General features: G+C 47.5%; 4 protein-coding genes across 4 annotated transcripts in view; 2 read left to right on the top strand and 2 right to left on the bottom strand.

Annotated features, from left to right (window-relative positions):
* LOC125438281 (transmembrane protein 254-like) overlaps nucleotides 1-15,456 on the top strand; it is a 17,800-nt gene extending 2,344 nt beyond the window's left edge. Inside the window, exons 2-4 of the mRNA XM_048506617.1 lie at nucleotides 9,720-9,823; nucleotides 13,305-13,364; nucleotides 15,036-15,456. Coding sequence (XP_048362574.1) covers nucleotides 9,720-9,823; nucleotides 13,305-13,364; nucleotides 15,036-15,189 — 318 coding nt within the window. The 3' untranslated portion in view covers nucleotides 15,190-15,456. The remainder of the gene's footprint in view (nucleotides 1-9,719; nucleotides 9,824-13,304; nucleotides 13,365-15,035) is intronic.
* Nucleotides 15,457-33,347: 17,891 nt separating this feature from the next.
* On the bottom strand, nucleotides 33,348-95,328 carry LOC125437826 (L-threonine dehydratase catabolic TdcB-like). The gene is made up of 12 exons (XM_048505836.1): nucleotides 95,089-95,328; nucleotides 87,804-87,830; nucleotides 79,884-80,214; nucleotides 67,082-67,198; nucleotides 63,544-63,785; nucleotides 55,596-55,761; nucleotides 52,496-52,592; nucleotides 49,392-49,467; nucleotides 45,916-46,041; nucleotides 45,683-45,714; nucleotides 43,191-43,267; nucleotides 33,348-33,446 (listed from the first exon to the last, which is right to left on the bottom strand). Exons 1-12 carry the CDS (start codon nucleotides 95,193-95,195, stop codon nucleotides 33,348-33,350), a joined length of 1,497 nt encoding a protein of 498 aa, XP_048361793.1. The 5' UTR covers nucleotides 95,196-95,328.
* A 34,790-nt stretch (nucleotides 95,329-130,118) lies between these two features.
* Nucleotides 130,119-133,399, bottom strand: PLAC9 (placenta associated 9). The gene is made up of 5 exons (XM_048505837.1): nucleotides 133,373-133,399; nucleotides 132,998-133,115; nucleotides 132,747-132,850; nucleotides 131,728-131,848; nucleotides 130,119-130,322 (listed from the first exon to the last, which is right to left on the bottom strand). Exons 1-5 carry the CDS (start codon nucleotides 133,397-133,399, stop codon nucleotides 130,312-130,314), a joined length of 381 nt encoding a protein of 126 aa, XP_048361794.1. The 3' UTR covers nucleotides 130,119-130,311.
* A 4,761-nt stretch (nucleotides 133,400-138,160) lies between these two features.
* Nucleotides 138,161-142,665, top strand: LOC125438029 (RNA 5'-monophosphate methyltransferase-like). The gene is given in 4 exon segments (XM_048506173.1): nucleotides 138,161-138,217; nucleotides 138,219-138,380; nucleotides 141,742-141,918; nucleotides 141,920-142,665. Coding segments are annotated over 4 exon segments (795 nt in total). The 3' UTR covers nucleotides 142,319-142,665.
* The last annotated feature ends 742 nt before the right edge of the window (nucleotides 142,666-143,407 follow it).

The following is a 143,407-nucleotide window of genomic DNA, read 5'->3' on the forward strand; positions in this document are numbered from 1 at the left end:
TAAGTATATTTTTATCCTGCCCATTGCTCAAGGGGATCAGAGTAGCATAAATCCTTTCCTCACAACCACCCTGCAAGGTAGGTGAGACTGAGAGAGGCTTTAAACTGGGATTTCCCCAGATCCTAGTCCAGATTCCTGAACATTGCTCTGGTTTCCAAGGCTTGAAGGCATTAATTATTTGCAACCTGGGTATTTTTTCCCTGTTTCTTTTTTTATCATTGCCGATCCCAACATATGAACAGGTTCAGGAAGTTTTGGGCTGGAGCTCTAGTGAGAGTGAAAAGCAAGACCCTTCTGCAGATTAAAACCTTGCCAGTTTCTTCTCCTTCTTCCCCTCGGTTTCCTAGAAGTTTATTTTTTTTAATGGGTCAGGGTGGAGGTATCGGTGGAGATCCCTAGTTTGTGATGCAGGCAGAGTGCCAGAATTTATCCATGTAAATGCCCTGTGCATGCATGAACTCTTGCTCCATGTGTATAATTATTATTATTAGATTTCTAGCCTGCCCTCTCCCAATGCAGTCAGGCTCAGCTTGGGTCACACACATACGCGCATATATATTTTAACTGGAGATGCTGGGGTTTGAAGCTGGGGCCTTCTGCATGCCAGGGAGATGCTCTGCCCCTGAGCCACAGTCCCATACCTGCCAACGCAGCATCTACCTGGGCGGCAGCTCTGTGCTTGTGCCAAAATTGTCTAGGTAGTGGCTGGAGATGCCAGTTTAAATTAGGTGCTGGGCAAAGGCCAACTTAAATGAACAAACAAACAATAAATAAATAACAAATACATAAAATCTAGCAGGAAAAATTATTCCATGAAGTATAATGTTACTGATGGGAGAACTGAGTTCATGTCCAGTAGCAGTTTAGAGACCAGCAAGATTTTGAAGGGTGCGAGCTTTCGAGACTCAAATTTGTCAGATACAAGGAGGACCTGATCTCCATTCCTCCCTGCATCTGGCAAAGGGTGCTGTTATCTTTGAAAGCTCATACCCTGGAAATGGTGTTGGGCCCTGAAGTGCTGCTTGATTCCAGTCTAGCTCTTCTATTTCAGACCTTCGTGACTGCCTTCTGAAACGATCTGTTACTGTTAGGAGTGACTTATGCAGGCCCCTGGGAAAACAGCGGTGTTGGAAACCTTTGACGGAACCTTCTTGTAGAACAGTGATGGCGAACCTTTTCGAGACCGAGTGCCCAAACTACAACCCAAAACCCACTTATTTATCGCAAAGTGCCAACACGGCAATTTAACCTGAATGCTGAGGTTTTAGTTTAGAAAAGAATGGTTGACTCCAAGGCGCGCATTACTCGGGAGTAAGTTTGGTGGTAGTCGGTGGCTTTGTTTTGAAGCAACCGTGCAACTCTTCAAATGGGTGAATCACAACCTAGGAGGGTTTAGAAGCAAGCCCCATTGCCAGCAACCGAACTTACTCCCAAGAAAAGGATTGCGCTTTAGTTCTGCCCATGAAAATCTGTGGGGTTTAACAGCACTTAACAGGGTTACCTACAGATCGTCCCCAGCGGCCCAGGCCAGCCTAGATGTGTGGGGGGGAGGGGCGATTTTCCGCCCCCCCACATGATGAACTCTGTGCGCCTGTCCCCACAGAGAGGGCTCTGAGTGCCACCTCTGGCACCCGTGCCATAGTTTCGCCACCACTGTTGTAGAATGTTAAGAGAGGGTTTACTGGAAAGGGCCGAGCCCTTGTTTCCCCCTCAACACAACCTTGAAAGAAGCTCATTAAAAACAACTGGAGCCGCAGCACTTCTTCAAGAGGATGCCGTAACTTAATTACAAACCGTCTTTGTGCATAGAGGACCAGTCTTTTGAGAAAACCACATAGCCGGTGGGGGGGTGAGGAGGGCCAGGCAAAGCAAGGCTGGGCGATTAGATGGCTCCTGTCAACGAGAATAGGTTTGCTTTTAAGCAGCATTTGTCAGCCTTAAACTCTCAAGCATAGGAAGTAACACGTGTGCCTCTGAGCATGTATGGAGTGCTTTTTCCGCTCCTAATGATTAGTTAGTCTCCTGAAGAAGCGTTTCCCATTCTGTCTCCTTGCCTTGAGCCCATGAAATTAGGTGCCGGGTTTTGGCAAGTCTTTGAGAGTTTTTGTTGTTGTTATTGTTGTCTTTAGATATACAATACAAGCATGCTCTGTGACCCTTTTAGAGATCACAGTGAGCGAAGTGGGCCATAAACAGCTGTTTGTTATAATATTACATATCTCAGTGAGTCAAGGGAATTATGACTAATTACCCATCAATTGAGTTATTAACTTTGGATTACTGAGGAACAAAGGCTGAGTCACATTAGGATACAAGGAGGCATTTGCATCATTCTTCTCACCTAAGCTGTCATTATCTATGATAACATCCGTAGCTGTTAACGCAATACATACTTTTTCTTCTATGCATCATCACCCACAAATGTAGTTTTTATTTTTTCATATTTCATTTCCAACTGCTTACAGTCACTCTCTTACCAGCTGTAACTGTGTACCATGTCCTAGGTCTGTTTTTATGGGGACATTATCATAGACTTTAGCATCTTCAGGTAAATAGAAACTAGCTGTTCAATGTATTTCATGCAAAACTCTTTCCAAGGTGTTTTTACTGCATGAGGCTGCATCACATATGCTTCACATCAGCTGTATGGGATCCACATTTCTAGCATATGTACAAGTTGGTTGGTTATGTAGATCTGTCTGTCTGTCTGTCTGTCTGTCAAATTTCTAAACCGCCCACCCCCAAAGGGCTCTGGGTGGTGTACACTAGGCCAGAAACAGTATTACATACAATAGGCCAAAACAACAGTACACTGAATAAAATTAATTAAATCAGGTTAAAAACAATTTATAAAATTCATAAAAAATAGCAGCATCAATACAATGCAATACAATACAGCAAAAATAAAGCAGAATCATAGAAGTATATGGCGCCCGAACCCGAGGCCGGGCTAGGGAGCAGTGTAGATTAGATGTTATATTGGGCATGCCGATGATGGAATGGCACGCAACACAGGGGCATCCCAGAGGGGGAATCCGCGGCCAGCCTCACCAAAAGCCCGGTGGAACAAAACAGTTTTACAGGCCCTGCGGAATTTACCAAGGTCCCGCAGGGCCCGCACATCTGATGGAAGGGTGTTCCACCAGGCAGGGGCCAGGGTCGTAAAAGCCCTGGCCCGGGTAGAGGCCAGTCGCACCATTGTGGGGCCAGGGACCACAAGTAAATTGGCCTCTGCTGACCGCAGAGGCCTACCTGGGACATATGGGGTGAGACGGTCACGAAGGTATGAGGGTCCCAAGCCACGAAGGGCCTTAAAGGTCAACACCAAGACCTTGACAGGTAATCTGTAAGGAAGCAGATACTATTGATATTAGATCTTACATTAATTTCCCCTCAGATGAACAGTGATAGGCGCCACTGCCTTATGAGTAAAAAGAAATTGGCCCTGCTCGTGAGATATATTATCTACTCTTCCTTGCTTTTTTTGTATTAAACCCAGAGTAGCACAAGACAGAACCCTGGTTTAAGATCTCACAAACTGCTGAGGCAAGACCCTTTGACTTTTTACATTCATAAATAAGTTTTTCAAAAGGGTGTTAATTCTGCTTTGAACTCACCTGAAGCCCACTTATTGTACACACAATTTTGTAATTGCTTTTGTGGTTTGTTGGTTTGTACCTGGGCTGTCTTTTTTCAAGGGAGTCAACATATTAAGTAAATTTGAATGAGTAGGTCACCATACCACAAAGGCTGGGAACCACTGCCCTTAGGCACCTGAGGTTTGTGAATTAAGCAAACTGGTTTATAACTGCTTGGAAGCCACTGTGCAATGCTGCTGTGCCCAGCCTCTTGTTTCAACTGGATCTCTATGTTGGTGGCATTTATGAGGGCAGAAAGGCAGGGTATAACTTTTGTAAAATAAATGAAATATACATGGGACATTGGCATATTAGTGCAACACCTGCCCAAGACAGGGGTCTCTGGCTTGTTAAACTTGAATACCTGCTGGTTAAGGCTCAGTTAACATGAGATCTAAACACATGCCAGTGTGATGTAGTGGTTAAGAGCAGGCAGACTTTAATCTGGAGAACAGGGTTCGATTCCCCGCTCCTCCACATGAGTAGCAGGCTCTTATCTGGTGAATTGGATTTGTTTCCCCACTCCTACACATGAAGCCAGCTGGGTAACCTTGGGCCAGTCACAGTTCTCTCAGAACTCTCTCAGCCCCACCTACCTCCCAAGGTATCTGTTGTGGGAGAGGAAGGAAAGGAGTTTGTAAATCACCTTGAGACTCCTTACGTGAGAGAAAGGTGACATATAAATCCAAACACTTCTTCTAAACTCTTCTTCTCCCAGGTACCAAAGAGTAGCTTTAGAATTTGCTGGAAACTGTTGTTTCTAGGCTCTAGGAATCACTGGAAAAATGGTAAAAACACTAACCAAGTGTTGTCTATGGTAAAAGCAATGTCGCACTTATCTTAAGGTGACCAGATGGTCACCTTTGTGAACCTTCCAGGGACGAGGAGTAGGCAATAGCGTGGCGTGCCTTTGCGCACAGCCTTTGCTTATAAGCGCACTGCCTTCTGGGGGTGCTGCCCCAGAAGGCCGTGCGAATGCGGGAGGCTGCCGCACTACCTTGCACCCCAGAAAGGTGCAGATGGTCACCTTTGTGAACCCGGGACGGGGGTAGGCAGCTGCGCGCGTGCACGCGCGCACAGCCGCAAGAGCACACTGCCTTCTGGGCAGCACCCCAGAAGGCCGTGCGAATGCGGGAGGCTGCCGCACTGCCTTGCACGCCAGAAGGCAGTGCGGCAGCCTCCCAAAAATCGGGACAATGGAAATAACCCGCGGGACGCGGGACAAATTGTTTGAAGGCGGGACTGCTGGTCAGCCTAACTTATCTGTAACTCTTGTTCTTCAAGTGTCTTCAGTGCCAGGGTGTCTATTGTGGGGAGAGGAAGGGAAAGAGCTCCGCAAAAGGTCGCTTTCTCACCTCTTTCCTCCCACTGCAGCCCTAAATATGCCCCCAGTAATGCTCCTGTAGTGGGGAGCACACCATTTCCCAGGAGGGGCATTGTGGGTGGAGGTCTGAAGTGGAAACTGCTCTGGCGGGCCCAAGCCCTTGTCTGCATTTTTTAAAAAAGAAATTTGCAGACAGAATTTTTGCTTTGAAAAGTCTGATCCTACAATCCTTCACTGGAGGGACTGTTGGCAACAGGACTTCTGTCTGAGCTGCAGGGTTCAAGAACTACCAGCTGTTAAGCTTAGATGGTGAAGACAGATCAAGGAAATGAGGGTACTTATGACACACAAACCATTTTTTTTTCCTTTCTGAGAACAAGAGATTGATTTTAAATATTTTTGCTAACCACCTTTCTACCTTATAGGCACTCAGGACAGCTTACAACAGTGGTGGCGAACCTATGGCACAGGTGCCAGAGGTGGCACTCAGAGCCCTCTCTGTGGGCACGCGCAGACAGAGTGCCCCCGACACACATCTAGGCTGGCCTGGGCCGCTGGGCTCGATTATTAGCATTAAACCTAAGACCTAGTTTTGGGGAAGCAGTGTAGGTAACCCTGTTAAGCGCTGTTAAACCCCACTGATTTTCATGCGAAGAACTAAAGTGTGATCCTTTACCTGGGAGTAAGCTCGGTTGCTGACAATGGGGCTTGCTTCTGAGTAAACCCTCCTAGGGTCGTGATTCACCCGTTGGAAGAGTTGCACAGTTGCTTCAACGCAAAACCACCGACTACCACCAAGCTTACTCCTGAGTAATGCGCACCTCGGAGCCAACCGTTTTTTCTAAACTAAAATCTCAGTATTCAGCTTAAATTGCCGTGTTGGCACTTTGCAATAAATAAGTGGGTTTTGGGTTGCAGTTGGGCACTCGGCCTCGAAAAGGTACGCCATCGCTGTCTTACAACATAAAAATATCATACAATAGAATATATTAAAAATGCTAGCTCTTTTTCAACGGCCAACAGGAAGACAAACTAACCAAGTGTTGTCATAAATAAAACTGTCTTCTGCTGCCTCCTGAAGATCAAAAGTGAGGGGGCCAGGTGTACCTCTCTGGGGAGGTGGTTCCAGAACTGTGGGGCTGCCACCAAAGAGGCTCTTTCTTGTGTACCCATTGGACTAGCTTCTTTCATTGGAGGAAAGTCAAGAGAACCTTCCCTTGTGATCTTCATTCCTGGGCCCTGTCTTTAAAGAAGTCTCTCAGTGGCTCATAATAAAATCAGAATAACGAAACATTTTGCACACATACACAGGCCAGTCGTCCTGTCCCCAGAAGTCAGGAAAGAATAGATGGGAGAAGATGGTCCTTCAGGTACCTGGTCCGAAGCCATGTAAAGTTCAAAACCAGCACCTTGAATTGGGGTTGGGAGCAGAGCAGGTGCCAGCACAATTGCTGTGTCACGCAGAGTTCTTTCAGAACTTGTTTACTGCTCATTGTAGCAAAGGAATTCCCGGCATTATTACAATAGGGCCAGGCCCGGGGTTAATTTATTTGGCACATACCAAATTAGTATTGTGCACAGTGCCTTGAGGACCGGTAACCAAAGTCAAGCAGCAACTGCTCAGAGGCAAGAGGAAAGAGACCAGCATGGCTTCTGGCTTGCTCAAGGAACTTTGTCAGATGTATGGAATGGGCAGGTATTTGTATTTGACATTATGGAGAGGAAAATAAAGAGGGACGAAGGGCTATGGAATGCTGGAAGTACAGGGTGAGATGTAATTGCATAAAATTCAAATGAATCCCCCCCAAAACCAGAGAGTGGTAATTGCCCTTTTTGCTAGATTTGCAAAACAAGTTGCTTCCAGACATGGCTAAGTGCTGAGTAAGAGCCCAGAGCTCCTGGCTGAGAGACCGAGGGTTGAAGTGGGTGGAACAAACGTGACACAGACAAGGAGAAAATCCTGACAGAAAATCAAGGTATTTTATCAAGAACCTTATTTTATTAGTGAGTTCCTTGGCACAGAGAAGCCCAGAGGAGCAGCAGTGGCGTAGGAGGTTAAGAGCTCGTGTATCTAATCTGGAGGAACCGGGTTTGATTCCCAGCTCTGCCGCCTGAGCTGTGGAGGCTTATCTGGGGAATTCAGATTAGCCTGTCCACTCCCACACACGCCAGCTGGGTGACCCTGGGCTAGTCACAGCTTCTCGGAGCTCTCTCAGCCCCACCTACCTCACAGGGTGTTTGTTGTGAGGGGGGAAGGGCAAGGAGATTGTAAGCCCCTTTGAGTCTCCTACAGGAGAGAAAGGGGGGATATAAATCCAAACTCTTCTTCTTCTTCTTTCAAGGATAAAATTTCCTCAGAAGTGAAAAGGGCAGGAAATTCAGAGGTAAAAGTACAGACAACGCAGCTGCAAAGTCTAAAAGGCAGAATGGAATCTGAGGGGGGGAGCTGTTTTGAGACCCACTTCTGGTGATAAACAGCCCACAGAAGGCAGAAATATAAAATAGGACATTTTGAGACTCAAAGAAAAAAAAGGAAGTGGAGTGAATGCTGATTACTGCTATTGACAGCCAGAATGGTATCGTGGTTAGAGATCAAACACACCCACACCACAACTTTATTGGCGTAAAATGTGTACATGAAATAAATAGAACGTGTCTGAGAATCAACAAGTGGAGGAGGGAATATAAAATAAGATACAGTAATGATAAAAAAAATTGGTGGTGTAATTTTGTGGCACAACTCAAACATTTTGTCACTTTCTCAAGTATTTTGGGTGTACAATTGTTCAATAACAAGAGAACTTTGAGACGGTCAGGTGTATTTATCTTATTTATCAGAATGCAACTTAAATATTTACCCTGAGTATTAACCTAGGGAGCAAGCAGCAGAGTAAAACATGTGGAATAGTTGAGGGATCTCAGTTCCAGTGCCCACTTGGGCAATGGAAACTTACTGGCTGATCTTGGTCTAGTCACAAACTCTTAACCTAGCCTACCTTATGAGGTTGTTGTGAGGATACAGTCGGCACCAGAGAAAACTCTGTAAGCTCCTTTGGATCTTCACTCAGGAAGAAAACCGGGGCATAAACATGACAATAAATATAAATAGTCATAATCCTCTCCTGTTAGAATAGGCATTAATTGAGGTTAAGAACATGACAAAGAAGAAGAAGAGTTTGGATTTATATCCCCCCTTTGTCTCCTGCAGGAGACTCAAAGGGGCTTACAATCTCCTTGCCCTTCCCCCCTCACAACAAACACCCTGTGAGGTAGGTGGGGCTGAGAGAGCTCCGAGAAGCTGTGACTAGCCCAAGGTCACCCAGCTGGCGTGTGTGGGAGTGCACAGGCTAATCTGAATTCCCCAGATAAGCCTCCACAGCTCAGGCGGCAGAGCTGGGAATCAAACCCGGTTCCTCCAGATTAGATACACGAGCTCTTAACCTCCTACGCCACTGCTTGCTGGATCATACCAGAGTCCATCTAGTCCAGCACTCTTCTACTCGCAGTGGCCCACCAGGTGCCTTTGGGAGCTCACGTGCAGGTTGTGAAAGCAACGGCCTTCTGCGGCTGTTGCTCCTGAGCACCTTGTCTGCTAAGGCATTTGCAATCTCAGATCAAGGAGGATCAAGATTGGGAGCCATAGATCGACTTCTCCCCCATAAATCTGTCCAAGCCTCTTTTAAAGCTATCCAGGTTAGTGGCCATCACCACCTCCTGTGGCAGCATATTCCAAACACTAATCACACGTTGCATGAAGAAATTTTTCCTTTTATTAGTCCCAATTCTTCCCCCCAGCATTTTCAATGGATGCCCCCTGGTTCTAGTATTGTGAGAAAGAGAGAAAAATTTCTCTCTGTCAACATTTTCTACCCCATGCATAATTTTATAGACTTCAATCATATCCCCCCTCGGACGTCTCCTCTCCAAACTAAAGAGTCCCAGACGCTGCAGCCTCTCCTCATAAGGAAGGTGCTCCAGTCCCTCAACCGTCCTCGTTGCCCTTCTCTGCCCTTTTTCTATCTCTTCGATATCCTTTTTGAGATGTGGCGACCAGAACTGAACACAGGACTCCAAGTGCGGTCGCACCACTGCTTTATATAAGGGCATGACAATCTTTGCAGTTTTATTCTCAAGTCCTTTTCCACAGAAGATAAAAATCTCCCAAGGGCAGGCTTGACCAGGGAGCGCCAGAGTGGTGTAGTGGCTAAGAGTGTCAGACTAGCATCTGGGAGACCCCGCTTCAAATGCTCACTTGTGACATGAAACCCGATCCTTGGCCAATCACACCCTCTTAGCCCAACCAGCCCCACAGCGTTGATGTGAGGATAAAATGGAGGAGATGAGGGTTACGTGAACCACTTTGAGCCCTAGTGGGGAGAAAGATGGGGTACAACAGTGGCGTAGGAGGTTAAGAGCTCATGTATCTAATCTGGAGGAATCGGGTTTGATTCCCCGCTCTGCCGCCTGAGCTGTGGAGGCTTCTCTGGGGAATTCAGATTAGCCTGTGCACTCCCACACACGCCAACTGGGTGACCTTGGGCTAGTTACAGCTTCTCGGAGCTCTCTCAGCCTCACCTACCTCACAGGGTGTTTGTTATGAGGGGGGAAGGGCAAGGAGATTGTAAAGCCCCTTTGAGTCTCCTGCAGGAGACAAAGGGGGGATATAAATCCAAACTCTTCTTCTTCTTCTACAAAATGAATTAAATAAATCAGGTGTTGTGGCGATGTCTAATTGATGTTCTGTTCTTCTCTCTTAGTGGACAGTCTTTTCACCAGAAACATTTCCCTATGACTACCTGGGACCAATTGGCACCTTCACAAACTACTTGGTGACGAATCACAAAATATATGTTGATATTGGGTAAGCTGAATTCCAGAAATGAGACCATATTTGCTGAATGACTTTCCCTTACTGGCTATCCAAGTGTGAGAATGGGAGTGTAAGAGGTGGGCATCTATAGCTTGGTAAAAGAGCAAGATCTTGACTAATGGTGGAGAGGAGTCCTATCCTGGGTTTTTAGATTGCAGAAAAGTATAGCGGCAAAACCCCACTGCGACACCTCCTCTGTTGTTATTTGATCAAATATGATTTGAGGCAGAATGCTTTTTCCCTCTTAATCTTTAAATGCTGCCCCCAGGAATTTAATTCCAAACCCTTTCCTTATAACTTTCTCCACACTAACACGTCTGAATTCTAAGGCGTCTTCATGGGTCTGGTGGCCCAGAGGCCAAGCTCCTTGTAATTTTCTCCAGTACTGGCTGCCAAGTTGATTTAAATCAATTTAAACTTTGCTTTGCTTCCTTTAAAACAAGTACAGCAAAACCTCTGTTTATGTCAACATTGGCTTTCGTCCGTTTTGGTTTTCGTTGATGCCATCTACGAAAATGTTGTCTTGTTTGTCGTTGGTTGCTTCGGTTTTCGTCGGCGCGCACCCGCTATTTTTGCAACGAAAACCGGCAACCGAAGCAATTCCACTGCTTGCCAATGCAATTCTCCTCGGTTTTCGTCGGTTTCGGTTTTCGCCGAGGTTTCCTCGACAGATTACCGGTGAAAACCGAGGTTCTGCTGTAATGGTTACATTCTGGTCAGTCAAGTATTTATTGTTTGAGCCATTGGCTATAACAATACAGAGATACATGCAGTTAAAACAATAACTTAGTTTTACATTAAAATATAAATTATTTGTATTCGCAATCCCTAGATTAAAATGCCCCATCAACTACTTTCCACGTCAGATGTTTTTGGAGCTTCTTCAGCTAGTCTAAATTAATCTCCAGTATTTTGGAACATCAGTTCAAACAGCGCTTTAAAAACTTTGCTCGTAATTTCCTAGCCACCAGGGCAAAGAGAGCCATCTTGTAAGAAACATAGGAATCCATATCAGATAATAAGAAAATCATAGTTCTTAATTCTAAAGTGGATAGATTAATGTTTGGTAATGACCTCTGGCTGTGGTAAAAAAAACCCCCTCCGTTGCTTTACTCATCCCTACTGTTCCACTAATTCCTGTCACCATCACTTTATCTCATTCTTACACTATGAGGTTTCGACTCTTAACGTGGGTCAGCGTGAAGAACGAAGTGACGGAGACGCTGAGAGATAACATCTGGTGGAGATCGCCAGCAACGGGGAGCTCGAGGAGGTCCGTGGTTCCTAGCGAAGTCTCCCCGCTGTGCTATTCCTGGCACCTTTTATTGTTATTCTATCGGGGGCGTGTAGGAAGGAGGACCGGGGGGAGTTCCGGGAGAGCGGGAGGCGGGAGGTCGGAGATCATCATGTGATGCATGATCTCACCTGGCTACGTGCGGAGAGGAGCGTAAGCGTCTGAGCCTAATCCTCACCTGGGGGCAAGACCATTGTCCCTGCGCCCGGTGACTGAGCCAGACAGTTCATGACCCGTGACTCATAGGGGGATGAGGAGTGGGGGTGCGGTGCGACCAGAAGGCCGTAGGTCCGTTGGCGTCCCAACGTTCTACCACGGTGCTGCTGGGTCAGCAGTGCATTACTACACACTACTATGGCCGAATAGATATTCGGCCCCCTTTTTCGGTTCCCCAACATCTTCTATGTCAGTGATGGCGAACCTATGGCACGGGTGCCAGAGGTGGCACTCAGAGCCCTCTCTGTGGGCACGCACAAACAGAGTTCATCATGTGGGGGGGGGGGAATTGCACCCCCACACACACATCTAGGCTGGCCTGGGCCACTGGGCTTGATTATTAGCATTAAACCTAAGACCTAATTTTGGGGAAGCAGTGTTAAGAGCTGTTAAACCCCACTGATTTTCATGCAAAGAACAAAAGCGCGATCCTTTACCTGGGAGTAAGTTTGGTTGCTGGCAATGGGGCTTGCTTCTGAGTAAACCCTCCTAGGGTTGTGATTCACCCGCTCGAAGAGTTGCATGGTTGCTTCAAAGCATAGCCAACAACTACCACCAAGCTTATTCCTGAGTAAAGCATGCCTCAGAGCCAACCATTTTTTTAAAACTAAAACCTCAGTATTCAGGTTAAATTGCCGTGCTGGCACTTTGCGATAAATAAGTGGGTTTTGGGTTGCAGTTTGGGCACTCGGTCTCGAAGAGGTTCGCCATCACTGTTCTATGTGTATTCTGCTTCGGATGGTTTCAAGCTTTAGTTCCCCAGGGTAGGGCTCAAACAGAAATCTGTTCTCCAGATTGTCTAAACTGTTAACTTCATAGGGGTGTTGTGTGGTTTCCGGGCTGTATGGCCGTGTTCCAGTAGCATTCTCTCCTGGCGTTTTGCCTGCATCTGTGGCTTCAGATCCTCTGAAGACGCCAGCCACAGATGCAGGTGTAACGTCAGGAGAAAATGCTACTAGAACTGTGGTGGCGAACCTTTGGCACTCCAGTTGTTATGGACTACAGTTCCCATCAGCCCCTGCCAGCATGGCCAATTGGCAGGGGCTGATGGGAATTGTAGTCCATAACATCTGGAGCGCCAAAGGTTTGCCGTCACTGTACTAGAACATAGCCATACAGCCCGGAAACCACACTACACCCCAGTGGTTCCGGCCGTGAAAGCCTTTGACAATACATTGTTAACTTCATACTTCTGTCGGTCCCCTTTGCTCCCTCAGTAGTTTTCCCTCTCTGTTCTCCTCTAATAACTCAAATCCTCTGCTCATCTTTTCTGAAGCTCCGCCCTTCTACGCTCTCTATCGCCAGTCTCCTCTTTTTCTGTCTTCTCCCCTTCTTCTGTGACTTACCTCTCAACAGAGGAAACTCACCCACAGCACTTTGAACCGTTATGCCCACATTTTTTCAAAGTCCTGGGCTGGAATGAAGTCTCTGTGAGGGGCAGGAGAGGTTCCCCAAATATTGTCCCCCATTTTAATCACATTGTAGTGCAGGATGCCCCAATTAGACTTCCGTGAAAATGAAGAAAACTTGTACCAACAGGCTACAATGAAGACTTCAAAAAATTAGTTCTCCCACTGGAGTAACAATTTACTTTTAAGTAACCAAAATAAATTTATAATTTTACAAACAGTAACCAAATGTTTTGGAAAAAGTTTTCATTCTCCCATTGGAGTAATATATATAAACATAAGTTAGAATGGCACGACAATGTAATCTCAATGTAAATATAACAGCTAGCCAGATTCTAGATAATTAACCAACTGGCCTCGTTAAACTTCACGGCTGTTAAAGGCAGGTCAGGGTTTTTCAAAATACAATAATGGTTACAATCAGTGAGGACAACGCTCTGTAATTGGTTTGTTCTTATGCCTCTTGAAATGTCCTTCAATTAGACTTCCAGCACAAGCCAGACATGAATCAACATACCCCCAAACCAATGCTGTTTTTTTCTCTCATTTTCAGGTATGCTATTGTCTGGCTAATTCATATTGCGGAAGCACTTTACTCTATCAAGCTGTGCCGGTAAGCTGCCTGCCTTCCTTCCTTCCTTCCCTCCCTTTTAAGATCTCAACAACACCCGATGAGATCAAAAATATGCCACTCAATGAATTCTACTTCTCCAGATGTGAGTTCCCCTATACAAAAGCATTCCTTACACATAGGAAGTGCTGGGGGCGGGGGGGGGGGAGCCTTATTTTACTCCCTTCCTGACATGCTGGTTTTTCTCCTTGGGGAAGGATTAGTATAGGGTGGAGACCGCTTAGTTATGCCATCTGCAACCTGCGGCTCTCCAGATGTTCATGAACTACAATTCCCATCAGCCCCTGCCAGAATGCTGGTAGGGGCTGATGGGAATTGTGGTTCATGAACATCTGGAGAGCCGCAGGTTGCAGACCCCTGGGTCCAACTCCAGCTGCAGGCTTCTAACTCATTTGCTAGGTCTCAGCCCAGATTCAGTTCTGCCTAGAATAGACATGGACTTGGGCGTTGCCTTTCCCTTTTTAAAGTTGAGGTTGATGGTGAGAATTAAAAGAAGAAGAAGAGTTTGGATTTATATCCCCCCTTTCTCTCCTGCAGGAGTCTCAAAGGGGCTTATAATCTCCTTGCCCTTCCCCCCTCACAACAAACACCCTGTGAGGTAGGTGGGGCTAAGAGAGCTCCGAGAAGCGGTGACTAGCCCAAGGTCACCCAGCTGGCGTGTGTGGGAGTGTACAGGCGAAGCTGAATTCCTCAGATAAGCCTCCCCAGCTCAGGCAGCAGAGCTGGGAATCAAACCCGGTTCCTCCAGATTAGATACACGAGCTCTTAACCTCCTACGCCACTGCTGCTCCTGATTATAGAGTCAGGTTCACGACAGGGATCCACGGCTCCACAATTAGATTGGAGTCCAATCATATCTTAGCAACCAGCAATATCATCAGGGTGTAAGCTTTCTCAAGATGAGGAAACCTGGCAAGTCCTCCCATGGGGCATGACTGCATAACTCTGTGCCTCACAGTGGAGATGCAGTGGAATTTATATGGCTAATTAGGAAGAGACCAGTTTAGAGCCCGCCCTTTAATGACATCACTTCCTGTTCTTCACGGTTCTTTAAGCAGACTCTGCCTCTAGTTGCAGTCATGTTGCACAGATTCTATGCAGCATCCTTCCACATGCTTGAAACCCCCTTTTTCTGTGGCGAATGGGTTCCCCCTCATTACAGGAAGTGCTTCAGAAGAGCCTAGGACCGTGGTGGCGAACCTTTGGCACTCCAGATGTTATGGACTACAATTCCCATCAGCCCCTGCCAGCATGGCCAATTGTAGGGGCTGATGGGAATTGTAGTCCATAACATCTGGAGTGCCAAAGGTTCGCCACCACTGGCCTAGGAGGAATCAACCATTCAGAAATAAAGATGTTTCTATGCTTGGAGGGAATCCTCTCAAAATTCTGTAATTGGTCTCCCATGGCAGCAATTAAGGGGCCGGCCTGACCCTATAGCAGTCAGTGGTGGGACCCACAGTCCTATAGCAAGATCGCAGAAGTTCCACAGGGTCATCACAGTCGAGAGACCCTGCCAGAGATGTTAATTTCAAACCCTCCCTCTCCTTTGTCGACCTGAGAGTTTGTGCACATTCCCATGCCCCTCTGCCATCTAAAATTGTTTGATATGGATAGCCATTGAAATATGGTTGGTTTGTGTCTTCTCTGCAGGGACAAAGGCATCACGGATCCTTTAACCCAGTTTCAGTGGGTCGTTCAAACATTTTGTTTTGGATTAACTTCCTTTTTCCACTTGCTGATTTACGACCCACCGAAGGAAACAAGCACTGGCGAAGGACACGACCGCAACAAAAAGAGAAACTAAAAATACGGTCAAGGCTTGTGGGGGTTGTTTTCCATTGGTGGGTGGGGGGTAACACTAAATACATACTTGGAATACCTATGTGCCTGTCTTCTAGGGTGCCTCTTGGTATTGCAACTCTAGGAGAAGTGAAGAAAGTAGCTTATGAAATTATTCTGGATAAACAAGAAGAAGAAGAGTTTGGATTTATATCCCCCCTTTCTCTCCTGCAGGAGACTCAAAGGGGCTGACAATCTCCTTGCCCTTCCCTTGCCCACAACAAACACCCTGTGAGGTGGGTGGGGCTGAGAGAGCTCTGAGAAGCTGTGACTAGCCCAAGGTCATCCAGCTGGCGTGTGTGGGAGTGTACAGGCTAATCTGAATTCCCCAGATAAGCCTCCACAGCTCAGGCGGCAGAGCTGGGAATCAAACCCGGTTCCTCCAGATTAGACACACGAGCTCTTAACCTCCTACGCCACTGCTGCTCCTATCATTTGATCAGAGGAGCTCTATCATTTGATCAGAGGAAGAAATCCAGATGTTCCCCTCCGCCAGTGGCTTTATGGGGGCAAGAGAGCATAACACCTTCCCACCAGAACTTCCATTTCAAAGACCGACGAAGATTGACAAACGGCTGATGTTTCCCACATTCCCCCATACAAGTACTCACTTGCCGTGCCATTTATTTATTCAGAGCTTTTGCATCATTCCCTTCCTCCAAGATGCTCAGGGTGATGTACATCAGCCCTCCCTCCATTTTACCCCCACAACAACCCAGTGAGGTAGGTTAGGCCGAAAGAGAGAGAGAGAACGTGACCCAAGGTCACCTATTGAGGTTCCAGCGCAGGGTTAGGATTTGATCGGTCACTGATGTTTCTCTCCGTAGCTGTCTCTTGGGGCTTGCAGAACCAGACCTCGATCAGGGATTTCCCCTCCCCGGCAGCCCAACAGCCTCCGTGTTAATTATTTATTCATATATTTATTAGGACATTTACATTCCGCCCTCCCTCATGGTTCGAGGGTGCTCTCAATCGCAATCAAAAATGTTTTCAGTTAAAACCAATGTAAAATAGCAAACCCCCAAATCTCAAGAGGAAGTCCCCGTGTGTCTACCGGGACCTGCAGCAAAGGAGGCGTGACTTGGGCCAAACTGGGCACGACGGTGTCATCGTGGCCGCTTGTGGACACTTAACGCCATTTTGAAGTGATTTTCAAATGCTGCAGTTGGGCCTGCCGTTCAGCAAGGTGAGGGGCTCTCCTTTCCCCTTGCTCTCCTTATCAAATGGTAAGAGGACTGCCTCCCCCAATGCGGGGGGCGGGGGGCGGGGAGAGTACAGCACTTAATCCCTGATCAAGATCAAGCCCTCTCAGCATTTTAAAATCAATTTACAACGTGTCCTCGTGGCGGCAGGATGATGCCATTGTGTCTTGTTCGACCTTTTCTCGCTCTCTTTCCTCTTTAGTCTGATTGCTACGCAATGATAAATGTTGCACTGGACCAAGGGTTTCCAATCTTTTGGAGCCTGTGAGCACTTCTGGGATTCTGGCGCGGCAGGACGGGCGCCGCAACAAAATGGATTCCGCAAGAGGCGGAGCCAACCTCAGAAGGATTGCCACAACTTAACTTCAGTGATGTGGCGTAGATCCCTGTGTTGTGGCAGCAGCTGAAGCAGCGCTTTTAAAAGGCTGCGCTGCGCATTTCTTGATAGTAAGACTTGCTGGGCCCAAGTCCTATTTGGCCCCGCCCACTTCCTAAAAACACCTGGCGGGCACCCTGCCACCCCTGCACTTCAGTACAGCTGCGTCCGCCTTTGTGACAAGCAGCCTGGAATCCTGGGACCAAACTGGATGTAGACAACACAATGCAGTTAATTTCTGAGAGACCTCGGCAGATGGTTGGAAGAACCCCGCTTTCTGCAGTAGGAAGGATGCCCCTGTGGTCTGGGAGCCCTCCCTGGACCACTGAAGTAGACATACTGCTCTGGATGGACGCCAAGCAGACGTCTTTCAACCCTTTGGAAATCCTGGCCGAGCTTTCTGGATGTTGCCGTTCCTAGAGCCTGAAAGGCTGCTGTGTTGTGTCATCCCCTCAATTTTTAATCAATCACGCACAAGATGTTATCCGGCATAGCATCGCTGGACTGAGGTGTGGATGCTATGAGGAAATGTATTGTGGTGCTAACCTTTGATTAGGCAATTAACTGTATGTATGGATTAAACACTGCCGTATTTTCTGGTACTCCCACTGTGCCTTTGGATTTGAACACTTGAATGCTCTTCCCTTCGTTGCAATAACCCTTTTGTCTTCTGAAACCTTGTACCTCTTTCTTCTGATCCCTCTCTTTCCGACTGCCTGTTTGGGGGTGAAAAGATAACTTTTCCCATTCTAAGTACGGAAATACTGTCGCCAAAAGCTACCCAGATATGTATCTAGTTATATTATATTATCTTTTATGTATAGATGGGATATGGGATATATTGATGAAGAATTTATTCTTGGGGTGTTTCACGATGGGTACTTCCCCTGGGACCTGTTTTACTGTCAACCTTGAATCGATCTGGCAATCTTCAAAAATAATAAAGTTCTGCAAATTATTATTTTGTTTGAAATATTTATTAGTTGCCTTTCTCCCTCACGGAATCCAAGGCGGCTTACAATGAGAACAAAACAATGTTTATTAAAAAAAAACACATAAGACCACAATTTAATATCTCTAGTTAGGACTGCCAATAACAAGTAGGTGCTGTAGAGCCTGGGTTGTATGGTCATTTTATAGTAGCATGTTATCTGTGGCTGGCATGAAGATGCCAGCCACAGATGCAGGCGAAACGTCAGGAGAGAATGCTGCCAGAACACGGCCATCCAGCCTGGAAACCACACAGCACCCCAGTGATTCCGGCCGTGAAAGCCTTCGACAATACAATAAAAACTAAATTAGTCAGTCCTAAATAAAACTGTCTTCCACTGCCTTCTGAAGATTGAAACCGAGGGCCCAGGAGAGGTAGGGAGATGGTTTGGGGATGATGGTTCCATAATCATGGGAGTGTCTCAAAATAGGTGGCCTCTCATATGCTCACCAGATGAACTTCTTCAGTTGGTGGGACCATGAGGGGGGGCCTCTTCCTGTGATCTTAATTCCAGGGCAGGAATGTATGGGAGAAGATGGTCCTTTAGAAACCCTGATCTTAAGCCGTGTGTGGCTTTAAAGAACAGAACCGCCTCCTTGAACTGGGTTTGGGAGCAAATCGGCAGCCAATGTAATTGCTGTAATATGGGTTACGTACCGAGGAGCTGGGCCCGAGGGCCGTCTAGTCACAGCATTCAGCAGTAGCTGCAGCTTCCAAATACTCTTTTAGGTGTAGCCCCAAGTAGAGGGCATTACAGTAGCCCAGCCTACTCGGGGGGCGAACCGAGGCATGGACCGTTGTGACTGGAACCAGGAACAGGCGCAGTTGACTCACCAGCCAAAGCGAGGCAAGAGAGCTGTGAGCCGCTGCAGCAACACTGGCCCTTCTGCAGGGGCGTAATGAGGCAAACTGTAGCCCTGGGCAAAACCTGAGTTGGATGCCCCCCCCCCCCCCAGGCGGCCACTCCACCATGACCAAAAATCTTTTGCACCATGACATTGGTGCCTGCAGGGGGTGCATTTTTAGACATATCAGCACCGAAATTTCAGCATACCATCAGGAGACTGCCCTTATGCTACTCCCCAAGTTTGGTGAGGTTTGGTTCAAGGAGTCCAAAATTATGGACTCCCAAAGGGGGTGCCCCATCCCCCATTGTTTCCAATGGAAGCTAATAGGACATGGGGGCTACAGTTTTGAGGGTCCATAACTTTGGCCCTCTGAACCAAACTGCACCAAACCTGGGGGGCATCATCAGGGCAGTCTCCTGATGAGAAACTGAAAGTTTTGAGACTGTGCCTTCAGAAATGTGCCCCCCCCCCGCCTGTAACCCCCATTGACAGCAATACAGAAAACTCAATGCAGAACAGAGATTCTTGGGCAAATTTCTGGGAAGTTCCTGCAGGGGATGCAGTTTTGGATGTATCGACACCAAAATTTCAGGGTATCATCTGGAAACTGTCCTGATGGTACCCCCCAAGTTTGGTCCAGTTTGGTTTAGGGGGTCCAAAGTTATGGACCCTTAAAGGGGATGCCCCATCCCCCATTCTTTGCTAAGGAGATGGGGGCTACCATTTTGAGGGTCCATAACTTTAGTGGAAAGCCACTAAAAATACCCAAAAACGAACCCTGCATTTTGATGCCCCCCCACAAGGTGGTGCCCTGGGCAGCTGCCCACATTGCCCAATGGGAATTATGCCCCTGCCCTTCTGCACAGCCCAAATAAGACGTCCTTAGGATGTTTTTAAAAGAACCCCTCTTGGCTTTGCTGTCTGCGTCGCTACTGTTTTATTTTTCCTGCCTTCCGTACCCCCCCCCCCACCGTTAGAGCACCCACTTTCATCTTTGCAGCAGCTTCTGCCCAACATTTTCTGCAGCTTGAGAGTCGCCACTGCTGCCATTTGCTGTGGCGTAGGAGGTTAAGAGCTCGTGTATCTAATCTGGAGGAACCGCGTTTGATTCCCCGCTCTGCCGCCTGAGCTGTGGAGGCTTCTCTGGGGAATTCAGATTAGCCTGTGCACTCCCACGCACGCCAGCTGGGTGACCTTGGGCTAGTCACAGCTTCTCGGAGCTCTCTCAGCCCCACCTACCTCACAGGGTGTTTGTTATGAGGGGGGAAGGGCAAGGAGTCTCCTGCAGGAGACAAAGGGGGGATATAAATCCAAACTCTTCTTCTTCTACAAAATGAATTAAATAAATCAGGTGTTGTGGCGATGTCTAATTGATGTTCTGTTCTTCTCTCTTAGTGGACAGTCTTTTCACCAGAAACATTTCCCTATGACTACCTGGGACCAATTGGCACCTTCACAAACTACTTGGTGACGAATCACAAAATATATGTTGATATTGGGTAAGCTGAATTCCAGAAATGAGACCATATTTGCTGAATGACTTTCCCTTACTGGCTATTCAGATTAGCCTGTGCACTCCCACGCACGCCAGCTGGGTGACCTTGGGCTAGTCACAGCTTCTCGGAGCTCTCTCAGCCCCACCTACCTCACAGGGGGTTTGTTGTGAGGGGGGAAGGGCAAGGAGATTGTCAGCCCCTTTGAATCTCCTGCAGGAGAGAAAGGGGGGATATAAATCCTCTTCTTCTTCTTCTTCTTCTTCTTCTTCTTCTTCTTCTTCTTCTTCTTCTTCTTCTTCTTCTTCTTCTTCTTCTTCTTCTTCTTCTTCTTCTTCTTCTTCTTCTTCTTCTTCTTCTTCTTCTTCTTCTTCTTCTTCATACGTTTCCTCTGCTTGCAGTTCATCCAGTTGCTATTTCCTTGTAAAACGTTCATGAAGAAAGTTTGTTTTCCCTGGCGATCCCATGCATGTGAGAGGGGTTTTTTGTGTTCTGCTTAGACAGAGGTGTATTTGTAGCTTCACAGACACTCCCTGAGAATTGCAGTTGCATGGAGGACAGGTTTACCTCACACTAAGAAGCTGCTTAATGCCGTCCTGACCTGAAAATGCCCAGGCAAGCCTGATCTGATAAGATCTCAGCAGCCAAGCAGGGCTGACCCTGGGAAATATTTGGATGAGCGGCCTCCATGATTGCCCGGGGTCATGACACGGAGGCAGGCAAGGGCAAGCCACTTCTGAAAATGTCTTGCCTTGAACTACCCCCTCCCCCGGGGTTGCCACAATGTGACTTGACAGCAAAAATAAAAGTGCGATTTTTCGTGGCTTAACTGTGGTGATTTTTTGTGTGAGAATTCAGGCAGAGTAGATTCATTTGGGGGGGGGGGGGAAATGTTGAGCAATTCCTTAGTATCTGGTGGGTAGGAAATCTGGCCCTGCATCCCATTTCTGTTTCAAATCCCAAGTTAAATTATTTCATCAGAGCTTGGAGTCTCAAATGCTTATATCCTGAAAATCTTGTTGGTCTATAAGATGCTACTGGAATCAAATCTAGCTGCCCTACTTCCGCAGCACAGGAGGAACATAACAACATAAGAACAAGCCAGCTGGATCAGACCAGAGTCCATCTAGTCCAGCATTCTGCTACTCGCAGTGGCCCACCAGGTGCCTTTGGCAGCTCACATGCAGGATGTGAAAGCAATAGCCAGCTGCTGCTGCTGCTCCCAAGCACCTGGTCTGCTAAGGCATTTGCAATCTGAGATCAAGGAGGATCAAGATTGGGAGCCATAGATCGACTTCTCCTCCATAAATCTGTCCAAGCCCCTTTTAAAGCTATCCAGGTTAGTGGCCATCACCACCTCCTGTGGCAGCATATTCCAAACACCAATCACGCGTTGTGTGAAGAAATGTTTCCTTTTATTAGTCCCAATTCTTCCCCCCAGCATTTTCAATGAATGCCCCCTGGTTCTAGTATTGTGAGAAAGAGAGAAAAATTTATCTCTGTCAACATTTTCTACCCCATGCATACTTTTACAGACTTCAATCATATCCCCCCTCAGCCGCCTCCTCTCCAAACTAAAGAGTCCCAAACGCTGTGGCCTCTCCTCCTAAGGAAGGTGCTCCAGTCCCTCAATCATCCTCGTTGCCCTTCTCTGCACTTTTTCTATCTCTTCGATATCTTTTTTGAGATGTGGCGACCAGAACTGGACACAGTACTCCAAGTGCGGTCGCACCACGGCTTTACATAAGGGCATGACAATCTTTGCAGTTTTATTATCAACTCCTTTCCTAATTATCCCCAGCATAGAGTTTGCCTTTTTCACAGCTGCCATGCATTGAGCTGACATTCCCACGGAACTATCAACCTAGATGCGCAAATCCCTTTCCTGGTCTGTCACTGATAGCACTGACTCCTATAGGAACATACTGGTGAAACTATTGATGAAGGCTCCAGTCTCACAAAATTTACACCCCTGGAGGAGAAGGACTCTTGCTTTCTCCTCTTCCCTAGCTGCCAGACAGTTTTTCTTGTTTGCCCCAAGCCTTTTATTAATGGCTCCCAACTTAGTTCTCTTTCTTTACTCCTCCAGTCACAGTGTCTTTGGGAGAATGGCCAGGCCTTGCTACCACCTTTGTGATCAAGCCACCTCTGCCTGGACCTCCAGGACCCTGGCCAGCTCCCCTTCATCACTTCAAGCTAAACGCCCAAGCAAATGGCCTCTTTTGGCCTGTTTCCTAAGATAGGAAGTACTGGCCCCACAGATGCCCCAAGGTAGCACACACCAAAGCAGAGTTGCTATGATTGAAACCCAAGGAGGGTCTCTGCGGCTGCCAATGAACCAGCAGAATCATAAAGAACTGGGAAGTTCATGGCTCAGTTGCAGGGCATGTGCTTGGCATGCAATGAGTCCTAGGTTCGATCCGTAGTCTCTCCAGACTAGCGCAGTGGGAGGCATGAAAGGCAGCATATTCCAAACATGCTGAACAGCCGCCGCCATTTTGAGTAGACAAAACTGAAGCTGAATGGATGTAAATCAGTGTAAATCAGCTTCTCGTGTTCATGCGACTCTCATGCTGGCCCTTTATTCATACATCCCCCTAAAACAGTGGTGGCGAACCTTTGGCACTCCAAAGGTTCAGGTGTTATGGACTACAATTCCCATCAGCCCCATCGGCCAATTGGCCATGCTGGCAGGGGCTGATGGGAATTGTAGTCCATAACATCTGGAGTGCCAAAGGTTCGCCACCACGGCCCTAAAATGTTTTCAGTCCCCTCCCTTGTCATGATATATGCCCATACACACCCCTACGAAACAATTCCTGGCTTCCATTTTGTGATTTGCCCCCCCCCCCTTTTTTTGAGTTTGTTGGCAAACTGATGCTTCAGAGCTTCCCATCCTCACATTGAATTCATGACTCCTTCTATAGTTAATGCTTCAAAGATTGCAACCCCCCCCAAAAATTTGTTTTAAAAAAACAAGCAGAAAGACTCCAAAAGCTGAGGGGGGGGGGACAGGAAGTGATCTCACAAAATGGCACTAAGGAGGAAGTCCGGGGAAGGCAGAGAGGTGCGGGAAACGTCTCAACAAGACCACAAACGGCAAATGAAGCTGTTTTGAAAATGTGTCAACGAAAGAATCGTTTTAAAAGGGCATTCATTTAAAACGTTTAGAGGCTGCGAATAGAACGTTTTGGGAACCAAAGGGGTAAAAACAGCACAGAACTCCTTGGAGGAAGGATCTTGTTTCCTGCCTCAAAACATTTTAAAAGGCATGTGCAGAAAGGACTGGTTTCACTCAAATTACTCAGTTGTCACGACGGAGGGTTCCCCATATTATTTTGGGGGATTCTTTGGGGTTGTCGGGGAAGGAGAGGGATCTCCGCAGGGTACAAGGCCACAATGTCCACCCCCCAAAGCTGTCATTTCATCCAAGGGAACTGACCTCTGCAGTCCAGAGATCAGCCATAATTCCAGGAACGCTCCAGGCCCCAACCAGAATTTCAAAACCCAGTTTTGATATCTTATCACCCTTCTGAGTGAGACACAGGCTTTCTGTGGCCACAAAAAGGTGGATATCAAAATAGGGAACACACCGACGTTGTATGAAGTTTGGCACTTTGCTGGTCTACATTTGCTATTAAGCTGCCTTGGGTCGATTCCGCACTTGCATTATCGACCTAAGTTCAAGCTGCGTTCGACCTAAGTGCTCCGCACAACCACTGGGATCAACGTGGTTTTGTACCAGCTTCGCCCCGTGTAACGGTCCAATTTCTGACTCCAGTTGGGAACTACTACTTTTTTAGGGAACCACGCTCGAACTCAGCTCGGTTCCAGTAAAGTGCGGAATCTCGGGTGCCAGGAGTCCCCCATTCAGCCAATCACAGCTGAGTGTTTCAGGCATACGTACAGCTGGCCAATCAAAAAACGCCACCTTCGTCCCTCCATTCCTGTGGCAGTTTTTTTTTTATAACGTGTGTGGGGATAGACGGAACATGGCCATAGAACAGTAGCCAATCGGAACAGAGCGGCGAAGAGGCACAGGATGATTCCGCCCTCCGAGCTGGGATCAAGCTGGTTGCAGTGGGGAACAACAATGGCTTCGACCTAGGTCAGTACCCTTCTCAGGCAACTGAGTCGAACCTATTTTACTCATGTGCGGAATCATCCTTGGTTAACCAGATGTAAACATTATAGATGTATTAAGTCAATTGCGGGGGCGTGGAGTGGACCTAGGTTTAATACAAATAAATGCAATCTGGATCCAGTTCCTTTCCTTTCAGAGCACTGAAATGATATGTAGGCCTAATTTTTCTCACTTGGGTAGAATGCTGCCTTTATAGGGGTTTTTTTTAGAAGTATGAAAAACAAATATTAAATAAGATATAATTAAAGGAAGGAGGCTTGGAATACTTCTGGGGAACCTGCTCTCAGTTTATGCCCATCATCTAGCTGTAGTTTTCCCTGCTTCTCTCTTCCCCTCCCTCCGTTCCTTGCATCTGTTTTGAACAGAGAAACTGTTCAATAGCTAAATGAATAAAGAAAGTAATGTGAAACTGCTCAGTACCAAATTAGATTCCTGGGTATTTGGGTTGGGCCAAAGCCATAGAAATTTCCTGGAGAGGGACAAAGGAATCCATGTTGTTGGGGTTTCGAAACTGGAATGATTTCCTTCTGGGGTATGTGAGACGGAGCCAAACCTCTCTCCGACGTGCCAGTTCAGCGAAAGGCCATTGGAAAGTTTGCAGCGGGGGCCGCGTGTTGAAAATGTGCGTGCGGCGGGATGAATGGGCAACGTGTTTTTGCAATGGATACCATAGGAATTCTCCCTTGTCAGACTTTCTGGGAGCTATCAAGGTACCTGATTCATGAATCATGTTACCACTGTCAAGACTAATATGTGGTTTACAATCTTTTACAGATGCTTGAAAGGAATTTTATGGACTGTGTTTTGCCTGAATGAGAAGATGTAGATGCGCAACTGTAGGTGGATTTTTACATTTGCTGAGCCTGTGTCCTTACACTAGGGGTGTCCAACTCTGGCACCACAGATGTTCATGGACTACAATTCCCATCAGCCGCTGCCAACATGGCCAATTGGCCATTCTGGCAAGGGTTGATGGGAATCGTAGTCCATGAACATCTGGGGCGCCAGAATTGAATACCCCTGCTCTACACCAAGCACACACAGCTGTTTGCGTATGCTTTACATAAACCAAGCTAGAAGCCAATTGCTTTGTGGGCTACCAAACCCTTCCACAGTTCTTCCTTCACCTCATTTGGTGTCTAGTTGTGGTCTCCACACTTTGAGCAAAATGGTAACAAACCAAAATGGGTTCAAAATTGGGTTGGGGGGAACAAATGTGGTTTGGGTCTGCAAAACATGCCCTACAAGAACAACTTGAACAACGATACAGGTCTATCAAAACTAGGACAAAGAGGCTTAGAGACAGCTTCTACTCTAGAGCTGTGGCGATGCTGAACTCCGTGGCTTCGTGTTGATGTGTTTGGGGCTGGGTAGGGATGGGTGGAGGAAGGGGAAAGTGAGGATGGGGTATGAGTCTGAAATTGTGTGCATCGAGGAATGCTGCTGTAAATTTCGTTGTGCGTGCACAATGACAATAAAATGCTTATGCTTGAAGGAACTGGGCATTTCACCTGGAGATGAAAAAAATGAAGGGACGCACAGTCACAGTTTTTAAGTACAAAAAGGCTATCCCATGGAAGAGGGCAAAGATGTATTCTCAGCTCTTCTGGGCCATGTCTAGATGTCATGGAGTCCAATTAACAAGAGGCCAGATTTAAAATGAATGTTCGAATGATGGTGAAAGCTGTTGGACTTCCTGGATTGACTAGGTGGTAGAACTTGGTGGTCTATCAAGCCCCTTTAAGCTCTGGGAACTCTCTATGACTTGTGGGAAGAAACAAATGGCCTTCAGACAGCCAGTCAGTTGATCCATCCATTGTGTTCATATCTTTCTTTCTCCCATGATGGAACTCCGGCTGGCTTATATAGGAGTTCCAAGAGATCTCTTGTCCAATCACAGACCTTCTTATTGCAAGACTGCTGTGTCATCTAGCCACTTCCTGGGGCCTTTTTATTGACAGACCAAAACACCAGTATATGCATAGGGGAATGGGCAAGTCAATTCACTTTGCTTGTGAGCTGTTCACGTTTGTGAAAAGGAAAGGAGGCCAGCACTATTGTAACCCCCATGCTCAGAATGGGTTGACCCAGAAAGGGGTGGAGACTCAAAGCAGCAGAAGGCTGCAGAGCTCATAGTTTGGAGACAAGGCTACCAGACTCGGACCTTGGTTGTATAAGCCCTTAACACCTTGTTAAGGTAACTGCAATGTTGTTGGGAACTACTGGGAAGGTAGTTGTTTATTTTTGCTATGTTGTAAATGTTGGAGTTTATTGTTTCAGGGTTTTTTTATGTTTGTAATGGGTGAGAGTTCTCCTGGAAACTTTCATCATGTTGAAGCCTGTTCATCAAGCCCTTGGAGTCTTCAGGAGCCAACCCACTTGCAAAGAAGAAATGGACTTGGCAGTATCAGTAGACTGTAAATATAAGGACTTGAAAATGCAACCTGAACAGGACCTTGAAGTGTGATGTTAAATGTTGATGTTATATGTTACATGTTAAGAAAGTAAACCATTTTGGCTTTTTAAAATTTGTTGTTGCAAACTCATTCCAAGTTCTGTCCCACAGAACCCACAGATAGAGGTTACACTATCAGAGGCCAAGAAAGCAAAAGGAGAGGTGAAGTTCAGACTGGTTTCCAGTGGAGGGTGGATGGAACAGAATGGAATGGAATGGAATGGAATGGAATGGAATGGCCCAGGGCGTCTTGTCAGGGCTGCCAACTGATCTGAGAGTATCAGTTTAAGGACAGACCAAAGGTGGCACAAAAGGATGGAGGAGTCATTAACCTTACAACCCTATCTAGACTACGGTGTCTTCTCAGGTACCTTTGCACATAGGACATTGCTACATCTCATACCTCATTGAAGTTCCTCCATTTCTCAAACCCTGCCCCTCCTCTGACACCACCCCAAAAATCACCAGGTATTTTTGCAACCTGGATCTAACCCTAGTCACGAATGCAGTGGAGGATTTATGCACTTTTGGTTCAACTCTCTCCCTTTCAATTTATTTAACAAAAATTTAACCCCGCCTTTCGGCCCTCATAGGGCCACTAAGGCAGCTAACAAATTAAAAATACACAATAAACTCTCATCTTAAAGAAGACATTATAACCAACCAAACAGCACATCATTACAACCAGTAAAACCATTCCCATTGTTCTTAATGTACCAGGAGAGGCCACGCCTCTTTCCAACAGGGTACGTTAGCCAGGTGAACTATAGAACAGGGATCCGTCTTGAGGGAACACCGAAGCAGCCTTACCATTCCACCTGTGCTTTTAAAGATGTGCCCCCCTTTTTTGGTTGCAGACAATGAGAAAATGTTCACATTCACAAAACACTCAGCATTAATATAATAGAGTGAGAGAGCAAAGAAGATGGACCTAGGTCGAATCCCCACTTGAAATTTGCACGCAGATCCAAACCTGTTCGTTGTGAAACTGTGTCCTCTTCATCGGAGTTTCTTCCTCCCCACCACAGCGAGCACACAGCAGATACACCCGGTTGCAGAACTTTTAGCAATCCCCACTACCAGGTGAGCTCGCTTCCCCGGTCTCCCCTGAATGGCTGGCGTGCCTTGATGGGGCGGGACCTTTTCCCACTGTGGAAACGTACATTGTAGGGGTGTGATAAAAAAACCCAGCGTGTAAAAGTTTAACGTTTAACTGTTTAACTGTGCAAACAGTTAATCGTTACCTGTGTAAACCATTAATGATTCAAAGTTACACGTTTGACTGTTTAATGCTTGCATCCCCTTCTGCTGGCCGATCGCAAAAGCGAAAATGAAACCAAGGAAAGGCTGCGTGTACATCGTAGTGCTGATTGGTTGCCCAAATTCTGCATCACACTCCAGGGCGGGAAACGAGTCAGGGTTTCAACCCTCATCCCTCCCCTCGGATCAGCTCTGAGCCGTGTTAATGGGGTCTATGCCACTTGCAATCTGGTCCTGTTGGAACACGGATTAATGGGGAGAACGAGCACCAGAAACAGAATCTGCCACGCAAGCAATGGGGAGGTCGTCCCTCAAACCTGCTTAGTTTGTGTTCTGAAACCTGGCTAAGGCGGTAGTGGGGATTCGACCCTAGAGTGATTGGGAATATTTCCTTGGCCACTGAGTACTCCACTGAATCAAAAGATATAGCTTTATTTATTGGACTTTTGACAAAAGCACGCCATTTTAACAGCTGTCTGGCATGAATTCACTCCCGTGTTCAAGCAGCGGCTGGATGGACACATGTCCGGTGCGGATCCTGCACTGAATAAAGAATTGGACCAGGTAGCATGCATAGCCCTTCCAATTCTGCAATATCTTGGGGTCTGCAGATGGAGGAGCTGCCTCTGGCATGCTGTAACTACCGCACAGCCACAGTTCCAACACAACTCTCAGAGCTTTGGAGAATGGAAATAACAGGGCATGAATGAGAAAGCCTGTAAATCATTACAACAGATAGGGAAATCAATGAAGAGTCACTGTTTAACCTTGCAGACTCTTGAAGTGGCTACCAACGGCTACCAGTGTTGATCCTCTTTGATCTGAGATTGCAAATGCCTTAACAGACCAGGTGCTCAGGAGCAGGAGCAGCAGCAGAAGGCCATTGCTTTCACATCCTGCACGTGAGCACCCAAAGGCACCTGGTGGGCCACTGCGAGTAGCAGAGAGCTGGACTAGATGGACTCTGGTCTGATCCAGCTGGCGTGTTCTTATGTTCTTATGAAGTGCAGTGATAAACAGGTCACCTTCACAGAGGATCATGAGCAAACAAGTGCGAGAAGTGATACAAACTCCTGTCTGAATTCTGACAACAGATTTTTTCGATTAGTTAGAATAGTCGTCTGGTGAGCCAGTAGCTTTCCAGATGTCCATAATCCGCACCCCATCAGCCCCTGCCAGCATGGCCAATTAGCCATGCTGGCAGGGACTGATGGGAATTGTAGTTCATGAACATCTGGAGAGCCGCAGGTTGCAGACCCCTGGGCCAGAAACAAATGGCCAGCGGCATTCTGGCCAAGTTTGTGGCTGTAGGCATCTCAGCTATGCAGTTATCCACCTACTGAGATGACTGATGCAATCCTGACAGTTGGCAGGCACAGCCCTGACTGATCGTGCATCTTTGGAGACTGCCAGAGGGAATGTGAAATTAAATGTGAAATGAAATACATTTGCTCCTCCTCTCCCCAGCCCCACCATTTGTTCCGAGTTTGTTCCATGGGGCTGCGACTGGAATCAAGGACGTTATTTCAGAAGAGCAACCTTTGACCTTTAAACAAAGAGGCTCTGGAGTGCACCGGTGAGGAAGAGGTGAGGTATTTCTCATCCAATAATGTTTGGTTTTAATCTTGCGTCAGCCTTTCTGCGTCTTCACAGCAAAGCAGGGACGCTTTGCAACTTCTGGCTCGATGCACATCACCATCGAGTCAGAATCGGAAGGTGACGCAACCAGGCTTATAAACAACCACACGTTTTCTATGGCAAGGAAAAATTTCCTCCAGAGGAGCATCCGGGGAATCTTGTGGTAAACTGAAGGAGAGTAAATTCTCAAAGCAAGATTTCTTGTACAGACCTGTTTCTTCAAGCCCTGTTTTCACTTTCCATCCTCTCCATGGCAAGTGAGACCACTTTTAGCATGACTTCTAATTTGCTTCAATGCCAGGGTGGGGAAATTTGCCAGTGAGCACAGCTTTGCCCCAGAAATTCCTTCTGCCCAACCAGCCTTCCCTCTCCCTCACGCTGCTCTGACCACCTTAGCCCTTACCCCCCTCTTCCATGCTGCAAGCTACCTTAAGTCACAGAAAATAAGCTCATTCACACAACACCAACCTCTAATTCTCTTGATATGTCAAGATATCAATATAAATGGAGCTTGGAAATAACAAGCCTCTGTCCTCTGGTGGCAGCAGCACCAGCAGCAGGAAGCATTGTGTAGAGGGCAGGAGAGGAAAGGGGAGGGGGAGAGAATATTTGCTCTAGGATGGTCCCCTACTTTAGCAGCCTGTGGCCCAGGCAGGGAATTGCTTTTTGTCTTTCATTGGGAGAGGAGAGAATTATTTTTTGAAAAAATAATAGTGACCCAAGTGCAGCTTAAAGGCTACGCCAGAAGTCTTGATTACCGGGTGTAATGAGATCTGTGCCTTTAAGAATCACTCAATGGACAGAGAAGATAATTAGACCTGGAGAGCATTCTGCAGAAACACTCCGGGAAGAAGGAGGAGGAGGAGGAGGAGAAGAAGAAGAGTTGGATTCATATCCCCCCTTCCTCTCCTGCAAGGAGACTCAAAGGGGCTTACAAACTCCTTTCCCTTCCCCCCTCACAACAAACCTGTGAGGCAGGTGGGGCTGAAAGAGCTCCAAAGAACTGTGACTAGCCCAAGGTCACCCAGCTAGCGTCTGTTGGAGTGTACAGGCTAATCTGAATTCCCCAGATAAGCCTCCATAACTCAGGTGGCAGAGCAGGGAATCAAACCCGGTTCTTCCAGATTAGAGTACACCTGCTCTTAACCACTACACCACTGCTGCTCCTCCTTGCATGCAAACAGAGAAACATGAGGAGAGCCCTCTGCAAACCCACTGCGCAGAGAAGAGTCCTGAAGTCATGTGTAATGGGCCTGCATTTCCCTTTCTTTGGGTTTCTTCACTTTTCCTGGCTTTTCCTGGTCACACAGGAGCAGTTTGTCCTACACGTATTGAGCAAGGAAGTAGCTGGAAAGGGCAAATGGTGGATCAGATCAGCTATGGGCTCTCCATGGTGGGTTTTAACCATTTAAACAAAATAAAAAGTGAGAAAACCCCACTGCAAAGCACACAACTCTGAGGCAAGCACTGCATGCATAAATGGCCACTGTCTTTCAATGGAATATCTATCACCTGCCACGGTTAAGAACAGAAGAACGAGCCTGCTGGATCAGACCAGAGTCCATCTAGTCCAGCACTCTGCTACTCGCAGTGGCCCACCAGGTGCCTTTGGGAGCTCGCGTGCAGGATGTGAAAGCAATGGCTTCTAGATAGGCCATTCCAGAAAAGCAATGGTTCCAGATAAACTGGCTATGACAGACTAAAGAAGTGCCTTCTTGGAATTCCCTCGTTGTACGGTGTAGGGTTTTGTGCAGGCTGCGGGAGGCAGCCGTGAAACTCTCAAGTTGCTTAACCGCTTATTGGGAGCACTGGTTCCACCAGACTGCAGCAGCTGTTGGTGGGCTGATATGCCCCCCCCCCCAAATTGCTTAAATGGCTTGAGGACAGACAGGGCCTCATCGCCACTAGTATTTGAGGACTTTCAGTTGGATGATGGAAATGGGGAAGAGCTTTATGTTTGCTGGGCCTCCCAGTGTAGCGCTGCTCAAAGTGGCAGCAGGAGAATTTTTTAAAAAAGAAACCTCTCCCAGATCCCTAGGGCCCCTTCCACACATGCAGAATAATGCACATTCAATCCACTTCTGCAATTGTTTGCAAGTGGATGTTGCTGTTCCTCACAGTGAAATCCAGCTTCAATGTACATTGAAAGTGCATTGAAAATGCATTATTCTGCATGTGCGGAAGGGGCCCAGGTCACTTCTGGGTTGGAGCTCTAGCGTCGTCCTAGCAATCGCCGGAAATACTATAGTTTTGTGCCATTTGAGTACCAGATTTAGCACACTTTTCTAAAGAGAGCCATCCTGAAAAACAAGAAGTCTTGAGGTAACATGAAAAACTCTGTGAAATAGGTTTTCTCCCCACAGGGACAAAGAGAGAACTATGGGATGAGAGCTCTCCCTTCCTCCTTTCACATAACAGTTTGGGTGGGAGACCAGCCTGCTATCAGCTCTAGGAGAGCGGGTGGAGAGCATTCCTAGTGCTAGAAAGCTCTAGAAACCTTCTTGGTTACAGCTCCACAGCAGGTCTGCGCCTGTACGGTCCCCATGTGGGACTACACTGAAGACACTCAAAGAACAACAGTTATAGATAAGTGCAGCACTGCTTTTACCATAGAGTTTCCAGTGAGTCCTAGAGCTACCCTAGAGCTACCGTGTTTCCCCGAATATAAGACAGTGTCTTATATTAATTTTTGCTCCCAAAGTGTCTTATTTTTCTGTGTTCTGTTTGTCGGGCATGCTTCCAAACAAAAACTTTGCTATGTCTTACTTTCGGGGGATGCCTTATATTTTGCACTTCAGCAAAACCTCTACTATGTCTTATTTTTAGGGGATGTCTTATATTCGGGGAAACAGGGTACAACCCAGAAGTGACTATGGTTACAACAGTTTCCAGCAAATCCTAAAGCTACTCTTTGGAACCTGGAAGAAGAGTTTAGAAGAAGTGTTTGGATTTATACGTCACCTTTCTCTCCCGTAAGGCGTCTCAAGGTGGTTTACAAACTCCTTTCCTTCCTCTCCCCACAACAGACATCTTGTGAGGTATGTGAGGCTGAGAGAGTTTGGAGAAAACTGTGACTGGTTCAAGATCACCCAGCAGGCTTCATGTGCAGGAGCAGGGAAACAAACCCAGTTTACTGCTCATGCGGAGGAGTGGGGAATCAAACCCAGTTCTCCAAATTAGGTTCCACCTGCTCTTAATCACTATGCCATGCTGGCTCCCAAGTGAACATGAGTGCCCTTGCCGACCCTCCCCCATGCCCCCCCCCCCAGTGCTCTTGTGGGTTGCCACACTCAGCCTGACAATTCAATGTGTCCCTCAGGTAAAAAAATCCACCCTCCCACGCCCTGCTGCTGCAGAACATTCAAATTTCAACAGCTTCTTAATGACATCACACGGAAGGGCACAAGGTGGAGTTATACACAGAGAAAACAATCATGCTAAGCTACTGCAAAAGAGAAGGGTTGCAGTTGAGAAACTACAGAAGCAGTGAAAAAACCCTGGTGGCTAACCATTCCGCTCTATTGCCGTTCCTCGCAAAAGGACAGTCACTTCACCCTGAAGACCGAATAAAGAGAAGGAAGCAATACGCCCTACAGTGACCGGCTACCTAACCGATTTAGCACAATGGAGAGATATCAGTGCCACATTTTAGCTCGCCATAACGTTGAGGAACAAAGATCAAGATGAGGGTGGTGCATCTCTGTCAGCCGCGTTCGTCACCGTTCCGTCCACAACATCATTGGGTAGCGATCTATGAGGGTGTTTCTTAACTGCGCGGTATGGAGTTTGTCTCTGGTCTCTACGATGCAGGTGACCTGTGGGGTTGGGGGGGGGGAGGGGGAGGAAAGATGCAAGAACTTCATTTGAATGGTTGGCAACTTTCTCACAGTTTTAGACCACAACTGTGTATACACAATCCACTGTTCAATCCACTGAAAGCACAGCTTCTGCCTATGAAACAATGTTTTATTCCTTTTTTTTCCAGTTGTCTGTTCTTAATGCCTGCACTATTAATGACCTGTGTTGAACTGGGTTTTATGCTGTCTTTATACTTTATTTAAACTCTGAAATTTGAACAGTGTGTTTTACGCAACAGCGTCATCTGCTGGCCGTCAAAGCAACACTGAGTCCATGTCTGAGTCCATCAGGAGGACTTTGCATCAGACACGTTGCATGTCTGCGCATTCAATTCAAATCCAAACCACAGCACTGAGAAGAAGAATTGGTTTTAATTCCCCGCTTTTCTCTACCTTTAAGAAGTCTCAAAGGGGCTGACAAACTCCTTTCCCTTCCTCTCCCCACAACAGACACCTTGTGAGGTTGGTGGGGCTGACAGAATCCTGAGAGAACTGTGACTAGCCCAAGGTCACCCAGCAGGCTTCATGTGCAGGAAGGACGGAACAAGCCTCATTCACCATGCTGCTCATGTGGAGGAGTGGGAATCGAACTCAATTCTCCAGATTAGAGTCCACCTGTTTTTAACCATTACACCACGCTGGCCTGTGTCTTGGAAGTGCTGCGCTGAGCCTCTCTTGCGTGTTATTTGCCTGTGCTAAATGCTCCTGTTTGGAAATGACCTTCAGCATCAGCAGAGACAGGACTGATTGCTGGAAGAACAGCTGTCCTGACGTACGCCAAGCTCAACAAGATGGAGAGCTCTGCAGACTCGGCAAGTTCCACTCATAAAAACGAAAATAAAAATAAATGAGGGCTGGAAAACGTTCGCCGGTGGAGCGTTTTCGTGGTTTCTGTCCAGCTGTTTGGCAAGAGGCCATTATCCACACAAGTGTTCTGTGTTGTCCAAGAGATCCAATCTGGAAACTGCTGCAGTTAATTTCCCCTGCAATTTTCTCCTTTCAGATAGTTCTAATTCTTTCTTTTTCCTCTAACAGACAGTAAAGGGGAAAGGACCTTGGGGAAAAGGGTAATATCACCCTCTAGTGGTGATGGTGGAAAATGCCGCCAACTCAAAGTTGACCTATGGCAGTGGTGGCAAGCCTATGGCACTCCAGATGTTCATGGATTACAATTCCCGTCAGCCCCTGCCAGCAGGAACATGTGGAGTGCCATAGGTTTGCCACCACGGACCTATGGTGACCTGATAGGGCAGGGGTATCCAACTCTGGCGCTTCAGACGTTCATGGACTACAATTCCCATCAGCCCCTGATGGCATGGCCAATTGGCTGATGGAAATTGTAGTCCATGAACATGTGGAGTGCCATAGGTTTGCCACCACAGACCTGTGGCGACCTGGTAGGGCAGGGGTGTCCAACTCTGGCGCTTCAGACGTTCATGGACTACAATTCCCATCAACCCCTGATGGCATGGCCAATTGGCTGATGGGAATTGTAGTCCCTGAACATGTGGAGTGCCATAGGTTTGCCACCACAGACCTATGGCGACCTGATAGGGCAGGGGTGTCCAACTCTGGGGTTTCAGACGTTCATGGACTTCAATTCCCATGAACCCCTGATGGCATGGCCAATTGGCTGGTGGGAATTGTAGTCCATGAACATGTGGAGTGCCAAAGGTTCGCCACCACGGACCTATGGCGACCTGATAGGGCAGGGGTGTCCAACTCTGGTGCTTCAGATGTTCATGGACTTCAATTCCCATCAACCCCTGATGGCATGGCCAATTGGCTGATGGGAATTGTAGTCCATGAACTTCTGAAGCGCCAGAGCTGGACACCCCTGTTGTAATGTTTTCAAGCCAAGAGACATTCAGAGGTGGTTTGCCCGCTTCTGTGTAGTGGCCCTAGACTCCCTTGGTGGTCTTCCATCCAAGTATTAACCAGGGCTAACTTCTGAGATCTGACAAGATTAGGCTAACCTGGGTCATCAAAGTCAGGGCAAATAATTAACTGCTGTTGAGTCACAGGCGACTTATGGCAACGTCATAGAATTTCAAGGCAGAAGAAGAGGAGGTGGTTTTTCAAAGTGGTTTACAAATTCCTTTCCGTTCCTCTCCCCACCACAGACCCCTTGTGAAGTAAGTGGGGCTGAGAGAGTTTGGAGAGAACTGTGACTGGCCCAAGGTCACCCAGAGGGTTTCATGAACAGGGAATACAACCTGGAGTCTGCCACTGCGCCACGCTGCCTCTAGATCACTGCCACACCACTACACCACACTGCCTCTAGATCACTGCCACACCACTACACCACACCGCCTCTAGATCACTGCCACACCACTACACCACACTGCCTCCAGATCACTGCCACACCACTACACCACACTGCCTCTAGATTACTGCCACACCACTACACCACACTGCCTCCAGATCACTGCCACACCACTGCACCACACTGCCTCCAGATCACTGCCACACCACTACACCACACTGCCTTCAGATCAGCAATTCCATTTGTCTCTTAGAAATGCTGCACTGAGCATTCAAGTACTGAACAGAGCCGACCCGGCTTGGCCTCCAAGATCTGAGATGATCAGCCTAGCCTGGCCTAGGCAGGTCAGGTCAGGTCCACCGTCGATTCCTGCCCACAACATTTTAGAAACATTTCAGGTGATTTGTGTGGATAAGGACATTGTCAGGTCTCAGCTGCGACATCAAGTCCTCTGTGCGACTTTGAGCCTCTCTCAGTCTAACCTACAAGACTGTTGTGAGAATAACATGAAGAAGGGAACGATCCCTGACCTCCTTGGAGAAACAGCAGGATAAACATATACTGGATAAATTAAACAATGCTCCCGAAGTCCTTGAGAAAGCAAATCTCACCACTTCGTCCTTTTGAGCTCCTTCGGTGTATAAAGCAGATACAGTGACAGAAAGGTGACAGGGATAGACTGGGAATGTGTCCAGATCAGATCACAGACCAGTCACCTCTTTTCACCTCACGTCTATTTGCATGATTGCAGATTCTCAGCTGGGAGTCCAATTAGGGCCAAGAGGCTGATGTCATTTTAGATTAATTTACAAATGCTGTGAGGGCCGGAGACCATCCAACCCACGGCACAGCATTCTTCCCTCCTCCCCAGTGGCAGAAAAGCTGCTGGCCGGGGCGGTGGGGGGCACGGTAAGTGCCCATTAAGGGGTGGTGGGGATACAATAAGACTGTCAGACTCTCAAACGTGGAAATAACAGAGGCTGTAGGAAAGTTCAACAGCAGTTTATTCCAGGTGATACGAAGAGTAACAATGTAAAGCAAGATCTGAGCTAGAGAGCTCAGATCCGGGACTTATATCCCTTAATCCCCCCTGTTTCGCTCCACACCAAATGTCCACTACAGTTTCTACTACAAAGCTACAAAGAACCTGGGAACCTTTCACACCTCTTTGAAGATGGGCTGGCGCCAGGAGATGGCTAGGAAGGGAAGAGGGAAACAGGAAAACAATTGCAAATCACCCACAGCAAGACATCGAGATACAGACAGGCATGGTCCTTGTCATGCTGCTCCAGTGATCAGAATTGAGAGCCAGTGTTTTGTATTGGTTAAGAGCAGGTACACTCTAATCTGGAGGAACCGGGTTTGATTCCCCGCTCTGCCACTTGAGCTGTGGAGGCTTATCTGGTGAACCAGATTAGTTTGTGAACTCCGACACATGCAAGCTGGGTGACCTTGAGCTAGTCACAGTTCTTACAAGCTCTCTCAGTCCCACCTACCTCACAGGGTGTTTGTTGTGGGGCAGGGGCGGAGGGAAAGGAGATTGTCAGCCCCTTTGAGCAAGGGTGTCCAACTATGGCCGTGGTGGCGAACCTTTGGCACTCCAGATGTTATGGACTACAATTCCCATCAGCCCCTCCCAGCATGGTCAATTGGCCATGCTGGCAGGGGCTGATGGGAATTGTAGTCCATAACATCTGGAGTGCCAAAGGTTCGCCACCACTGAACTATGGTGTCTCCATGGCCAATTGGCCATGCCAGCAGGGGCTGAAGGGGATTGTAGTCCATGAACACCTAACCCTAACCCTAACCCTAACCCTAACCCTAACCCTAACCCTAACCCAGAGTTGGACACTTCTGCCTTTGAGTCTCCTTACAAGAGAGAAAGGGTGGGGGGATATAAATCCAACTCTTCTTCTTCTTGACTTGCAGCATTTTAAAATGACTTTGATTTCAGTGTGATTTCATCTTAGGCCTTTTTTCCCTTCCTAAGCTGCAAAGCAGTGGGGAATTCTTATGATCTAACATCTGCTATTCATCCAATTTTTCTTTTATTAGATCAAGTATATTACATGTCCTTCAGCGATCAAGAGCTGCAGCCCTGCCTTAGACAGCCAAAGAAAGTTAACAGCTGAAAAAAACGAGAACAGAGGTTTCTAAACGACAAGAAAATGTCCTCCCTAATCGGGGAGTGCAGCTTGGCTGCGTTTGCAAATTATTTTAACCGGTACCCATTTTAGTTCGTGTTTACTTTGGCATTGCTACACCTGCTGGTTGGAAAGTGAAACCTAACAGCTGGAAGAAATAGCTTGAAGCTGTTGCCAGCTTGTTGCCTGCCCTGCAGCCATTGGGCGAGCTTTTGTGATGTCATGGAATGTTCATGAACTGCCAGGGGGTTAGGAAATTGACCAAGATCAAACTCCATGAGAAAAACGGGATGGCTAGAAACAGGAATCAGGACAAGGGAGGCCAGAACAAGAAGATGGAATAGAGCACAGGTGTCAAACTCGCGCCCCTCCAGGTGTTATGGACTACAGTTCCCATCATCCCCTGCCAGCATCATGGACAAGGGAGGCCATAACAAGAAGATGGAATAGAGCACAGGTTCTTCCAGGAAGTGGATTGACCATCCCCTGCCAGCATGATGCTGGCAGGGGATGGTGGGAGCTGTAGTCCATAACATCTGGAGGGCCACAAGTTTGACACCTATGGAATAGAGACACAAAGTTGGTCAGGTGGTATGCCTGGTGATAGCTAGACAGCTGAGAGCAAAGAGGATTAGGGGTGCTAATTCTGGGTTGGGAAATTCCTGGACGTTTGGGAGGTGGTGCCTCGGAAGGGCTGGATCTGGGGAGCGGAGAGGCCTTAGCAGGCTATAAAGCCATGCAGCCCACTTTCCGAAGCTCCCATTTTCTTCAAGGAAAGCAGTCTCTGCATTCTGGAAATCAGTTGTCACTCCGGGACATCTCCAGACCCTAACAGGATTTAGCTGGGAAAGGGGGCTTAGGCAAAGGAGACAGAGGAAGGAGCAAGCTGATTAACAAGAAGCTGAAGGCAGTGTGACCAGAGACCCGGGGCAAGAGAGGTGAGAAGGCTAATCCGGGAACCTAGAAAGCTGCCAGACAGATCCATTGCTGGAGACAAGGCACTGTTTGTGCACAGAACCTGGAACGAGCAGCAAAACCCATCCTTTGAAGACTTGTGAAGATGTAAAAGCATGCAGCCGGCATTGAAAATATCTACAGCAGGAGTGTCAAACACTGGAGGCAGCGTCCAGCCAGAGGTGGGATCCAGCCGGTTTCGCAGTTCCCGAGAGGCCATTAATTATTTGTGTGTGCCGCAGAGGGGTTACTAATTGCGATTTTTGCCACGCGATTTTTGCCTTAGTTATGTCCCCTCCTCTCAGCAGTAAAGAGAACTTGAAGCAGTCCAGCAGAGGTGCACCGCTACGCGGCAGCCCGCGCCTGGGCGCGCGGCATTCGCTTCCCGCCCAAGGACTCCGCAGGCTGCGCCCATGCCACAGCCCCGCCCAGGAATGCCCCGCCCCCGGAATGCCCTGCCACGCCCATGTCGTGCCCCACCCAGTCCCATTGGCACTACGCCACAGTTTGAATACCACCACCATGGGAACCTGTTACTAAAATTTTTGGATCCCACCACTGCATCCAGCCCCTTGGAAGGGCTTATCAGTGGGCAATACCAGGAGACACAGCTAGTTGGGCAGAAACAGGCCAGGCAAATGAAGGGAGAGAATGATAGTTGTCACTGCAAGATTAACTTCGCTTCCACCAGGGTGCTGGAATTTTCCAGGTCAAGCTGGAAGTGACATCATCTCATAGTGGTGCTACAAAATAGCATCACTTCCGCCACAGTGCCGGGGCTTCCAGTTTGTGCTGGAAGTGACGTCATCTCGCAATGGTGCTGCATGATGACATCACTTCTGCCACGGTGCTGGGGCTTCCAGGTCACAATGGAAGTGACATCATCTCACAGTGGTTCTGCAAAATAGCATCACTTCTGCCACAGTGCCGGGGCTTCCAGTTTGTCCTGGAAGTGATGTCATCTCACTGCAGCTGGATGATACATCATTCTGCCATGGGCTTGGAGCCGTTGAAGTGATATCATCTTGCAGTGGCAATAATCGCTGCCCCTCCCTATTCTGCCGGTTGCCAAACTTGGCAACCCTTGATGGCCGGAGGAAAACCAAGTCTAGTGTGTCTAGAACTGGACACATACATTTCAAGGAGAAAATCTACACAGGTGAACGCCCGTTTTCCTTGAACCCAGTGGTGGGATCCAAAAATTTTAGTGAAAAGTTCCCATGGTGGTGGGATTCAAACTGTATGCAACGCCATCAGCCGGCGGGCATCAGCGTATTCCGGTGCACCGGCGGGTTGGTGGTGGGCGACGCAGCCACCGCGCCAGTCCCTTGGTGGGAACGACGATGCAGGCTTAGGCTGCCACGCGACGCCGGTGCACCTCCTGCTTCGTCTCTATGCGGTTACCGCTGAGAGGAGGGCGAATCCAAGGCAAAATCACGCGGGCAAAATCACCAATTAGTAACCCCCTCTCGGCACACACAAATAATTAGTAACCTACTCTCGAGAACCTGTGAGAACCTGCTGGATCCCACCTCTGCTTGAACCACAGTATTTTTCTGCAAAGATAATCTGTCCCATAGAAAGCTGTGTGAATTTTGAAAGTATGTTTTTAGTATGCATCCCCTGCTGGCTGTGAAAAGCTCCAAAAATCTGGAACCAATTGGAGACTTCAGCTATAAAAAATTGTTGTATGGCATCCTCCCAACAAAAAGAAAAGGACCTCGTGGGGATTGTTAAAATTGTCCAGAGCTGGCCAAAATCGCTTAATGCCTCCTGAATAAATGCTATGCAAAAAAAAAAAAAAAGGAAAAAGAAAACCAAACCACTCTGCAGGTAATGCACCACCCACCCACATCGGTTTCCCATGAGTCAACATGTAAACCAGGGGTCCCCAAACTTTTTAAACAGGGGGCCAGTTCACGATGGCTGTGAGTACCGGGGCCAGACCAAGTGCTACCCGTGGCCATCCATCCGCCCTCAACCTCGCCTCTGCCGAGCCCCCCCCCCCACCCCAAGAGTTCCCCTTCCATCCAGCCCTGAAGCTCGGGCCGCTTCTCTTACTCTTTGCCGCGATTGGTAATGTCCTCCGTCAGCTTGGGAATGAGCAGATGAAGTCGCCAGGTTTAATGCTGTTTGTAAACCTGGGGAAAAGGAGATAGAGAAGGGGAGATCCGCTTCTGCCCAGCGGGCCGGATAAATGTATTCCGGGGGCCTGATTTGGCCCCCGGGCCGTAGTTTGGGGACCCCTGATGTAAACGTTCGAGTCACAGTCAGCTCATTAGTTCAGATTCTGCGGCACAGCCAGAGGGGAAGCAGAACCCAGGGCTACCACTGCTGAAGCCTATAGCATGAAAAGTCATCCGGGTTCTTCCAGTGGACTACAGTTCTGTCATTTCCTGCCAGCATCATGCTGGCAGGGGATGATGGGAACTGTAGTCCATAGCATCTGGAGGACCGCGAGTTTGACACCCGTGCCATAAAGGGTTGCTCAACGCCCAGGAGTTCAGGGGACAGCAACGGTCTTGGACAGGATCCAGCAATCTGCAGATGCAAAGATTGTGAACCTTTCTGATGTTCCCCTCCCCCACCCCCTGCAGGTCTCTCTAACTCCCGCAAAGCTGATTTCAGAGGTTGTGGGACTCTTATGAATCAAAGATCCTTGTGAGTTCGGAGGCAGAAGGAGGGAGAGGGAGGGAGGGGGTGGAAGCTCTTCAGATCTCAGGTAACAAGGCTGGGAGACCAGTGCTACAGACCTAGCCATGCTGTTCCCAATCAGTAGACAATTCTGGAAGAGACAGGCTTATGGTTTGCCTGTACAGACAGACAGTGTGGTGTAGTGGTTAAGGTGCCAGACTAGGAGCCGGGAAACTCAGGTTCAAATCCCTGCTCTGCCACGGGAACTTGCTGGGTGAGCCTGGGCCAATCATGAACGCTCAGCCTCAACCGCAGCAAGTATTTGGATGGGAGGCCTCCAAGGAATGACCACAGAGGCAGGCAACGGCAAACCACCTTTGAACGTCTCTTGCCTTGGAAATCCTATGAGGTCGGCACACGTCAGCTGCGACTCCATAGCAAAACACGCATGATCTGCCAGTATATGGCACAGGAGCAGCAGTGGCGTAGGAGGTTAAGAGCTCGTGTATCTAATCTGGAGGAACCGGGTTTGATTCCCAGCTCTGCCGCCTGAGCTGTGGAGGCTTATCTGGGGAATGCAGATTAGCCTGTACACTCCCACACACGCCAGCTGGGTGACCTTGGGCTAGTCACAGCTTCTTGGAGCTCTCTCAGCCCCACCTACCTCACAGCGTGTTTGTTGTGAGGGGGGAAGGGCAAGGAGATTGTCAGCCCCTTTGAGTCTCCTGCAGGAGAGAAAGGGGGGATATAAACCCCAAACTCAAAACTCAACTCATATACATGCTCACATGCAACCCCAGCTCCATTTGTGCAGGTGCCATAGGCATAAAACTCAACCACAGGATTTTCTTGATGCACATTTAAGTGTGGTCAAGTCACAGCTGCCATGGCGATCCCATCAAGGGGCATTCAAGGCAATTGAGAAGCAGAGGTGGTTGCCCATCACCTTCCTCCGCAGAGCCTTCCTTGGTGGTCTCCCATCCTCGAAGTCCCAACCCAGGATGGATGGATGGATGGATGGATGGATGGATGGATGGATGGATACACACACACGAGGGTGGCAAACCTCCATATGGATATATTAATGAGGTTGTTCAAAAACTGGCATGCTTTGCAACAGTGAATTATTATACATTAAAGCAATGCTTATTCCTATAGCAAAGTTACCAAAGTAAATAACACATTTTTACATTATTGTCAGACACAAACATCAGTCTGAACTTAAATTTAAGAACGTCGTGTTTTGTCTCTTTAAATTCTATTTCTTTCCGGTTATTTTCCGTCCCTACAGGAGCCGGTTTCTCCTTGTTTCACCCAATGGCTTATTCAAGGGACCGTATTTATTCAAATACATAAAAACCAAATTAATACGTACATCGCATATTCACATCTATTATTATTACGTCAAATCTATTATTATTTTACAGAAATGAATCTTGTTTTCTTACTTGCTTACCATATAAACTCATGTATAAGTCGACCCGAATATAAGTCAAGGCACCTGATTTTACCACAAAAAACTGGGAAAACTTATTGACTCGAGTATAAGTCTAGGGTGAGAAATGCAGCAGCTACTGGTAAATTTCAAAAATAAAAATAGATACGGTCGGGCGCTATTTGGGGGTCTCTGCCACTGACCCCCCATCTCACCAATCCCAAAGTCTCTGCTGCTGACCTCTCCATCCCGCAGCTTGTCCAGCTCACCCAGGTTGACTGGCTGTCACCTGCCGAGAGCCAGAGGCCGGCCACCACTAAGAAGGCGGCAGAGGCAGAGAAAGCAGCTGAAAGGGGGGAGGCAGAGAAGGCAGAGGAGAGCGAGGCAGAGAAGAAGGCTGAGAAAGCGCTGATAGGGGGGAGGCAGAGAAGGCAGAGGAGAGCGAAGCAGAGAAGGAGGCTGAGAAAGTGGCTGAAAGGGGGGAGGCAGGAAGAAGGCAGAGGAGAGCGAAGCAGAGAAGGAGGCTGATAAAGCGCTGAAAGGGGGGAGGCAGAGAAGAAGGCTGAGAAAGTGCTGATAGGGGGGAGGCAGAGAAGAAGGCAGAGGAGAGCGAAGCAGAGAAGGAGGCTGAGAAAGCGCTGAAAGGGGGGAGGCAGAGAAGAAGACTGAGAAAGCGCTGATAGGGGGGAGGCAGAGAAGGCAGAGGAGAGCAAAGCAGAGAAGGAGGCTGAGAAGGCGGCTGAAAGGGGGGAGGCAGAGAAGAAGGCTGAGAAAGCGGTTGAAAGGGGAGGCAGAGAAGAAGGCAGGAGAGAGCTAAGACGGGAGAGGGGGAACGCCACACAGGAATTAAGTAGGACCCTCACTCGCGTATAAGTCGAGGGGGGGGGGCGTTTTAAGCCCAAAAATGTGACATGGCATGCTGGCAGGGGCTGATGGGAATTGTAGTCCATGAACATCAGGGGCACCAGAGTTGGACAGCCCTGCTTTGGAGGATGGATGCTGTGGCATTATATCCTGCTGAATGAAGCTCCTTCCCTCCCCACGTTCCACCCCAAAATCTCCAGGTACTTCCCAGGCCAGAGTTGGCACCCCCAACTGGCCAAGGGCCTCCTTTTGCTATGGACAGTACAGCAGGGATGGACTTAGGAGTTAAAATGACCCTGTAACAAGCCAGAGTTGGGTGGCTCTTTCAGTGCAGAGAGCCAGCACTCCTGGGGCCACTCGGCTCAGAATTTGCCACCAGCCCCGGAGATTAGCTTTGGTTTGGACACAGCCTCTACCGGCAGAGAGGGAGGAAGCCACTGGGGATCTGTTTTTGAGTCTTGCTGCTGCTGAAGGGCCTGAGCCAGAGGTGGGATCCAGCAGGTTCTCACAGGTTCCCGAGAGTAGGTTACTAATTCTTTGTGTGTGCCGAGAGGGGGTTACTAATGGGTGATTTTGCCACGTGATTTTTGCCTTAGTTACGCCCCTCCTCTCAGCAGTAGCGCGCAGAACTTGAAGCAGTCTAGCAGGAGGTGCACCGGCATGCGTGGCAGCCTGCGCCTGCGTGCATTCGTTTCCCACCCAAGGACCGGTGCAGCGGCTGCATCCTTGCCACAGCCCTGCCCAGGAATGCCCCGCCCCTGAAATGCCCGGCCACACCCCCATCGTGCCCTGCCCAGCCCCACTGGCGCTACGCCACAGTTTGAATCCCACCACCATGGGAACCTGTTACTAAAATTTTTGGATCCCACCACTGGCCTGAGCTGAGCAACTGCTGCATGCTTGCAGAACTGCTGGGGATTGGCGCTGTTGACTCCTATACTCTGTCTCAGGAAAAGATATTAGTTGAGGAGCAGTGGTTGAAAAAAATTGTATGCTTCCGCATTAGAACATAGTCCCAAACGATTATGAGAATTATCATTCGTTTTTAGGCACCGCCTGTATCAAAACTGTTATTTTGTGCATTGCTGAACATGGTACTTTGATAAAAGAACACTTATACTTGTATAATTAAAGTGAATGCCAATATATATATTTTACTTTCAAACGGACAGAGACCAGGGCTAGATAGGCACTAGGACCTAGGCAGAGCATTCTACAACAAAGAAGAAGAGGAGGAGGAGTTTGGATTTATACCCCACCTTTCTGTCCTGTAAGAAGGCTCAAGGTAGCCTACAAACTTCTTTCTCTTTCTCTCCCCACAACAGACACCTTGTGAGAGGTAGGTGGGGCTGAGAGAGTTCTGAGGAACTGTGACACAATAGATACCTTGTGAGGTAGGTGGGGCTGAGAGGGTTCTGAAGAACTGTGACTAGCCCAAGGTCACCCAGCAGGAATGTAGGAGTGCGAAAAACACACCTGGTTCACCTGATAAGCCTCTGTCACTCAGGTGGAATGGGGAATCAGACCCAGTTCTCCAGATTAGAATCCACCTGCTCTTAACCGCTACACCACGAAGGTTTGGCATGTTGAGTTCTGTGGTGGAGGAATATACAACCCTACTAACATCTTTTTCTGAGATGGACTATAGCTGCCAGCAGCCCTCCCCCCCAGGGTCAGAGTCCCTGGGAAATTAAACAGCTAGTCTTTGCCTGCAATACACAAAAGAGGTATGTTCTTTGATATTATCCTTCTTGCAAGCAGGCTCCTGGTGCTGGGATCAAAAGGTTTACTGCCTCTGAACACGGAGGCTCTCCTTTAGTCACCATAGCTAGTAGCTACTGATAGATCTATCTTCCATGAATTTATCTAAAGCTTATCCTCCATACTTCTGCCTCACCCTTAAACGCATGGTCTTTGAGCAGAGTAAGACTGCACAGGATTTAGAGAAAAAAGCAATGTGGAATAGCTGGATTCGCTTTGGATCTCCTGATGACAAACAGACTTTTGGTCCGGGATGTGCTCCATTGCACAGTCAAAGGGAACCAGGGAGACTGAACGACTGAGGATATCTGTGGTATCTGAAAGCACAATTCCCTTTTCCTTTTGCTAGCTAGGTGGCGGTTTTGGTACCTTTTGCCCTTTAACTCCGGCAGTTTCCCAGCAATCACTGCTGCCAGGCCAATGGCTCCTTCTGCGTCGATGGTGGCACGTTCGTACTCCAGCAGCCTGAGTATGGAAACAAGAATGTCCTGTTCTCTGAAAAGAGATAGGGGGGAAAAACAGGGGGTGTATTTATTATTTATCTATTTTAACATTTAGATTTATTCCCCGCCCTTTACGACCGCCTCAGGGCTGGTGACAATAAAGGCCAAAATAAAATCCCAAACAATACGACAGTAAAAACACTATAAAACCAATCCTAAAACCATCAAGCTCTCTCAACTCGAAAACTTCCACCTCAACCACCCGCCAAAGTAGGAGGAGTGGATAGAATGCCTCGAGTCCCCCCCCCCCCGCCCCACATATCCCAGTGAAGTGGGGGATCGGCCACATGCCCAGGTGAAGAGGATGGTCTTTGCCAGGGACCGAAACTCCAGGAGAACAGGGGCTCACTGGAATTCTCACTGTTTACAAAGCACAGCCTACTTGTGGACTGAGTCCACTGAAAAGTCCATTCAGGGTGACAAGAAAATATGGTGGAACACATCCCACTTACATCGTTTTGTGGGGTATGGGCAGTGGTGGGATCCAAAAATTTTAGTAACAGGTTCCCATGGTGGTGGGCAGAGGCGCACTTTGGGTAAATGGCGCTCGGAGACAAATTGTCCCCAGGATGCCCCCCCAGGCTCTGCCCCACTGCCACCCTGGCTCCACCCTGATGCCCCCAGGCTCCACCCCCACTGACCTTGACCCCGCCCATGTCACCATGGACATGGGCAAGGTCTAGGGTGCCCACCTCCCCTCCCCCTGCCGGCTGGGCTCCCAGCTGGCAGCCTGCAGTCTCTTCTGACTGGGGAGAGGAGGAAGGAAGGGAGGGGGGAGTCCAGGAGGGGTTGAGGGTGCTTGGAGGCAGCAGGAAGTCCTGCTGCCTCATCGATTTTGCGTGCCTCGACTGACACGGATAGGTTGAGCATGTGAAAACAACGAGGCAGCAGGACTTCCTGATCGGGTGGGGGTCCAATTTTGCGCCCCCCACTTGACCAGAAGAGTGGCGCCCGGGGACAAGGGATACCCCTTGTCCCTAGGTAGATACACCACTGGTGGTGGGATTCAAACAGTGGCGTAGCGCCAATGGGGCTGGGCGGGGCACGACGGGGGCGTGGCCGGGCATTCCAGGGGCGGGGCATTAATAATTTCTCTGTTACTGTAAAAAACTCTTACTGTGAAAAATAGTTCCTAATTTCCAGCTGATATCTTTCTGTCCAACTCATTATAGCAAGTCCTATCATCTACTGCCAACAGAAACAACTCCTCCTCCTCTAATTGACTGTCAAATACTTAATTCTTTCAAATACTTAATTTTGTTTCTAGAAATCAAAAGAAGGATGCTTTCCTTAAACAAGAGACTTTACCATATTTCTAAAACATGTTTTTAAAACAGCCCAGCAGGGAGAATTATCCCATTTTCTACCTTCGCTAACCGGCCACATAGGAAACAACAGGACTTGATGATTTTTGGACCTAATGGAATTTCTAACGGAAAAGCGGACCCAATTAGTAACCCCCTCTTGGCACACACAAATAATTAGTAACCCCCTCTCGGGAACTGGTGAGAACCTGGTGGATCCCACCTCTGGGTATGTGTGAAAATCAACAAGCAAGCACATTTCACCCCAGCCCTTTGCCCTTGTGAACAAACTGGGATTACTTCAGGTCTGTTGATCTGGGCCCCGCTCTCTTTCTTCAGCACATTAACTGCCTTATTTGCCACTGCACTGTTTGACTCTATTTCCTTACCCAACCAAGACAATTCTTGATGTGGTTATAAATGCTCAAACCCAAAATAACTCAGGCTTCCAGACTGAATTTCTTGTATGGCCAAATAAGGAATGAAAGTGTGACAGACAGCCCCCAAAATACCCAGATGTCATGTAGCTCAATTTAAAAAAATATACAAATTGTCTCAGGAAAAGATGGCTATCTTTTTTCATGAAGATGCTTAGTGCTTCCTTTATGAAGCCACTAGCAAAGAATAGCCCAATTTGAAGGGCCCCATAATTATGATAAGCAGAAGGGTTGATTCTAGTCACGTCAGTAAACATTTCTAGCCACCTTAGATCCACATTTTAATTGTTTAAATGCAAGAACTGTTCAAGTATATGTTACACATCTCATGCCATCCACTGAATGATCCATATAAGTTTAAATAATCAGCCTTTCCTGCAGTAAATGCAGAGCTTAAGGCATTTCCGCATCCTCCTTTTCCTCGCTTGTGTGCTCCTGTTGCTTTGGGGTTTTTCTTGTTCTGCATTTGTTTTGTTTTCTCTAGTGCAGTAGTGGCGAACCTATGGCACGGGTGCCAGAGGTGGCACTCAGAGCCCTCTCTGTGGGCACGCACAAACAGAGTCGTCCCCCTCCCAAGGCTGGCCTGGGCTGCTGGGCTTGATTATTAGCGTTCAACCTAAGACCTAGTTTTGGGGAAGCAGTGTAGGTAACCCTGTTAAGCACTGTTAAACTCCACTGATTTTCATGCGAAGAACTAAAGCGCGATCCTTTACCTGGGAGTAAGCTCGGTTGCGGGCAATGGGGCTTGCTTCTGAGTAAACCCTCCTAGGGTCCTGATTCACCTGTTCAAAGAGTTGCACAGTTGCTTCAAAGCAAAGCCACCAACTACCACCAAGCTTACTCTTAAGTAACGCACGCCTCAGAGCCAACCGTTTTTTTTCTAAACTAAAACCTCAGTATTCAGGTTCAATTGCCATGTTGGCACTTTGCAATAAATCAGTGAGTTTTGGGTTGCAGTTTGGGCACTCGGTCTCGAAAAGGTTCGCCATCACTGCTCTAGTGGTTATCTTGATATTACACCGCTTTATGCCTCGCATGAAAAACCTGCAATTTAAACCTGCAGGAAGATATAGTGGACATACAGCGATGTAATATCAAATCAGCCACTAGAGGGAGCAAAACACATGCAGAACAATTTTTTTTTAAAATCCCAAAGCAACAGGAACACACAAGCAAGAAAAATGAGAACGCAGAAGATTGCTTAGAAAAGGATAAGGACCCCGTCTCTTATATGCCACAAGAAAAAGAAGAAGAAGGCATGGAAGGCTGCCACCCTGGGGGGATTATGGGAATGGAGACTGGTGAGGCATCACTTTCTGTTTCAGAACAGGAAGTGACACAACCCTTGAGGGATTTCTGAGTTTTTATACCAAAGATCTGAAGATTCCTGGAGTGTCAGAACACTGCTTCCTGTCCTGAAACTGTATTGATATCTTGGTATTGATCAACACCTCCCCCATTTTCTCCCTCCACTCAACTGAGCAAGGGCAGGGCATGGAGACATGGCTGAGAGGTCCCCCACTCCAACTGATAAGTAGCAACCCAAACAAAACACAACACAACCACAGTTATCTTGTCACAACTGTAATCCCTGTACCTACCTCACTGTCACAACCTTATCAACAAATTGTCCAGTCAGTTGTAAAGAACTGGAAACCATACAAGGTCCACTCACGTCTGCATGTCAAAGAAACACACACACAAAAAGGAAAACATTCATGGTCATTAATTTTTCCCACTGTTTGGAAACAGAAAGGAGAACAACGAAATACATTCCCACTTGAATGCTGTCCTGTATGCAGGGTGGCCAACTCTGGATTGAGAAATTCCTGGAGTTTTTGCAGAACATCAGAACAGCCCTGCTAGATCAGACAAGTGGTCCGTTTAGTCCAGGGGTCGGCAACCTTTACCACCCAACGAGCCATTTGGACCCGTTTTCCACGGCCCCGAAGATCTACCGAGCCAGAGAGGCGGCTCCGCACAGAGCCACCTCCAGTTCGGTCCCTCCACTCACCTGTCCTTCCAGTGCTGGGAGGCGGAGGCGCCAGGCAGGGAAATCCCCTCTGCCTGACGGAGCAGGCATCTGCCTGCTCCGAGGGGCAGGGGGGGATGGCGTCTGCAGCCTGCCCGGTGCCGCCACCTCTTGCGCTGTGAGAGGCAGCAGCGCCAGGCAGGGAAACCCCTCTGCCCGACAGAGCAGGCAGTCACCTGCTCCGTGGGGCAGAGGGGGGATTGCGGCTGTGGGGATGGCAGAGGGGAGATGGTAGCTGCTCTGGAGGAACATGTCCATGCTGACCTTCGACCTCCAGGGGTCCATGCTGACCTTCGACCTCCAACCCTCCAGAGCAGCGCTGAAAGGAGAGGTGAGTGGAAGGGACGCGAAAAGTGGCGCCCTCATGCACGGAGCCGCCTCTGGTTCGGCCCCTCCACTCACCTTTCCTTCTAGCACTGCTCCAAAGGGCTGGAGGGACATACCCACACTACCCTCCAACCTCCAGGCCACATGGAGCCGCAGTATAAGGCTGAAAGAGCCGCATGCGGCTCCGGAGCCGCAGGTTGCAGACCCTTGGTTTAGTCCAACCACCTTCTCCAGGGCAAATGATCTCTGTAGTCTGGAGATCAATTGTAATCCCACACTCCACCCCACACCCTCAATCCTACAACAACAGGAGCACAAATTGTGGCACTCTAGGAATTTCCCTAATATCTATGGTTTTTACCATACAGACTGGAGGGATTCCTAAAGCGTACTGCAAGACCATTTGCCCCAATCTTGACGCCCCAAATGCTCCTGTTGCCATAATGCTTCTGGCTGACATTTCTATAATCCTTCTGGCTGACATCTTAGTTTATCAGGAAAGTGGAAAAAAGCCCTTCAAAGGGCGAAAAATGAGGGACTGGTACACAGCGCCATTCTGAAAGTGAAGTTTAGCTCCACACCCTTCCCTGTACTAGAATGGAGGAACTACTTACACAGACATTCCCCTTAGCCACTCTTTCAGCGAGATTAAAATGTATTGTTTTTAAAAGGGGAAAGGTGCAGAAATGCCACGAATCATATGATGTTCCCTTTTAACACGGGGGATTCCTGTTGCCCATGTTGTGACCTGTCCACATGTGGAAGCAGCTTTTTACCATAAGCTTTTTGTGGACTAGATGCATGCATATAAGTAAGAACATAAGAACATAAGAACCAGCCAGCTGGATCAGACCAGAGTCCATCTAGTCCAGCTCTCTGCTACTCGCAGTGGCCCACCAGGTGCCTTTGGGAGCTCACATGCAGGATGTGAAAGCAAGGGCCTTCTGCAGCTGTTGCTCCAGATCACCTGGTCCGCTAAGGCATTTGCAATCTCAGATCAAAGAGGATCAAGATTGGTAGCCATAGATCGACTTCTCCTCCATAAATCTGTCCAAGCCCCCTTTAAAGCTATCCAGGTTAGTGGCCATCACCACCTCCTGTGGCAGCACATTCCAAACACCAATCACACATTGCGTGAAGAAGTGTTTCCTTTTATTAGTCCTAATTCTTCCCCCCAGCATTTTCAACGTATGCCCCCTGGTTCTAGTATTGTGAGAAAGAGAGAAAAATTTCTCTCTGTCAACATTTTCTACCCCATGCATAATTTTCTAGCTCAGGAACACTTATGCTAGAATTTCAAAAATATATAAGTTTTTAAGCAACCATTTTGTCGCAGAAATAATCCAATCCCACGCTTTGGAGTTTGCTTTCAATGACTCAATTGCAACAGGACTTGCCAAACCCAAAACTTATTGCAAGCCACTAAGATAACAGAAAGGGCTTCAGAGTACAAGCACAAAGACACACAGTAGTCTGTCTCAGAAAAAGATGTTAGTAGGCTTGTATATTCCTCCACAACAGAACTCAACATGCCGGAGCTTTTTTTTATTGTCGAATGCTCCAACCTACCCCTGCTCCCTCACATCCGTTTGAAAGTAAAAATACACTTTGGCATTCAATTTAATTATAAGACATTATATGTTCAATAATGCACAAAATAATAGTTTTGACAAAGGCAGCATGCAAAAATGACTGATAAATCTCACATTTGTTGGGGACTATATTCTAATGCGGAAGCTTACAATTTTCTTGACCACTGCACTTCAATGAACCGTACTAACATCTTTTTTTGGAGACAACGTACACAAAGCAGAGAGAAAAACAACAAGAGGCAGTCCGAATGGCAAGAGAAAACATTTAATAAATACTGAAGGCTAAAGAATTCACCACAGCTCCTTGTAGTCTACGAGTGAACTAAACTATTCTTTCAGCTGTATGTACATTAACTAGACTCTTAGCAGGTTGTTGCTTTTTCAAAAATATTGCTATGCTTTGTATTTTTAAAAAATTATACAGTTTAAACATTTCGCAGTAGAAAACACACAAACGATCACCTCCACATTTTTAAAAAGTTGGCTTGACCTGCAGCTACTGTGGAGAAACAGTGAACATTGGCCCCTTCCGCACATGCAGAATAATGCACTTTCAATCCACTTTCAGTGCACTTTGCAGCTGGATTTTACTGTGCAGAATAGCAAAATCCAGTTTCAAACAATTGTGAAATTGGATTGAAAGTGCATTATTCTGCATGTGCGAAAGGGGCCATTGTGAAACACAGCTGGCTGATTTCTTTTTTCCTTCCATGAGGTACATAGTGCTCAAAAGCAGTCAGTCAGACACTCTTACCTCTGTAAAACGGCTGGATGCTTTGGATGCGCTCTTCACTAGGACGGACAATGTTTAGAGACTGTTGCAATACAGGAAACCCCTCTGACTCCACACCCTTGGGAGAAAAAGGATTTTAAAGATGAATGGAGGAAGAGAGAGACGAATATTTCGATTTCTTCCCTGTCCTCCCCTCCCAGAAACACTTAGCCTTCCAAAGTAGATGGTTAGCACTACTGTGATTCCAAGGGCTAAGTTCCAGTCCAGTAGCACCTTAGTCACCAAAAAGATTTGGGGGGAGATTTGACTCTCAAAAGTTCATACCTTGTAAATCTTGACTGTCTCTAAGGTACTACTGGACTCCAATCTGGATCTTCTACCACAGAGCAACTTGATTACCTTCTAAAATCCTGGCCTTTAAAAGAAAAGTCACAAACATGTGGCAAACAATTACCTGAACCCGGAAGAATTTTCCTCAGGGTGCAGACAAAATGGCGGTTAGGCTCAGGGGAAGCAGTGGGGTACTGCCTTGCATGTAAACAGGGAAACATGGGCCCATTCCGCACATGCAGAATAAGGCACTTTCAAACTGCTTTCAGTGCTCTTTGAAGCTGTGCGGAATGGCAAAATCCACTTGCAAACAGTTGTGAAAGTGGTTTGAAAACGCATTATTTTGCGTGTGCGGAAGGGGCCATGGGGAGACCGCACAGCCTTGCCAAAAAACGGCTGTGCACGAAGGGTGTCTGATTCCAAGCAGTATTGGTCACCTTGCTTCAGTCGTTTTTCAAGTTGTCTATATCTCAAGAATCTTTTTCACATTGACTTGTCTACCAAGGTGCTCCCACACATCTTCATGAAGGAGTTTCCAAGAAGGTTTTGGGTTCTACTCTAGTGTAGAGAGTTCAGAGAGGGAACTGGCCAGATTTACTGACATCTCTTGTGTGGAAATGATTGCGTATCCTACAATGTTTTCACCCTTCCTTTGTGGTTGTGCCTCTGCAGGGAAGACTGTGAGGCAAAAGAGTCCTTCAGGGAATTCTGTCAACTATGAGCTGTTTTCTTACAGAAGGACTTCTCTCAGGCTGCTGGGGAGGCCCAGAATTCTGTAGGATACAGTTTGAAACCATTTCCCCTATATTACATCTAAGCACAATAACAACATTGCACTTCTATTAAGTTATGTCTCTCGTGTTTGCAGAAAGATATATTCCACTGAAGATATGTTGGTAACCGTGAGGAATCCTTAATATATAAATATATAACACCCATATGTATTTATGTAAAATATTTAATATTATATGGTTGAGGAAAGTGCTGTCAAGTTGCAGTTAATGTTTAGCAACCCTATAGGGTTTTCAAGAGATATTCAGACGTGGGTTGTGTTGGCCAAGTAATTAACACAACACAGGTGCACAAACAGATCAAGTAGATATTCAGGAATTCCCATACTTGCTTATAGAAGAAGAAGAAGAAGAAGAAGAAGAAGAAGAAGAAGAAGAAGAAGAAGAAGAAGAAGAAGAAGAAGAAGAAGAAGAAGAAGAAGAAGAAGAAGAAGAAGAAGAAGAAGAGTTTGGATTTATATCCCCCCTTTCTCTCCTGCAGGAGACTCAAAGGAGCTGACAATCTCCTTGCCCTTCCCCCCTCACAACAAACACCCTGTGAGGTAGGTGGGGCTGAGAGAGCTCCGAGAAGCTGTGACTAGCCCAAGGTCACCCAGCTGGCGTGTGTGGGAGTGCACAGGCTAATCTGAATTCCCCAGATCAGCCTCCACAGCTCAGGTGGCAGAGCTGGGAATCAAACCCGGTTCCTCCAGATTAGATACACGAGCTCTTAACCTCCTACGCCACTGCTGCTAGAGAAAAGATGGATAGATTCCTAGCTATGTTACTGTGACTGTGAGAAGAAGCAGAATATTGCCCCACAAGAGAGACAAGAAATGACACTTACAGAAAAGAAGGTACTGAGTTAACTATCCTATTCGACTACCCTCTTGCTGCCACCTGCAGGGTCCTCTTCTGTTCTTCTTCGTACACTAGACATTAGCCCTTTCCGCACAGACACTTTAAAATGTTTTCGGGCAGAAAATAAAACTGGAGTTCTACATTGTTTTAACCCCCAAACGGTTTCTTCCACCCTCACAACATTTTAAATGAATGCCCTTTTGAAACGATTCTTTCGTTGAAACGTTTTCAAAATGGCTTCGTTTGCCTGTGTGGTTCCTTTACGACTTTGACGCCGTTTCCCATGCCTCTCTGCCTTCCCTGCGCTTCCTCATCGGCGCCATTTTCTCAGCTCACAAGTGGAAGTTCAAAGGATTAAATTTTCCTCCATGCAAATGAAGTTCCTCCCCAATAGAGTACCTAAAAAGGGGCAGCTACAACTCTTTCTTGACTTGCCAGGTTAATATTTGCAATGTATACCAATTGGCAGCTGTAAGAAACAGGTTGCTGGACTAGATGGACCAGTGCTTTGGTCCAGCAGGGTTCTTGTCATGTTTTAACCAGAGGTGGGATCCAGCAGGTACTCACAGGTTCCTGAGAGTAGGTTACTAATTATGTGTGTGTGCCGAGAGGGGGTTACGAATTGGTGATTTTGCCATGTGATTTTTGCCTTAGTAACGCCCCTCCTCTCAGCAGTAGCGCGCAGAACTTGAAGCAGCCTAGCAGCAGGTGCACCGGCGTGTGTGGCAGCCTGCGCCTGCGTGCATCCGTTTCCCGCCCAAGGACCGGCGCAGCGGCTGCGTCCTTGCCACAGCCCCGACCAGGAATGCCTGGCCACGCCCCCGTTGTGCCCCGCCCAGCCCCATTGGCGCTACGCCACAGTTTGAATCCCACCACCATGGGAACCTGTTACTAAAATTTTTGGATCCCACCACTGGTTTTAACACTTTGTGGTGCGGCACAACCCCTATCCCCCTTTAAAGCACAGCTAAAACTGAATTGGGGTGCATGTTTTGGGGAGAAATACAAATCAAGTATTTGGAGACATTCTTATTTGCTTTTCTATGGGAGCTGCCATTTCCTTTGTTGACTGGGGTCGCGATACTCATTCAGTTTGATCCAAGATGTAAAGAGCTCATGGTCTCCAACACACATCAGACGAAGTCATAAAAAATGCTTACAATCACAAAAATATTTGGGTTCAAATGTTTCAGGGCCACAGCCGAGCCCGCTAGCAGTCCACAATGCACCCCTGCTGGGAAGATGACCGCGTCCAGTTTTGGCACTTGTTCATAAATTTCCATTCCCATGGTTCCCAACCCAGATAGATACGCAGCATTGTCTTCTCTGCAGAAGCAAGCAGAAAGAAAAGATTTACTTAGGAGCAATATAGAACACTCCAATTTTTCGTCACCTGAAAAGAATGAAGAATACAACTTACGTAAGTGTGTTGTTAAAGGAGTTCCGGTTCTTCAAGAAAGACCCCCTTCTCAGTGCCATACAAGCACTAAACTGCACCTGGGGACATGACCACCTCCATAAGCCTAACCCAACCCCCCGCCCGGCTCCCCGTGCCCCCTGCCCCATTTATAGGAGCCAGGGAGCCAGCAGGGAGGCCGGGGGAGGGCAGGGCTTTGGGGCAGGGCTTGGACCGGCGCCACGGCAGCAGGCTAGCTCCTAGGCCGCATGCCGCCAAGAAGAAGAAGAAGAAGAAGAAGAAGAAGAAGAAGAAGAAGAAGAAGAAGAGGAGGAGGAGTTTGGATTTATATCCCCCCTTTCTCTCCTGTAGGAGACTCAAAGGGGCTGACAATCTCCTTGCCCTTCCCCCCTCACAACAAACACCCTGTGAGGTAGGTGGGGCTGAGAGAGCTCCGAGAAGCTGTGACTAGCCCAAGGTCACCCAGCTGGCGTGTGTGGGAGTGTGCAGGCTAATCTGAATTCCCCAGATAAGCCTCCACAGCTCAGGCGGCAGAGCTGGGAATCAAACCCGGTTCCTCCAGATTAGATGCACGAGCTCTTAACCTCCTACGCCACTGCTGCTCCCAAGCCTTGCCCCCTGGCCTCTGGGGGTGGGGCTCTGTATCTGTTTCATTCTTTTGCTGAAGCACATGGACAATTTCAACTGGAAAGAAGAAACTATGAACATGAACAACATTTGGCTACCAGCACTTAAAAATACCAGAATCAAGACTATGGTTAATGAACACCATCCAAACTCAGGGTACCTCTCTGCAGGAAGCAATACAATTGAGTGTAAGTGAGTACTTAAATGCACGGGCAAACTGCTCTGCAAATGCCCTTACTAATTGATTATGCAGTGTTACATATAAATGCTAAAATGGGGAAATTCCACTTAACACATGCAAATCACGCTTGCAAACTGCACCCTTAACCTTTTTAACAATTGCGAATGGTTCTTTCTCCCCCCCCGGGTATCTCACAGGTATGTGGAGATATACCAGAATGCCTACAATTTGTATTTGATTAAGTTGTATGAACCAAAGATTTGAAGAATCAAAATGGGGTTTTTGTATAACAGACCAGCAGGCCTGCATGTAAACAGCAGGTCAAAAGTGCATGTTAGAAGCTTGTCAGTGATTATGCAGGCAAGCAAAGATAAACATCTTTAAGATCTTGTCACTAAAGGGCCAACGTGACAGCAGACATATACTTTATAACTTTGTTTTGGGGTTAGAACCATGGAAAAAGTGTTTTTCTGTATATGTTAAATGAACACAGAGAAATGATAATGAGAGATTCATATTTACTGGTATAATTGTGTTAGAATCAATGTTTGTATAATCTTTTAAAGTTAAATCATTTCAAACTGGGAAAAGGGAAGTTTTATGATCTTAAAGAATGTCAACCTGCATTCCCTGAAGAGGTATATCTCTCTTCAGGAGCAAATTTAGAAAACAGGTTTTTCTTGGAAACAGAAGTTAGTTTTATTGCAGCCGTTTGCATATGGGTAGAGGGACATGAGCTAAGAGCATGCAGCGTTTGAATAACAGAAGGAATGTGACACGTAGAATAGAGGCTGTCTTAATGTGACAAGGAGACAGAATTATCCAATGGGATTTTACGGTTCATGCTTATAGCACGTGAAAGGGGTATGGATTATGTACGTGGATCTTATGGGGATGATTGTATGATGTATGTATTCTTTGTATCTATAAAGACTAAGGTCTTTCCTATGGTGGGCGTGTCTCTCTCTTTCGAGAGCACCCAGGAGGGGTTTCCTTCTGTAATCTTCTATATTCTGCTAAGTAAAAACTGTCTGTTTGTTTCTGATGTCAGATGTCTTTTGCTTTTTGGGGAATTTGTTTCTAACATATCGTTTCTCAAAACAGCTGCGCAGGCCGGACTTGAGTTCTGGCCTCACAGGTATATATACTCCACTTGCTCTACTGTCATCAGATCCTCTGAAGATGCCAGTCACAGATGCAGGAGAAAATACTATTGGAACATGGCCATACAACCCGGAAAACCCACAACATCCTAGTAATTCCGGCCGTGAAAGCCTTTAACAATTACAGGGCTGACAGTATTGGGGGGCGGGGGAACGAAGGATGATTCTTTGTTGGAGAGCCCTACAAACTTTTCTGCAGAGCTACGGTTCTCAGTGTCCCCTGGATAGAGAGGTCATGGCTGAATGGTAGCATAAATATAATTTAAATTAAATCTGCTGATGTCCACTCCCTACATTTTTCTCCTGTTGGGAACCTTCTAAGTTTCTTGGCGGCTATGTTAATTTTTTAACAAAATCAACTAAATGTAGAAATGGCTATCAAAAATGTCAGTTCTGGCTTTGTGGGGCGTTCTGAACAATTTTACTCGTCTTCTTAGTCAACTGTTTTCTGTTCTTGTCCAAAATGTAAGCAGAAGAAACAATATAGCTTCAGATCTTCATTTTGCTCCATGATGAAGGCAGAAGACGTTTAGCATTCTAAGTGAGCAATTTTCAGGAAATTAGAGCTTTCAGTTCAGAGCGAATTGGAGAGCAGACCAAAACCACGCCAGTCTTTCCATGACCTACAGCCAAAATTGGATACCTAATCCTCACACTTGGAGGACCTCCCTGAAGGCTCCGAGGAGGATTTAAGGCAGCCTATAGCTCAATCGGTAAAACCGAGTCAGCAAATTAGGAGTGAACACTGGGGAAACAAGACTTTAAGAAAGGAAGACCTTGTTAGGGGTGAAAAATCTGGAGAGAGATGTTTCTAAAAAGCGACTTTCCTTTTGTTAACCTGCAGGATGGCAATGGGGAAAAAAATTGCAAAATAGCTTTTGGATAACCATATTCCATTGTTTCATCGGGTGGAGAATTCAAATTAGGATCCAGGATAATTATCCCTTCTCATTCATGGCTGGCAGGAAGGAAACATGAGCTCATCTTGAGGCAGCTCAATAGGTCGTGCTTATTGTGGATAGTAGATGTGGTGTATTTTCCATTCAGGGATTTGCACAGGAAAAAAAATGACCTCTCCTTTTGATCCTCGGAAACAAGGCACATGGAATCTTCATACTACCGAAGCTGCTTTGAATGAAGAAGAAGAAGAAGAAGAAGAAGAAGAAGAAGAAGAAGAAGAAGAAGAAGAAGAAGAAGAAGAAGAAGAAGAAGAAGAAGAAGAAGAAGAAGAAGAAGCAGCAGAGGAGGAGGAGGAGGAGGAGTAGTTTGGATTTATATCCCCCCTTTCTCTCCTGCAGGAGACTCAAAGGGGCTGACAATCTCCTTGCCCTTCCCCCCTCACAACAAACACCCTGTGAGGTAGGTGGTGCTGAGAGAGCTCCGAGAAGCTGTGACTAGCCCAAGGTCACCCAGCTGGCATGTGTGGGAGTGCACAGGCTAATCTGAATTCCCCAGAGAAGCCTCCACAGCTCAGGTGGCAGAGCTGGGAATCAAACCCGGTTCCTCCAGATTAGATTAGCTCTTAACCTCCTACGCCACGCCCTAGCCTGCCCCAGCAGCCTCTTAATATCAATTCAAGATGGCCCTTCCCCAAGGCTAAGCTCATAAGAACATAAGAAAAGCCATTGCCGATCTGACCAAGGCCCATCACGTCCAGTAGCTTGTTCACACAGTGGCCAATCAGGTGCCTCTAGGAAGCCCACAAACAAGATTATTGCACTAGCATTGTCCTGCCTGTGTTTCCCAGCACCCAATGTAGTAGGCATGCTCCACTGGTACTGGAGAGAACAGGTATGCATCATGGCTAGTATCCAACATGAATAGCCCTACGCTCCGTGAACATGTCCACTCCCCTCTTAAAGCCCTCCAAGATAGCAGCCCTCACCACTAGGGCTGTGCAGGGCTGAATTGAAAGGTCATCTCTGTGCAACCCCCAACATGCATCTGAGCACCCAACTTTGTTTCTTGTATTAGACCTAGCAGTATTTCACTAGCTTTAATGTGGTCCCACCAACTGAATGACACACCCACATTCTCAAAGAACAAAAAAGACCTCCCCGTCATTGGCAAGGTGGATTATAGATGTAGGAATTTAGACTAGATAATTACATTTTATCAGTTTTCACAGCATGGCCAATTGGCCATGCTAGCAGGGGCTGATGGGAATTGTAGTCCATAACATCTGGAGTGCCAAAGGTTCGCCACCACTGACATAGAGTGAAGGAGGTGGGGTGGAGCCAAAAAAACACCGAGGAAAGTGTAACGCAGGGCCATCTGTTTCGTTTTCCCTGCAAAACAGGGGGAAAGGTTCGCCTTTGCCTGCTCTTGCAAACAGCGATTGTTGGATCTGCGGCGTGATGAGTATGAGAGGGGGGATAAGGTGTCCTTAACCAAAGGTTATTACTGCTATAGTTTTAAGGTTTTGTATTATTTTTAACAGAGCAGCAGTGGCGTAGGAGGTTAAGAGCTCGTGTATCTAATCTGGAGGAACCGGGTTTGATTCCCAGCTCTGCCGCCTGAGCTGTGGAGGCTTCTCTGGGGAATTCAGATTAGTCTGTGCACTCCCACACATGCCAGCTGGGTGACCTTGGGCTAGTCACAGCTTCTCGGAGCTCTCTCAGCCCCACCTACCTCACATGGTGTTTGTTGTGAGGGGGGAAGGGCAAGGAGATTGTCAGCCCCTTTGAGTCTCCTACAGGAGAGAAAGGGGGGATATAAATCCAAACTCCTCCTCCTCCTCCTCCTCCTCCTCCTCCTCCTCCCCCTCCTCCTCCTCCTCCTCTTCTTCTTCTAACTGGGATTATTCGATTTGTTTTTACTGTGTTTGCTGCTGTTCTGTTGTACACCGCCCTGAGCCCTTCGGGGGGTAGGGCGGTTTATCAAATCGAATGAATGAATGAATGAATGAATGAATGAATGAATGAATGAATGAATGAATGAATGAATGAATGAAAAAAGACTGCCCCAAAGAGAATCTGCATTCTGTGCGGGGCAGAGCCGTGAGTGCAGTAAAAGGTCATTGTCTCATCAGGGTGTGATGGAACTTTGGGAAGCGTTTTTCGTATGAACAAACAAGCCAAAGGCCTGTCCTGCTTGCAAAGAAGGGAGAGGGATTAAGAGTCAAGACTGTTCTTTCTCACAAAGCCCAAACCGGATTTGGTTTCTTGGACAGCTGCGGAGTAACTCCATGCCTGGAATACAGAACTGCATAATGGAAACTGACTCACAGGCTGACGCCGGCTGATCATTCCTGGCTCCAATGAATCCCAGCATTTGTTGTCACTCTTCGAGTGATCACAAACCTTTTCCCTTTAATTATGCTCAGAAGGGTTTCTGTTTGAATCTTGGAAACTCACGGGAACTCTTGGAAACCTCCCTTTATTTACAAAACTGCAAGCTCAGCAACTGTAGTTAGAGTTGTCAAGTTGTGAAATTCTTGGACATTTTGAGAACAGAATCTGGGGTGGACGGGGTTTGGAGAGAGGAGAGACATCAGCTCTGGAGTCCACCCTCCAGGGCAGCCATTTTCTCCAAGGGACCTGGTCTGGAGATCAGTTGTGATTCCAGGAGATCTCCAGGACTCACCTGGAGGCTGGCAGTCCTTAATTCAATGAGAATCAGCCATGTCCTTGACCAGCACCTGAGAATTCTCCAAGCAGTTTCTTCTCCCAAAACTTCAGAAACTCGGTTAAACCGCACTGTCTTGGGCAGCAGAGGGTGCTTTCCGGCAGAATCTTCATGCCAGCACTTTTAAGTTCCAGCAGGTTGGACTACTATTGCTACTGGGTTTAACAGGTAGAAGAAGAAGAAGAGTTTGGATTTATATCCCCCCTTTCTCTCCTGTAGGAGACTCAAAGGGGCTGACAATCTCCTTGCCCTTCCCCCCTCACAACAAACACCCTGTGAGGTAGGTGGGGCTGAGAGAGCTCCGAAGAACTGTGACTAGCCCAAGGTCACCCAGCTGGTGTGTGTGGGAGTGCACAGGCCAATCTGAATTCCCCAGATAAGCCTCCACAGCTCAGGCAGCAGAGCTGGGAATCAAACCCGGTTCCTCCAGATTAGATACAGGAGCTCTTAACCTCCTACGCCACTGCTGGGGTTTAACAGTCCTCTCAAGGACTCTGGAGGGAGCAGGGTCCAAAGATAATAAATGTTTATTTCTTTGTGCATTTTCAGTTTTTCTTTGAATTTTCCAGGCTGCTTCCACACACCAATAGTTCTTCATCCAGGCAGAGGCATTCACAACGGTGGGCAAGTATCAGCATGGCAATTTCCCCGGTACTGTATTGGTCTCAAATCCTGCCCCCCCCAACCCCCCGCCCCTGATGTCATTTCCTTCTGGGTCACCAGAGGCCGTTTAGGACTATTTGCTAATTGCTAGATTGCCATAGCAGTAGACTTTTCCACATCCTCACGTTCCTCGTGTTTAACTTCCTGCTTCTTCAGGGGTGGGCGGTTTTCAGTTCCACGCGTGTTTTGGTCCCTCTAGTTGTTGATTCAGCATCACACAGCTTTAAATGAAGGGTATGTCCCTGCAGATTTAAACAAAAGGTTTTCAGTTCCATTTGAAGCTGTGTGGTGTCAAATCAATTACTAGAGGGAGCAAAGTACATGTGAAATTGAAAAAAAAAAACCTCTGAAGAAACAGGAAGATAGACACAAGGAACGTGAGAATGTGCAAAAGCCCACTGAAATATTATAATGATCTGCTGCCACCATCTACTCATTCATCTGAATTCCCCAACTTTTGTTGAAAATATGCATCTCTAGTCAGTGGCGTAGCGTCAAGGGTGTGCACCGGTGCAGGGGCGTGGCCAGGGTGTGGAGGGGGTGTGGAGGGCCGGGGGCTGGCGGTGCCACGGCAGGGGTGCATGCCCCTGGTGCAGTTCCCCCTCACTCCACGCCTGGTCTCTGGTCCTTTTGTAGTTTTTTCAAAAAAACTTTGAATGCACCCAACCCTCATCTTGGCTGGCAGTGGTGAAAAGTGCTATCTAGTTCCAGCTATCTAATGGTGACCCTTCATGGGGTTTTCAAGGGCAGAACCAAATAGAGGTAGTTAGCCATTGCCTGCCTCTGTGAAGCCATCCTGTACTTCCTGGGCAGTCTCTTGTCCAAGTACCAACCCAAGACGACCAGGCTTAGCTTCTGAGATCTGACGAGATTGGGCTAACCTGGGTCATCCAAGTCAGGGCAAACTTCTGACTGTCAGGTCCATGCCTGTCAGTGTTTAGATGTCTTGCTGTGTGGAGATTGCAAATGTTTCCTGTAAATGCTTTCCGGTTTCCCTCTCCCCTCCCTGGCAATTCCCTGGCGCCAGCCCTCCTGCGGGAAGGTGCGAACGTTCCCAGGTCTCTTGAAGCTCTGTAGTGCAAATGTTATACACTTTGTGAAACATATTTGGTGGGAATCAAATGGGGGGGGGGAATTGAAGGATATAATTGCGGGATCTAAGCGGAGAGCTTAGATTCAGCTTTCTCTGTTACTCTACGCATTGTAGAAATAAACTGCTTTGGGCCTTTCTACGGTCTCTGTTATTTCCACGTTCAAGAGCCTGACACTGACAACCTTTGTGAAAGTTTTGATGAGCACAACGTTCCCTTGGCTTTAATCCAAAGCAAGCCAAACTTCTCATGAAAAACCACACTCTTCCAGATGAACTCAGTTTAAGTGTTGGGAGGGGCAGGGAGGATGTATCTAGTAACAGTAAAATGCGCACTTACTCTTCAAGGTACAGATAGCTGTTTTCCTGTGCCAGCCTTCTGGCATGCAGCTGGGATTCTCTACTCGAGGCACCGTAGGAAATGACCATGGCACCGTATTCACGACACGTTTTTACTTTGGTGGGAGAGGTACTGGTGGGCATGATGACAAACACGGGAATGTGGTGCTCCGTGGCATGATAGGCCACCGCCATGGTGAAGTTACTGTCTGAGGCAACGATCACCCCTTTTCTTTGCTGCTCCTACAGAATATGAAGAGTTGAACAAAGAACTCCGGTTAGCAACTAGTCCTACTATAGGGCTAGTTTGAGGAGAGATAGGAAACGGCAGGGGCTGGGCGGAAAGGAAGCCTCTGCAGATATGGGCTACTGGAAGTCATTGGCCCTATTTCCTCCAATGACAATCCTTGACTAGGTTGACAATCGGGGATAAGAAATTATCTTCGGAGCTCAGATCATATTTGGGGACAGCCAGTCACCATCTCTGGAACTACTCCAAGTGTTGGGTTGAACCAGAAGAAGAATGGGAGGTGGGGAAACAAACCAGCAACGTTGATGTGCAACAATAAAAAAAATTGGAAAAGCATGAATATACTTAGTCACAGAAGGAAATTTGAAATATACATGAGTTCCAAGTGTAAAAACACAAAAAATGCAGAGAAAAGATTATAGTCGCTAAATACTAAAAATGCATAAATCTGTCATAATTGTAGATGGGATCAACCATATATGTGTGTGTGTGTGCGCGCGCGCGCGCGCACATGTGCCCGAATATGTTTGTGCATGACTATATGAATATATGTGTACGTGTGTGAATGTGTGTGTTTTTATGTTCTGACCTGGATGGTCTCGGAAGCTAAGCAGGGTTGGCCCAGGTTAAGACTTGGATGGGATACCACCAACTTGGGTCTCTATGCAGACCTGCCTCTGGCAAACTACCTCTGAATGCCTCTTGCCTTGAAAACCAAACTGGATTGCCATAAGTCGGCAGTGACTTGAAAGCACTTCACACCCACATATGAGTATGGATATAGGTACATGTATACATAGATATAGATACAAGCATACACATAAGGTTGATCCCATCTCTCTCTCTGTTCATATATATATAACCCGGTTCATTGTTTGTTATATATATACACACACATGTAAAATTCACACATGTATAGTCAACTCTTCGGAGGTGGGCGGTCTATAAAATCAATCAAACAAACAAATAAATAATTATGAATGCTGGAGAATCCAATGGGAAGCCAATAATTGGTCTTTGAACTTGAACCATGAGGAAACTACAAGGGAACTGCAGCCCATGGTGATTCACAGCTGTCTTTGCCAGCCAAAACAGATCTTTTCCCTCAGCTACTGCATGGAGTTCTTTGTCAGCTTCACAGTTGTGCCCACGTGGTGCTGCAGAGATTCTCCGTGCCTCCTCCATTTGGTGAAGGTTTTCTACTGAGATTTCCTGTGCTTGCAGCTCATCTACGCACGATTTCCATGTAAAAAGCGGATGAGTAAAATTTGTTTTGCCTAGCAATCCCGCACATGCAGAGGTGGGATCCAGCAGGTTCTCACAGGTTCCCGAGAGTAGGTGACTAATTATTTGTGTGTGCCGAGAGGGGGTAACTAATTGGTGATTTTGCCACGTGATTTTTGCCTTAGTTATGCCCCTCCTCTCAGCAGTAGTGCGCAGAACTTGAAGCAGTCTAGCAGGAGGTGCACCGGTGTGCGTGGCAGCCTGCGCCTGCGTGCATTCGTTTCCCGCCCAAGGACCGGCGCAGCGGCTGCGTCCTTGCCACAGCCCCGCCCAGGAATGCCCTGTCCCTGGAATGCCCCGCCCCGCCCCCATCGTGCCCCCCCCAGCCCCACTGGCACTACGCCACAGTTTGAATCCCACCACCATGGGAACCTGTTACTAAAATTTTTGGATCCCACCACTGCACACATGTGTTCTTTTTCCTTTTTTGTTTTGAGGGGGGATGTCTGCAAAGGTATGGCAACACAAATATGCACGTATTGCAGCTTCTCTAATTGTGTTGCCATAGCTTCACAGACATCCCCCTCAAAAAAAGAGGAAAAATGACACATGCACAGGATCGCTAGGCAAAACAAACTTTATTCATCTACTTTTTACAGGGAAATAGCATGCAGAAGAGCTGCAAGCAGAGGAAACCTCCACGAGGAACCTTCAGAGAATCTCTGCTGCAGCACAACAAAAATGGCGGGCACAAATTGTGAAAATGAAAGTAAGAGGCTTGGGTGGGAGAAATAAAGTGTTTCCTGCCTGCTTTTGCTCGCTCAGCTAGTTTGGCAATTTTCAAAACCCAGGCTCATTCCGCACATGCAGAATAATGCACTTTCAAACTGCTTTCAGTGCTCTTTGAAGCTGTGCAGAATGGCAAAATCCACTTGCAAACAGTTGTGAAAGTGGTTTGAAAACGCATTATTTTGCGTGTGCGGAAGGGGCCCCAGATTGAGAGAAATAAAACATTTTGAAGATGTTTTAGGGAAGCGAGCTGTGTGAGCTTCTTCCCCAAAATGCTTTTTAAACCATCTGCAAGACATTTCATTTCTGTTGTGCGGAAATCACCATAGATTGGTAAGTGATGCACTGGCAGAATTTGGGGCCCAGAAGAAACACAGAGAAAGAAACAAGGTTCAAATCTTGAGCGCCCAAACAGGTAAGAGGAAGATAATGAGTCTCATTCTATCTAAAAACGCAAATTAAAATGCTAATACCAAAAAAAGCAAGGAACACAGTTTCAAATAGTGGGCGTTTCCCCACTCACCACGATCCCCCCTATGCCGCGTGCTGCTCTCAGCGCGCATCATTTCTGGCGTGCACCTGGGCGTCCCCACGACCCTGCGCTCTGCGCGGGGTCATCAAAAGGCGCCGTTTACAAGAGCGCCAGGAATGACGCGCGCTGAGGGGGCGCGGCAGCGTCGGGGCAGCTGCGTTGTCGCCGCCCCTGTAGTGGGGAGTGCCAGGGGACCCCGCGCTACTTGAGGAGAGTAGTGCGGGGCTTATGGTAAGTGGGGAAAGGCCCAGTGATACTAAATGGAAGTTAAATGATTAAACTCCAGCTCCCTTCCCTGCATGGCCCCTAGGCAAAATTAAGCTTGTGAGAACCAGTAATTTGACTTTCATGGATAGGACAAGACTTTTATGGACAAAACAAGATAAGCAATCTTTGGCCCCTTCCACACACGCAAAATAATGCATTTTCAAACCACTTTCACAACTGTTTGCAGGTGGATTTTGCTATTCCGCACAGCTTCAAAGAGCACTGAAAGCCATTTGAAAGTGCATTATTCTGCATGTGTGGAATGAGCCTTTGTTTGGTCTGTTTGATCCCCTTATTTGGTTGCTCTGGATAATCCACCTTAGGCGATTTTGTCAATTGGTGACTCCTTTGGGGAAAATTTCTCTTTCTCACTTAAAAGCTGCATGATTGAAAGTTGAGGATACAAAGGTCTCAAACTCATTTAGGAAACAGCTCTTTTGCTCCGATACTCACATTTTACCCCACAGGTTTCCCTACCTGCTGTAAGGACAACAGAAGGTAAAGCACACCTCGCTCCTTGACAGATCCGGTGTACTGTAGAAACTCTTTCTTTAGATATAGGTCCATTCCGTATTGCTTCGAAAGTCGAGAATACTGAAAACAATAGAACATTCTGAAATTAGTTTGGTTAAGACATCGGCTGCCTCTTCAGTTCGGTTATCCACCATAATAATCAAGGCAGGTGTACAACAGGTACTGTCACAAATATTACACCCATGCGTACTCCAACTCACTAGGTGAGTATCATTTTAACATTATCTTACTATCACAAATATACAAAAAATGTTTAGTAAGTACACCGTCAGGTATGGCTATAAAACCTCTAGATTAGGTTTTTATTTCGGCAGTCCTTTGTCAAGCCAATAATTGTTGTACAAAGTATTCTTTTTCTTACTCTTCTAGGAGCACAACTAAGATCACATGAGATCCTGATATCCAGAGAGAAGGACTATTTAAAGAAGAGCCATTCAAGTGAAACTTGAAATTCAGTTTGGAAACTATCTAGTGTAAGAAAAAACAGTTGTGCTCCTAGGTCAACCTTCAGCCATGTAGCAATACACAACCAAAGAACGCTTGAAAGATGGCCATCCAGCCTCTGTTTAAAACCCTCAAAACAGGATATTCCATCACACTCCGGTCGAATCCCCACTTGAAATTTGCATGCAGATCCAAACCCGTTCGTTGTGAAACTGTGTCCTCTTCATGGGAGTTTCTCATAGTGTTTAGGAACACTTTTTTTTACCACACCTTTCTTTTACCCCCTTTTTTCAGAATCTCCCTCAACTAGGGCTGTCAGGTACCCCCTGGCAACCAGTGGAGGAGGGAGGTGATTCCGTAGATCATCCCCGTCATAAACTGAGGTCTAGGCCTTTATTTATTTATTTGTTTGTTTGTTTGTTTATTATTTGATTTAATATACCGCCCTATCCCCGAAGGGCTCAGGGCGGTGAACAGTACAATATCATATATAAAAACATACATATAAGTTAAAAACAATTACATTCTAAACAATGTCCCACAAACCCATATGCAACTCTCCCAGGAGAAAATAGCGGGTCCCGATGATGTTAGGGACCCCTGTAGAGCAAGGGGGGGCAGGGCATCCTCAGCGGCTGGTCTCTCCGAAGGCCCGGTGGAACAACTCGGTCTTACAGGCCCTGCGGAACTCTCCAAGGTCCCGCAGGGCCCGGACAGCTGGTGGGAGAGTGTTCCACCAGGCAGGGGATAGAGCCGCAAAGGCCCTGGCCCGAGTGGAGGCCAGTCGCGTCATTGAGGGGCCAGGGATCTCCAGTAAATTGGCCTCTGCTGAACGCAGAGGCCGAATAGGGACGTATGGGGTAATGCGGTCCCGAAGGTACGAGGGTCCCAGGCCGCGTAAGGCCTTAAAGGTCAATACCCACACCTTGAAGATGATTCGGAATTCAACCGGTAACCAATGCAGGCGGCGCAACACAGGGCACAGGGCGCAACACAGGCACATTGACCCCACTTCCAGAAGTGACATCATGACATCACTGACGGTGTGTGAGACGCTCTGGTCTTTGGGCAAAAACTTTACGGTAGAAGCTGTTTTTGACATAGTATTTTGCCCTAATATGACCGTGTTTCCAACATCATCAGCAATGTGATTACATCACTTCCAGAAATGGTGACAATATGCCAATGGTTATGAGGCCTAGGCCTCATTTTTTGGCTGGTAAAATCCCCGCTGGCCTGCGGAATAGTGCTGGGCAGACGGTGGTCAAAGTGGGGTACCCTCCATTCCTAGTTGGGTCTGGTAGTCCTACCCTCAATCTCCCTCATCAACAGCTCATCAACTCCGTTTTCTTCTTCATCTCACCACACAACCAAACAGCACATAGCCATATACCTTGCCAGACACCAAAAGACTTAATCGGTCTTTTTTTCTGTCTTTCCACCAGGACCAGAGGTGGGATCCAGCAAATTCTCACAGGTTCCCGAGAGTAGGTTACTAATTATTTGTGTGTGCCGAGAGGGGGTTACTAATGGGTGATTTTGCCACGCGATTTTTGCCTTAGTTATACCCCTCCTCTCAGCAGTAGTGCGCAGAGCTTGAAGCAGTCTAGCAGGAGGTGCACCGGAGTGTGTGGCAGCCTGCGCCTGCGTGCATTAATTTCCCGCCCAAGGACCAGAGCAGTGGCTGCGTCCTTGCCACAGCCCCACCCAGGAATGCCTGGCCACGCCCCGTCATGCCCCGCCCAGCCCCATTGGTGCTACGCCACAGTTTGAATCCCACCACCATGGGAACCTGTTACTAAAAATTTTGGATCCCACCACTGACCATGACCCCAACATTAGGAATATAATCACATCATCTTAACTTACCAAAAACACTGAATTATTCACTAAATAAACATTTTAGAAGTCAATAATGATTACAGCCTGTCATACTCATTGAACGTTATCTGGGGAGATCCAGCTTCCTGACAGAAGTGGATCAGCTGCACATTCGGGCCAGGTCCAGTTCAGGGCAAACCGAGGCGTTGTTGACCATTTCTTGGATGTTTGAGAAAGATCTGAAACAGGCCTGGGGTTGCTGTGTTTGAGGAGAGCAAATGCTAACTTGAAGCCAAACTAGGCCCGAAGCAAGGGGCCATTTTTGCCTAAGAATTTCAGCAGAGGGAAAGAAAATAGGGTCTAATCTGTTTATCACCAGCGTCCTACTCAAAATCACGCTTCAAAATTAAGAAGAGGAAATTAAAAGCTCAACTATTGGATAGAGAGTTCTCTACCCTAATCACCGCAGCCAAGAAAACGTGCTCCCCCCTGTATTTTTCTCTCCCATTTGAACGGGGCCACTTGGCACACTACCTGTATTGCTTAATAAACCCCGTTCAAAGGAGAGCCATAATGCTTGCCAGGTTTAATGTTATGCCTTCTGCCTTGTTGCATGGCAGATTTAATAAGCAAGAAAAGGCTAAAAGATTGTGCCCATGTAACGATGGCTCAGTTGAATCTCTGGCCCACCAATTACTACACTGTCTCAGATTCAAGGAAATCAGATCCAAGTATGTGAATCTTACTTCTTTACATTTACCTCATCTCCCCGATTTAATTAGATTACACTACTTGTTGGACAACCCTGATCCTTCTCTCTGTATGATAGTGGCAGACTTTCTCCTGGAAATTACCAAACGCCAGTAGATTTCCTTCGACCTAACATTTATTTCCTGTTTTGTATATGCTTTTTAATTCGTTTTTATTATTGTTGTACTGTTGTCTATGCCAATAAAGGCTTGCTTGAAAAATCACGCTTCTTAGCTGCTTTTTCCTACTTGGGTGGAAATATATTTCATTTATTTCATTTATTAATTTTATATACCGCCCTCCCCCTGAGGCCTCAGGGCGGTTCACAGCAAGGTTAAAACATACATTAAAACATAATTTAAATATTAATTACATAAAAAACAGAACCCATTTAAAAATGTGCCCACGGGAGGCCAGATGACATGGTAGATGTATTTTTAACCAGGCTGGCCAAACGCCTGGCGGAACAGGTCCGTCTTGCAGGCCCTGCGGAAACTCTGTAAGTCCCGCAGGACCCCAGTCCCAAGGGAGCCTGTTCCCGCAGGTGAGACCAGAGCTGAAAAGGCCCTGCCCCTCGTCGAGGCCCTGCCTGATCATTTTTGGGCCAGGGATCACGAGTAGGTCCTCCTCCGAGGAGCGGAGGGGTCTACCGGGGCAATATGGGGAGAGGCGGTCCCTCAGGTATGCAGGTCCGAGACCGCCAACGGCTTTGAAGATCAAAACCAACACTTTAAACATAATCCGGAACTCAATCGGCAGCCAATGCAGATGGTAATGGATCGGTGTAATTCGATCCCTGCTCGAACTGCTGGTAAGCAGCCTGGCTGCTGCATTCTGAATGAGTTTTAATTTCCGGATCATGGCCAAAGGCAAGCCCGCGTAGAGCGAGTTACAGTAGTCTAACCTGGAGGTGACCGTTGCATGGATCACCGTTGCTAGATCAGAACGGGAGAGGTACGGGGCCAGTTGCGGTGCCTGCCGCAGATGGTAGAAATATATGAGTACCCTGGGCAGGGGCAGAGTGGCCCTTGTATTTACAGAAAAACCTCCCCCCTGGGCTGATGCCCTGGAGGGCCATTGTCACCAATGCCGCAGGAGCCTCTTGGCTTTGACCCAGTGAGCAGCAGCTCAGGATCAGCCGGGTCTGAGCCAAGCATGGAGGCTCAGCCTGGCTTGATCTGGATGAGCTGTTTTTACTTCCCAATCTGCCCCTGACCCTGGGTCACTTCCAAATGCCTTCCCGTCTGCGCAGACTCTGCCCTACATAAATGGCAAGCGAACCCAAATTGATGGCAAGCGAACCCAAATCCCATGAAAGGGAAGCTGTAACTTGAAAAAAGTTAAGCAAATCAAGTGTGATTTTACACAGTTTAATCTGTTTCCGCTTGTCACACAGAGGGAGACATGCAGGCAGAGGTGGGATCCAGCAGGTTCTCACAGGTTCCTGAGAGTAGGTTACTAATTATTTGTGTGTGCCGAGAGGGGGTTCCTAATTGGGGATTTTGCCACGTGATTTTTGCCTTAGTTACGCCCCTCCTCTCAGCAGTAGCGCGCAGAGCTTGAAGCAGTCTAGCAGGAGGTGCACGGGCGTGCGTGGCAGCCTGCGCCTGCGTGCATTCGTTTCCCACCCACGGACCGGCACAGTGGCTGCGTCCTTGCCACAGTCCCGCCCAGGAATGCCCCACCTCCGGAATGCCCGGCCACGCCCCCGTCGTGCCCTGCCCAGCCCCATTGGTGCTACGCCACAGTTTGAATCCCACCACCATGGGAACCTGTTACTAAAATGTTTGTATCCCACCACTGCATGCAGGGCTCTGAGTCTTTTCCTTATGAGGCATCTTCTCATTTCCAAGATTTTATCAGGTATTGCCCACTTGTTTTCATATCTGTCTTTGAAACCAAAAGTCAGACCTCCCCAACATGGCGTTTGGGGGTACTATGGGATCTGCCAATACTTCCCTTGGAACCCTCTGAGCCTTTGAGAAAGCGGGTGGGCCCGTTGTAAAGTAGGGCTTGCTATTGGCTGCCCTCATCCAAATGAAGAGGTTTTCCACTGAAGGATCAGAAGGACTAGTAAACAAGTGGGATTTCCTTAGCGGGGCCATAGCTTCGTAAAACAGTGCCTAGGGCACCTTGGCCCCCCATCTGTGCCCTCACCCCAAACTCCCTGGGAATTTGGGGCAAGGGTGCAGCTGAATGCCAGCCTGGCCCCATGCCCAAATTCCACATGGAGATGGGGAGGCAGGCCTGGCTGGCTCTGCTCCTGATCTCCATGTGGAGATTGGGACATGGCAAGCCCCACTTGCTGCCATTCAACTGATCCCCTGGGAAGCAGCTGTGGAGGGCAACCTTGCAATGCACCCCCTGAAAGTGGCACTTGGGGCTCCAGTCCCCTGTACCCCCTAGCTACGCCACTGTTCCTTAGGCAGTGTGGTCCCATTTCCCCTTCAGACTTTCCTTCTCCTCAGGAGGTATGAGGAGGGAGGTATTCCATTCATCTTGACCTCCAGCAGCAACTATTTTGGGATGACGCTCATCACCTCTTCTTAAAATTCCAAAAGTGCTCCAGGGCTCAAAAAGGTTTGGGACCCCTGCCATAAACTTATCTCTTTCACTGAAAATCCCAAAATGCTGAATCTTGTATCAAAATCTGCACTTTTGTGTCAGTGTGGAATATATGCTGTTGTTCAACCTTCAGCACCAGAAATGTGTTCCTTATTTAGAGGAAACAGTCTTGTAGTTCACTAAGGTGAAAGGAGAGGGTATTCTTTCTTTCTTTCTTTCTTTCTTTCTTTCTTTCTTTCTTTCTTTCTTTCTTTCTTTCTTTCTTTCTTTCTTTATTTATTTATTTATTTATTTATTTATAAATAATTGATTTTATATACCGCCCCTCCCCCGAAAGGCTCTGGGCGGTGAACAGCACAATAAAACAACAATTACATTAAAACCCCATTAAAACAGCAAATTAACAAAATTACATTGGCGTCCAGCATAAAACTTCATAAACCCACCCTGGAAGGAAACAAGATAAGAGAGCGGAGGGCCCCCATAAGTATTAAGACCCAGAGTTTAAAAGGGAAAGGAAAGGGGGGACAGGGGCGCTCATCAGTGGCCCCCCCCCCCAAAGCCCGGTGGAACAATTTGGTGTCTTACAGGCCCTGCGGAACTCTCCAAGATCCCGCAGGGCCCGGACAGCTGGAGGGAGAGTGTTCCACCAGGCAGGGGCCAGAGCTGTAAAGGCCCTGGCCCGGGTAGAAGCCAGCCGCATCATCGAGGGGCCAGGGACCACCAGCAAGTTGGCCTCTGACGAATGTAGAGGCCGTGCAGGGACATATAGGGTAAGACGGTCCCAAAGGTACGAAGGTCCCAGGCCGCGTAAGCACCCATACCTTATGAATGATTCGGAACTCGACGAGAGAATAGCAAATATGCAGATAAACCAGGATTTAAGGGTAGAACTGCCAAGAATCGACGTTTCCCAGCATACCCATAGGATGACTATTGCAATGGTTTCCATAAACGAATATGCGGGGAAACATTCTCTCTGAATGGCAAGTCCATTCAATTTGATTACTGAACTCTCACGTAGATTCCATCTACTCAACAGTCTCAGTCAAGCATATAGCAAAATACGACAATGGAACGTGAGAGCCACAATAGTGTGGTGGCTCAGGTGTTGGACTTGGACCTGGGAAACACAGGTTGAAGTCTCACACCGCAGAAGGTTGCTGGGTGCCCTTGGGTCAGTTGTGCACTCTTAGCCCTACCACACTGGCACAAGTGAAAGAAAATAAATTGCCTCCATAACTGTGAATATGCCTAGAGAGGGCACACATGCAGAAAAATCCTACCCAAACTGATTCCAATGCTTTTGCCTGAACTGCATGAAAATCAGGCGTAGCTCAACTATAAGGTTGCACTAAAGAACATATTCGCATGCAGAAATCTCATGCTAATGTAACCCCCATGGTCAGAATGGGTTGACCCAGAAAGGGGTGGAGCGAGAGGCTGCAGAGCTCATGTAGTTTGGAGGAGACAAGGCTACCAGACTCGGACCTTGATTTGTATAAGCCCTTAACACCTTGTTAAGGGGTTTTTTGTGTTTGTTCTCCCAGAAACCTTCATCATGTTGCATCCTGTTCATCAAGCCCTTGGAGTCTTCAGGAGCCAACCCACTTGCAGAAAGAATTGGACTTGGCAATATCAGAAGACTGTAACTAGAAGGACTTGAAATGCAACCTGAACAGGACTTTGAAGTGTGATGTTAAATGTTGATGTTATATGTTAAGAAAGTAAACCATTTTGTTTTTTTAAAATTTGTTGTTGCAAACTCATTCCAAATTCTGCCCCACAGAACCCACAGATAGAGGTTACACTCAGTCTTGCTATCTGTACTTTTCAAAAGGCTATCAGGTAGCAGGTATGTTGAAAGTCTGAAGCCCTGGAAAGCTCATAGCCAGACTGAGCACAGGGAATGCCGCTGATCCGATGGTTTGCCTCGGAGTACGACAGCATCACATATTCCCCTAACACTTTCCCATGGCTCTAAATGGAAGGGGAAAGTGAGCATTGGGGAAGAACAGGATGTGTGGAGAAAGGCCTAACTTAGCCTAACAGCAGACATGTTTGAAAAGTTTGGTTCTCATGTTAAAACACCGTTTTTTGTTTTCTTTGGCCTTCTCAGGCAGTAGATCAGTAAGTTAATTAGCTGAAGGCCAACGCAACTCAGCTGTGACCACTGATCGAAGGCCGAATTCCCACTGAAAATTTAATCTAGGTACGACCAAGTTTCAAAAGAATCGGCACCTTTTCATCCAGGTTCCAACATCCTCACTGCAGCATGTTTCTGGTGAAGACGTCTAGGCCTACCCCGGGGGCGGGTGCCTGCTGTCGGGGGTGCAATTGTGAAGCTAGCAGCACCAAAGTTTCTCAGTATCTTTAGGAGACCCTCCTGATGATACCACCCAGGTTTGGTGAAGTTTGGTTCATGGGGGCCAAAGTTATGGACCCTCAAATGTGTAGCCCCATCTCCTACTAGCTCCCATTGGAAACAATGGGGGATGGGGCACCCCCTTTGGGAGTCCATAGCTTTGGACTCTCTGGACCAAACTTTACAAAATCTGGGTGGTATTAGTAGGAGACTCCCCTGATGATACCACCCAGGTTTGGTGAAGTTTGGTTCATGGGGGCCAAAGTTATGGACCCTCAAATGTGCAGCCCCATCTCCTATTAGCTCCCATTGGAGTGTTTTTTTCAAAAAGGCGCATATACAAGCAGGTCCAGGAAAATCCCATGATAAGGGCGGGGAGGGGGGGAGCGCCAGAAGCAGGACTGATCTGTGTTCTGCAGTTCGGCAGTGTGAAGATTGCAAAGAAACCTGGATATTTCAGGTGACTGTCCCAGGATTAATCACCAGTGAGGAAATCACCTAAGGCAGTGATGGCGAACCTTTTTGAGACCGAGTGCCCAAATTGCAACCCAAAACCCGCTTATTTATCACAAAGTGCCAACACGGCAATTTAACCTGAATACTGAGGTTTTCGTTTAGAAAAAATGGTTGGCTCCGAGGCATGCGTTACTCAGGAGTCAGCTTCGTGGTAGTTGGTGCCTTTGCTTTGAAGCAACCGTGCAACTCTTCCAATGGGTGAATCACAACCCTAGGAGGGTTTACTCAGAAGCAAGCCCCATTGCCAGCAACCAAGCTTACTCCCAGGTAAAGGAGTGTGCTTTAGTTCTTCGCATGAAAATCAGTGGGGTTTAACAGCGCTTAACAGGGTTACCTACACTACTTCCCCAAAACTAGGTCTTAGGTTTAATGCTAATAATTTAGCCTAGTGGCCCAGGCCAGCCTAGATGTGTGGGGAAGGGACTCTGTTTGCACGTGCCCACAGAGAGGGCTCTGAGTGCCACCTCTGGCACCCATGCCATAGGTTCGCCACCACTGACCTAAGGGTTACATTCCAACAATCCGTTGAAGTCAGTGGCACCTGATGATTGCATGGTGGGAGAAATTTTGAGAGAGTGAATATCCCGTCGGTGGCAGTTGGGCAAACCTTTGGCACTCCAGATGTTATGGACTACAATTCCCATCAGCCCCTGCCAGCATGGCCAATTGGGAATTGTAGTCCATAACATCTGGAGTGCCAAAGGTTCGCCACCACTAAGCCCTCACACTGAAGGGGTTGAAAAAAGCTCTCTCTGTGTACGTCCGTGTAGTTATGTCAGTAGAGATTGTTTACTGTTCTGCTTGAAGTTGAAATCTGAAACCAATGAACTGCGACTACATACAAAAAGAGTTACTCAGTTTAGTTTGGAAGGTTACAAACTCAAGCTTCAGCTAAATTAGTTTGCTTTTGCTTGTTTCTTAAGGAATAAAGCCAACGCTACCACAGCTAACCATTTCGAGACTATTAATTTATAGTCAGCCTTGACCTTAGATAGTATTGATTTTATATCAGCTGACTATATGTTTTATTTCCAAATGCTGTTTTAATCGTTGATGAATGTTTACCTCTCAATAAATTAAAGACTTTTCCCCAAAAAATATTGGCTCTGAGTGCTTTGCGTCAACCAAATCAGAATCCACGCAGTGGCAGAGAGTTCCTCTAGCTCAGTGATGGCGAACCTTTTCGAGACCGAGTGCCCAAACTGCAACCCCAAACCCACTTATTTATTGCAAAGTGCCAACACGGCAATTTAACCCGAATACTGAGGTTTTAGTTTAGGGAAACGGTTGGCTCCGAGCCGTGCGTTACTCGGGAGTAAGCTTGGTGGTAGTTGTTGGCTTTGCTTTGAAGCAACCATGCAACTCTTCCAACGGGTGAATCACAATCCTAGGAGGGTTTACTCAGAAGCAAGCCCCATTGCCAGCAACTGAGCTTACTCCCAGGTAAAGGATCACGCTTTAGTTCTTTGCGTGAAAATCAGTGGGGTTTAACAGCACTTAACAGGGTTACCTACACTGCTTCCCCAAAATTAGGTCTTAGGTTTAATGCTAATAATTGAGCCCGGCGGCCCAGGCCAGCCTAGATGTGTGTGTGTGGGGGGGGCGATTTCCCCCCCACGATGAACTCTGTGCGTGCCCACAGAGAGGGCTCTGAGTGCCACCTCTGGCACCCGTGCCATTGGTTCACCATCACTGCTCTAGCTCCACTCCATGGAAAAAGATGCAGTATGATTTAAGGACCACACGGATGTGGCATGCATGCAGCACGGTGCAGATAACTCCCTCTCACTCACATGTAAATAGTTGCATGTGAACCAAAGTCCATTCTTGTTCTTCTATCCACAGCCTAATTCTTCTCCCTTATCCCTCATGACCTTCCTTCTACATTAAGACTCAAACCACGTCCAACAGGGAGTGCCACCTGTCTCAGGCAGGTACCTGCGACAAGGGAAGAGAGGGGCAATCTCTTGAAGGAAAACTGCACATATGCATTTAGAATCTTCAACTGCCTGGGCCCTGCAAGGAATTCTTCACTCCCTGCCCCAATCTTCTACCCTCAAGAATCTGAGGAGTGAGGGGAAAGGCTTCCATAACAACATGCTCATCTCTATGATCTTTACCAAGAGATTACAGGAAATTCCTAGAGTGTCACCTCACATAGAGCAACATCACATCTTTGTCCAATTTTATTCTCTCCAGCCACAGTAACTCAAATATCTCAGCATTTGCTCAGGCATGGTTGGAAACTCTATACCCATTAAAGATGTTCTAGGGCCTTTCCCCACTTACCTTAAGCCCCGCGCTACTCTCCTCTAGTAGCGCGGGGTCCCCCGGTACTCCCCACGACAGGGGCGGCGACAGTGCGCGGCATCCCTGGCGCCTTTTGATGACCCTGCACAGAGCGCGTGGTTGTGGGGATGCCCGGGCGCGCGCCAGGGATGCCGTGCGCTGAGAGCAGCATAGGGGGGATCGTGGTGAGTGGGGAAACGCCCATAGATGAGGTTGTCAAAATGGAAGACACATGGTCCATGGCTGAGTCAGCTAGATATTGTCATGCTAGCAAACATTCTGTTTCCTGAAGAATCAGTGTTGTTTACACGGAAATCCACTAACACGAGTTCATGACTTCTTCTGGCCTTGGCAACCACTCAATTCGCCATACAGGGAAGAAATCCTACCCTACCTTTGGAAATTAAATAGCACATTTTTCAAAAGCAAAGAACTATTTTTCTCATCAAGGCAGCCATTTTGTGGTGGCACCTACTACCCTGCTTCAGATTTCCTAAAGGTTCAACAAGGTTGGTCACTCCACCAAGCCTTATAGTTTGGACAACATAATTTACCCGTATTCATTTGGATGAAAACAAAAATTTTTGGAAACCACATGTGTGAAAAACTTATAAGAAATCCAATATCATTTGCACATTTTTAGGCATTCTTGGTCATTATCCTCTGATGCATCAATTAACTTCCTCATCACACTTATTTTTGTCACCATTAATCTTGATTGTGGTGGTTCCAGGAATTGTTGGCACAACTCCATAAATGAACTTTATTGGCCTGCATTGGTCCATCTTCAAAGGAACTCCAATTGAACCCTGGCTACACTAACGTGTTTTATATTTGTGTGGATTTTCCCACATAGTGATGAAATGGAATTCATGGAACTGATATTTTATTTCTCACATTGTGTCTGTGTGTTTTTTAATTATTGGATTGTTAGCATTTTATTTATTTATTTTAAAAAATGTTTATGCAAGCTTTCCATGGAACAATCACACTCAATTTCTGCCACTCACTTGCCCACCAATATTGTTTGTTTGTTTAAGTTTATAGGCTGCCCTTCCTCGTATGTGCTACAGGCAGCTTGCAATAAACTCATAAACTAATAAATGACAGTGGGAGAAAGTGAGATTGCATCTGAATCTGGAAAATAAATGAGTGACGCTCTAGGGATTTGCCGTCTCTATGGTTTTTACCATAGAGATTTGGGGGATTCCTAGAATGTCACCTAGAACTGATCTCACTTTTGGATTCTGATGCAACTCCCTCCCTCCCTTGCTTTCTCCTGCTGTGACAATCTGCATTTTTGGACAACATGAAGAAGAAGGTGGCATACATTTTGGACTCAGTCCTAGACACCCTTCTGCTGCACGATGACTGAAAAGGAGGGAGGTATAATTCCATTGGGAGTAGTGGTGATGTCCACAACTACTGATTTCCATAATTACCGTATATACTCGCGTATAAGCCGAGTTTTCCAGTCCTGTTTTAAGGCTGAAAAATGCCCCCTCGGCTTATACGTGAGTTACCGCTTACCAGCCGGCTCTTCAGGCCTCTGCTGATGCTGGGGGCGTGGCCAGGACAACCTCCCTGTGGCTGCACAAGCCACTTGTTGCTGCCCTCCTCGGAGGGTCAAGGGGGAACCCTGAGGCACCCTGGCTGGCTGAGCTTCGTCAAACCTGGTCGGCAGATAGAGGGAGCTCCTTATTTGGGCAGTGACATCAGCGGGAGTCACTGCCCAAATAAGGAGCTCCCACTACCTGCCGGCTGGGTTTGACGAAGCCCAGCCAGCAGGAAGCTGAGCCTGGACAGTAACCTTAAAATCCAAGTTAACCTTCCCTGGAACACTCGTCACTTTGCACACACAAGCTCCCACGAAGCCACGGTCCTTCAAATCGGTAGCCGTCATTGTCCTGAAATCTAGCTAATATCCCACAAAATGAGTGATTTGCCAGGTTGGCTTTGGAGCCTTCAACTTGCATTGTGAAATAAAAGCCATACCATACAAGGTGTTTTCTGCACTCCGCACTGGATTTTGAAAGCCGCTGCGCTGATATCTTCAAATCGAATACATTTATTGTGGGCCGTCAAGCTAACCCTTTCCGGGCGGATGGGCAAGTCTCTCAGCAATTCCTCACTGTGGCTCACTATCTTCATTTCCCAGGTCTTCACGCCCCCGTTGAGGTAGTCTTCTTCTCCAAAATCTTTCATTCTCTCAGGAGTGATGGAGGACGACCGCTGACCAATGGGGCCATTTCCTATTGGACCATCCTTAAAGCAATGGCGGTCACAGTGCGTTGGGACTTCCAGTTTTCCCTCTGTACTTTCATCCCTTAGGAGAAAAGAAAGAAAGGTGTTACGTGGATGACTGAACACTTGGGATACAGAAGATGTGGCTTTTCCCCAAAACTGGGGTCTAATTGAAGTAGGGTTGACAATCTCTGAGTGGCAAACGGTGATCTCTTGCTCTTACAATTGATCTCTGGATGCGTAAGATCATTTTCTGTGCTTTAACTGAAACGGATGATATTTATTTGGGTGTAATTCTACTTTGTGGGGTGCGCTTTCTGGTTTATATTATCTTATTCAGCACCTGGCGGTTTGTTGTGCTACCTCTGGAGAAAGCAGCTCCTTTGGAGGGTGGATTATGACCCTTTCCGCACAAACCTTTTAAAACGCTTTGAGGCAGGAAATAAAGTTTTTCCTCCATGGAGTTCTGCCTTGTTTTTTACCCGCAGCCTCAAAACACTTTAAGTGAATCTTTTTTTTTAATGATTCTCTGGCTGAAATGTTTTGAAAACATCTTCAGCTGCTGTGCGACTGAAGGCAGGAAATAAAGCGTTTCCTCCACGGCAGCCAGGAATCATTTCAAAAGGATGAGTGCAGCCATACATCGTTGTTAAGGGGGTGGTGGTGGATTGAAACGTTTTAGAAATGTTTTAGGGGATTTGTGCAGAAAGGGCCTCTGTGGCCTTACCCAGAGGTGGGATCCCGCAGGTTCTCACAGGTTCCCGAGAGCAGGTTACTAATTATTTGTGTGTGCCGAGAGGGGGTTACTAATGGGTGGTTTTGCCACGTGATTTTTGCCTTAGTTACGCCCCTCCTCTCAGCAGTAGCGCGCAGAACTTGAAGCAGTCTAGCAGGAGGTGCACCGGCGTGCGTGGCAGCCTGCGCCTGCGTGCATTCGTTTCCCGCCCAAGGACCGGCGCAGCAGCTGCGTCCTTGCCACAGCCCCGCCCAGGAATGCCCCGCCCCCGGAATGCCCGCCCCCGCCCCTGGAATGCCCCGCCCAGCCACATTGGCGCTATGCCACTGTTTGAATCCCACCACCATGGGACCCTGTTACTAAAATGTTTGGATCCCACCACTGGCCTTATCGCCTGCTGAGATCAGTCTACTCTCCAAACCCCGCCCTCCCCAGACTCCACCCCAAAAGTCTCCAGGTATTTTGTAGCCACGAGCTGACAACCCTAATTTCTGATCAAGGCTCTGGTCCATAGTGCTGATCTAAATCAGGCCTCTTTGATGCTTGGGAAGCTACTGTCTGGCTGATGTCTGTTCAGGAAAAGCCATGGCAGGGTTGCCAGCCTCCAGGTGGTGCCTGGAGATGTTGTCCTGGAATGACAACTGAGCTCCTCCAGGCTACAGAGATGAGTCCCTCTGCTTTGGAGGGTGGAGTCTATGGCATGACACCCAGCTGAGGTACCTCCTCTCCCCGAACCCCTTCCCCTGAGTCTCTTCCCCCAAATCCCCAAGAATTTCCCTAGAGTCAGTACCACTAAGCCAAACCCAACTAGATCAATAAGCCATGTATAATTAGGCCCTCAACAGGCACAGTTGCTAGATCAGAGGTCTGCAACCTGCGGCTCTCCAGATGTTCATGGACTACAAATCCCATCAGCCCCTGCCAGCATGGCCAATAGAGAGAGCCCAATTGGCCATGGTGGCAGGGGCTGATGGGAATTGTAGTCCATGAACATCTGGAGAGCCGCAGGTTGCAGACCCTTGTGCTAGATGGTCCATGTATTCTTTGGAAGTTATGTTCTCTGCAGCACAACACAACACACAAACACACCGCTGCGTGCAGAGTGAGACAGTTTGGTGGCAGGAGAGAGCAGAGCGAATGAGCCAAGCAAGGAAGCAACTGTGCTCGATTCAAAGAGAAGGATTAACAGCGCAGTCAAGAGCAAAACTGTACATCTACTGAGGAGGGAAGGGGGAAATGCTGACCATCAAAACAAGTGGCAAGTTAACAACAGAAAATGGCTATGTTTGTTTTAGTAGTGGAAAAATAGACTGAGGTCAAGAAATCCCATACTCTAGACATTAGTAGCATATGAACTGCAGGAAGACTAATAGAGCCATACATGGATTAAGAGCAGGTGGACTCTAATCTGGAGAACTGGGTTTGATTCCCAACTCCTCCACATGTGCAGCAGACTCTATCTGGTGAACCAGATGTGTTTCCGCACTCCTACATTCCTACTGGGTGACCTTGAGCTAGTCACAGTTCTCTCAGAACTCTCTCAGCCCCACAAAGTGTCTGTTGTGGGGAGAGAAAGGGAAAGGAGTTTGTAAGCCCCTTTGAGTATCCTTGCAGGAGAGAAAGGGGGGGGGGTATAAATCCAAACTCTTCCTCTTCCTCTTCCTCTTCCTCTTCTTGATGGCCTAAGTTGGATGCTAGCTTAGGGAATGTTTCTGGGATAAAAGTCCTTTGCAATCAAACTAAAGTCAGCTCCACCCCTGGGAACCCCCCCCCCCCCCCCGAATGGCATTGAGGAATACTTCCCCAGCCGTGGCATTCTGCCTCTGGGAAAGTCCCTTAGCACACACTCCTCCTTTGGATTGCACAGTTAATTTCCCCCAAAGAATTTGTGTGGTGTTGAGAACTGTCTGACAGAGAGAGCCCAAGGCCCACTTTGTGCATGTTGCAGAATGGGATGGCACGGTGTGAAAGCAGGGAGGATGCTCACTCTTGCATGAAAATGATGGATTCCAGCTCCACGTTGGAAGCTCCATGCAAGCAGAAAGATAGCATCGGAGGGAGTTCACTTGTTCGGCTAGTTGTCTGTCTGCCGAGAGGAACGCTCCAAAACGTGATCATCCTCACCTGGGGTCCAGTGTGGCCCAATCCATTCTACCATCTCAGCATTATGTGTGTGTACAAGCCATCAAGTCACTTCTAATTTTTTTTTGCGCCTGTAAACCAGGCTTTAGTTTCCTCCTCCCCTTTACTGAACATTGTTCTCAGTTGGGAGAGGGTTAAGAAAATGACCCGAGGCTGTGGTATGGACATTTTAACAGCCACAGCAACTGAATTATGACCTACATTACACAGGAATCTTCTACAACCACAGAAAATAACCACAAGCGCATCTGTTTGTTTCAAGGAGTCCCATGGATGGATTGTATTTTATAACCATTCTCTGGTTTTCAACCCATGCTTTCGGAGAACTCCCAGGGAGGTCAAAAGGTTTTTTCTTTTAAGTCATCATTCTCTGGAGAGCTGGGGCCAGTTATAGTCCTTGTCAATCAAACACGCAAAAACAGGATATCTAAAATTGAAGAGCTCCATCCAGCCCAATGGAAGTGTTTATGGGTACATAAAAAGGAAGAACACGGATGGATGCTTATTCTGTCTGGCCCCCTGCAATGCTAGACAATGGGACTGTGCTACACCATGGAAGCATAGCCAGGGCACATTCCCACCTACGTGGGATCAGTTAGATTGGAGATCTCCTGATATTAAAAATGATCTCCAGGTGGGAGAGATCAGTTCATCAGGAGAAAACGGCCCCTTTGGAAGGCAGACGTAGAAGAAGAAGAGTTTTGATTTATATTCCCCCTTTCTCTCCTATAAGGAGACTCAAAGGGGCTTACAATCAGTCCTTTTCCTCCCCCCGCCCACAACAAACACCCTGTGAGGTGGGTGGGGCTGAGAGAGCTCCGAAGAACTGTGACTAGCCCAAGGTCACCCAGCTGGCGTGTGTTGGAGTGCACAAGCTAATTTGGTCACCAGATAAGCCTCCACAGCTCAAGTGACAGAGTGGGGAATCAAACCCGGTTCTCCAGATTAGAGAGCGCTCCAGATTAGAGTGCTCTTAACCAGTACACCACACTGGCTCACGTATGGCATTATATGCCACTGAAGTCCTTCCCCTCCCCACTTAGGCTCTGCCTTCCAAATCGCTAGTATTTCTCAATCCAGAGCTGGTAACCCTACGCTTGGTTGAGACACCTTGCCAAGCCGCAGTTTATATTCAACTAAACTACAGTTTAAATTAAACTCACCCCACAAAAAGGGGGCAAACGCCAAAAACCAAAAAAAGACAGAATAAACTAAAAAGGCTAAAAACAAACAAACAGAAAAGTAGTGTAAAACAATATATAAATGAAGACATTCAGTTATGTACACCAAACACTTATTGTGTAATTGTACTGCACCTTGATTTTGTGGTCACGGTTATTGTTTTTAAACCCGTGTTTTACTTCCTTTCTTTAATAATATATTTTTAAATATATGTTTTGTGTCGGGAGTTCCGTGGCTCAGCATTGCTACCACCGCAAAGACCAGGTCAGGTTTTTGACACTGTAGTTGCCAGGTTCCCCCAACCATCGACAGGAATGGGGGAGATCTTAGGCTTCAAAGGAGTCCTCAACGTCTCCTGTGTGATGACATCACTTCCAGATGTGACACTATCAGCCCAGAAATGTCGAGGCCTCATTATAAGACTGGTTAGACACCAATGGCCATCTGGACAGGGGGAGGGAACAGTGGTCGATTCTGCACAGCGAATGTATAACGGGTTGCAGTCGTTATAAAGGAACTCATTTTCTTTGCCCCTGTTCATACGTGTGCCATGCAGGCAGTGATTGGAGCCCACAGAAACAATCTGGGTTGCTCTCGCACCTTGACACAGAGATGGTTCTCTCTGTTTTTTAATTTCCTGCCACACATGCGTAGCTATGCAGGCATGCAGACCAGTGGTGGGATCCAAAAATTTTAGTAACAGGTTCCCTCAGCAGCCCCCCCTCAGCAAAGGGGGCAGAGGCGTACCTAGGCAAACCTGAGCCCTGGGCAAAACCTGAGTTGGATGTCCCCCCATGGGCAGCCACCCCACCAAGACCCCAAAAATTTTTTTGGCACCAGGTCATTTCTAAATCATCACATTATAGAAAATGCCCCAACTCACAAATCTGAACACAGCAATGGTGAAACACGCAGGTTCTTTCATAGAGACTGGTGAGATAAAAGGTACAAAAGGCTGAGAATCCATGAATTGCAGTACCTGAAAGGGATTAACCCAGTTCAGGGAGTTACATTATTAGTCGCAATTGCTATAGGGAACCTTCACGTTCAAAGGCAGTAGGCCTCTCGGGGGGGGCGAGGGCGTGGAGGTGGAAAAGCGGACCCAACTAGTAACCCCCTCTCGGCACACACAAATAATTAGTAACCCACTCTCGGGAACTGGTGAGAACCTGCTGGATCCCACCTCTGATGCAGACATGAACCACAACAGCCATGCCGATTGTCCCATGATATTACTAGCTGCACCTGAATAGCTATGTCAGGATGTGCTCACTCCTTCCATCAAAGGAATGCCTTCAGGTGGGGCATTCACACCCACTCTGGAGAAGGGGCAGCCCTTGTTCCCCTCTCCTATGTTAATGGGCCTTTCCCTTCCTTTCATTTCCTTTGATGCTTGCAACTATAGATAACTAGGAACGACGCTGGCGCTGACTCTGAAGGGGTGGTGGCGGCAGGTGGCTGGTCTGTGCTCGCCTCCCCAGTGACAACTTTCTGTCTGCTGTGTCTTTCTCACATTCCGGGGGGAAAGGGATGAAGGATTTATGGTCGCTGTGTGGGAATAAAGGCAGTTGTCATTGCATATGTGGTCAGAACTGGCTTTCAAAAAAGTCAGGTACACGCTGTTGTTATCAATAAAGACATCTGATCAAGAATCCAGAGTCCCTTCTTGACTTCAGTCACAGAACCTGACACTACACAGATGCAGGCTGCAAAATTCTTTTAAAAAGAAAGAAAAAGAGGCCTCCTTGGAATGGCCGGGCAATGAATGGCAGGCAGATTCTCCCTGACCATGGACGGCACGATGGAAGGGAAAGGAATGAAATGCTTCCTGCCTGGGTGTTCATATGTGAGTGGCTCCAACCTGGGATTTTTCAAAAGGATCGCTGGTTACAGCCCCAAAATGGGTTATATAGTGTTCTGCACCCGTTATATTTGCCCTGTGCGGAATCGACCATTGGCTGGAGAGAGGAAGGAACAGGACTCGCCATAACTGAACTCCTGAAGAGCTGCACTGATGCACACTAGTACAGAGCTGCCCCACCTTGTCTTGCCAGGAGAAAAGGGGAACTGCTCCTAGGACAGTGATGAAGAAGAAGAAGAAGAAGAAGAAGAAGAAGAAGAAGAAGAAGAAGAGGAGGAGGAGGAGGAGGAGGAGGAGGAGGAGTTTGGATTTATATCCCCCCTTTCTCTCCTGCAGGAGACTCAAAGGGGCTGACAATCTCCTTGCCCTTCCCCCCTCACAACAAACACCCTGTGAGGGAGGTGGGGCTGAGAGAGCTCCGAGAAGCTGTGACTAGCCCAAGGTCACCCAGCTGGCGTGTGTGGGAGTGCACAGGCTAATCTGAATTCCCCAGATAAGCCTCCACAGCTCAAGAAGCAGATGAGGAGAATCAAAACCCAGTTCCTCCAGATTAGATGTACATCGAGCTCTTAACCTCCTATGGCACTGCTGCTCCCTTGGCGAACCTTTTCGAGACCGAGTGCCCAAATTGCAACCCAAAACCCACTTATTTATCGCAAAGTGCCAACACGGCAAATTAACCCGAATACTGAGGTTTTCGTTCAGAAAAAACAGTTGGCTCCAAGGCGTGCGTTACTCGGGAGTAAGCTTGGTGGTCATCGGTGGCTTTGCTTTGAAGCAACCATGCAACTCTTCCAACGGATGAATCACGACCCTAGGAGGGTTTGCTCAGAAGCAAGCCCCATTGCCAGCAACCGAGCTTACTCCCTGGTAAAGGATCACGCTTTAGTTCTTTGCCTGAAAATCAGTGGGGTTTAACAGCGCTTAACAGGGTTACCTATGCTGCTTCCCCAAAACTAGGTCTTAGGTTTAATGCTAATAATTGAGCCCAGGGGTCCAGGCCAGCCTAATTGTGTGTGTGGGGGGGCGGGGGGTGACTCTGTTTGCACGTGCCTACAGAGAGGGCTCTGAGTGCCACCTCTGGCACCCGTGCCAGAGGTTCGCCACTGTCCTAGGGCAGCACCAAGCTGGAAGACTCATCTGGTGTCTTTCCAGGAAGACGTCCAGCTGTGGCAAAAAGGATTTGGGGGGATTCTGTTCCAAACTGGTCTCAGGAAGAACACGCCGTGCTGCCTGCAAGGAACTACTGTGAAGAGGACTCTGATATACGACAGTGATTAATGAAACAGTGTTGATATCCTTGGGAATGTTCATCAATGCTTTTTGTTGTAGTTTAATAGGTTGGATTTATATTTTGAGTTTATTGGAATTACTTTAGACTTTGGACCTTGGGGATTCAAGGTGTTTCACTTGTGTGTTTGAAATATGAGATAAACAAAAAAGTAACAATATTTTATTAGCACTATTTTTTTTAAAAAAAAATGGATGCATTTCTTTGCATTGGCACTAACATTCTGGTCAACTTTATAAAAAGTTAGTTTATCTTGCAGTAATTTCGCACACAAAAATACCATGCATGCTGTGTAAAACGATTTAAACTCACACCTATACAAGCAGATATTTAATATTTGCAAGGGGAAAACACAGACCTATTAAATTTCTGTGAAGTATGAATACATGCCCCAATATTTTTTTTCCATTGCCGTTTTACTGGGATTAGCAAGGCATTCAAAATTATTTTAATACCTACTTTTTGACAAATAGCTTTTTTGCAGAGCTGAAGGGTGAGAGAAAGCACAGAAAAAACAGATGATAAATTTTAAATAAAAGAGTAAAAGAACACATGGAAATGAAAACATTTTACCTCCCTCTCAGGGGCACAACACAGTAGCAGTGAACCCACCCCATCAGTGGCAGGAGAAAGACGATAGTTTGTCTGGCTTACCAAGGCCAAGTGTTTGCCATCTTAGGTCGTTTCCCCACTTACCTGCTGCTGCGCGCTACTCTCCCCAAGTAGTGCGGGATCCCCCGGCACTCCCCACTACAGGGGCGGCGACAACGCAGCCGCCCCGACGCTGCCGCTGTTGCGCCCCCTCAGCGCGCGTCATTCCTGGCGCTCCTCAAAACGGCGCTCCTCAAAACGGCGTGGGGAAGCCCGGGAGCGCGCCAGAAATGATGCACGCTGGGAGTAGCGCACAGCAACCTTGGGTCGAGGTAAGTGGGGAAACGACCTTAGAGAACCATTTTGGAAAAGGGGGATTTTTTTTGAGAATAAGAAAAAAAATTCAGGTGGCTTCCAAACATGCATCGAACAACTCTGATTCCAGACATGCATCGAACGCGAATCTCAACCCTTTACATCGTCAAGTAAAGTAGCCACTGGATCTCACGAAGCTGTGGCAGTGGCAGGCGGATCACATAAACCAAGAATGGGATCGCTGGTGAGAGGCACCCATTTGAAGACCTCGAATGGTGCAGTTACTTCTCAAGGTAGCACAACATCTCTCCCTTGAGCCTCTGGCGCAAGAGCTGCATAGGTCTTACAGATGTCTCCTCTCTACTCTGCCACTGGGATACGGAACTCACCGCTAGGAAACTATTTACCCACATCATTATTATTTTATTATTATTATTATTATTTATATTTATAAACCGCCCTCCCCCAGAGGGCTCAGGGCGGTGAACAGAACATATAGATAGAGCACAAAATAAAATCAATAATATCAAATTTAATTAAATAAATCATTAAGTAGTAGCTCTATACATGTTAAAAACCAAACCCATTAAAACGCAGCGTCCTAATATCAGATATACCGATGGCGTCCTACTAATAAATCCCCTAAGAAAAAAGGGGATACAAAAAAAGCCAATACAATTGGCTGCGCCTGTGTAGCTACATAGCTGTGTAGCCCTTTTTCTTTTGCGTGTTGCGCATGCGTAGCTAAATACGCAAAAGAAAATAAAAGAAAAAGGGGTCTCCCTCCAATGGCAGGGCAAAGGCAGGAGCAGCAGTGGCGTCGGAGGTTAAGAGCTCGTGTATCTAATCTGGAGGAACCGGGTTTGATTCCCAGCTCTGCCGCCTGAGCTGTGGAGGCTTCTCTGGGGAATTCAGATTAGCCTGTGCACTCCCACACACGCCAGCTGGGTGACCTTGGGCTAGTCACAGCTTCTCGGAGCTCTCTCAGCCCCACCTAACTCACAGGGTGTTTGTTGTGAGGGGGGAAGGGCAAGGAGATTGTCAGCCCCTTTGATTCTCCTGCAGGAGAGAAAGGGGGGATATAAATCCAAACAAAACAAAACAAAAAAAAGGGGCGGCAGAATGGAGGGAAATAAAGTGCCTCCTACCTGGCTGTTTGCTCAGGAGTGGCTCCAACCCACGATTTTGCACAAGGATCACTGGTGTAGCATTTTTCAAAAATCGTGGGTTGAGGGAAACAAAACAGGGCAGACTTGTTTTGGGGACAGGACTTGTACGAAGTCCCCCGTCCCCCCATCGTTTGTATTGCTTCCTACACCCATTATATTTTTCCTGTGCAGAATCTACCTTTGTTTACTTATTAAAACAATGATATCTTGGGGTGCTGTGTGGTTTCCGGGCTGTCTGGCCGTGTTCTGGCAGCATTCTCTCCTGACGTTTCGCCTGCATCTGTGGCTGGCATCTTCCGAGGATCTGATGGTAGGAATGGAAAGGAAGTGGAGTATATATACTGTGAGGTCAAAAGGTGAGGCCATCTGAATAGAGTAGCCTGGCATGAACAGAATTTGGCTGCCAGTGTTGAAAAACTCTAGAATCAAGACAGTGACTGATCAGCTCCACACAAACACAGGACAACTATAGACTATAGCACTCAAAGGAAACAAAGACCAGGATACTTCTATTCAGATCCATTCACCTATTGACCTTGCTATCTTCATTGTTACTCCCATGCTACAGACTTCTCTGTGACTCACATGCCAGGCTGCTCTATTCAGATGGCCTCACCTTTTGACCTCACAGTATATATATTCCACTTGCTTTCCATCCCTACCATCAGATCCTCTGAAGATGCCAGCCACAGATGCAGGCGAAACGTCAGGAGAGAATGCTGCTAGAACACGGCCATCCAGCCCGGAAACCACACAGCACCCCAGTGATTCCGGCCGTGAAAGCCTTCGACAATACAATGATCTCTTGCCTTTCCTTATGGCTGAATGCCACTTCCAACAGGTAAAAGCGTTTTGTTTCAACCCAAAAATAAAACAGCAAACCTTCTCCCCGCCTGAAAAGATGCCTGTCATTCAAACCCCTTCAACAAATGCACAGGCACTGCAGCACCTCCTGAAGATCTCTAAGAAAGGCCTCCCCTCCCCTCTTCAGGGAACCCTTTCCTCAGAGAGAAGCCCTTGGCTCTGGTCGATGCCTGACAGGTTGCCCTAAATCAGGGGTCAGCAACCTTTACCACCCAAAGAGCCATTTGGACCTGTTTTCCACGGCCCTGAAGATCTACTGAGCCAGAGAGGCAGCCCCGCACGAATCCACCTCCAGTTTGGCCCCTCCACTCACCTTTCCTGGAGGGACATGCCCATGATACCCTCCGACCTCCAGGCCACGTGGAGCCGCAGAATAAGGCTGGAAGAGCCGCATGCGGCTCCGGAGCCGCAGGTTACAGACCCCTGCCCTAAATTATGGGACAGCCAACAGATGGCTTCCCTAATGGCCGTAGTTGGGGCCCAGGAACGAATGAAAGGAGATGGTCCTTCAAATACGTGGGTCCCAAGTTGTGAAGAGCTGGAAAGGTCATAACCAGCACCTTGAATTGATTCCTTGAATGTCAATTATATGAAGGTCCTCGTCATGAGTGCCTTCTGGCCTCACTTCAGACCAAAAGATTTGTAATCAAGATTCAGCTAATTCAGTTTTTTCTGTCTGGTTACGACACCAGAACCATTGTTCTGGTAGCCAACTTTTTAGCAATGTGATTAAACCCAAAAGCCATGGGCCTTTCCCCACTCGAAGTGATGATCCCTATGCGTAGCTGCTTTCCAGTCTTCAGTGCGCGCATCCTAACCTTGCAGCCAGCCTTGAGGCGTCCTCCGACCCGCTTTCTCTCCAGGCGCCAGGGATGCCTTGCTACTGAGGGGCTGCCTTGTTTCCAGCTGCAGCGTCGAGGCGGCTTAGCTGTATGCCCACCCTGTAGGTAGGGAGTGCTGAAGACTACTTCACCGACTTGAAGAGTAGCCCAGCGGGGCTTCTACGTAAAAATGAGTGGGAAAGGCCCTATAAAATCTTTTTGGTATTATTAATTATGCCTGTTTGGATACCTACTGCTGTTTTACTTTATTTTTAAATTGGTAATTGGTTTTATTAATATTGTAAAATGATATCAAATTGTGTCGATATTTGGATAATTTTTATTGGTGTATTTATTCTTCTTAGCAATTTCCCCCAAATCTGATATGAATTTGCAGCTCTCGGATCTGGCCGTTAAACTATGTAGATGATTTCCTTCCTTAGTCTTGTTGATCCATGGCTAGAGGCTGCAGGATGTGTCTCTGTGATTTTAATTTATGCCTATTAAGGATTAATGAAATTTAATTGAACTCAGAAACTGACTGGCAGTTCTTGTTGCCAATCAGGGGGAAATGGTGCTCGGGGGCATCACCTGCCTCGGTGGTGTCACCCGCCCCCCCATGGCCCACTTGAGCCAGGGGGTGGCAGCAGCTGGGGAGTAGCGGCCGCTGGTGGGCCCCCAGCTTGCTGCAACCCACCAGCTGCTGCCGCTCTCCTCAACCTCCATCGGTGGTGGCCCTGCTACCTCGTCTTTGGAGGCAGCAGGGCTGGTGCCAATGGAGCCTGGATTGGGCGAGTGACAGCCAGCCTCGTGAGCTCCCTGGCTTGCCACAACTTGCCAACTGCTGCCACCCCCCAACTCAACTTCCATTGGTGCTGGCCCTGCTTCCTCGTCTTTGGAGGCAGCAGGGCCACCGCTTCCATGGGGAGGGTTAGCCAGGTGGGGAGTAGGATGGCAGCAGCCCGGTGGGCTTGACTTGCTGCAACCACCACCGGGCTGCTCCCCAGACTCCTTGGCTCCATCGGCAGTGTCCTTGATGCCTTGTCTTTGGAGGCAGCAGGGGCACCGCCAATGGCAGTTGAGCCAGGAGGGGCTGCTGCCACACACACCCAAACGCCATAGGCCCAACCCTGCTGCCTCGTGTGGGGCTGGGCCAAGGGGTGCCCAGTGGGCCTGCAGAAGGCTTTGGTCTGTGAGGGGGCATTTTGCACCCTCCACATGACCAGATGGGTGGTGCCCGAGAACATGGGTTACCCCAAGTTCCTCTGGCAGGTATGCCCCTGCTTGTATCTGTTTCAAAATAGGCAGTTAAGTTCCCAGCAGCTAACCCCTGACAATAGTTGGGCTGCTGCATTCTGGGCAAGTTGTCATTTTTGGGTTGTCTTCAAGGACAGCCCTACATAGAACATATTGCAGTAATCTATCCATGCGGTTACAGAAGCATGGATCAGGGTGGCCACCTAGAATGAATCCAGGTCATGAGAGAGTTGATGAAGCAGATGCAACTGGTAGAATGTCCTCTTGACGAACATGCCCCATCCTGCTTTTTCAAAGAGCAAGACAGCATCTATGACCACCTCAACCTCATAACTGCTCCGAAAAAGCCGAAGTCACACAACTGACCCCTGACCCATGGAGAAGCTCTGTAAGAACATTGGCACCATCTAGCTGAATTGGCAGGACATTTCTGGCATGCAGACAGAGGTGTTCCTCTCATTGGGCAAAGTGGGCAGTTGCCCTGGGCGCAGCCCTGTGCGGGGCGCAAAAACTGCAGGTTCGTTTGTGGGATTTTTTGTATTTTCAGTGTTTTTCCATTTTTTTGCCTGCAGAGGGTGCAGTTTTTAAGCTAGCAGCACCAAAATTTCAGGGATGTTTCAGGAGACTCTCCTGATGCTATCACCCAGGTTTGGTGAGGTTTGGAAGGTTTGCCTTGGGGAGTCAAAATTATGGACTCCTTAGAGGGTGTTCACCCCCAACTCCCCATTGTTTCCAATGGGAGCTAATGCAGAGGAATAAAGGCTACCACCACCTACCTTTGAGGGGTCGATAACTTTGGACCCCCACAGACAAACTTCTGCAAACCTGGGAGTGTTTATCATCAGGAGAATCTTTTACTGATACCACCCAGGTTTTGTGAAGTTTGGTCCAGGGGGTCCAAAGCTATGGATATTGTTGGGGCACTCAAGAATGATGTACCACCAAAAGCACAGAATACCTCTCCTCTTTCCTGCAAGCTCTTTAATGTGTATTTCCTAGTCACTTGAGCGACATTAACTGGGTAATGTCTCTCTTTTTCGAAGCACTCCTTGACTGCTATTGGGTAAGGCCGTCAAGGACTAAACAAAATTAGATGTGGTCTGTGAAACGAAAGTTGGCTGCCCCAGCTCCAGCATAAAGACATTATGTAATAGCAATTTGAATGGCTTACTTGAAAGCAATCTTCAGCCTGTAATTACCGTGTTGCAACCCCACTTGTGACTGGGAAGGGCTGGGACCCCAAGCTCCGCTGACATGACGTACTTCCCTGTAACCCGAACTGTTGTTCAGGATCAGCTCTTTGAACTCCAGAGCTGGGAGGTGAAAGGACGTTCCACAATAGCTCTTTAATCTTCACGGATGACCCCGGACACAGCTGCAATACAATTCGCTCTAGGGCAGAGGTGTCCAAACTCTACAGCACTTGAATCCATTAGACTGCAAGTTCCCATCAGCTCCCCTGCATTACGGCCAATTGCCAATGGGAATTGTAGTCCATTGTAGTCTAACCTCTGAAGTGCCAGAGTTGGACACCTCTGCTCTAAGGGCAGCCCATGGGGGATCTGGGGATCCCCCAGAATTACAGCCAGACTACAGACATCAGTTCTCCTGGAGAAAACAGATGCTTTGGAGGGTAGACTCCATGGAATTGTGTCCCAGTGGGGCTCCTGTCCTCCCAAGGCACCACTCTCAATTCTCCAGGGCTTTCCCAACCTGGAGCCAACAAACTTACCCCCCATCCCCTGAGGGTGGCGAGGAGGAACCCGGCAACCTTAGCAGCCTCCCATTCCCAGTATCCATGTTGCAAGGGCTGTGATTCCAGATGGAGCCAAAACAACAGCAGTGTAAGAAAGCAGTTGTAAAGCGCGGTTTTAAAGCAATTAGTAAAAGGGTTTTATATACTGGCTTTTCACACCATTTTGGCTAACACTGCTGTTATTTTGGCCAGTGCAGAATCAGCCTCTCTCCAGGACCCTCTTTTCAAACAGTGAATTGTGACAATAACTTCAAGAAACGCACCCAAAGTGGAGACCAGAAAGAAATGCATTGAAACCCATGAGATGGCCATCTTTTTTTACCCATTTGGTAACTTGACACTTCACAGCTACCAAACTAACGCCCCCCGCCCCCCCCACAAAAAAACCCAGATTTAAAATAAGCTCACATCTCTGTTATTTTCTCAGGGTTGTTTTTTAAATCTCTTTGAAAGAAACATTTTTTTTTCCTCTTTGAAAGAAACAAATTTGGAGAAAAGCACCAAGACTTCCCTAGCACAGTGGTGGTGAACCTTTGGCACTCCAGATGTTATGGACTACAATTCCCATCAGCCCCTGCCAATTGGCCATGCTGGCAGGGGCTGCTGGGAATTGTAGTCCATAACATCTGGAGTGCCAAAGGTTTGCCACCACGGCGCAGGTTTGTTCAAGACGGGATGAATTTTGTAAGTACCCTTAAAACACTTCACGCTCTTGGTAATTTCTACAGAATGAGGAGTGGTAAAGATAGAAGAACACATTCCCGTTATTATTACCCACCATAAAAGCCACGACTAATGATGTCATGTAACCTTACAGAAGTGCGAAGCAATACTCCAACTCTGACACCGCATACGGAGGCAGGAAAGGTCCCGGGGAGGTTGCAGCTAGGCTTCCGGCCCCAGGTACAACCATCCTTCCTAAGGGGAAGAAACCAACACTAGGTCTACGTCACATGGCAGCTTTCTCCAACCTTGGCCAGAAAGGATCATATTCTTCTTCTTCTTCTTCCTCAAAGCATCTCCTGGGATCTTGGTTCTTTATACCCCCCGAGTAGAAAAACTGTGCCACAAAATTCATAGCCAATCCCTCGGTTGTTACTGAAACAGCAGGAGTCCCAGGCGACGGACAAAACACGCCTTTCCAAATTCTGCCAGGAAGGGCAGCGAATCCCAGGAAACGTGCCCAGCTGACAGGTTGCCGACTGTCGTCCTCCCACTCAAGCCGGGAGAAACGGATGACTTTGAAGACGGGCAGCAGCTATTTAAAGAGATTATTCCACGGTGCAACCTGTCCCTGTCAATTTGAGTCAGGACCTGGATTAAACTTAGCTGGTGTTCGGCTAGCTGAATGTTTAAACCTTTAGACGCTTACCTCAGACACTTCAGAACAGTTCCCCTGTTGGTCAAAGAATTCCACGGTGTTTGTGTCTTGGCGGAGGGGGAAATTGGTGTAGGCATTTTATGGAACTTTGGTGTTCTTAGGAAGAAAATTGAAGGAACATCTTTCTTTCTTTCTTTCTTTCTTTCTTTCTTTCTTTCTTTCTTTCTTTCTTTCTTTCTTTCTTTCTTTCTTTCTTTATTTATTTTTTTCTTTCTTTATTTATTTATTTATTTATTTATTTATTTGGCCCATTTCACTCTATCCCCAAAGGCCTTGATAAGAGCTGATGAACAACATATAAAATCATATATAAAACCGGCACAATTTAAAACAGTTATATTCTAAAATAGTAGCCCACGAAACCCATATCCAACAACTTCCCCAGAAATGGGTCCCCAATGATGTTATGGGACCCTACTAGCAGAAAAGGGGTGGAGGCACTAGCAGCTGACTGGTGGAACAGTTCCAAAGGCCGGTGGAGATGTGGATTAATCACCCACAGACCTCTGAGTTCTCCAAGGTCCAGGAAGTCCCAGGACAACTGATGGTGGTGTGTCCCACCAGGCGGATTACCCAGAGCAGTAAGAGACCCTGGCAATATGGCCTGAGTGGAAATTATGCCGTCCTTCGAGGGGCCAGGGATCTCCAGTAAATTTGCCTCTGCTGAGCGCAGAGGATGAACTGGGACATATGGGGTAATGCGGTCTGTGCAATGTCTGTGGGTTGCGAACCCTTTGGGGGTCAAACAACCCTTTCACAAGGGTCACCTAGGACCATCCCGGAAACATTTTTTCCGATGGTCTTAGGAGTTCGAACACAAAATAATTTTATATGGCTAGGGGTGCCTAGCATGAAGAACTGTATTAAAGGTGTCAGCATTACAGGAAGACTTCATTGAACCACTGCTTCGTGATGGAGTTCATTTGGTCTAGGGTTAGATTTGTCCTAATCATGCACAGTGACAGCTCTGCATGGTTTCAGGTGGCTTGATCCCTCACATCATCTGTTGTGCCTGATCCTTTTTATCTGGAGTTTGCAGGGGATTGGGCAGGACGCCCTTCAGCATACCATGAGTGCTCTGCAGACTTAGAACCTAGCCCTCAAATTTCAGAGCTAGAAAAAACTGTAGCTTAGAATCTATTCTAATGATATACCATTAATCAACCCTAACACCAACCCTCTTGTAGGCGGAAGGGTTGCCAACTAGACTAGAAATTTGTGGAGATTTGAGGGTAGCAGACCCTTGGAGGGTAGGGGTTAGGGTTAGAGACACAATGCTATAGAGGCCATCCTCCAGAGCAGCCATTTTATCTGTAGACTGGAGAGTGATTTTAAGCCCAGGAGATCTCTGGGCCATACCTGGAAGTTGGCAACTAGGTTTGCCATCTCCAGGTTGGAAAACTGCTGGGAAATTTGAGGGTGGAGTCTGGGAAGCAGAAGCTTAGGAGAAGTAGAGAACAACAATGAATATATAGTTTATAGAGGCTAAAGCTCCAAATGCAGCCATTTTCTCCAGATGAATTGATCTCTGTAGTTAGGGCTGCCAACTGTGAACTGGGAAATCTCCAAAGATTTGGGAGCGAAGCCTAGGAAATGCAGAGCTTGGGTATGGGAGGGAGATCGGCCGGGGCCTATTCCCCACGAGTCCCTGAAAACATTTGCAGAACGTTCGCAAAACGTTTTTTTTCACTACAACAGCTCTACTCTCCAAAATGGCTGCCATTTTGTGTTTTTCCAAAAAAAAAATTCTCTGTGGAATCTTTGATGCTTCAGTGCCTTGTGCTTCAATTTCCCATAGTTTGTGTAATCGAAGCTTTGAAGCTTTAACCCCCAAAATAATCCCCACCCCCAGAAATGATGAAGAAGTTCAGGTGAGAAGGAATGGAATGAGCTCAGTGATGTGATAGGAAACGGTCTGAGGAAGAAGTTCATGGAGCTGCAGAGAGGTGAGGGAAACGTAATAAATAGATGACTCACCCATTAAAATGTTTTTAAAATGTTTCCGGTGAAAGCAGGGACCTAGGTATAGATTGTTAGGGGGGGTTGGGGGGGGTTCAGTACCCCACCCACCCAGGGCATAGCCACACCTCCCCAAGCCCCGCCCGAGGCTAGCACTTATAAAAGCAGCTCTCCGAGGCTGGTGGCCCGGCAGACTCCCCGCCCTGCCCTCCCTGCCCCACCAGCTGGGCTCCCAGTTCCTTCTGCCCTCCCCTCTGGGCAGAGGCATAGAGGGAAAATGGAGCCCAGTGCAAAATCTGAAGGATTTTGCTGAGGAGGGAGGGCCCTCCATGGAAGCCCTGTGATTGTGATGGAGTCCACCGCCAGCAGCATCACTTTCCAAAGGTGTTTTGAACTAGAGAGGCCAAATTCTCCTTTTAAATCCCACCCTAAAAAAGGGAGAATCTCTGGGATTCCCAGTTAGAAACAACATTGAAAGTGATGCTGTTGTGAAAGTGTATCCCCCACCCTGAAACAGTTATCACTTTCCAATGTAGGCGTAGAGGTTAAGAGCAGGTGCATTCTAATCTGGAGGGAGCGGGTTCGGTTCCCTGCTCTCTGCACAGCTGAAACTGTGGAGAGCTTATCTGGGAATTCAGATTAGCCTGTGCACGCTCCCAAACACACCAGCTGGGTGACCCCGGGCTGAGTCACACTGGCTTCGAGGAGCTCTCTCCCAGCCCCACCTACCTCACAGGGGTGTTTACTGGGGGGGGGGGGGGAGGGGAGAAAGAGATAGCAAGCTCCTTTGGGTCTCCTACAGGGGAGAGAAAGGGAGGATATAAATCTAACTCTTCTTCTTCTTCTAGCTGAGGACCTCAGATTCTCCCTTTAAATCCATGCTGGGAAGGGGTGGATTTAAAGGAGAATCTAAGGGGAAATGGGGAGTGCCTGCTGTCAGGGGTGCAATTGATGGCTAGAAGCACCAAACTTTCCAGGGTATCACTTTAGGACACTCTCTCATGAGTACCACCCAGGTTTAATTGAAGTTTGCCCAGGTCAGGAGGTCCAAAGTTATGGACTGACCCTCAAAGTGTAGCAACCCCCACATCTTTTATTAGCTCCCACAGGAAAAAAACAATGGGAGGATAGAACGGTGCACAGGGGAGTCCATAGCTGGACCCCAAACTCACCAAACCTGGGTGATATCAGAAGTGTCCCCAAGCAATCCTGGTTTGGTGCTCCTAGCCTAAACCCTGCAGGCCTACGAATTAAAAACCAAAAAACCCACTAAAATGTTTTTAAAAACCACAAACGGGTGGGCGGAGCTTCAGACATGAAGGGGGGGGGGGTTGAACCCGAGAACCACCACCCCTTACCTACGTCCTTGGGTGAAAGAATCGTTACAAAAGAGGATGCATATAAAACGTTTCCAGGCAGGGGGAAACTTTCCAGAACTCCATGGAGGAAACGTTTTATTTCTTGTCTCAAATTGTTTATTTTGGTTGTGTGGAAAAGGTCAGCCAGTGATATGATGCCAGGGAAACCCCCTTTCAAAGATGTCTTCTCCAGGGAAACTGGTCTGTACAGACCGGAGATCAGTTTTAATCTCAGGAGACGTTTCAGCCCTACCTGGAGGATGGTGGGTGGATGGTAACCGTAGCAGACCAAGGAAAGAAAATGGTGTTGATGGTGCCAAACCTTCTGTAGAAATCACATGGTTTAGCATCCACACTGATATGTAGTCCTGATCCAGTTGAGTTACGTGCAAAACTTCCAAATGGTTCCAGCTCTTCCAAGTGGAGTTGGTTGACTGTGGCGCCGCAAACCCTTCATTTATGGCTCCTCCCGCACATGCAGAATAATGCACTTTCAAACTGCTTTCAATGCTCTTTGAAGCTGTGCGGAATAGCAAAATCCACTTGCAAACAGGTTGTGAAAAGTGGTTTTGAAAATGCATTCTATATACGTGTGCGGAAGAAAAATATCTTGTTTGACAACTATTTAGGATCTACAGAATTTCCACCACAGAAGAAATGGAGTTCTATGGGACCCATTTAGGTGCCAAAACCTGTGATAAAATTTGTTCAGAAAATACAGGACAACTGTGACAGGCAGGCTGAGCTGTACCTGGAAGGCACCGTGCGGCCACCCTTAGCTGAAAATTATCTGCAACCGTATTGAGAGCGGTTGATCCTCTTAAATGCCAGGTAAACCATTAAAGGAGCTATTATTATACTACCCAACAATTCATTCCTGCTGGGCAGTCTCCACGGCTGCTGGTAAATCCTCTCACTCTGCTTTTCATTGTCCAGTTACAAGCTTCATAATTCCTGTCTAGGGAACAACTTTCCTCCATTAGCCCACTGTGGCCCCAACCTTGATTCTCCCACAATGGGCCGACCTTCCATTCCCTGGCGGACAGATTTTTGTAATACACCTGATAATGCTTCCCTAACCCTGACCCCGCTGCCTTCTTGTCATAATCCCACGCAAATCCTCTCCACGGTAAGGGCAGTCTTTACTAATCTGGACTTTCTTGCTGCCTCCTTCCTCTGGTACTGTCTTAAGACGTTTTCAGCTTCCTTTATCACTAATGCCATTATTGTTGGGTCTCAGATTATTGCGGTGCGCTTCCTGTCGGTGTACAAAAAGCGTGTGTTTTTTTTTAATAGAAAATTTTATTAAGTTTTAAAACATTTTACAATAAGCAAGAACTTGTTACAACACTTATATATCCAACATATTCAGTTTTTGTCTGCACAACATAACATTCGTCAATCTATATTGGTCAAGTAGTGACCTATATATAAACTGAAAAACGAAACAACCATCAACTAATCTATTTCACTGTATCCTTTCTAAGAGACTAATTTAAGTCTCTTTTTAAATGTTATTTATTGATTTTTCTAGGATATACACGCTTCTTCCCCTTTAATTGACTCCGTCTGAAATTACTGACCTTCCAGGTCTGAATCGGTGGGCTTTATCCCAGTTATTTCTCACTCTTTTATTTCCTTCCTTTTTTCCTGTTCTTTCATTTTTGTATCTTTACTGCTCTGACTTTTATACTTTTGCTGAGAAATACAATGTTCTCTAATAAACTCTACGATTCCTATTTCTTAATTGTTTATCTTAAATCTATTACTTAACTAACACCAACCTATTATCAAACTTTATCTACCTAACTAATGCAGACTCGTTACTCAATATTAATTCATCTTATACATCATCCATCATCATTATTATTACTATCCTTGACTTTCTGGAACTCAAAAAGCGTGTTTTCTGATCCCATGTTCTGCCTTCAATGGTCCGAAACCCAAAGAGACTCCTTCCTGGCACGGCTTGGGCCTGCGGTCCAGTCGCTGAGACAGGTTGCCAACCTCCAGGCAGGTAATAATCACACCCCTCTACACCCGAAAGCTAAAGGATGGAATCGCCCGACAGATTCCAAAAATAAATTTCAAAACTACTTTTTGTTTTTACTCACTAGCAGGGATACTCAGATGCCTTCACAATAATTAAATATATATCAGGAAAATGTGCATTAGGCCAGTTGCCTTTACAAAGAAAATACACAATAGGCCATAACACTTCCGGATTGTTATTTCACCCAGGCTTTATCAAGCCTATCCCTGTAAATAATAAATACAAAAGAAAAAACAACAACAGGTATGCATATATACATGCCCTCAAACAACTATAATTCATACTTACTTTTCCTGGGGTGTAAGTCACTATATTCCAACCCAATCCAAAAACCTTTATTAGGCATAAACCTTCTGCCTTGTTACATGGCAGATTTAATAAGCAAGAAAAGGCTAAAAGATTGTGCCCATGTAACGATGGCTCAGTTGAATCTCTGGCCCACCACAATTATTACTGGCTACACTGTCTCAGATTCCAAGGAAATCAGATCCAAGTATGTAGAATCTTACTCCTTTACATTTACCCCAAGCTCCCCAATTCTAATTAGATTACACTACTTGTTGGACAACCCCGATCCTTCTCTCTGTACGATAGTGGCAGACTTTCTCCTGGAAATTACTAAACACCAGTAGATTTCCTTCGACCTGTATTGTATATTCTTTTTAATCTGTTTTTTTATTAGGCATAAACCAGAAGTACCATACATTCCAAGTACAATAACAGGATCATTGTTATATCCTTGTAGAACATGGATTAAAAATGTAGCAACTTTAAGCTTCCAGAGAATTTCTACATTAGAATGTCTGTTCAATAGCTTAGACATTCTTTAGTTTGTCTGAGGCTGATTTACCATGGGCCAAAAAACAGCAGTGTGAAAAGAGATTGTAAAAGGGTTTCAAAGCGGTGTAAAAGAGGGTTTATACTGACTTCACACCCGTTTCACACCCGCTATTTTTTAATACATCTTGAATCAACCTGAGAAGAAACTATACATTCTAGAGGTAGTAAAGCTCCCAGATCGGTTCTAATATCATTATACCTCGAACAGTACAGCAGGATATGAGGAATTGAGTCCCTTGCAGCGTTGGGACAGTGCCGACAGCAACACTCACTTTGTGTGGGATGTTAAGACGAGCTTGACCAGGAAGATAGACAGAGGGGTGCGGCTTCAAACCCCTAGGATCACAGCATACGTGTGCATTCTTTCCTACAAGAATACTAAAAATTCTACAAAATACAATTCAGCAAAGCAAACCTCTAATATAAACACTTCCTTAAAATAGCTTCCTATAGTCAACATACCCAGACTGCGGTCTCCTGCTATTACAGTTGATTTCTGGGCAACAGAGATCAAACCCCCTGAAGAAAGTGGGGGGGGGGGGTTGGAGGGAGAAGCAGGCATATGCCCCCCCCCCATTGTGGGGCAAGGTTGGCTGGCTCATGTGGGACCAGGGTGGCCCTGCCAAAGGGGGGCGGGAGCTCCCAGACCATTAGCCACTGAAGACTTTTTCAAGTGACCTTAACGGCCAATCCACCCCTGTATGAGTAAAATCGGTAATGTGATCAGCTCAGTGCACGTCTCAAGCTAGGCCAGATAAGTGAACCAGACCTAACTTATCCCCAGGAGAACTCCTGTTCCTTCTCTTCGGCTCTGCGAAGCAGAGTATTTAACAGGCAGACACAAAGAGGGACTTGGCTATTTCAAGCTCACTGATTCCTATAAGCTTCACATGTGACTTCGCTGCCTATTACTCTGATGAGAACAATTGAGCATCCAATCGTTCACTGAGCCTACAAGAACAAGAGCTGGCAAGGGGAGGGGGGGGGGGGCAGTGGTGGGATCCCAAAAATTTAGCAGCTAACAGGATTCCCATGTGTGGTGGGATTCAAGCAGTGAATGTAAAAGCCAATGGGGTTGTGAGGAATTACGACGACAGGGTGTAATGGCGGGCAGATTTCCATGACGGGGCATTAATAATTTCTCATTACTGTAAAAAAGCTCTACTGTAAAAAAAGTTCCTCTTCATTTTCCAGCAGGTATCTTTCTGTCCATAATTTAAACTCATTATAGCAGAAGTCCTACTCGTCTACTGCCAACAGAAACAACTACTTCTCCTCCTAATTGACTGCCTGTCAAAATTGACTTCTAATACTCTCAAATACGTAATTTTGTTTCTAGAAATCAAAAGAAGGATACTTTCCTTAAACAAAGGGACTTTTACCCATATTTCTAAAACATGTTTTAAAACAGCCCATGACAGGGAGAATTATCCTTGCTTTCTGCAACCCGGCTAGTACCAAGCCACAAAGGAAACAACAGGACTTTATGATTTTGGGACCTAATGCGATTTCTAGCGGAAAAGCAGACCCAATTAGTAACTCCCTCTCCGCACACACAAATAATTAGCAACCCACTCTCGGGAACTGGTGAGAACCTGCTGGATCCCACCCGGAGAGTATCATCAATAGCCAAAAACAGGGGAGCATATATAAATCCAAGGAGACCATCTTCGAGGAAGATTGCTGAATTTATGTGGGAACCACAAATGCTATCAGAGGGGCAAAAGATACCTGGGGAAGGCTGGCTCAACCATAGGGGTAAATGAGGCAGCTTCCTGGGGAGCCCCCAGTCTTGGGCAAGTTGTCGTTCCTGGGAGAGAGAGCTCTTGCTTGCAACAAAAGAGGTATAGCTGGTGGTTGGAAATTCTGTCATGTCGCAGTCAATTTACAGTAATCTCGTTCAAAACGAGAGGCGGGCCCTTTCTGCACAGATCCCCGAAAATGTTTGCAAAACGTTTTCAATCTCTCCAGTTTGTCCGCACTCATCCCCTTGAAACGCTTCCTGGCTGCCATGTTGTGAGCATTGCAGGTTTTTTTAAAAAAATTCTCAGTGGATTCGATGCTACATTGTTTCAAAGCTTCATGCTGCAATTCTCATAGGTTGTTTACACAAGACTTTGAAGATTCGGTCCCCCTATATATGTCCCCATATATATATATATATATATATATATATATAGGGGACATACTTTCTCAGGGACATATATTAGAAATATAAAGTATTATATATATATAAATGAAAATAAGCAGGTGAGCTGATGGATTGAGCTCAGAAAATGGCACTAGGGAGGAAATCTGGGAACTGCAGAGTGGCAGAGGAAACATTGTAAAGAGATCTGCGTAGCAAGTGAAAATGCTGTGAAAATATTTCAGCAAAAAAAAATAGCTAAAGAATCGCTAAAACATCTTCAGATTGAAAATAAAATGGGGTTTTTTTTAGGGGGGGAGGGGAACCATGCAGAACTCCATGGAGGAAATGTTTTATTTCCTGCCTCGAAATGTTTTATTTTGGTTGTACAGAAAGGGCAGGCTGACTAGACGTCCCGCTTTTGGCGGGACAGTCCCGCCTTCTAACAATTTGTCCCACATCCTGCAGGTTATTTCAATTGTCCCGCTTTTCGGGAGGCTGCCGCACTGCCTTTTGGGGCGCAAGGCAGTGCGGCAGCCTCCCGTGCACGCGGCTGCAGGAGCACGGCCTTCTGGGGTGCTGCTGTTTCCCGCCCGGTCACAGGGCGGGAAACGGCAGTGCGCTCCTGTGACCGCGCGCGCAGCCGCCTACCCCCATCCCGGTTCACAAAGGTGACCATCTGGTCACCTTGAGAAAGGGCCGTGGTTTGCCATTGCCTGGCTCTGCCCAGCGACCCTGGACTTCCTTGGTGGTCTTCCATCCAAATGCTGGTCATTTCCTGCTTAACTTCCAAGCTGATGTGATCAGACTAGTTGGGGCTATTCAGATTACTGCGCCTGTCATGCCGCTGGCTAATAATGGCCAATCACACTCCCTCTCATAGAAAGGCAGGGAATAGCCCAGTGGTCCCATTACTCACCCATGCTGTCAGAAGGCTGAATTGCTGCCTCCAAAGATGAGTTCCTTTTCTTTCCTCAGGCCTTGGAGGATTCTTTAGGTATAATATCCCGGTCCTGGAGCAATGGACAGCCACAAGACAACCTCTGATGATATTTGAGTCTGCTCAGGTTGCTGGAGGTCAGTTGCCCACTTTGCCCACTCCAAGGAGACAGCCATTGTGATGACGCTCCCGGCTTCTGGAACACAGAGGGTGGCTCCCGTTGCCAAGGGGAGGCCATCAACAGAAGAGGGACGTAGCAGTCAATGAAGAGTACCAGTTGGGTGAGGTCAGAAGAAGGCCTTGAAGTCTGGCTACTTCTCTCTGTGTCTTGAGTCTGCGTCTTCAGTCCCTCACTCAGAGGTGGGATCCAGCAGCAGGTTCTCACCAGTTCCCGAGAGTGGGTTACTAATAATTTGTGTGTGCTGAGAGGGGGGTTACTAATTGGGTCTGCTTTTCCGTTAGAAATTCCATTAGGTTCAAAAATCATAAAGTCCTGTTGTTTCCTATGTGGCTGGTTAGCGAAGGTAGAAAACAGGATAATTCTCCCTACTGGGCTGTTTTAAAAACATGTTTTAGAAATATGGTAAAGTTCCTTGTTTAAGGAAAGTATCCTTTTGATTTCAAGAAACAAAATTCAGAGGTATCTGAAAGAAAGTATTAAGTATTTGACAGGCAGTCAATTAGAGGAGAAGTAGTTGTTTCTGTTGGCAGTAGACGATAGGACTTGCTATAATGAGTTTAAATTATGGACAGAAAGATACCTGCTGGAAATGAGGAACTTTTTTTTTACAGTACGAGTTTTTTACAGTAACAGATAAATTATTAATGCCCCGCCCCCAGAATGCTCGGCCACGCCCCTGTTGTGCCCCACCCAGCCCCATTGGTGCTACGCCACTGTTTGAATCCCACCACCATGGGAACCTGTTACTAAAATTTTTGGATCCCACCACTGCCCTCACTGTATGTCCGCACTCACCCTCTTGAAATGATTCATGGCCGCCATGACATGTTTTTCTTCCCCTTTTTAGTTGGTTGAATGGTTGCTTCAATGCTGCCCAGCTTCATGCTGCGTTTCTCCATTCCTCATATAATCAACGCCTCAAAGATTACCCCCCCCCCAATAATTAAAAATAAACTCATAGAAATAATCAAATAAACAGGTGAGGGGGAAGAGCGAGCGAGCGAGCTCAGAAATGGCACTGAGGAGGAAATTTGGGGATGGCAGAGAGCTGTGGAAAACACGTGAAAGAGATCGCCCAGCAGTGCAGCTGTTTTGAAAACGTTTCAGCCCAAGGAACTGTTTTGAAAATAGGATTCGCGAAAACATGTTGAGGCTGGAAATAAAATGCTTTCAGAACCAAACGGAGGGGGAACAATGTGGAACTCCGTGGAGGAAATGTTTTATTTCCTGCCGGAAAACGTTTTAAAAGGTTTGTGCTGAAAAAGCCAGAGATGATCGGCCTGACTTAGGGCAGTAATGGTGTTTTAACTCAGCTGGCCATTCTCCCTCTCCTTCTTTGGTGGTTAGATTTTAGGTTATATGGATGAATGCCATCATATATGTATTTTATGTTGTTGATTTTAATTGCTGGATTTATTGATGTACACAGTGGTGGGATCCAAAAATTTTAGTAACAGGTTCCCATGGTGGTGGGATTCAAACTGTGGCGTAGAAGAAATGGCCAATTATTATTATTATTATTATTATTATTATTATTATTATTATTATTATTATTATTATTATTATTATTATTGGGGCTGGGTGGGGCGCGATGGGAGGCGCTGGCTACAGGGCACTTCCGGGGCGAGGGCATTCCCTGAGGCGGGGGGGCTGTGGCAAGCGTGGCGGCGCAGCCGCTGCACCGTGATCCCTAGTGGGCCGGAAACAAATGCATGCAGGCGCAGGCTGCCACGCACGCCAGTGCACCTCCTGCTAGACTGCTTCAAGTTCTGCGCGCTACTGCTGAGAGGAGGGGCGTAACTAAGGCAAAAATCACGTGGCAAAACCACCAATTAGTAACCCCCTCTCGGCACACACCAATAATTAGTAACCTACTCTCGGGAACCTGTGAGAACCTGCTGGATCCCACCTCTGAGTAGTAGTAGTAGTTTGGATTTAAACCCCACCTTTCTCTTCGGTAAGGAGACTCAAGGTGGCTTACAAGCTCCTTTCCCTTCCTCTCGCCACAACAGACACCTAGTGAGGTAGGTGGGGCTGAGAGAGTTCTAAGAGAGCTGTGACTAGCCCAAGGTCACCCAGCAGGAATGTAGTGAGTGCGGAAACAAACACAGTTCACCTGATAAGCCTCTGCCACTCATGTGGAGGAGTGGGGAATCAAACCCGGTTCTCCAGATTAGAAGCCACCTGCTCTTAAAACACTATACCATGCTGGCTCTCATTGCCTGTGGCTGCTGGCAGTTGGGAAAACTTAGAGAAATGCTGGTTTTTACTCATTCCTCTCATTCACGTGATTTCCCTCAGATTATTAAACCATATTTGGGCTAAAGATAAGCAGGAATGTTCTCTCTCCTCTTTTCGGAAGAGAACTGGGTGCCAAAAAAATCCATGTCATCAGGATGGTGTGTTGTACTGTTATCAGCACTGTCCGTTTGGGAAGAACGTGTGGGAAGCCAGTCCTGGCTTAGACCTCAGACTCCCAAAAATATTTCTGAGGCGGCTGTGTCCACTGAGGCTGACCTTGTCGTGTGTTGCTCTCCTTTTCCATTAGACTGAGGGCCAAGAAAAGAGGCATGAATAAACCTCTCCAGTTTCACAGCTCCCTGCCATGTAGCCATGAGAGGTGCGCCTGCTGATCCCACGTGGCAAGGATTCTCCATATTGCTCTAGGACAGAAGTGTCCAACTCTGGCGCTTCAGATGTTCATGGGGTACAATTCCCATCAGCCCCTGCTGGCATGGCCACTTGGCCAGGATCAGTGGTGGGATCCAAAAAATTTAGTAACAGGTTCCCATGGTGGTGGGATTCAAACTGTGGCGTAGCGCCAATGGGGCTGGGTGGGGCACGATGGGCATTCCGGGGGCGGGGCATTCCTGGGCGGGGCTGTGGCAAGGACGCAGCCGCTGTGCCGGTCCTTGGGCGGGAAACAAATGCACGCAGGCGCAGGTTGCCATGCACGCCGGTGCACCTCCTGCTAGACTGCTTCAAGTTCGGCGCGCTACTGCTGAGAGGAGGGGCGTAACTAAGGCAAAAATCACGTGGCAAAATCACCCATTAGTAACCCCCTCTCGGCACACACAAATAATTAGTAACCTACTCTTGGGAACCTGCGAGAACCTGCTGGATCCCACCTCTGGCCAGGATCCACTTGCCAACTTCCAGGTGGTTGCTGGAGATCTCCTGGAATTACAACTGATTTCCAGGTCTCAGAGATCAATTCCCTTGGAGAAAACAGCTGCTTTGCAAGGTAGACTCTATGGAATTATAACCCTCTAATAATAACCCTCCCCTCCCTAAACCCCCCCCTCCCTAGTCTCTCCGTCTGACATCTCCTGGAATTTCCCAAGCAACTGCTGGCAATGTTAGATACAGATGTTTCTGTGGAGGTGCTAAACTTGGTTTCTCTGTATTTTGAAGAAGGAGGAGAGGAGGGGTTTGGATTTATATCTTGCCTTTCTCTCCTGGAAGGAGTCTGAAGGCGGCTTACAAACTTCTGTCCCTTCCTCTCCCCCCCACAACAGATACCTTGTGAGGTAGGTGGGGCTGAAAGAGTCCTGAGAGAACTGTCACGGGCCCAAGGTCACCCCCAAGCAGTCTTCATGTGGAGGAGTGGGGAAACAAATCCAGTTCACCAGATCAGAGTCCACCGCTCACGTGGAGGAGTGAGGAATCAAGCCCGGTTCTCCAGATTAGAGCCCACCCCCCCTTAACCTTTGCACCACGCTGCCCCACGCTGATGTATGCCAAACATGCCAGAAATGTTGGAACTCTTCCTGAGCTTTTGGACGATGGTGGGATTAAAAAAAAAAGTCTAAAGCAAACAAGAACATGTTCTGCACAAACACCCTCTGTTTTTCTCTCTTTTGCAGAATGCTAAAAATGCCCGGATGACTCCGCTGTGCTCATTCTCTTCATGCTCAGTGTAAATAAGTAAGATTTACATCTTAGCCTGGAATGAGTGTGCTTTTTGGACCCTATGCAAAGAATTAAGGCTGGGTTTTTGTGACCGCAGGGATGGGGGTGGGGGTGGGAAATAGAGGAAGGGAGGAAAGGGCTGCCTCTGAAACTTGGCTTGCCTGGCGTCTGTTTCCTTCAGCGCTCTTGCTGGCCTACAGCATAACCGATCAGAGTGAAACAGGCAGAAAGACCGCTCACTTCTCCCCTTGCGCCGGGCCAGGAGAGAGACTCCTCCAAACCGAGATCTGGGAACTATGCTTTGCCTATGGGCTCTGCTTTTCATTTTAATACTGAACGAGCGAGGATCGGGTGAGTGTTTTCGTAGTTTTCAGAGGGGCAGTTGTGCAGAAACAGCTGTCTTCTACAGGGGAATAGAAACAAGTTTTTTCAAATGTGGTTGTTTTTTGCTCTGGAAAAGTCAAGTTCAATCGCAGCAAAATCTGGCACAGGCGACGGCCTATTTCAATAGACCGTGTGTTTTATATATCCATTTAATTGGTTACAAGGCTTACAAAAATCACACAGTATATTCAGCTGTTGCCCGAAGCTGGGGGCACTGAGAAGGTGCCGTGTTGGTTGGGATTCCCTCTCCCTCTTGAATACAGCCGCGGCATCCCTGGACATGAAGGGAAATTTAGGAAATAGTGATGAAGAATCCTATAAAAGGATTTTTATTTTTTTCATTAATAATGCAGTATTTCTAGGGCAGTGGTGGCGAACCTATGGCACGGGTGCCAGAGGTGGCACTCAGAACCCTCTCTGTGGCCTGGGTCGCTGGGCTCGATTATTAGCATTAAACCTAGGACCTAGTTTTGGGGAAGTAGCGTAGGTAACCCTGTTAAGCGCTGTTAAACTAAAGCACAATCCTTTACCTGGGAGTAAGCTCGGTTGCTGGAAATGGGGCTTGCTTCTGAGTATACCCTCCCAGGGTCGTGATTCACCCGTTGGAAGAGTTGCACGGTTGTTTCAAAGCAAAGCCATCTACTACCACCAAGCTTACTCCTGAGTAACGCACACCTCGGAGCCAACCGTTTTTTCTAAACGAAAACCTCAGTATTCAGGTTAAATTACCGTGTTGGCACTTTGCGATAAATAAGTGGGTTTTGGGTTGCAATTTGGGCACTCGGTCTTGAAAAGGTTCGCCATCGCTGTTCTAGGGTTTCTTTTGTACGTATGAAGGGATTAGAGAGGACACTACTTTGCAGAAAGCTAGATCATTGATTTTGTATGCATGCAATCTTCAAAGGGGAAAAAATGGTCTTGCATCAGATAAAAGACACATAAGGGCAAAATCCAGCCAGAGGCAAACATTACGAAGGCTGACGTCCTATACTTTCTTCTCTGGGAACTGATGCTGTTCAGTGTTGGGGGTCTTACATCTGGATAGGGCTGCCAGGTGCTCCCTGGCCACTGATATAGAAGGTAGGGTTGCCAGCCTATAAGTTGCAAAACTCCTGGCAATTTGGGGATGGAGTCTGGGAGAACAGGGACCTCAGTGTCAGGCTCTCGAATGTGGAAATAACAGAGACCGTAGGAAAGTCCTAAAGCAGTTTATTTCTACAACGCATAGAGTAACAAAAGAAAGCTGAATCTAATCTCTCCAGCTTAGATCCAGAGATTATATCTTTCAACCCCCCCCCCCCCATTTGTCCCACAGCAAATGCGCTTTACAAATTCCACAACATTTGCACTACAGAGCTTCAAAGAACCTGGGAACCGTTCGCACCTTCTTGCAGGGGAGCTGGCGCCAGGGAATTGCCAGAAAGGGAAGAGGGAAACAGAAAAGCAGTTACAGGAAAACATTTGCAATTCTTACACAGCAAGACATCTGGGCACTGACAGGCCTGGGCCTGACACTCAGGGGGGTATAATGCCATACAGTGGTTCACAACCTGGGGGTCGGGACCCCTTTGGGGTTCGAATGACCCTTTCACAGGGGTCGCCTAAGACTCTCTGCATCAGTGTTCTCCATCTGTAAAATGGATAAATGTCAGGGTTGGGGGTCACCACAACATGAGGAACTGTATTAAAGGGTCGCGGCATTAGGAAGATTGAGAACCACTGGGCCATAGAGCCTACCCTCCAAAGCAGCTGTTTTCTCCAGGTGATCTCTGTAACCTGGAGTTGAGCTGTAATTCTCAGGGATCCTGAGGTCCCACCTGGATGAACCTGTCTCGGAAGATAGGCTCACAGACCTCGGCTTTCCTGCTGAAATTATTGCGACATAATAATGCTCAGTGCTAGCTAGAAATCTGCAGAGGCTGATTTTTGAATATGTCCGAAAAACATGTTTCTTACATAATACAGTTTTGGCTTAGTCAGTTTTTCCTTTCTGAACTTAAAAAATATCCTATGCACAAATTATGGTCTCTCTCCCTTTCTCCCAGGATGAATGACTTAACATTTTTCACACAATAAATTCCCTCTTGCCTGTCAACAGTACAGTTTTACACAGAAATGTGTCTTGCTAAGTCCACTGAAATCCTTGGGCTTAATAGGGTATAGGTTTCCTTTGGACCACACCAGCCATTGCTTAGAAATAGTGAAATGCCTACACTTTGTTTAACTTAACTTAATTTATTATTAGATTTATTCATCACCCTTCCCCAGAGGCTCAGGGTAGTCTCCATCATCTAGGAGCAGCAGTGGTGTAGGAGGTTAAGAGCTCGTGTATCTAATCTGGAGGAACTGGGTTTGATTCCCAGCTCTGCCGCCTGAGCTGTGGAGACTTATCTGGGGAATTCAGATTAGCCTGTGCACTCCCACACACGCCAGCTGGGTGACCTTGGGCTAGTCACAGCTTCTCAGAGCTCTCTCAGCCCCACCTACCTCACAGGGTGTTTGTTGTGAGGGGGAAGGGAAAGGAGATTGTCAGCCCCTTTGAGTCTCCTGCAGGAGAGAAAGGGGGGATATAAATCCAAACTCCTCCTCCTCCTCCTCCTCCTCCTCCTCCTCTTCTTCTTCTTCTTCTAATAAAACAATACATCTGATAAACCAATGTATCCAATAAAACCATGCAAAAATACATGATAAATGTTTTTAAATTACACTTGCAAAATGGTTCAAATTTGAAATATACCAGTTAGAATTCTTGCAGGCCGATAGTTTGATTTAATATATGGATCCCACCTTCATTACCTGATTGGAGTGGGATCCCAGCAAGGAGACCTGGAGGCCAGAGTAAAAGAGGGGAAAGAAGGGGAGAAGGAAGGGGGGCTGAAAAGGTCCCAGTCCTGGCCGAGGCCAGCTGGATTTCCCTTGGGCCAGGGATCACCGACAGATTTTCATTAGCTGAACCCAGTGACCTCCGAGGGACGTATCCGAAGAGGTGGTCCCGTAGACTGGGACTCTCTAGCCCCCTCCACGCCCCCTCGCTATGCCAATGGAGGGACCTCAGCAGGGTACGATGCCACAGAACCCACCCTCCAAAGCAGCTATTTTCTCCAGTGGAAGTGATCCCTAATGTCTGGAGTCATAATTCCTGGGATCTCCCAGAGCCCACCTGGAGACAGACGTCCCTACCTGGAGATAAGCAAGCTACTTGGATGGCCCAGGCTAGCCCAATATCATCAGATCTCAGAAGTTAAGCAGAGTTAGCCCTAGTTAGTAGTACTTGGATGGGAGACCACTGCAGAAATCAAGAGCTGCTTCGCCGAGTCAGGCAATGGCAAGCCACCTTGGTTCATCTCTTCCCTTGAAAATCCGACAAAGTTGCCACCAGCCAGTTGTCACTTGATGGCCCTTGCCACCAACATGGGGAAGTAAATGGCCAACATGGGTATGTTTTGACTCTTGTCCGCCCTAAACTTCCTGTGCTCTGAAAGTACACCCCCCCCCGCCCCCGCACACACTTTCTATGTCAGTGATGGCGAACCTTTTCGAGACCGAGTGCCCAAATTGCAACCCAAAACCCACTTGTTTATCGCAAAGTGCCAACCCGGTAATTTAACCTGAATACTGAGGTTTTGGTTTGGAAAAAAACAGCTGGCTCCAAGGTGTGCGTTACATGGGAGTAAGCTTCGTGGTTCTGCTTTGAAGCAGCTGTGCAACTCTTCCAACAAGTGAATCACGACCCTAGGAGGGTTTACTCATAAGCAAGCTCCCCATTGCCCGCAACCGAGCTTGCTCCCAGGTAAAGGATCGCGCTTTAGTTCTTTGCATGAAAATCAGTGGGGTTTAACAGCGCTTATCAGGGTCACCTACACTGCTTTCCCAAAACTAGGACTTAGGTTTATTGCGAATAATCGAGCCTAGCGGCCCAGGCCAGCCTAGATGGAGGGGTGTGTGTGTTGGGGGTGACTCTGTTTGCATGTGCCCACAGAGAGGGCTCTGAGTGCCACCTCTGGCACCCGTGCCATAGGTTCGCCACCACTGTTCTATGTCATTGGGGCAGACTCACAGCGTTGGGCCCTGTCACATTTTCCTGGGTCCTGAGAGGAGCTTTCACATCTGTGGCAAAAGCTTGCGACTCCTTGAGAACACCTAAAATGGCTCTATTTTTGTTTAGGGTAAGTTGAGCTGCTTAGCTATGGCTAAAAGTCGTTCACCTGAGCGAAGCAGCTATCCAGCAGTAATTGCAGCCTACCAGTACATAGGAACAGATGTCTACTACTCTGGAGTAAAAGCAAGAAAAAACCCACTTGTCACGAACATCAGGATTCAATACAAAGATCACCTGATGCAGAAGTTTGCTCTCCGTTTCAATTTTAATTAGACACCCCTTCAATACCTCCAGAGAAACCCAATGAAATTTATAGGTACGGTTGGAAAACCATTTCCAACGGAATTTCCTTCGAGTCAGTCCAGAAGTTTATATTCCCACCGTAACCGCAAACCCTCCTTCTGTTGGAATGTTTGCAGTCTGGGACTTCTAATAGTGGGAACCAGTCAGACATTTATCCCAAAGTTACTCCATAGGAACAATTCTGATTTTATGGGATGGGGGCGAGGGGCCAGGTTTTCATTAAGCCAAACACAAATGCAATAAATAATATGACTTTTCAGACAAGGGGGCATTTTTGCATTGGTGCAGGTTCATAGTCTGTAGCTCTCTGATCTTCTTTCTTGTTGAAGCAGTCTTGTGTTTTTTTCATGGATAATGATTATATAGGTCAGTGATGGCGAACCTTTTCGAGACCGAGTGCCCAAATTGCAACCCAAAACCCACTTATTTATCGCAAAGTGCCAACATGGCAATTTAGCCTGAATGCTGAGGTTTTAGTTTAGAAAAAAACAGTTTGCTCCGAGGCGCACATTACTCGGGAGTAAGCTTGGTGAAGCAACCGTGCAATGCTTCGAATGGGTGAATCGCGACCCTAGGAGGGTTTAAGAACATAAGAACATAAGAACTAGCCTGCTGGATCAGACCAACACACACACAAGCCTTTATTGGCATATATGCTGGATCAGACCAGAGCCCATCTAGTCTAGTCCATTAGTTTACTCAGAAGCAAGGCCAACCTAGATGTGTGTGTATGGGGGGGGGGATTTTCCGCTCCCCCACATGACAAACTCTGTGCGTGCGTGCCCACAGAGAGGGCTCTGAGTGCCACCTCTGGAACACGTGCCATAGGTTTGCCACCACTGATATAGTCCATCCTCTGGATAGTCCATGCTGGCCTAATTGCCCCAGAACTTGGCTGCTTAGCCCTGGTCAGTATTTGGATGGGAGACCACCAAATAATACCAGGTTTGCAAGACAGAGGCAGGCAATGGCAAACCACCTCTGACAGTCTCTTGTCATGAAACCCCAACAGCATCACCACAAGTCTGCTGACAACAATCAAAGATTATTTTGCATTGATTTTATGCTGCAGCTGCCGTGGGAGAATTTGATCCAAAAGTCAATATATTCGTTCAATACTACATCAGGCCTGCTTTGGAACTTCCAACTGGTGTTAATCTTAGGATGTCTTCTCAAGGTGAACAAAAAAGTTATCTCTGGTGGATTCCGCACAACACAAATACAACATCTTTAGGTAACTGTAGATGGAGTTCTGGGGAAGGACTTCGCATAGGTCTCTCCCCCAAAATGAGTCCAGCCTGTTACATTTCTTTCAACACAAGTTTTTCAAAAATTGCTAAACTAGCCATCTTTTCCCCCCAGCTCAGGGGCAGGATGATTCTTGCCTGCTGAGTGAACACAAGCAAGCAGGAGATTCTTTATTCCTCCTGCCCAAACTTCTTATTTTTGTTTCCGCCATTTGCGTCCGCCAATTTGGGTGCTGCAGCAGATTCTCTGTGAAGATTCCCCACAGCGATTTCGCTGTAAAAAGTAGATCAGGGGTCCCCAAACTTTTTAAACAGGGGGCCAGTTCACTGTCCCTCAGACTGTTGGAGGGCAGGACTAAAAAAACTATGAACAAATTCCTATGCACAAATGATTGTAAAATGTTTGATTTCACCTTTCAGCCTTTCTGTCATGGTCTATTTTTAGAACAGTGACCAAAGTATGTCAAGTACAGGGTGGGCTCCAAATATTGTTGGGGAGGCTGTGGAATACCTTCCCCTGTAAAAAAAAAAAAAGCAGAACTTTCCCAATGAAGCATTCCATCTAACCCAGGATCAGGTATCTTCCTGGGTTCTTCCTCCCTAGCAGCCAGCGAGCGATTCGCCAGCCTGGCTGATGCCAATGGGAGTGAGGCGGAACAGAAAGCCTGAGAGCAACACATGGAGTAGCTGAGAGGGAAGGGTGGAGCAGGAGTTGCCACATGTAAGGTTTCCAACTCTGGGTCAGAAAATTCATGGAGATTTGGGGGTGACATCATGTAATTGCAATCAACAGCTGTTGGGGCCGGTTCCTCCTCTCCCTCGAGCCCCCACTGCACATGAATGGAGCCATCGCCGCCATGCCTGGCGGGCCGGATAAATGTCTTCAGGGGGCCACATTTGGCCCCCGGGCCGTAGTTTGGGGACCCCTGAAGTAGATGAATAAAATTTTGTATAGCAATCCCGTGCACTTGCCACTTTTCCTTTTTTTGTTTTAGTTTTCAGAGGGATGTCTGCGACGCTGCAGCAGTACAATGAGAGAAGCTGCAATATGTGTTGCTGTAGCTTTGCAGACATCCTTCTGAAAACTAAAACGAAAAAACAACGTGCCAGAGGCGTATCTAGGCAAACTGGAGCCCCAGGACAAAACCTAAGTTTGGCGCCCCCCGCCCTGGTATGGGCAGCCACCCTTCCTCACCACGACCAAACAATTATCTTTTGCACCAGCTCACAAAACACCTCTCACCCCCAGCAAAACATACATGGCTCTCTCCTCACCAACTCTTTCCTAATTTTGTCCTCACACCAACCCTATGAGGTAGGTTGTTAGCCTGAGAAACAGCTTCAAGCCAGCGCAAGTGGTATTCAGCATGTAAATTTCTCACAAATCACCCCAAGCAAAATATTTACCAAAACAAATGTCAGCATCATCTCTCACAAAACATCTCCAGTGGAATCCACCCCCAAACAGCATCACTTTCAATGGTGTTTACACTAGGAAGCCCAGATTCTTCTTTTAAATCCACCTTAAAGGGAGAATCTGGGGTCCGCAGTTAAAACAACTAATCCAGTTAAACTGGGGTCCCCAGTTAAAACCCTAACCCAGTTAAAACAACATTTAAAGTGATACTGTTTTGGGGTGGATTCTCCCCCACCCCGAAACAGCATCACTTTCAATGTTTAAACTGGGGACCTCAGATTCTCCCTTTAAATCCATGCCGAAAGGGGTGGATTTAAAAGGAGAATCTGGGGAAATTTGGGGGGTGCCTGCTGTCAAGGGTGCAATTGTTAAGCTAGCAGCACCAAACATTTGGGGTATCTTTAGGAGACTCTCCTGATGATACCACCCAGGTTTGGTGAAGTTTGGTTCAGGGGGTCCAAAGTTATGGACCCTCAAAGGTGTAGCCCCCATCTTCTATTAGCTCCCATTGGAAACAATGGTGGATGGGGCACCCCCTTTGGGAGTCCATAAATTTGGACCCCCTGAACCAAACCTCACCAAACCTGGGTGGAATCATCAGGAGAGTCTCCCAAAAAATCTCTGAAATGTTGGCGCTGCTAGTAGTCTAAAAACTGCTCCCCTGCAGGCCAAAAACTGAAAAAAACAATAAAAATACAAAAAAACACGAACGGACCTGAATTTTTGCGCCCCCCACATGACCAAACGGGGGCGCCCGGGGACATTTGAGTCACCATGTTCCCATGGCAGATACGCCTCTGCAACACGCGTACAGGATCACTAGACAAAGCAAACTTTATTCATTTACTTTTGACAGTGAAATAGCAAATGGATGAGCTTCAAGCAGAGGAAACCTTCGTGGGGAATCTCCACAGAGAATCTCCTGTAGCACGCAAAATGGCGGCCGGCCCTGTGAAACTGACAAGAGCTCTGTGCAGTAGGCAGGAAAAAAGATCAGTTTTGGCTGGCAACACTTGTGTTCTCCCATGCTGTGGGAACACAAAAATGCCAAAACAGATCCTTTTATAAAGTCCTAAAGATGTTATATTTATGTTGTGCAGAATCCACTTCTGTTTAACGGAGGCTTAGTGTGTGGAAATGGACAGGTGATGTTTCCATGGCACACAAGTAAATAACACCTGTTAAACCTCTGTTAAAGGGACAGATTTTTTTTCAAGTAGCTGGCAACCCTGTCTAGGGACCTCAGGCCCACATCTTGGTATAACAGGTGAGCCCGCCAGCATGTTTCTGCTCAGGCCCAAAGGATTCTTGAGGCACAATGAAAGAGGATGTCTACCATCAACCTTTGGGATGGCTTAGGCCTAGGGGAACCAAGTCCTTCACACCGTTTCCTCACTTTGCCCTCCACCGCTCAGTGGGGCAGTAGAGAATAATGTGCAGGCAGACTACTGTCACATATCCTGAAGTTATGACACCACATCTGAGGGATGCTCTAGGATTCATCCAAGAATCTGTGGTAAAACCATAGAGTTTTGAGGAGATGGAGAGCATTGCATCAACAAAGTGACATCACTTCTGGGTTTATGTCTGGAAGTGATGTGTCTTTAGGGTCTCCCAGAGGCACAGTGGGGGAAAATGGTGCCCGGGGCAAAACCAGCTGAAACAATGTTTCTCGAAACATTGTACATGACTTGTACGGAAGGACATTTTCTTCACATCACAAATTGTTAATGTTCCTCCCGCCCAATTTTCACTCTAATCTAAATCTAATCCATCTTTCCTTATGGTATGTCCTGCATAGACTGAAGAGCTAGCGAGATAAAACACGCCCTCGCCTGACACCTTTGCCTGTTAAAAAACCATTCTGTTTGTCTATGTGCTGTCCTGACATCTCGTTTCCACGTGTTTGACCCAAATATTCTGCAAACTCATCCTGAGGGACCCCTTGTGGCTAACAGACTGAGCCATGAATTTGAACGTTCCCATCTCATCTCTGCCATGAACTTGTGTGGCAACTTTGGCTAAGCCAACCCCGCTTCAGCTAAATCCCCCATAGGGAGCTACAAACACAATCTTACATTACAGGTCAAGAGTGTAATGTTGGTTAGAGTCTTGAACTAGGATATGCTGCCACAGGAGGTGGTGATGGCCACTAACCTGGATAGCTTTAAAAGGGGCTTGGATAGATTTATGGAAGAGAAGTCGATTTATGGCTACCAATCTTGATCCTCTTTGATCTGAGATTGCAAATGCCTTAACAGACCAGGTGCTCGGGAGCAGCAGCAGCAGAAGGCCATTGCTTTCACATCCTGCAGGTGAGCTCCCAAAGGCACCTGGTGGGCCACTGCGAGTAGCAGAGAGCTGGACTAGATGGACTCTGGTCTGATCCAGCTGGCTTGTTCTTATGTTCTTATGATATGGTAGACTCAGGTTCAAATCCCCAGACTGCCATGGGAGCGTGGTAGGTGACCTTGATTCAGTCACATATTGTCAGCCTAACCTATGCCATTGTGAGGATAATGTGAGGATAAAATTAAGAAAAGGAAGATGATCTCAGCTCCTTTGGGCCTCCAATGGGGAGAAAGGCAGGGTATAAATGAAACAAGTAAGTAAGCAAGTAAATAAATAAATATGGGCGGTTTTAAGGATTATTGGGAAGTGCTTTGAATGTTAAAGTATTATAGACAGGCTAAGTACTTGCTACCACTCTACACTAATTTGCATCAAACGTCCGACCAAACTGCGCCTGATTTGACATTCTCAAGACTGGTTTCCATTTCTAAATACAATCAGTCCTTTTCTCTGCAAACGAGCAAAACCAAAGCATTCGGCCAAATGAGTTCATATTTCTGCAATGTAATATTTTGGAGAGTTGTCATAGGAATCACACAGGCCAAGACTGAAAGCTTTGTGGTCAAGAACATAAGTAAAAACAGGACTGGATCAGACAGGTGGTCCATCTTCTTCGGCACCAGAGGTTTACCGCCTGTGGATGTAGATATTCCTTTGTGTTTTGACTTCCTAATGAATGAGATGTGGGATTATGTTTACCCCGTGTGAGGAAATGGCTCCTGCCTTCTTCCATTCCCCCCCTCCCTTCTCCCCTTCTCCAAGCAGGTATCATAGATTTGAAGGACTTACAAATGCTTGAAGGACATCAGGAAGGACTACCTGAGCTAGGGGGAAAAGAAACCTTGATTCAGACTGATCCAGGTCAAAAAGGGATCAAGTGGTGGCAGCGGTTTTGCCCAGAGAGAGAAAGCCCAGGTTTTGCGGTTTTGCCCAGGAAAAGGTGGCAACCCCGGGTAGAGGCTTTGGGTAGAATAGGGCCTGTTCTGCCACACCCCCATTCATCTGCTGAGAGCACCTAAGATTCTACCATGCAGAGGCTCTGCATCAGAGAAGATTCCAGAGCAGGTTTTCGGGAACCTTGTCTCATTTCACATGGGACTGTGGACAAGCCTGTTTGTCAGGTGGTCTGAGATTTCCAGGACCTATTGCCTGCCACCTCTCCGAGCAGCGGTGTGAGGAAAAAAAATTAAGACAAAACTAAACCAAAATGGAAGCACATGCACTGATACATCGCTTCAAGGGAAAACCAAAATGTGATGGAGGTAGTTCTAGGAATCACCGAAAACTCTATGGTTACCCACAGAATTCCTGTGATTCCTGGAGCTATATTCTGGCTGATCATTCACTGGTGCTCTGCCCCATACTGAAGGGAGATTCTCTTTGAGGCAGAGCGTCTGTCATGGAAACCTTCCTCCCCCTCCCCCCCATACACACACACACTCAGAGGTGGGATCCAACCAGTTCTCACCACTTCTCTAGAATTTGTGGTTACTAATTTTTTGAGTGCTGAGAAGGGGTTACTAAAGCAACCTCCTTGCCCAATAGGGACTGGAGGTGCGTGTGTGCGGCGGCGCCACTGTTTGAATCCCACCACCATCGGAACCTGTTATTAAAATTTTTGGATCCCACCACTGCCCACACTCACTGTGTGACAGATTGATAATCTCCACTGTTTGTAAGAACTGGCAAAGAGCAACAAAAGAAATGGCCCTGTGGGTGATTCCCCGCTGAGAAATCTAATAGCCACGATAGATCTAATGGAGGGACACAGATTAATACAGTAAAAGGGGAGGAAAGGCAGTCGGTCAGGCAAAATGGCCAAACGGTGAATGGGCTTAGGGTTTTCTTTCAGAGCAGGCAGGACAGAGAGGGGAAGGGTAACGTTTCTTGGAAAGGGGAGGACAGAGAGCAACAAGCCTCCTGCAGCAGCAGCAGCAGCAGGACCTACAGCCAGCGGAAGGGAGACTGATTATTGGTCTGGTCTATCTCTATTCCCACCCTTCCTTCTACCTCCTTCCTTCCCAGGGCAAGAGCTGGTGAGTACAGCAAGCCACAGGGAAACGCCAAATGCTAGGGGCATCTGAATAATGGGTCTCTGACACCTCCAGGTGTTCTCTAGGGGTGATGCAACAGCATACGCAATATCACAGCCTCCTCGTGTTCCCACCTGAAATCCTCCCACCAGTTGCTAGTCATGGCTTGGCAACCCTTGCGCAGACTGAGAACTCGGCCCAAAACTGCACTCTGTTCGCTCCTGTGCCAGAGCACTGCAGGGGCCAGGTGCCGCGGGAAAAATCCGATGTGCTGTTAGCACCCTGCTTGTGGAAGATCCACCGACAAGCCTCTTTAAAAATCTCAGAATTCCTCACGACTCAGCTTGGAAAACCACCCGCACGCTCATTGTCTCGTAGGCGCCCAGTTAAGCAAAACAATTATCGTCTGCATTTCACAAACGGGTCTTGAGAAATAGAGAGCGTGACCTCAGCACTCTGGTTTGAGCTCCCCCTCCCTTTCTTGCAGAGCCCTTACTCGAGAGCAGTCCCCCACCCTTGGCTGAAAGCCGCTCTTCCAAATCTGTGTTTGGTTCCAACGAGAGACACTGTGTTCCCTGTCTGCAAAGCAAGCAACAGAACAAGAAAATTAATGAGGCCACACTGCAGAGAAGGGCAACGAAGATGATTGAAGGATTGGAGCACCTTCCTTATGAGGAGAGGCTGCAGCGTTTGGGACTCTTTAGTTTGGAGAGGAGACATCTGAGGGGGGATATGATTGAAGTCTATAAAATTATGCATGGGGTAGAAAATGTTGACAGAGAGACATTTTTCTCTCTTTCTCACAATACTAGAACCAGGGGGCATCCATTGAAAATGCTGGGGGGAAGAATTAGGACTAATAAAAGGAAACCCTTCTTCACGCAACGTGTGATTGGTGTTTGGAATGTGCTGCCACAGGAGGTGGTGATGGCCACTCACCTGGATAGCTTTAAAAGGGGCGTGGACAGATTTATGGAGGAGAAGTCGATCTATGGCTACCAATCTTGATCCTCCTTGATCTCAGATTGCAAATGCCTTAGCAGAGCAGGTGCTTGGGAGCAACAGCCGCAGCAGGCCATTGCTTTCACATCCTGCACGTGAGCTCCCAAAGGCACCTGGTGGGCCACTGCGAGTAGCAGAGTGCTGGACTAGATGGACTCTGGTCTGATCCAGCTGGCTTGTTCTTATGTTCTTATGTTCTTATGCATGCAGACTGACAGATGATGGGGAAAAATAGCCTCATCAAATGATGTGTAGGCTCCAGAGAAACCAGATCTTTCCAGTGTCTGGCAAAACTTGAAAATCAAGGGATAGAGAAACATTTAAGGTTGCAGGCTACGGGTTGGGAAATTTCTAGTATTTGGGGAATTCTTAGAGCCTGGGTAGGAATTGTAAGGGTCTGTTACGCCAGTCAATGATTAAGACTCAGGAATGGTTCAAGAGCTTTAGTGAACTGTGTCAAGACCTGAGCTGCAGAAAGCCGGAGCTGGCTTTCTGCCTCCTGCAGCTAGTATATATCTTCAAACATGGTCCATTCAGACGTCCCCCCCTCCCCACTGATTCCCACAACTGCCCGCATAAGAAAGGATAGTGTGAATACGATATTGTTGTGAGTTAGCCCAAGGCCAGCGACAGACATCCTCCCTTCTCCAGGAAGTGGGAGATGGAAGAAAGTTTGCATAGGGGTGCTGTGTGGTTTCCGGGCTGTCTGGCCGTGTTCTAGCAGCATTCTCTCCTGACGTTTCGCCTGCATCTGTGGCTGGCATCAGATCCTCTGAAGATGCCAGCCACAGATGCAGGCGAAACGTCAGGAGAGAATGCTGCTAGAACACGGCCATACAGCCCCGAAACCACACAGCACCCAAGTGATTCCGGCCGTGAAAGCCTTCGACAATACAAGGTTTGCATACTTCACTAGTTACAAGCAAGCCATAGAAGGACAGAACAGAAAGATCCCTCTGGCATCAGATAACAGAAAGTGCAAGTGTGACCTTTGCTCCAGCCCTGTGATACCAGGCCCCAGCAGAGACAGGCCTGACAGGAATGGGGTTGGGGGGGGGGGAGCTCAGCAGGGGTTTGATACCACAGAATCTGCCCTCCAAAGCTACCATTTGCTCCAGGGAAACTGAGTTTTGTAATCTGGAGATCGGCTGTAATCCCAGGAGAACTCCAGTTCCCACTGGGAGCTTGGCCTTTTAAAAATATGTGAAAAGCTCAGAGGCAGGTAGGAGGAGGTTCAGGGAAGCAGAGAAGCATGGGAAACGTAGTAAATAGATCACACAGCAAATGAAGCCATTTTGAAAACGTTTCAGCCTCAATCATTGTTTTAATGATTGAGGATTTGATGCTATGAAGCTTTAAAATCTCATGCTGCAGTTCTCTAAGAGTTGTGTCTAGGTAGCTATGTAGACATGGCACCCCGAAATTTTTTTAAGAAAACTGGCAGAAATACAGCGCAAGATAGCTGGTGGGAGGTCAGGAAGTAGATCCGACAAGAAATTCCGGGGACTGTGGAGAGACGTGGGAAACATTTTGAAGAGATCACACAGAAAGAAAACGTTTTGAAAATGTTTTCAAAGAAAGCATTGCAGGGAACAGCATGCAACTAAAATTCTTTCGGGCAGGAAATAAAATGTTGTGGGCTAAAAACCACGCACAAGTCCATGGAGGAAACTTATTATTTCCTCCCTGAAATCGTTTTATCTGTGTTGTGTGCAAAAAACCATAGTTGCGTGTACCTTTACGACATAGTTTTTCTGAATTAGAGCCTTTTGGATAGTAGCATTACTTTGTGTTTCAATAGTGTATGTAACTTCCATTTAAACAACTGTTGCATTTGCTATAATTAAGGTATAGTATTTTGGGGCTATACAGACTTTGGAGTGTTGTTTATGAACGCAGGAACTACAACAATAATATCTCAAAAAAGGAGGAATCTAATCAATATGTAAAAACTTCCAATACTGAAGTATCCACCACTTCATGAGAGACCGTTCCAGTCTCCAAAACATCTCAATGGGCTTTTGCACTTTCTCAATTTCTTTGCTTATAAGTTCCTGCTTCTCCGGGGTTGCGGGGAGGGGTTCAGTTCCACACGTTTTGGTAGCTCTAATCAGTGGTGGGATCCAAAAATTTTAGTAACAGGTTCCCATGGTGGTGGGATTCAAACTGTGGCGTAGCGCCAATGGGGCTGGGCGGGGCACGACGGGGGCAGGGGCGGGCATTCCGGGGGCGGGGCATTCCTGGGCGGGGCTGTGGCAAGGACGCAGCCGCTGCGCCGGTCCTTGGGCAGGAAACGAATGCACGCAGGCGCAGGCTGCCACACACACTGGTGCACCTCCTGCTAGACTGCTTCAAGTTCTGCGCGCCACTGCTGAGAGGAGGGGCGTAACTAAAGCAAAAATCACGTGGCAAAATCACCAATTAGTAGCCCCCTCTCGGCACACACAAATAATTAGTAACCTACTCTCGGGAACCTGTGAGAACCTGCTGGATCCCACCTGTGGCTCTAATGGTCAAGGCAATGCAGCACAGGTATATATCCTGCATATTTCCCTGTGGATTGAAACTGCGGTTTTTTTATGCCAGACATAAAGCAATTTGATCTTGAATCAACCACTAGAGAGAGCAAAACACATGCAGGACAGCTAACACCTCCTGAAAACAGGAGCGTGAGGAAAATGAGAATGCAGAAAAGACTACTGTCAGGGAATTCCAACTCAGATTTAGACAAAATCTCATTATGCTGAGTTCCGACATCCAACGTGGTCCATAAGAACATAAGAACAAGCCAGCTGGATCAGACCAGAGTCCATCTAGTCCAGCTCTCTGCTACTCGCAGTGGCCCACCAGGTGCCTTTGGGAGTTCACTTGCAGGAGGTGAAAGCAATGGCCTTCTGTGGCTGTTGCTCCCGAGCACCTGGACTGTTAAGGCATTTGCAATCTGAGATCAAGGAGGATCAAGATTGGTAGCCATAAATCGACTTCTCCTCCATAAATCTGTCCAAGCCCCTTTTAAAGCTAAAAAAGTCCAAAACATATCCGCCCCATCCTTTACAGGGCAAATCTTTAGGTATCGGAAGGTAGCAAGTATGCCACTCTGTAAGCATTGCTTCTCCAATGTAGAGATTCCCAGCTACAGTCAAGTGATTATTTCCCCCTCATACAAATTCTGATTTTCAGTACAGGCTGATGCATTTATTTATTTATTTGCTTGTTAAGTCAAAGCCAACTTATGGAGAGGTGGTTTGCCATTGCCTTCCGCTACGTAGCAACCCTGGACTTCCTTGGTGGTCTCGCATTCAAGTGCTAACCAGGATCCGATGTACCTAAGTTCCAAGATGGGACAAGACCTGGCTATCCCTTAGCGTGGTGTCATGTTGCCTTCCGCGCTTTGACAAGATGGTTAAGACCCAGGATTTTAAAGCAAGAGCTGTTTTGCTGGCCAGACTGAGAACGGAAATAGGTTACTCAAGCGCAGCCCAGAGGGAGCCAAGAGAGCGCCTGCTGCACGCAGTCAGAGAGTGCCTCAGTTCATACTCACCAGTCCAAGAAATTCCAAGCAGATGCTAGTATCACATGTGGAAACAGTTATGTGCAGAGCTGTGGTTTCGTACCTCAGAGCTACGAATGCTCTCCTGCCATTTTAAGTGGCTCGCGGTGACGATTACATAAGTTTGAAACCAAGACTGTTATCAGAAGAAGAAGAAGAGTTTGGATTTATATCCCCCCTTTCTCTCCTGCAGGAGACTCAAAGGGGCTGACAATCTCCTTGCCCTTCCCCCCTCACAACAAACACCCTGTGAGGTGGGTGGGGCTGAGAGAGCTCCGAAAAGCTGTGTCTAGCCCAAGGTCACCCAACTGGCGTGTGAAGGAGTGTACAGGCTAATCTGAATTCCCCAGATAAGCCTCCACAGCTCAGGCGGCAGAGCTGGTAATCAAACCCGGTTCCTCCAGATTAGATACACGAGCTCTTAACCTCCTACACCACTGCTGTTCCTTGTTCTGGTGCCGGAGCAGGGAATTCCAAGGGGCTTTTTGGCTCCTTCATCTTACCCCCTGCCCCTTTCTCACAATATATAATAATATAGATGAAATATACATTTTATTGCATTGTGCTTTACTCTTGACAGTAAAAAGCTGTACATGAAAATCTAAATAGAAAATGTACATCCCTATCCAAAAAACACAGAAAATATCCCCCAATATATCACAAATGACCACAAAGCCTCAACTGTGAATGATCGTATATAAAATCTCCCAGAATTTAGCACAAGAAGACCTGACACATTTCGATCCTCCTGAATGTTCTTCAGAGGTCAGTAAACAACCCTGTCCTTTTGACAGAGGTTCGATGAGTGGGAATGGACCCATCAAAGGAATATGAATGGGGGAGCGGGAGGGACCAGTTTCAAGGGCTCAGGACTGGGACCCGCCTCCCATCCCTGCCAGTTGACAGCCAGATGTGAGGCCGAGGCTCCCACTGGGCGCTGGCTCTGTGCTGCTTCTGCCCCAAAGGGAGGCAAGTACCGCTGGTGTCTGAGGAACTCAGTCCTCCCCATCCACCCCAGTCAGGGGTCTAAAAGGGCATCATGAGCCCCAGAAGCAGGGGAGGTCGGAGGCCCTGTGGCCAGGCCTTGTCCCACAAATTCAAGGGTCCCAAGGACATGGCTTTTGTCCCCTGGGGAGGGAAAGTGGGGCCCAAAGCATCTGAAAGGGTTCCCGGGTCTCTGCCCCCACCTTTAAGATGTGGGATGTCACAGCAATATCTGGAAAGACGGGAGATGGACCAAGATGGGTCTGTCTCCAGTGACCTCCTGTGCGCCACGAGGGCCTCAAAGAGCCGCTAGGGAGCCACGGCAACCGGAACCAACACCTTTGAATCCGGAACCTCCCCTCCATCTGCCACCTCCAGCACATTCTCTTGCGGGGGTGGGGGGTGGGGGTGGGGGAAGGCATCCTTTCCTAGATACATCCAGGGATCAGGCTGCCAGCTTTGAGCCTGGCCCTTCTGGCTGTCCCTCTGACATCAGTCCGAGATTGTAACATCTATCAGGGGACGTTCTGGGGCTCCAGGCCTCCAGGGAAGCTCCAGCGGCCTCTTGCTGTGCACGACCCCTTCCTGAATGGAGAGGCGCTGTTCTCCTGGCCAGTATATCCATCATCCAGTATGCATGTTCCTAATTTTTGATTCCTAGATGTAGAATATGGCACTTATCCTTGTTGAATTGTATCATATTCACATCTGCCCACTTTTCCAGTGTGTTCAGATATTGCTGTGTTCTATATCTTCTGGAGTGTTTGCTGCTCCTTCCAATTTGGTATCTGCAAATTTAATAGGTAGTCCCTCCCCACCTGCCCCCAATCTGGATCATGTTATAAAAATACTAGCAGTAAAGCCCATTGTACAAACAAATATAATGGGCTCTAGAAAACTGTTGGTGGGTTAACAGCACCCACAAAGGGGGCAACCCCTCCTGCCTTTCCTCCCGACTTGGCCCCACAATTTACCACAGATAATGACAACCTAGCCCAGTGGTGGCGAACCTTTGGCACTCCAGATGTTATGGACTACAATCCCCAACAGCCCCTGCCAGCATGGCCAATTGCCATGCTGGCAGGGACTGATGGGAATTGTAGTCCATAACATCTGGAGTGCCAAAGGTTCACCACCACGGACCTAGCCTAATTGTTCAATAAAAAAGCTGTTAGAGATTCCCGCCGCCCCTTTCCACAAACACACAGATTGGCTCCGCTGATTTTGCAAACAGGCTCTTCTAGCTTAGTTGTATATTGTCAGAATTTGCCCCATGTTCCCAGGCAGGAAGTTCTTCAAAGTTCACCACAGGGATCTGGTAGGGAGAAGCACATTGTGGGCCGTGGGGGGGAAGAATGGCTTCCTACAGCAAGGGCTGCTGGGAAGTATAGTCCTTGACTCCCCAGAAGGAGCTGGAATCTGGGCCCTCCTGGATGACCAAGGACTACACTTCCCAGCAGCCCTCACTTTTTCTGATTCATCATCAGGAACAAACTGCTCAATCATACAGTGAGATTGAAAAGTATTGAGCCAAGGGTCGAGCCTGAGTACAACTGAATTGGTTCTTGTGATATAAAAACAGGGGCACTGTTTTGCCCTTCCCTGCCAACATGGGTTTTGTGCACACGGAATACTCCTGGTACTGGCCCATCTTGTCATGTATGGAGATCTGTGTTTGCATGAGGAGCATTAGGCATCCTGACCTGATGGCACAAAATGGCTTGTAGTACTTCTCCCCAGACCCCCTGCGAGAATAAAATAACTCTGTTGACCATCTTTTTTGGGGAGAGGGGCGATGCATGCACTGCAGTTCATAGTCATAGACTGTACTATCTGAGACTTTTAAGGAAACAACAACTGAATGGAAAATTCCTGGTGTCCTTTTACCGCTGTGCTATAGAGAGTGTCTTCACCTACTGCATCTGTGTATGGTTCTCCAGTTGCACAGTGGCAGATAGGAAGGCGCTCCAAAGGGTGATCACTACTGCACAGAGGATTATCGGCTGCCCTCTCCCCTCCTTGGAAGAACTCTATCATTCCCAAAGCCTAAAGAAAGCCCAAAGTATTCTGAGAGACCCGTCTCATCCAGCACACTCTCTTTTTGAACTGTTACCATCCGGCAGACGATACAGGTCTATCAAAACTAGGACAAAGAGGCTTAGAGACAGCTTCTACTCTAGAGCTGTGGCTATGCTGAACTCCGCGGCTTCGTGTTGATGTGTTTGGGGCTGTGTAGGGATGGGGGAAGGAAGGGGAAAGTGAGGATGGGGTATGAGTCTGAAATTGTGTGCATCGAGGAATGCTGCTGTAAATTTCGTTGTGTGTGCACAATTACAATAAAATGGTTATGCTTATGCTTTTGTGTGTCCCATTTCTGTGGATATAGCTTGTGCATCTGCTCATGCCACATATATCAGGCGGAATCCCCGAACAAAGGCAAATAGCTCGGACTAAAATTGAGGAATTTCCTTAATTTGTGTTTTGTGAAAAATAAGCCACCCAATCCCAATTTTTTCCGCAGCGAAGGGTGGTTTTCAATTGGCCATGAATTGTGTTTGCAATTAGAGTTGACCTGAGTCAACTCCAGGTCTTATCAAGGAGACCCGGGGAGTTCCTAGTTGGCGCTTAGATTCCCAGGTGTGCGGCTGTGATTTGGATCAAGACCAGAGGTGGGATCCAACCAGTTCTCACCACTTCTCTAGAAGTGGTTACTAATTTTTTCTGAGTGCCGAGAAGGGGTTACTAAAGCCACCTCCCTGCCCAATAGGGACTGGAGGTGCGTGTGTGCGGCGGCGCCACTGTTTGAATCCCACCACCATCGGAACCTGTTATTAAAATTTTTGGATCCCACCACTGATCAGAACTCTGAGGTCAGGGGCTTAAACCTTCCGCACCATGCCATTTGCCCAACTTGATGTGGCCCCGGGAAGCCGTTCTTTCCCCCACTGGGGAAACTTACATATTAGAATAATTTGGTGTTTCTCTTCTGTCTGTCTCTTCAGTAGGGAGTTCAACTGGCCATGGAATAGGTTGTAATTCTGAAAGAACAAGTCCTCAGAGATCTAATCAGTGAGTTTCGTCCTTGCATGTGTTCCCTTAGCTAGCCAGTTCACATTACATTTGTAGGTGTGCACACCAAAGATTTTTCAGGTGTAACTGAACAATAGAAAGAGATGAATGCAATACATATTTCTGAATCTTTGTCTCGTACTTTGTCGAAATACCGTCCCTTTCGGCACAACCAAAATAAAATGTTTTGAAGCGGGGAAATAAAATGTTTCCTCCATGGAGTTCCGCATGGTTTTTTACCTCAAAACGTTCTGAAAGCATTTTATTTCCAGCCTGGAAAGGTTTTACATGTATCCTCTTTTTGTAACAGTTCTGTAGCCTGAAATGTTTTCACAGCGCCATTTTCTGTCATGTTGCTGAGCTCACTTCGTTCTTTCTCGCCTGATTATTTTTATCAGTTCTGCTTTTTTTAATTTTGGGGGCTAAATCTTTGAAGCTTTGATTACACGAGCTATGGGGAATTGTGGCAATCGGGAACAAAGAGCAGAAGAGGCGCGGAGGTGATCCTGCCCTCTGAGCTCAGCTCTGGTGGGATGAACTCGGCTGATGTGGGGAGTAACAATGGAGTCAACCTAGGTCAGTACCCCTCTCAGGGAACTGGGTCGAACCTTATTTTACACGTGTGCGGAATCGCCCTGAGTGAGCTTTGTGGTTCAGTAGGAATTCCAGCCCAATCAGCCTTCATCCAGATGCTCCCAGAGATGCTAACAGCTTGAAGATCTTCACGCTCAATTTTAACAAGGCAGGTACCTTCCGAGCTTTCTAGGTGCCATCTCTTTGAGGGTACAAAAACAACGTTCCTTCTGAATTATTATGTTTTTAATCGTTAGTGACTTTTACTGAACAACTTACAGGAATGTGCTACGAAATATTGTCCATAGCAGGAATGTGCTACGAAATATTGTCCGAGACAAAATATACCATTTTAGTTTTTAAAAATTATGGAACAAAGAATGGGAGGCATGTACACGTACTGGGCTTTTCCCTGCGTTGTCATGAAATTCAGCTGGGATCTAGAGGAAAGGAAAGAGAAAGGGAAGATTTGTGGTTGGTTCTAGAGATCGCAGTGTTATCGGCTGATATATGTATGTATTTCATTTATGCCCCCCCCCCCCCTTTCTCCCTACTGGGGACTAAAACAGCTCAAAGTTTGCCTCTCCATTTTACCCTCAGCAAAACTAGCCAACGATGCCCCCTCCCAGCAAACAAGCACAGTTACTCTGTTCTCAGCGTCTGCATTCTCCAGCAACCAAGGCAAGTGTGTTAGAGCCATGCTGCGCTGATGCACTGGTTCAAATGCATGCAGTTTTTTTAAAAAACAAAAGCCTATACAATCGATGACATGGGGAAGGCAGAAACCCGTGCCATCAAAAGTTAAATTCTCTGCCGAAGATAAATTGTTGCCTCACAGCAGATTCAGGAGAAAAGCCAGGGAGAAAGGGAAGTGCAAAATTAATCCAGACACCCCAGGGGCATGGACGTAGGTGGGGGGGGGGGTTTCCCTCGGGTTTAAACCCCCCCCATTCATGTCCGAAGCTCCGCCCCTCCATTTGTGGGTTTTTAAAACATTTTAGTGCTTTTTTGGTTTTTGGCCTGCAGGGGGCGCATTGTTTAGGCTAGCAGCACCAAACTTTCAGGGATTGTTTGGGGGACTCTGCCAATGATACTACCCAGGTTTGGTGAGGTTTGGTTCAGGGGGTCCAAAGCTATGGACTCCCAAAGGGAGTGCCCCATCCTCCATTGTTTTCAATGGGAGCTAATAGAAGATGAAGGCTACGTCTTTGAGGGTCCATAACCTGGGATGTACTATCAGGAGAGTCTCTTATTGATACCACACAGGTTTTGTGAAATTTGGTCCAGGGAGCCCAAAGCTATGGACTCCCAAAGGGGGTGCCCCCATCCCCCATTGTTTCCGATGGGAGCTAATAGGAGATGGGGGCTACACCTTTGAGGGTCCATAACTTTGGACCCCCTGAACCAAACTTCACCAAACCTGGGTGGTATCATTAGGAGAGACTCCTAAAGATACCATGAAAGTTTGGTGCTTCTATCTTAACAATTGCACCCCTGACAGCAGGCAACCCCCAAATTTCCCCAGATTCTCCTTTTAAATCCATCCCCTTCGGCATGAATTTAAAGGGAGAATCTGAGGTTCTCAGTTTAGAAGAAGAAGAAGAGTTTGGATTTATATCCCCCCTTTCTCTCCTGTCGGAGACTCGAAGGGGCTTACAATCTCCTTGCCCTTGCTCCCTCACAACAAACACCCTGTGAGGTGGGTGGGACTGAGAGAGCTCCGAAAAGCTGTTTGTGCTGTTTGGCACAAATCAAATAGGTTTTATGATCCGCTCACATCTGAGCGTCACCTTCAAAGATGGTCAGTGCAACCGAATTGGCCACATCCTTACACATAATGCATACCTTCAAAAATATCCACGAGCGGTGTTCCAGGAACAAGAGGGACATTCCACGGAATTTCATTTACAGCGCTGAGTAAGGACTTCACATCCGATTCAAGGTGGTAAATGGTTTTTTCTACTTGCTGGGGGACAGAAGAGAGGAGAAATTTGGAGGAACGGTTCTTTGAACACCCACAGGGATTTTTGTGAATTGGGGTACAAAGTGAGCTGTGAGCACTCGAGGTCATGTTATGCTGTTGTGCCACCTGAATATAATCTCAGTTGCAGAACTCAGAATTGGAACATGATATTCTTTATTACAGAACTATAGCAGGATATTGACAGGTAGGAACCCATCAACAGGTCTGGAATTACATCACAAGCTGCCCATTCATGCACACTTTGGAGTTAGGCCTTTCTTAATCTTGAGGACTGGGAACTTCAAAAGGTAAAATAAGCAGAATTCATTTCTGGGGCAGAGCTATAGTGCTCCGAATCTTCAGATTGGGACCTGTATTTTGTTACACGAAGGTATGTAACCAGTGGTGGGATCCAAAAATTTTAGTGACAGGTTCCCATGGTGGTGGGATTCAAACTGTGGCATAGCGCCAATGGGGCTGGGCGGGGCACGGCGGGGGCGGGGGCGGGGGCAGGCATTTCGGGGGCGGGGCATTCCTGGGTGGGGCTGTGGCAAGGACGCAGCCGCTGCGCCGGTCCTTGGGCGGGAAACAAATGCACGCAGGCGCAGGCTGCCACGCACGCCGGTGCACCTCCTGCTAGACTGCTTCAAGTTCTGCGCGCTACTGCTGAGAGGAGGGGCGTAACTAAGACAAAAATCACGTGGCAAAATCACCAATTAGTAACCCCCTCTCGGCACACACAAATAATTAGCAACCTACTCTCGGGAACCTGCGAGAACCTGCTGGATCCCACCTCTGTATGTAACGTTCCATGTTGTGATAAACGAAAGGGTCCTGTCACAGGGAATCCAGAAGCTGTGGTCTGTACAGAGGTTTGCCGGTGTGTACGGAATCCCCTTACCTCTTGGATGTTATCTAAACGCCTGTGAATTGTATTGTGCCTGTCGCACCAATTGTTCCGTTCCAGGTTGCCTTGGGGGTGGATGCGTATAGGATCAGCAGCAACTGCGGGGGGAAAATGGCCAGTTATTCATTGGTGCTTTGCCTCGCAGCGAGGATAAGTTTCCGCCAAGGCAGAGATTTGTGTACAGATGCGCTCCAGGTCTTGTCAAGATGCGCTCCCACTTAACTTGCTTAGTGCAGGGAACCCACGATGTTTCCCTTTGCGTAGGGGTTTTGCTCCTTCTGGTTTTCCAGTCTCCTTCCCCTCCCCCACTCCTCCCAGGGATTGATAGCCAGCATCCCACTCCCCAAAAAATGGATTATGAACCTGCACAATATTGACATAAGGAATATTGACACAAAGTTTAAAGGGGTCAAAAAACAAACAAACAGGGAGCCACACAGGAGTGGCGGCAGGCAAGCTGCGAGGACGCCCCGCTGCGAAGCCATCGCAGGACAAGGAATGTGCTGTTTTTCAACAGTGCCTTCTACATTTTGCGATCCAACCTGTTGGCATTAGGATTCCACAAGAACTTCTAGATGCCCTACTCTTCAGGAATATGCACTACAGTTCCTGCATGTTACCCCCTTTCTGCCAAAGAGTAGGTTCATGGGGCTCAAATTAGGCTCCTTCCGCACACGCAAAATAATGCGTTTTCAAACCACTTTCACAACTGTTTGCAAGTGGATTTTGCCATTCCGCACAGCTTCAAAGAGCACTGAAAGCAGTTTGAAAGTGCATTATTCTGCATGTGCGGAAAGAGCCTTAGGGATTTTCTTCCCCCTGTTCCATAGTTCTAATCGGCACCCCCAAGTCTGATTTTATTTGGTTATTTACTTCACTTACAACCCGCCAATCTCCCCAGCAGGGATTAAAAGGGGCTTAGATTGTTCTCCTCGCCTTCATTTTATTCTTACAACAACCCTGCAAGGTAGGCTTTTTTAATTTTTATCCACTTCCTCCTGAAGCTTCCCAGAATGGGATTTCCTTATATATGGGGAGCAGAAACCACAGCGATATATCAGGTGTGGCAGTAGTTGCCCCATGCTCTTTTTGAGTATAGGATTCCCAACCTGCAGATGGGCCTTGTGTGTGTGTGGGGGGGGGGGGTCTCCCATCCAAGCACTAGCCATGGCTGATCCTCCTTAGCAGCTATGGTTCCCAAGCTCCAGTTGGCAGTGGCTGGCCATCTCCTGGGATTACAACTGATCCGGAAGGAGGTTCGCATAGTTCATTTCGCTCCTCTTGTGCAAACCCCACCTTCCCTAGGCTTCAACCCAAAAAATCTCCAGACAATTCCCAACTAGGGTTGCCAACATCCAGGTGGCAGCTGGAGATCTCCTGCTATTACATCTGCACTCCAGGCGACAGGGATCAGTTCACCGGGAGAAAAAGGCCACGTTGGAAGGTGGACTCTATGGCATTATACCCCACTGAGGTCTCTCCCCACCCCAAACTACACCCCCTTCAGGATCCGCCCCCAAAATCTCCAGGTATTTCCAAAGCTGGAGCTGCCCCCCCTATTTTCGCCCTATACCAGTGATGGCGAACCTATGGCACGGGTGCCAGAGGTGGCACTCAGAGCCCTCTCTGTGGGCACGCGCAGAGTCAGCCTCCCCCACACACATCTAGGCTGGCCTGGGCCGTTGGGCTTGATTATTAGCATTAAACCTAAGACCTAGTTTTGGGGAAACAGTGTAGGTAACCCTGTTAAGCGCTGTTAAACCCCACTGATTTTCATGCGAAGAACTAAAGTGGGATCCTTTGCCTGGCAGTAAGCTCGGTTGCTGGCAATGGGGCTTGCTTCTGAGTAAACCCTCCTAGGGTCGTGATTCACCCGTTGGAAGAGTTGCATGGTTGCTTCAAAGCAAAGCCACCGACTGCCACCAAGCTTACGCCTCTGAGCCAACCGCTTTTTCTAAACTAAAACCTCAGTATTCAGGTTGAATTGCCGGGTTGGCATTTTGAGGTAAATAAGTGGGTTTTGGGTTGCAGTTTGGGTACTCGGTCTCAAAAAGGTTCACCATCACTGCCCTATACATTTGTTCCCTACTTGTTCCTTCCTGCAATTTGTCCAAGAGCCACTAGAGGGCAGCGGTTCTATCTGCTCAATCCTTTCCTTCAACCACTTCAGACTCGTCCAGGCAACGATTGGGGTGAGCAGCAAACAGGGATGAATAATGACGGCAGCAGCAGAATTGTGCAAATTTCTCTCCAAGACCCTTGGCAAAATTTAAATGACAAAACCTTCAGTGTGGCGAAGTTCGTAGAGGCCAAACTTTTGGGGGAGCGAGTTTGATAGTCAGAATGGTCTGAAGGATTTTGAACAATGCTGCTGTCCTAATCAGCGGCAACAGAAAGGGTATCCTGTCTCAACCGTGTTCAGGACAAAGTTGCACAAGGTTACGAGCCTGCAGGTAGGGCCTGGAGAATGCAACTGATCTCCAGACCCCAAAGATCCATTGCCCTGGAGCATAGGTGTCAAACTCGCGGCCCTCCAGATGTTATGGACTACACATATACGATCATTCACAGTTGAGGCTTCTTTGTGGTCATTTTGTGATATATTGGGGATATTTTTTCATGTTTTTTGGATATTGTGGGATGTACATTTTCTATTTAGATTTCTTTTACATGCTTTTTACTGTCAAGAGTAGCTAAGCACAATGCAATAAAATGTATATTTCATCTATACATTATATATTGTGAGAGAAAGTGGGCAGGGGGTAAGTACATGAATGGAGCTCAAAAGTCTCCCCTTTGGAATTTCTGCTCTCCGCAAAATCTGCCATGAAACAAGGAAACAGCAGTGGTGTAGGAGGTTAAGAGCTCAGTGGTATCTAATCTGGAGGAACTCGGGTTTGATTACCACAGCTCTGTCAGCTTCTTGAGCTTTCGTGGGAGGCTTATCTGGGGAATTCAGGATTAGCCTGTGTACACCTCCTTCACCCCCACAGCCCAGTTGGGTGACCTTGGGCTAGGCTTCACACAGCTTTTCGAGTTTCTCAGCTCCCCACCCACCTTGCTACAGTTGGTGTTTGTTGTGAGGGGGAAGGGCAAGGGAGATTGTGTAAGCTCCCTTTGAGTCTCCCTGCAGGAGAGAAAAGCTGGGATATAAATTCAAAATCGGGCTTCCTTCCTCTCCTTCCCTTCCTCCTCCTCCTCCTCCTCCTCTTCCTCTTCTTCTTCTTCTTCTTCTTCTTCTTCTTCTTCTTCTTCTTCTTCTTCTTCTTCTTCTTCTTCTTCTTCTTCTTTCTCCCTTCCTTCCTTCCTCCTTCCTTCCTTCCCTCCTCCTCCTCCTCCTCCTCCTCCTCTGCCCCACGTAGGGGGCAGGCCCGGGGGGGGGGTGCCCGGGTGAGGGTGGGTGGCCCAGGGCAAGTTTTGGGGTGCAGCTGCCCAGGGTTTCCTCAGCTGCCTTTAGTCCTGGGGCTCCCTGACAGTGAAGCTCTTGGGCTAGGAACACTGGATGTCCCCTTGCGAGGAGGCGCTTGCGGTGTCTGGGTCTGCCTGACTCCTTGAGGGACAGCAGCCCTCAGCCTCCAGTTTTCCTTTCCCCGTTTTGCTTTGGGGTCCCCCTCTCGGAGTTGTTCCTGCACAGACTGATCAGGGAGGTCAGATTCAGCTTAGCGCCCACAGATCTCCTGAGGGAGTGCAAAGCGCTCTGAGGATCCTCGGTGTTTGTGGTCAGATTTGCAAATGAGGGTCTGTGAATAAGGAACGGGGAGGGTCTGGGAGTCTGAGGAAGAGTCTGGAGGCTTTTAACCCCATCATGTAAGCAGCCCTGGGACTTCGGCGAAGGGCAGGGTATAAATGGAATGAATAAACAAACTCCATAGAAAGCCAGCTCTGGGCAGTCTCTCCACCTGGGAACAGTGGAAAGCAGAGAGCAGCAAGAGAGAAAGACGGGCAGAGAGAGAGAGAGAGGAAGGAAGGAAGGAAGGAAGGAAGGAAGGAAGGAAGGAAGGAAGGAAGGAAGGAAGGAAGGAAGGAAGGAAGGAAGGAAGGAAGGAAGGAAGGAAGGAAGGAAGGAAGGAAGGAAGGAAGGAAGGAAGGAAGGAAGGAAGGAAGGAAGGAAGGAAGGAAGGAAGGAAGGAAGGAAGGAAGGAAGGAAGGAAGGAAGGAAGGAAGGAAGGAAGGAAGGAAGGAAGGTGCCCACTGCAGGAACATCCCAGAAATTAGCCCAAGAATCTTTGTTCTGGAGTGAGTTTTCTGCATTGCTGTCAATGAGGGATGCAGGCTAGGGACAAGCATTCTGAAGGGCACAGTCTCTAAAACTTTCTGTGGTCTCATCAAGAGACTGCCCCTGATGATAATCCTCTTGGTGGTTTGGTGCATTTGGGTGGGGCTAAAGTTATGGACCTCAAAGGCGCGCCCTCACATCCTCAGTATTCTTTCCAATAAGAGCTAAGGAGATGTGGGCTACCCCTCTAAGAGTCCATATAACTTTGGACCCCCCTGCGTTGAATAGTAACTGCGTAATACATTGAACCTGGGGGGTACCATCGTAGTGACAGGTCTCCAGATGATACCCCGTAATTTTGAGCAGATACATCCAAAAAATGCGCCCGCCTGCAGGAACATCCCAGAAATTTGCCCAAGAATCTTTGTTCTGGAGTGAGTTTTCTGCATTGCTGTCAATGAGGGATGCAGGCTGGGGCACATTTCTGAAGGCACAGTCTCAATTCTCATCAGAGACTTCCCTGATGATACCCCCATAAGCTTGCGTAGTTTAGTAATAGGGGCCAAAGTTATGGACTAAAGGGTGACCCCATCCCCCCATTCTTTCCAATGGGAGCTAAGGAGATGGGGCTACCCTTTTGAAGGTCCATAACTTTGGCCCCCCTGACCCAAACTGCACCAAACTTGGAGGGTATCATCAGGGACAGCCTCCTGATGATACGTTGAAATTTTGGTGCCGTTATATTTAGAAATGCACCCCCTGCAGGCACCAATGACCTGGTGCAAAAAAAAAAATTGGTCCTGGTGGGGTGGCCACTCAGGTTTTGCCCAGGGCTCCAGTTTGCCTCGTTATGCCCCTGTGAGGCACATATGAATCGCTCTCCCCCATTTTACTTCCCCACAACTGTGGATTGAGTTAGGCTGACAATGAGCCTCTGAAGACCATGGTGATGTGACTCAGCTCTTCCAAGTTTTGATTCTTCCAAAATACAGTTATTACAATTCACTACAAGAAGGTTTTGTTATGTCTGGCTGTAAGAGGATAACACTATCTGAACGTAGCCCAGCATCAGAAAGACCCGTCCTGTTTATTAGGCCTTTCGTTGTCGTTTCGCCAGGGTCCCCATATTCCCCGGAACCTTTTTTCCACGTCTTTGTTTCCCAGTCGGACTCTCTTTCTTGTCGCACCCAAGATGGCGGCGCCCACGAGCGATTTCTCGCAAGGTGTTCGAGACTATGGAGCTTCCTGGTCTTCCCGGTGGGGCTGCTCCGTATGGGAATTTCCCCGATTATTCTCGCTTCCACCCCCCGGAGGGACGCGTCCGCCTCCTTCCTGCCGGGCTGCTGAGCCGGTTATTCCCACATCGGCATGGGGGGCCGCTTCTGGGGCTGGACGTGGGATGCAACTCGGGGGTGAGAATGTGGAAGGGTCGAAACGCGGCTGGGGTGGGCACAGGAAGCTTTCTCATGCACATACAAACGCACGCATGCACGCACACAAAGCCCTTTCCTGGTAGCAGGGAGAAGTTCAACAGGTTGAGCTGCAAGTTTCTTCCTCGGGGTGCCTGTGACTGCTCCAGGCTTTTGTGATGCTGGGCTGCAGACAGTAGAAGAACCCGAGATCCGTGGAGCTCTTCAAGAGTATGTGATTATGGACAGATGGCGTCACAGATGCCTTGGTGATGTCACAGATGTAGTAACGAGCGACAGGGTGGGAGGGCGAGTGGGTTGAGCTTGTTAAAAACTCCCTTTGAAAAGTTTTTAGAGAGGCAGAGCTGATACAGTGCAAACTAATGCCGGATTTACCCAGTTTGGCAGGCGGGGACTCAAAATCTAAGGCGCCTCCAACCAAAGTGTAATTTTTAAAAGACTATAACAGCAGACTTAATTTCATTTTCTTAAAATTTCCTGCTTATTCCACAAAATGTTTACCAAGTTTGGTTATGGCAAAAGTTTTTCAGTGTTGACAACATTTATGTATTTTTCCCCAATCACTGCTGTATTTAACAATAAGATATTAGGTCCTTGAGAGGAGGAATTGTGAATTATGGGATTTTAAACATCATCCTCGGCTTTACTTAATTTTGTTTAAAACACTCTTTCATTTTCCTCTAGTTGTGAGGGTGGAGAATTGGGAGGGGCCCCACAAGTAGAGTAGTCTAGGGCTGTGGTGGTGAACCTATGGCCAATTGGCCATGCTGGCCAATTGGCCATGCTGGCAGGGGCTGATGGGAATTGTAGTCCATGAACATCTTCACTCAACACTGGTGCTAACCTATGCAGAATTGCCAAAATAAACAGCAACAAAAGTCTTGAGGTATCTTAGAGCAAGGGAGTTGAACTAATTTGTCATGAGGACTGGATATGGGCTGGGTGGGCTGGGGATGCGTGCTTCAGCTCAGATTGACACTGGTGGGGGCTGCCTTGACAGCAGGCTCACCATCCCAGATCGGCATGGGGGAGGGTGGCTGCCTTAGCTGGCAAGGCTGCGGCAACCTCATTAGAACATAAGAAAAAGGCTGCTGGATCACACCAGTGTCCATCTAGTCCAGCACTCTGCTACTCGCAGTGGCCCACCAGGTGCCTTTGGGAGCTCACATGCAGGATGTGAAAGCAATGGCCTTCTGTGGCCGTTGCTCCTGAGCACCTGGTCTGCTAAGGCATTTGCAATCTCAGATCAAGGAGGATCAAAATTGGAAGCCATAGATCGACTTCTCCTCCATAAATCTGTCCAAGCCTCCTTTAAAGCTATCCAGGTTAGTGGCCATCACCACCTCCTGTGGCAGCATATTCCAAACACCAACCACACGTTGCGTGAAGAAGTGTTTCCTTTTATTAGTCCTAATTCTTCCCCCCAGCATTTTCAATGGATGCCCCCTGGTTCTAGTATTGTGAGAAAGAGAGAAAAATTTCTCTCTGTCAACATTTTCTACCCCATGCATAATTTTACAGACTTCAATCATATCCCCCCTCAGACGTCTCCTCTCCATAAATCTGTCCAAGCCCCTTTTAAAGCTATCCAGGTTAGTGGCCATCACCACCTCCTGTGGCAGCATTAGCCCGGAATGACCCTGTGGGAGGTGGTCTGCACTTTGGGGAAGTGGGTGCTGAAGCTGGTGAATCCACAGCAGACTCACTAGTCCAGATTGGCACAAGAGAGGGGTTGCTAGATAAGTACTGTGGGGTGGCCCACTAGGACAGATTGGGAGCAGCGTGGGATGGGTGCCTGGAAAGGCAGGCCTACAGCATGCTTGCCGGGTCTGGTCAGGAGTGGGGTGGCTACCTGGACTGCCACGTCCACAATGGGCTCGCCAGGCCAGAGCAGGAGTGGTGCAGGGTTGCCTCTGCTGGCTCGTGGGCCTGATAAGCCCTCTCTAGGGACAGTATTTCTCTGTGAAAAATAATGTGAACCACTGAAAAAGAAGGAAAACGGATTGACCCCACGCTGCTTATTACATGCTTCCTTTCCTTTCAAAACCTGTTTTCATACTGGTGGTGTTTGCAGGAAACATGAGGGCTAGAAACTTCACTTCTTTATGTAAATATTTGTAACTCGATTTATGGCTCCAGATGGCTTGCAATTGCAAATTTAAACAAAGTTCAGTAAAACCTATGCCCCATTACAAGCCCTGGTGATTAAAAAAAAGGCCTTCCAGTGCCTCAAAAATCATTTGAAGATGGTACCTCCAATATATTCTCAGGGAGCCCACTTTATAGGTCAGAAGTACTCCAGTGAAACAGTTCTACCAGGAAGCAGGTGAACTATGTTAAGTGGGAAGAACCAGTAGGTGGCACCAGGAAAGACAGTAGCTCTTAAAAGAAGAACTTCTTAAAAAGCCTCTGAGCTTTGCAGTTGACACTAGATGGCGCTTTAACTTCTTTCCACTGTGCTATGGATGAATATTGCATCTTGAGTCTTGGTTAATATTGCCAGTTTAATGACCGCTTTTCTGATTTATTCCTTGTGAGCATCGGAGGGCGTTTGTGCGTGTGTGTTTTGGCAAGGCAAACCAGACAACTTGCCAGGCCAGATTTCTGGCAGTTGCTCCTTTATAAGGAACTTGCTGTTTTGACTTTTTCATATCCAGTGGCGTAGGAGGTTAAGAGCTCGTGTATCTAAACTGGAGGAACCAGGTTTGATTCCCCGCTCTGCCACCTGAGCTGTGGAGGCTTATCTGGGGAATTCAGATTAGCCTGTACACTCCCACACACGCCAGCTGGGTGACCTTGGGCTAGTCACAGCTTCTCGGAGCTCTCTCAGCCCCACCTACTTCACAGGGTGTTGTTAGGGGGGAAGGGCAAGGAGATTGTAAGGCCCTTTGAGTCTCCTGCAGGAGAGAAAGGGGGGATAAAAATCCAAACTCTTCTTCTTCATCATCCATGCCGAGGTTTTGATATTTCAGTTTTTAGCAGAGCAGTCATAAACAAAGTAAGAAGTAACATGCTGGAGATAAACCATGGAGCAAGGCTGCCTTTTTCATGCCTTGCTTGTGAGTTTGGCTGTTATTAGAAACAGGATGCTAGATGGACCCTTCGACTGATCCAGCAAGGCTGCTCGTATATGCTCATATGCATGGTAAAATATAGACAAAACATTTTCCCCGTACATAGGCAACTGGATAACTTTCCTTTTAACCTCATCTTGATGAAGTTGTGGTAGGTCTTTCCAAAAGTAGGAAGTAGCCCTATGGGGTAGCCCATATACCACCGTTTGACCCACCTAACAGAGGGACTGAGCAGAACATGCATTCTGAAGAGTTTCTTTCCTCTCTAGGAGCTCAGCATCGCCCTCTACAGACACCTCCGGGACTGTGGTGATAACAGAGACAGCCCAGAAGGTTCTGTGGCTTGGAAGGACTTGAACCTCCTTTGCTGTGACATTGATCGTGACCTGATAGAGCGAGCAAAACAGAAAAGCCCCTTCTCTGGCTGTGTTTCACGCCACGCCGCCCCATATCATGGACTCCGAAACCAGGGAGCCTCTTCTGCACTCCTATTTGAGTAAGTTTGGACGTTCTGCTTTCGACATTTGCTTCTGCATGTCTGTGACCATGTGGATCCACCTGAATCACGGGGACAGTGGCCTGGTGACATTCTTGTCCTGTCTCGCCTCCAAGTGCGCATACTTGCTAGTGGAACCACAGCCGTGGAAGTGCTACCGAGCTGCTGCCCGACGCCTCCGGAAGCTAGGCAGGAACGACTTCGACCACTTCCGCTCGCTCACCATCAACGGGGATATGACGGAGAAGATCACCCAAATCTTGACCAAAGACTGTGCCATGGAGTTCCTGTGTTGCTTTGGGAGCACTGGCTGGGACAGGAGCCTTTTGCTTTTTAAATCCAACAGATGAAATATTTGTAGTGATTAAGGATCTGTCAGTGTTTGTATCGCAACAGAGAGAAAGCGGCAGGTTATGGACAGGGCTATCTGATGTTGGCCTGCCTCTATATATTTATTTTAAGGTCCTATCAATCAAATGCATCTTCATCTTACTGTGCTTGGGAGTAAAGACATATGTGTCTAATCCTTTTAGGAAGCACGTTCAAGGTATGCTGTCAATAAAGATGGTGAGGCTTGAATGGAAAAGATGAGGGGACAGGGCAGTGGGCTTGTGTTTATAATAATTTTTTTATTTATGTTGTAAGCTCCCTTGAGTTCTGCCAAGTGCCATGGTGGCTAATAAATGTTTTAAATAAATAAGAAGCTGACAATGGAGGTTCATGACAGGATGACAGGATTGGTTAATTATATTTGCTAGACGAACCTGCAGTGTTCCAACCAATGTGTCATTTATCAGCATGCTGCAGTGATTGAGAGCAGGTGGACTCTAATATGGAGAATCAGGTTCGATTCCTCACTCCTCCACATGAACAGCGGACTCTAATCTGGCGGACCTGGTTTGCTTCTCCACTCCGCCACATGAGTGGCGGACTCTAATTTGGAGAACTGGGTTTGATTCCCCACTCCTGCATATGAAGCCTGCTGGGTAGTCTTGGGTCGAGAACAGTTCTCTCAGAACTCTCAGCCCAACCTACCTCACAGGGTGTCTGTTGTGCGGAGCGAAAGGGAAGGCGCTTGTAAGCTGCTTTGGGACTCTTTACAGGACAGAACGGCAGGGTGCAAATCCAAACTCCTTTTTCTTGTCTCCTCCTCATAGTACAGTTGGGCCCGTTGTGCTTCCGGGTCAACCTGCATCACAATCAAACACTACACAAGTTCAGAAAGTGTTGTGGCAGAAGCAAGCTTTCAGGTGAACCCAGATTCCTCTCTGTCTCTTACTTGCATCTCTGGCCCCTTCTGCACATTCAAAATAATGTGTTTCCAAACCACTTTCACAACTGTTTGCAAGTGGATTTTGCTATTCCGCACAGCTTCAAAGAGCACTGAAAGCAGTTTGAAAGTGCATTATTCTGCAATTGCAGAATGAGCCTCTGTTTCT

The sequence above is a fragment of the Sphaerodactylus townsendi genome, linkage group LG08 (assembly GCF_021028975.2).
Source record: "Sphaerodactylus townsendi isolate TG3544 linkage group LG08, MPM_Stown_v2.3, whole genome shotgun sequence".
Lineage (NCBI taxonomy): Eukaryota > Metazoa > Chordata > Lepidosauria > Squamata > Sphaerodactylidae > Sphaerodactylus > Sphaerodactylus townsendi.

Coding starts and splice junctions, on each gene's coding strand:
- LOC125437826 (XM_048505836.1), bottom strand. CDS start 95,195: ATGAATTTTGTGGCACAGTTTTTCTACTCGGGGGGTATAAAGAACCAA. Junction 49,468..52,495: donor CATCCAGCCGTTTTACAGAG/GTAAGAGTGTCT, acceptor TTTGACATGCAG/ACGTGAGTGGACCTTGTATG. Junction 46,042..49,391: donor GATAAGGTTGTGACAGTGAG/GTAGGTACAGGG, acceptor ATCTCTTTTCAG/AGAACAGGACATTCTTGTTT.
- PLAC9 (XM_048505837.1), bottom strand. CDS start 133,399: ATGAACCTACTCTTTGGCAGAAAGGGG. Junction 132,851..132,997: donor CCTACGCAAAGGGAAACATC/GTGGGTTCCCTG, acceptor TTCCCCCCGCAG/TTGCTGCTGATCCTATACGC. Junction 131,849..132,746: donor GTTTAGATAACATCCAAGAG/GTAAGGGGATTC, acceptor TCTGTCCCCCAG/CAAGTAGAAAAAACCATTTA.